At 47.1% G+C, this 144,179-nt stretch overlaps 2 protein-coding genes and 1 long non-coding RNA gene across 6 annotated transcripts; 2 read left to right on the top strand and 1 right to left on the bottom strand.

Annotated features, from left to right (window-relative positions):
* Positions 1-26,376: 26,376 nt before the first annotated feature.
* On the bottom strand, positions 26,377-82,197 carry LOC142470069 (uncharacterized). 3 transcript variants are annotated; one of them, XM_075576983.1, is made up of 4 exons: positions 81,640-82,197; positions 57,685-57,789; positions 35,371-35,436; positions 26,377-34,247 (listed from the first exon to the last, which is right to left on the bottom strand). In XM_075576983.1, exon 4 carries the CDS (start codon positions 31,645-31,647, stop codon positions 30,337-30,339), a length of 1,311 nt encoding a protein of 436 aa, XP_075433098.1. In that variant the 5' UTR covers positions 31,648-34,247; positions 35,371-35,436; positions 57,685-57,789; positions 81,640-82,197; the 3' UTR covers positions 26,377-30,336. The 3 variants fall into 3 exon arrangements, with proteins under 3 accessions (XP_075433098.1, XP_075433099.1, XP_075433100.1); XM_075576984.1 differs by lacking the exon at positions 81,640-82,197 and adding an exon at positions 81,078-81,216; XM_075576985.1 differs by lacking the exon at positions 81,640-82,197 and adding an exon at positions 62,488-62,768.
* Positions 82,198-84,781: 2,584 nt separating this feature from the next.
* Positions 84,782-89,803, top strand: LOC142470068 (iroquois-class homeodomain protein irx-5-like). Of its 2 annotated transcripts, none has more exons than XM_075576981.1 (3): positions 84,782-85,292; positions 87,601-88,003; positions 88,398-89,802. In XM_075576981.1, the coding sequence occupies exons 1-3, from the start codon at positions 85,044-85,046 to the stop codon at positions 89,210-89,212; spliced, it is 1,467 nt and encodes a 488-aa protein (XP_075433096.1). In that variant the 5' UTR covers positions 84,782-85,043; the 3' UTR covers positions 89,213-89,802. The 2 variants fall into 2 exon arrangements, with proteins under 2 accessions (XP_075433096.1, XP_075433097.1); XM_075576982.1 differs by lacking the exon at positions 84,782-85,292 and adding an exon at positions 85,340-85,561 and having other exon boundaries at positions 88,398-89,803.
* Positions 89,804-93,030: 3,227 nt separating this feature from the next.
* On the top strand, positions 93,031-95,836 carry LOC142470238 (uncharacterized). Its single transcript, XR_012789250.1, has 3 exons — positions 93,031-93,348; positions 95,573-95,591; positions 95,743-95,836. It is a non-coding gene; the product is annotated as an uncharacterized LOC142470238 (long non-coding RNA).
* Positions 95,837-144,179: the final 48,343 nt, after the last annotated feature.

Here is a 144,179-nt window from a genome sequence, read left to right as displayed (position 1 = left end):
AAAATATGTTTAAAACACCACTGTGAAGCAAATCTGCATTTCGGTCGCCTCTAGCCACGTATAATTTACTCTTGTTGAAGTCCTATAGGACATAAAGAAAACTTAAAATCTACTCTACCCGTACTAAATTTGAATTATGCTTGTTAAATCAGATATAAGCCCCGAAGTGATATATCCTTAATTAAACAGAAAAGAAAATGAAAATCCTTGTTTGAATCATAGGCCATGAAATAATTATTTTATTTATTGTCATATAGTATTGGCAGTCTGCACTGTCTATAGAACAAAGAAAGCATTATATTGATTATTACTATATCACTCCTCCTATTACCCCATATAACCGCTCTCTATATCTCCTCCTGTTACCCAATATAACTCCTCCCTATATCTCCTCCTATTGCCCCATATAACCTCTCCCTATAACTCCTATTACCCCATAGAACTCCTCCCTATATCTCCTCCTATTGCCCCATATATCCACTTCCTGTAACTCCTATTACCCCATATAACCCCTCCCTATAACTCCTTCTATTGCCCCATATAACAGCTCCCTACAACTCCTCCTATTGCCTCATATAACCACTCCCTATAACTCCTCCTATTGCCCCACATAACCGCTCCCTATAACTCCTCCTATTACCCCATATAACCTGTCCCTATAACTCCTCCAGGATGGGCTGCAGGTGAGCTCCTGCTGGGGAGCCAGGATGGCCTTAGACCCAGGGGTTGGTGGCTGTGACTTGGAGATAGAAGTAGGAGAGGCCGCAGGCTGCAGCAGTGGTGTAGGCCTTGGTGAGGCTGAATGCAAGGTACAGGAGAGTTTGGAGAGAAAGGAAGGAGCAGAACAGAGTCTGCTTAAGAAAGAAGAGAAACAAGCTTTATTGAAGAAGTATAACAGGCAAGGTAGAAGAAGGTAGAAGAATTGGAAATAGAAAATATTAAATTAAAGAGATGTCGTGGTCGTGAGATAGACGTGCGCAAGAAGCAAATAAATCATCTGCATGTTGAATTAACCCGGTTGGAGGTTGAGATTGCTAAAATAGCAGGGGTTCCAGTCAAACAGAAACGTTCCCTTTTAAAAACTATTGAAATGCTAACCCACAGTGCTGAACAGGGTGCTGAGCAGGGTGCAGAGTGGGGCGCAGAACAAAATGCTGAGCAGGGTGCAGAACAAGGCGCAGATTCAGATTGTGGAAATGGAAGCAAAAACCCCATTAAATGCTCTCAAGAAAAGATATGTTTGGTGACGCCTAAAAGAAAACTAGATCCCAGAACAAGTCTGCAGTGTCTAAAGATAAAACAGAGAACTTATCCCAGGAAAATTCTGATTCAGATCCTGACAGTTTAATTCCACCAACTGCCAAGAAAACCCCAAAGGGTAAAGTTGCAAAAACAAAGAAAGCAAAGGACCGGAGGCTAAAGGTTTCCACAGGAGAAGGTAACAGCCCTGTAATAGGGTCCAAAGACTTCAGGGAAGGGGACTCACCTCAGGGTGTATCAGACTGTGAGCAAGGATCTGTTCCAGAGCTTCCAGCATCCATGGGGTTAATAGCAGAAGCAGCAGAAGATCTGATTAAAAGACCATTGCATGGAAAGAAAGCAGCAGACACCTGTGATGTTCGGTTATCTCAGACTCCCACGCTGGGAGAAATTAAAGAAATTACAAAGAAATCTGGAGAGAAGCAAAGCAAGAACCTAGAAACTCTGAGAGGAGATCAGCTGGAAATGGTGTTTATACCTAGAGAGCAGTGAGCCAAAGAATCCATGCTCACCTGGACATACAGAACCACACCCATGCTTATTAGCTGGTCCTGGGATTCAGAACTCTGAGAGGGGAGAACAACAGGTGGTAATTAGCAGCAATGGAGACAGCATTAACCCTGTAGTGCCTGGGAGTGAAATTAAGGTTGTAGAGACTGAAAGTGCTGCTCCTATCCAAACAGTTCCTGATAATAAAGTGACCCAATCAGAAGATGGGGTAAAGCAAAGTAATGGCACTAAGGTAACCCCAGTTCACACAGCACCCCCTTCAGCCTGGAGTGGGAGATCCTTTGTGAGCGCTATGACCAGAAATGCACAACCTTTAAAAAGGAGGAATGTGGTAAAGTTGAGGTATAAAGGCAGCGAGGAGATGAAGCCTGACAGGATTTTTGTAGGAAAACATCTATTGAAAGAATCTTTGGGCTTCAGAGCAGATGACATTTATGCACTTATCCATGTTCCAGGTTCATGCGAATACGATGTCAGCTTTAAGAGACCTCAGGCTCTGGACTATTTCTGGACAAAATATGAGAGTCTTATATGGAAGTCCTTTGCTGCTATTCCTGTGTCCAAACCGGAAACAAAGTCGGTAACAATTCTCTTCAGACACGAATCAGTCCCAATATCAGATATTCTGATATGGCTTGGCAGACAATGCGAAGTACTGGCTCCACCTACAAGAATTATGGATGTGGAAGATATTTGGATTGGGGGTTGGAAAGTGCAAGTCAGACTTTGGCGACATGGCAATGTTACAAAGCATCTACCCAACTTCTTTTTCATAGGAAGAGAAAAAGGAAATTGTTTTTACTATGGTCAGCCAACCTTGTGCCATAGATGTGGCTCAGCCAGACATTTAAGCATGTCTTGTGATGTTCTAAAATGCAACTTGTGCCAGTCCTTGGGCCACGAGAGGGCAAATTGTACAAACATCAGATGTAATTTATGCGATAAATTTGGACATTCATATACGAATTGCGCAGAAGCCTGGCATAATATTTCAAAAGTATGGGAGCAGGAAGTGGACTTCGAAGACAATGAAGCACTTTACGACCGGGCCCTGAAAGTTGCAGACAGAATATGTCCGGATCCGCCTGCAGATAGGGTTGGTCTGGTTCAGCCTAGGGATGGCGCTTGCTTAGATCCTCCTGGGGACGGAGCTTGTCCTGGACCGCCTGTGGATGCAGTTTGCCCAGATACACTTACAGAAGAAACAATTATTGAGAGTGTAAACAGGGCCCAGGAAATGTCAGAAGACCCCTTAGAAGGAACTCCTCAAATCTACTCCCAGCAGGGGAACAATCTGGGGAATCAGATGATCCTACTATGATGGAAACCCAAGTGAGGGAAAATAATAATAAAGAAAAAGAAAGTGAGCAGCTTTGGGCACACTGAAAAAAGAAAAGGAAGAAGAGCATGGTAAAAAAAACTTGGAGGGACTCTTCGACGTCCTGCAGGTCCCGCTGGTAAAGTTCCTCAGGTAACTATAAAGAACCGTTTTTCTGCTCTCAGAAAGGATTGGGGGTCAAGAGCGGAGGACTCCGACGATGTAGAGGAACTTTCCTTATCCGAAGAGGAACATAATATGGATGTTTCCAGAGAGACAGACACGGACATGATCCCACCTTCAGTGACCATTAAGAGGTTTGGGTCATTGGGGGATAATGTGGGGAAAAAGAAAAAATAATACGGTGTGGTTTTTTTTTGGGTGGGGGGGTGTGTGTCTTAAAATGTTTGTTCATTAATTAATCCTTTAAAGGTAGCAGCTATTAATGTGGTAGTTAGGGCTTTTATTTAGTTTCAATTAAAATGTGTATAAAAGGAATGTGAAGTTGCTGTTGAGGAGAAAGGTTGGCACAAATGCTGAGTTAATATTGATATAGTATAAGTTTGTACATAATGTGCAGTTTTTGTTTGAAATGTTTTTCTATGAAATGTAATGTTGGAAAAAAATTTCAATAAAAAGAGTTCCTCCTATTACCCCATATAACCGCTCCCTATAACTCCTCCTATTACCCCATATAACCACAAAGAAAGCATTATATTGATTATTACTATATCACTCCTCCTATTACCCTATATAACCGCTCTCTATATCTCCTCCTGTTACCCCATATAACTCCTCCCTATATCTCCTCCTATTGCCCCATATAACCACTTCCTGTAACTCCTATTACCCCATATAACCCCTCCCTATAACTCCTCCTATTGCCCCATATAACCGCTCCCTATAGCTCCTCCTATTACCCCATATAACTGCTCCCTATAACTCCTCCTATTGCCCCATATAACCCCTCCCTCTAACTCCTCCTAGTACCCCATATAACCTCTCCCTATAACTCCTCCTATTGCCCCATACAACCGCTTCCTATAACTCCTCCTATTACCCCTATTACCCCATATAACCGCTCCTTATAATTCCTCCGATTGCTTACATTAACCATTCCTTTTTAAGATGCTAATTAATTTTCTGCCTCTTTTAACTCTTTGGCTACCAGAGGAGCCTGCAGCACGCCAGCAGCGAATGACTTGATCACGATGGTGCGTTCTCTGAGTCCGGTAACAGCAATAATTAGCCGTGACGGTTCCCTGTAGATTTCCTTCTCTCTGCGTGTCTGGAAGGTCGAGTGCTGCAGAGTGAAGCATTTCGCAGCAAACCTCCTCTGAAGGCCGCCCGCCCCGCTCACCACCGCGCCTGATAGCGAAGGGTCAGCGGAGTATTTTGACAAGTGTTGTATCTGGTAGAACAGACGAAGACACAACCTTAACACTCGTTTCTGTGGTGCCATTTTGAACCTGTCTCCTGCGGCAAAGCCGTAATCTCTCCTGTAATGTGAAGCGTGACGCGCCCTCGCAGAGACGTACATTCCAACAGTGAGAAGGGATTTACCAACACTTAGGCTCCGGTTATGCCAGACGCGGCTGGGCGGCAGCGCGATCCGGTGACGTCATCCTCACGCTGCCGCCGAGCGGCATCTGAACAAGCGGAGGTGACAGGGAGGCGTGGCCGTGAGCGGTTAGTGGTGCAAAAAGTATGGCGCTCGTGTCCGCTGCCTCCTATATCCCCTCCCATTCCTTTGGCTGTAGGGTCTCCCCGAGTTGCTCCTCCCATCTTGGCATGTACTTATTGGTAGGGTCTCCCCGAGTTGCTCCTCCATCTTGGCATGTGCTTATTGGTAGGGTCGACTTATAGCAGCATCTGATATATTTTTCAGATCTGGCCTTATTCCAGATATCTTGATCTATATAGTAATTCGAAATATGAGGGTGTCGCAGGGGAACGTGCTGCGTGGGTGTCGCAGGGGAACGTGCTGCGTGGGTGTCGCAGAGGAACGTGCTGTGTGGGTGTCGCAGGGGAACGTGCTGCGTGGGTGTCGCAGGGGAACGTGCTGCGTGGGTGTCGCAGAGGAACGTGCTGTGTGGGTGTCGCAGGGGAACGTGCTGCGTGGGTGTCGCAGGGGAACGCGCTGCGTGGGTGTCGCAGGGGACCATGCTGTGTGGGTGTCGCAGGGGAACGTGCTGCGTGGGTGTCGCAGGGGAACGTGCTGCGTGGGTGTCGCAGGGGAACATGCTGCGTGGGTGTCGCAGGGGAACGCGCTGCGTGGGTGTCGCAGGGGAACGCGCTGCGTGGGTGTCGCAGGGGAACGCGCTGCGTGGGTGTCGCAGTGGAACGTGCTGCGTGAGTGTCGCAGGGGAACGCGCTGCATGGGTGTCGCAGGGGAACGCACTGCGTGGGTGTCGCAGGGGAACGCGCTGCGTGGGTGTCGCAGGGGAACGCGCTGTGTGGGTGTCGCAGTGGAACGCGCTGCGTGAGTGTCGCAGGGGAACGCGCTGCATGGGTGTCGCAGGGGAACGCGCTGCGTGGGTGTCGCAGGGGAACGCGCTGCGTGGGTGTCGCAGGGGAATGCGCTGCGTGAGTGTCGCAGGGGAACGCGCTGCATGGGTGTCGCAGGGGAACGCGCTGCGTGAGTGTCGCAGGGGAACGCGCTGCGTGGGTGTCGCAGGGGAACGCACTGCGTGGGTGTCGCAGGGGAACGCGCTGCGTGGGTGTCGCAGGGGAACGCGCTGCGTGGGTGTCGCAGGGGAACGCGCTGCGTGGGTGTCGCAGGGGAACGCGCTGCGTGGGTGTCGCAGTGGAACGCGCTGCGTGAGTGTCGCAGGGGAACGCGCTGCATGGGTGTCGCAGGGGAAAGCACTGCGTGGGTGTCGCAGGGGAACGCGCTGCGTGGGTGTCGCAGGGGAACGCGCTGCGTGGGTGTCGCAGTGGAACGCGCTGCGTGAGTGTCGCAGGGGAACGCGCTGCATGGGTGTCGCAGGGGAACGCGCTGTGTGGGTGTCGCAGGGGAACGTGCTGCGTGGGTGTCGCAGGGGAACGCACTGCGTGGGTGTCGCAGGGGAACGCGCTGCGTGGGTGTCGCAGTGGAACGCGCTGCGTGAGTGTCGCAGGGGAACGCGCTGCATGGGTGTCGCAGGGGAACGCGCTGCGTGGGTGTCGCAGGGGGACGCGCTGCGTGGGTGTCGCAGGGGAACGCGCTGCGTGGGTGTCGCAGGGGAACGTGCTGCGTGGGTGTCGCAGGGGAACGCGCTGCGTGGGTGTCGCAGGGGAACGCGCTGCGTGGGTGTCGCAGGGGAACGCCCTGCGTGGTTGTCGCAGTGGAACGCGCTGCGTGGGTGTCGCAGGGGAACGCGCTGCGTGGGTGTCGCAGGGGAACGCGCTGCGTGGGTGTCGCAGGGGAACGCGCTGCGTGGGTGTCGCAGGGGAACGTGCTGCGTGGGTGTCGCAGGGGAACGTGCTGTGTGGGTGTCGCAGGGGAACGTGCTGCGTGGGTGTCGCAGGGGAACGTGCTGCGTGGGTGTCGCAGGGGAACGCGCTGCGTGGGTGTCGCAGGGGACCATGCTGTGTGGGTGTCGCAGGGGAACGTGCTGCGTGGGTGTCGCAGGGGAACGCACTGCGTGGGTGTCGCAGGGGAACGCGCTGTATGGGTGTCGCAGTGGAACGCGCTGCGTGAGTGTCGCAGGGGAACGCGCTGCATGGGTGTCGCAGGGGAACCCGCTGTGTGGGTGTCGCAGGGGAACACGCTGCGTGGGTGTCGCAGGGGAATGCACTGCGTGGGTGTCGAAGGGGAACGCGCTGCGTGGGTGTCGCAGTGTAACGCGCTGCGTGAGTGTCGCAGGGGAACGCGCTGCTTGGGTGTCGCAGGGGAACGCGCTGTGTGGGTGTCGCAGGGGGACGCGCTGCGTGGGTGTCGCAGGGGAACGCGCTGCGTGGGTGTCGCAGGGGAACGCGCTGTGTGGGTGTCGCAGGGGAACGCCCTGCGTAGTTGTCGCAGTGGAACGCGCTGCGTGGGTGTCGCAGGGGAACGCGCTGCGTGGGTGTCGCAGGGGAACGCGCTGCGTGGGTGTCGCAGGGGAACGTGCTGCGTGGGTGTCGCAGGGGAACGTGCTGTGTGGGTGTCGCAGGGGAACGTGCTGTGTGGGTGTCGCAGGGGAACGTGCTGCGTGGGTGTCGCAGGGGAACGCGCTGTGTGGGTGTCGCAGGGGAACGTGCTGCGTGGGTGTCGCAGGGGAACGTGCTGCGTGGGTGTCGCAGGGGAACGCGCTGCGTGGGTGTCGCAGGGGACCGTGCTGCGTGGGTGTCGCAGGGGAACGCGCTGCGTGGGTGTCGCAGGGGAACGCGCTGCGTGGGTGTCGCAGGGGAACGCGCTGCGTGGGTGTCGCAGGGGAACGTGCTGCGTGGGTGTCGCAGGGGAACGCGCTGCGTGGGTGTCGCAGGGGAACGTGCTGTGTGGGTGTCGCAGGGGAACGCGCTGCGTGGGTGTCGCTGGGAAACGCGCTGCGTGGGTGTCGCAGGAGAACGCGCTGCGTGGGTGTCGCAGGGGAACGCGCTGCGTGAGTGTCGCAGGGAAACGCGCTGTGTGGGTGTCGCAGGGGAACGTGCTGCGTGGGTGTCGCAGGGGAACGTGCTGCGTGGGTGTCGCAGAGGAACGTGCTGCGTGGGTGTCGCAGGGGAACGTGCTGCGTGGGTGTCGCAGGGGAACGTCCTGCGTGGGTGTCGCAGGGGACCGTGCTGCGTGGGTAACGCAGGGGAACGTGCTGCGTGGGTGTCGCAGGGGAACGTGCTGTGTGGGTAACGCAGGGGAACGTGCTGCGTGGGTGTCGCAGGGGAACGTGCTGCGTGGGTGTCGCAGGGGAACGTGCTGCGTGGGTGTCGCAGAGGAACGTGCTGCGTGGGTGTCGCAGGGGAACGTGCTGCGTGGGTGTCGCAGGGGAACATGCTGCGTGGGTGTCGCAGGGGAACGTGCTGCGTGGGTGTCGCAGAGGAACGTGCTGCGTGGGTGTCGCAGGGGACCGTGCTGCGTGGGTATCGCAGGGGAACGTGCTGCGTGGGTGTTGCAGGGGAACGTGCTGCGTGGGTGTCGCAGGGGAACGTCCTGCGTGGGTGTCGCAGGGGACCGTGCTGCGTGGGTATCGCAGGGGAACGTGCTGCGTGGGTGTCGCAGGGGAACGTGCTGCGTGGGTGTCGCAGAGGAACATGCTGCGTGGGTATCGCAGGGGAACGCGCTGCGTGGGTGTCGCAGGGGAACGTGCTGCGTGGGTGTCGCAGGGGAACGCGCTGCGTGGGTGTCGCAGAGGAACGTGCTGCGTGGGTGTCGCAGGGGAACGTGCTGCGTGGGTGTCGCAGGGGAACGTGCTGCGTGGGTGTCGCAGGGGAACGCGCTGCGTGGGTGTCGCAGGGGACCATGCTGTGTGGGTGTCGCAGGGGAACGTGCTGCGTGGGTGTCGCAGGGGAACGCGCTGCGTGGGTGTCGCAGGGGAACGCGCTGTATGGGTGTCGCAGTGGAACGCGCTGCGTGAGTGTCGCAGGGGAACGCGCTGCATGGGTGTCGCAGGGGAACCCGCTGTGTGGGTGTCGCAGGGGAACACGCTGCGTGGGTGTCGCAGGGGAACGCACTGCGTGGGTGTCGCAGGGGAACGCGCTGCGTGGGTGTCGCAGTGTAACGCGCTGCGTGAGTGTCGCAGGGGAACGCGCTGCTTGGGTGTCGCAGGGGAACGCGCTGTGTGGGTGTCGCAGGGGGACGCGCTGCGTGGGTGTCGCAGGGGAACGCGCTGCGTGGGTGTCGCAGGGGAACGTCCTGCGTGGGTGTCGCAGGGGACCGTGCTGCGTGGGTAACGCAGGGGAACGTGCTGCGTGGGTGTCGCAGGGGAACGTGCTGTGTGGGTAACGCAGGGGAACGTGCTGCGTGGGTGTCGCAGGGGAACGTGCTGCGTGGGTGTCGCAGGGGAACGTGCTGCGTGGGTGTCGCAGAGGAACGTGCTGCGTGGGTGTCGCAGGGGAACGTGCTGCGTGGGTGTCGCAGGGGAACATGCTGCGTGGGTGTCGCAGGGGAACGTGCTGCGTGGGTGTCGCAGAGGAACGTGCTGCGTGGGTGTCGCAGGGGACCGTGCTGCGTGGGTATCGCAGGGGAACGTGCTGCGTGGGTGTTGCAGGGGAACGTGCTGCGTGGGTGTCGCAGGGGAACGTCCTGCGTGGGTGTCGCAGGGGACCATGCTGCGTGGGTATCGCAGGGGAACGTGCTGCGTGGGTGTCGCAGGGGAACGTGCTGCGTGGGTGTCGCAGAGGAACATGCTGCGTGGGTATCGCAGGGGAACGCGCTGCGTGGGTGTCGCAGGGGAACGTGCTGCGTGGGTGTCGCAGGGGAACGCGCTGCGTGGGTGTCGCAGAGGAACGTGCTGCGTGGGTGTCGCAGGGGAACGTGCTGCGTGGGTGTCGCAGGGGAACGTGCTGCGTGGGTGTCGCAGGGGACCGTGCTGCGTGGGTATCGCAGGTGGAACGTGCTGCGTGGGTGTCGCAGGGGAACGTGCTGCGTGTGTGTCGCAGGGGAACGTGCTGCATGGGTGTCGCAGAGGAACGTGCTGCGTGGGTGTCGCAGGGGAACGTGCTGCGTGGGTGTCGCAGAGGAACGTGCTGTGTGGGTGTCGCAGAGGAACGAGCTGCGTGGGTGTCGCAGGGGAACGTGCTGCGTGGGTGTCGCAGAGGAACGTGCTGTGTGGGTGTCGCAGAGGAACGAGCTGCGTGGGTGTCGCAGGGGAACGTGCTGCGTGGGTGTCGCAGAGGAACGTGCTGTGTGGGTGTCACTGGGGAACGTGCTGCGTGGGTGTCGCAGAGGAACGTGCTGTGTGGGTGTCGCAGAGGAACGTGCTGCGTGGGTGTCGCTGGGGAACGTGCTGCATGGGTGTCGCTGGGGAACGTGCTGTGTGGGTGTCGCTGGGGAACTTGCCCCTAGATAAATAAATATAGCAGCATTATGGACAAAATGAACAATTTCAGTTCAGAGTCAGTGTGTTAGTGCTGAGGAAATCAGGGAGACCATCTCAGGCCACTCCCAAATCCTGACCCCACCACTGCGAGGTGTGTCTGCAATGCCTTGCGAATCACACATGCATACATTAGCATGTGATACTAATCATCTCTCCAACATTGTCACGGACCGCCGTAACATACTAATAAATTACCTAATACAAATTGATCTCTAATTAGATTTGTCTCAGTTAAAATAGTTTTAAGAGTTTAAAGAGCGTACCTTTCCCCATTAGTGAAGGTTTCTCTGCACGGATCCATCCTGCCAATATCATTGTGAGCTTCAATGTCTTCTTCCTGGGCGACTGTTTGCAGAGCGACTTTAATACTGGAGTAGGCCTGATAACTGATATGATTGTACTAATGATACTTTGTATTTAGAGAGCAAAACACTTTACGGTTATACCCGCGTGAAATTCATGCAGCCAAGCCGAAATACACCCCAGGGCGCCGGGGTGGTTGAGCTGGGACGTGGGAGTAGATTAGTTGTTGAACGTGATGTCTGGTTCATTACTGGACGCCAGGCCCTACTTGTTCAGCTCGGTGAGCACGGCAGAGGTTCGTTGCTTCTGACTTCTGGTGGGACAGTTGGCCCGGCGCTCTCCCATGATGCCGACCCGGCACGCAGCCTCTAGCATGGTCCAGAAGTTACCTTATGGAATAAGGCCCATTTTGTAACGAGTTTTACTCTTCACATTGTTTGGGGCATCACAAACTGGAGTTGAATGCATTCCATACAATCAGATTCATGGGGTTAAAATGCATTCTTTTGGTTCAGAACACTCAACCATCAATTATGTGCATGAAATGCTCAGAATCCGTCTCAATTATCTCCCGTGTATGCAATATATCAAACGTAAAAAACACGATGATGAAAGATAGGAGAGAATGGCGACCTCCCGGCACTCTTCTTGCTGCAAAGATTGTCTTGTTAGTGTTGATGTTAGTTTAACATAATTCCTAAATTACATCAGATTAACATGAGCATCAAAATCATCACTCCTACTAAGTAGATTCATTAAACCACAATGTGATTGAGACTAGTTACAGAAATCCATCAATTCCCATCCTATTTTTTTTTTTTTGTAGCAATTACCTTTTCAAAAATGAAACGTGTTGCTAGATATACCTCCAGGGGATCTCAAATATAGTTGAATGTCCCATATGCCTTCATACAACTAAGACGGCCCATCACGTTTAAACAGGAGATGTCTTATTCCGACAGATGAAGGAAGAACGGGAAACATGCAAAACCGCGCGCAGAGGAATTAGCATTACAATTTTTACCCTAATGAAGAGAAACGTCAATTTTCTGTGCATTAAAATACTTGAAACCCGTCCAAAAACACCAAAGATGACACGGCGTCAACCGTCGATGTCTATTGTTTCGTTTTGCTCAATTACCTTCCTGCTAAGTTCTAGATCTTTATCACTCTCAGTCAGGGGCCCGGCTTTCAAGTGGTGAATGGGTGTCATAATTATGTAATGTAACCAGTCTGGAAACCAGATTAGTAATTAACTGAACCAAACTGATTGCTGTGACTCCCAGAATACGTCCCTTTAATGTTGAACATTTACTGCGAGCTTGAAGGATTTGTTTGTGCGTCTCGTGTGTGTGATGAGAGTTTTTCCCTAATTAGTTCCTAGGGGACAGCATATTCCAACAGCAAAAGAATAATTGCAAGCCTGTGAAATGTGAAATGGCTCAGGCTGCTTTTGAGTTGGCGCTTAATTGTATGCAACAAGTTCCAATGTCTTTTCATTTTGTATCAAGATAGTTAAGATGTTGCTTTATACGGGAATTCTGTAATAAGTGGTAAGACATGGGAGCCGGCGCTGCTATCTGTGAAGTAAACAAACAGCATGAAGCAACACACGTATAAAGCAGGGACTCCTGGGGTCTTATTCAAAGGGATTGTTATTAATTTCTTATCTGTAGGCGTGAGTTTGATACAGCGTTCCCTGCTCACACAGGCCCATCAAGTCTTGCGCAATTAATTTACTGCGGTGGAAACCTCACTCAGTGGAAGACACACTCGTAAATTTGGAGTGAGCGTGGCTCATTGGATTGTTACTCCTATGGGAAGGGTCTCATTCAGTTACTCAAAGAAAGGCATCCACACTCATTAGTAAGTTTTAGAAAGTATCCTCACATATTTGGAGTGAGTGTTACTCATATGGGGAGAGTCTCACTCTATAACGGTGCTCGTCTCCGATAGGAAGCAGACCTGCAGGGCTGAGGTAGGGGTATATGATCACCAACCAGAGCCAGGGGCGCTTAGTCCTGTTAGAGTAGTCGTAATCCAGAGGTCAAGGCAGATGGCAGAGGTGCAAAGTCAGGATACAGTCTGGGGTTTAGGCAGGCATCACAGGAGCAGTGGTCGGGGTCACAGGCTGAGGTCAGCAACAGGGAAAACAAAAGAACAAGCAAGCCACAGGAACAGGCAAGCCAAAGGAACAGGCAAGTCTCAGGAACAGGCAAGTCTCAGGAACAGGCAAGCCACAGGAACAGGCAAGCCTCAGGAACAGGCAAGCCACAGGAACAGGCAAGCCTCAGGAACAGGCAAGCCACAGGAACAGGCAAGCCACAGGAACAGGCAAGCCACAGGAACAGGCAAGCCTCGGGAACAGGCAAGCCTCGGGAACAGGCAAGTCTCGGGAACAGGCAAGCCTCAGGAACAAGCAAGCCACATGAACAGGCAAGCCACAGGAACAGGCAAGCCTCAGGAACAAGCAAGCCTCAGGAACAAGCAAGCCACAGGAACAGGCAAGGCTCAGGAACAAGCAAGCCTCAGGAACAGGCAAGACACAGGAATAAGCAAGCCACAGGAACAGGCAAGCCACAGGAACAGTCAAGGCTCAGGAACAGGCAAGCCACAGGAACAGGCAAGCCACAGGAACAGGCAAGCCTCGGGAACAGGCAAGGCTCAGGAACAGGCAAGGCTCAGGAACAGGCAAGGCTCAAGAACAGGTAAGTCTCAGGAACAGGCAAACCTCAGGAATAAGCAAGCCACAGGAACAGGCAAGCCACAGGAACAGGCAGGGCTCAGGAACAGGCAAGGCTTAGGAACTCAAGGGGGGCAGGAACACATGGAATAGCAGCACACTGCAGGGGCAGCCAATTACCAAGTCCAGGAAGAAATCTGCCAGGAACCAAAATCGCCACAACAGCCACGTACGTTCAAGCAAAACCCTGTACTGGAACCCTTACACACTAATTTGAAGACTGTTCTCACTCAGTCACTCCCTGGAAACCAGCCTCATACATTAGTACGTTTTAGAAAATAGCCTCACATATTTGGAATAATACTCCTATGAGGAGAGTCTCACTCATTTGAAGATGTGAGACTCATTGGCGGAGAGTCTCACTCAGTTACTCATCGGAAGACACACTCTTACATTGGAAAGTTTCACTCATTTCCAAGAAGCCTGGTTGGATTGTACTCTTTGGGGCAGTATTACTCATTGAGTAGGCACCCCACTCATTTTAAGTACAGTATGACGCACTCAAATCCAGAATTACTCAACCACAACATCTCTGGTCTCCCAGGCTCTAGAAGATAGTTATTCCACTAAAAATCCATTAGTTTGGTCCAGAGAAATGAGATCTCAGTAACTTGAATGTAATGTAACATTCAGTATCCTCTCCATATTTGAAGGAGTTAAGCGCATTATTTGTACAACTAAGCATGACTTTCAGCTTCTAAATACTAATTTCTCTAGGGGCTATAAATGACTATTAGGCAATCTCCAACCAAGGCCATTTCATATCCTACTTTAATGCTCTAGTTGTTCAATCAAAAATATGAATACCAGTCAAAGACCAGCGAGCAGAAAGTATCAGAGCGCAGGAATTCGGGGTTTAGCTTCCTATTGTCGAGCAATTACCAGGGAATATATTTGTACCCAGTGACTACATAACAAAGTGGCAAATAATAAAAAGGCAATTACAGCGCGGCTTTATCCACATCACTCTTCTTATTCTACGGACTCTGTCGTTGTCGCCAATGCTGGGGGGTCACGCTACCATGGCAGTGGCACCCGGCTGGAAAATAGGGTGGCACGGAGCATGGAAAATAGGAAGTGTCGCAGCTACCTTCAGCTGGCCTGGTTGGACTTCAGAGATATGAAAGGAGAGGAGGAGCAGAAGAACAAAGACGAAAGGACTATAGATCTATTCATTAAAGTGCTGCATTCGTTATCGCTCATCAACGGCCTCCATTTGGTAACCGTTCGTTAGTGAGAATAGTGTGCTTACTGAGGTTAGTGACTGTATATAACCCTTGAACACGACCCTTTCAAATACCTCGCTGTGAATATATCATATATATAAATTATTTTGCAGGCAGTGATGCCTTTGATTGGACCTCATGGCGGTATATTAAAGACCAGGCCGAATAGTTTTTCATTTGCGATGGAAGATTTACCGTGCGAGATGAACCCACAAGCCCCAGAATTTTGCTATTATTAAATATGGAGCTCTGTGCGATAGGCACTTTGACATTGTGATGTCATCACATTGTGGATCTGCGTCATGATGCGCTTCTTAACATTACAAACTCGGAACGGTTTTTGCATCCGGCACCTGGAGGAAGGTGGGCAGTTAATTATGGACACTATTTCTACATGTAATTTGTCATCGCGGTGTATCCCTGATGAAGGCGCTTAAATGCACCGAAACGTTGGAGGCTACTGTGACTTCTTTAAGTCATTAAAATTACTTTTTTTTGCTTCTCATTGAATTCCTTTACTTTTTGGTGTGTTTGACTCAATTTTTCCGCTATTAAATATCCCATTACAAATCCTGCACTCGCCGGATTACACTATACGTTATACTTCCCATGATAAAGATACAAGATGTTTTGGTCCACAGTAAACTCAATGTTAATGAGTGCAGAAAGAGGTATGGGGTAAGTATCTGTCGTCTATATTTTAGCATGGGTTGAACTCAATGGACATATGTCTTTTTCAACCTCATCTACTATGTAACTATGTAACTATGTAACTATGGTACTATGGTACTATGTAACTATGGTACTGATGAGGTTCCCTTCTCAACCGAGGGTTTCTACTGCTCAGATGTGGGCTCCGAATTAGTATAGTCTGGGTGCGCACCCCGGATCCCAATAATGACACAGAGTCACATATCAGTTTCCTCAGACTAGTAGTCAGGACTGCCGTCGTGAGTCTCTGTATTATTCTCTTTTATAACAACAAAGGCTAGCACTTAGACAATCATTTACAGACATATCCATTATGTGCTAAAACTTATTCAATTAGTACAGGGTTAGTATACAAAAGGTGCGGCTGGGGTGGTGTTATTGTTGGCTGATTCAAGTTTCACAGAAATGACGTGTCCTCTCCACTCTCCCAGGTTTCGCCTCCTCCGAATTCGGCCGATCCACGGGAAATCGCTAGCTCCCCCAAGACGTGGGCGAGGGTCAGTAGAAACCCGCACAAATGGAATTTCCCAGTCACCCAAAAAATAGAAAACAGTGTTTAGTACATAAGAAACACAACAGAGGGGATACAAAATGGAGGTTGAGTGGTTCCTTCAGTAGACATATTATATCCTTCACAGTACTATGGTACTATGGTAACTATGGTATATAGCCCATCATCAGAGTGCCTACCTACCAGTCTATATAGATCCACCTAAAGAGATAGAGCTACCTGTCTATCTGAGATTAGATTCTCCTAGAAGGGGTGCAATTGATGGCCAGGAGTAGAGGTGTGAATTTTTTTTGCTCAAATTTGCCAATAATGTGAAATGTGCTGGGTTTTTTCCCCCTTTGCGAAAAATTGAACTTTTTTCTAAGTTGGAAGCACAAAGAGAAACCTGGGCACTAAGCCAATTTAAATATGCAAATAGGCTTATTTCCCAGGTAACTCAGGTGTGTCACAGTTATCTCTCCTCATGGTGTACAAGGGACTCTATTGGGAGGTGTTTAGCTCAATGGGGGACTAAATAGGACTTGCTCTCACTCACTGATCCTCAACAAACCCATATTTCAGAGTAGAAATTTCTCTGGCACAACATTAGAATTTATCTGAAAAAAATGTTAAATGCGATCAGAATTGTTAAATTTGACAGTTTTGTCTGAACTTTTTTGTTCTATAAAACATTTTGTGAATTTTCAAACTTTAATGAAACCTTATAGAAGCAAAATTAGGTCAAGTTTGCTCATCTCTAGGCAGGCGTCTTTGTCAAAAGGACTTCCCAAAATAGGTACCCGTAGCCTCTCATCCCAAAACATGAAAGGGCTTTTTGGAAAGTGCATCTAAAAATGAGAATGGCTTTAAATAAACACTAAATGAAACGAGGTTGTGGTTTTTTGGAGTCTGCTATTTGTTCCAACTCTTCCGTACAGACGCTGAGATATAGGGTGTGATGCCACGTCATGTACCCTACGAAGGTCAGAGAGATTGAAACTGCAGAAGGTTAAGAGCTTGCCAAGACAACAGCAGGAGCTGTTTGTAGCACTGCTTGTGATATGCTTGAAAGGATCACGAAGCAAGCTGTGTATACATTTCTAGGCCGACGTACTGACCCTCGCTCATTAGAATCGCATTGACAGTTAGACTCTCGGCCGTCAGCAGCCAGAGAGGATCATGTAAGAGTGTGCGGGGAAAGGGTTGCACTGGGCGGGGCTTGAGTAAGCACTCAAGTAAGGGACGTGGGGAGGTTCTAAACCCAAAACATTGGCGTGACCATTGAAATGTTTCCAAATCCAAACTGGGTCCAGGCACTTAAGATGTTGGTTATATATTCCCTAGCAGTCACCCCCGACTGCCCAAAGCATAATCATAGCCAAAACCTATGTCATATCACATTCCTGACCCATGTGACCGCTAATTATTGTCACCAATCCTTTTGGGGCGCTTGTTTGAATTTGACTAACCCTGAGCTGGATAGGTGTGACTCCATTTTTTTCTCTAATGTGTCATACGATATACCAAATATGTAAACATGGGAAGGATGTTGATCCAGGGAGTAATCTGATTGCCAATTCTTTTTTTTTTTTGGCAATTCTTGGAGTCGGGAAGGAATTTATTTTTCTGCTTATGAGACATCATATGATGATATATCACTGGGGTTTTGTTTGCCTTCTTCTGGATCCATATACTGTAAGTACGGATATAGGATTGAGTATCTGTCGTCTAAATTTGGCATAGGTTGAACTTGATGGCCGAATTTCTTTTTTTCAACCTCGTCTACTATGTAACTATGTAGCTATGTATGTAACTATGTAAATGGCCATTGTACCAGTTTAATGGGTTGAAAGGTCAGTTTTTTGATTGGATGTCCAGTACTGTTAGAAAGGAGAATCTGCGTAGAATTGGCAAGGTCCGGAGCACTTAATTCCTGCTTTAAGATATCCTTTAAAAAGAACACCAAGATATTAAACATTGTGGTATTCTCGTTGAAAGACCAGGTCGGAGAACCCAGCTCTACACAAGAGCGAAACCTGGATAGCCTGCACTTATTCGCAGACTCTTACACCGTCCAGTACAAAGTGAGCCTGTCGTGAGTTCCGGAATGCGCCCCGTCGATGGAGACTTAATATGCCTGGATCAGGGGGAGGTTAAGCAGGAGGCCCGTTGGGAAATGAGCAACGTCCGGGAGATATCAGTGGCACTGCGACCACTCTCCTGATCGGACAATAGCAGTTCCCAGAAGGCTTAGGGTCCGTCGGGGGACCGGGTATGGGATAATGGAGGTAGGGAAAAGCCGTCTTACCTCCGAGTGTAGATCCCTTTTGAACACCGTATTCCGTTTCTGTAGAGATTAAAGACCGCACGACCGCGGCAAGGAACGCCTCCACTTCCCCCTTCTGTGGTGCCGCCGAGAGCAAGAGGATAGATGCGGTGATTGTAGCAGTAATCAGGGCACTCAAACAATGTCCAGGTCGTCCGCAGTTGGAAAAATAAGAAGAGAAGAGTACCAGTAGGTGCAAAAAATGAAAAAAGTCTTTATTTTGAGCAAAGGTAAGTGGTATTTGTGACAGAGAGGTCCTCCCACGCGTTTCACGCAAGTGGTGCGCTTTCTCAACGCGAGGGAAGACCTCTCTGTCACAAATTTTCTACTTATTTTTCCAATTGCGGACGGCCTGGACATTGTTTGAGTGCCCTGATTACGGCTACAATCACCCTTACACCGTCCAGGCCTCATTTGTCCCATCTATGTTCTGCTTTCCAATAAGGCAATGTCTACACTTTGCGTCTATTTCATCCAATGTACGCAAGTTTGGGGTTTGTGGACTGTCAACAAAAGAGCTTGGAGAAGAGACTAGCAGCGCGCACACTCCAATAAGATCCATCAAGTTCTATGACTGCTGTTCTTTTCTTAGCATAAATACTTCTGTCAGGTTGCAGTTGGCACAAACCTCCTACACCAACATGCAACTCAGGTGACATTGTGACAAGCAGGCGCCGACCACCTCATTTCTGCTCTTATTCTGAGAATCCGTCAAACGAAATCTTTGTTTTCTCAGCCTTACAAGTGGAGCACTTACCTTAATCCTTCTTGGAGTGTGTGTGTGCTGAAGCCAAAGCTGTTTGGATAGTTTAGGACAAAACTCTTCAATCCATTCTCCAAAGAGAACATTAGAATAAGGGCCACAAGCTTACTGTGGTTTAATGTTTGGTTTTTTTTTTTGGTACGTGGAAAGACTTCAAAAATATTCCTTTTCAACATTGTGCAATTATACCATCTGCCCCAGATACATTGTATTACATTAACTTAAAGGGAGTTTCGTTGGAAACAAAATGGTGCTAATTAAGCAACTGGTATGAAATTAGCAAGAGCTGAAAGTCCAAGGACATTTCCAGGGGATTTGGCCAGCACTGCAGACCACCGGTTTTTAGGATTTCAAGATGGCGAAAGAACAGCACCATCCGAGGATATGGGACGTAAACACTGGATTCAAAATGGACTCAGGAAATAAGTTGCGAGGCTAGGCATTTGTTTGGGATTTAATTTGCGCCATCTGCACGGACTGAAAAAAAACAAAGGAATCATGGGGGAAAAGGAGTATCCGAACTGGTTTAATGGGGGGAGGTGGGGGGGGGGGACAATTGTTCCAATGTTTCTATCACACTATCGACTGCTCTATGACAGCGGTGGCCAACTCAAGTCCTCAAGGACCAGGGCCACCAACAGGTCAGGTTCTCAGGATATCCCTGCTTCAGCACAGGTGGCTCAGTTAGTGGCTCAGTCGAAGCTGGGATATCCAGAAAACCTGACCTGTTGGTGGCCCTGACACTTGAGGACTGGAGTAGGCTACCCCTGCTTTAGACTATGGCCCATGTTTGCTAAACGGTGCTACACCATGAGACATTTAATTGAATGGGCCATAAGGTCTCTTCTTAATAATGACTGGGCCACTGATTCACTCACCTGTACTGAAGCAGGGATATCCTAAAAACCTGACCTGTTGGCGGCATTTTAGGACTGGAGTTGGCTACCCCTGCGTTAGGGGTTGCCAAGCGGAGCTGCTTAGGCCGTATATAACCTTTAACATTTTCACCAAATCTAACGTATGTATCCATATCTCCGTCTGCAGACTAATAGGGGATCGTACGTGTGTGAACGGTAAGTGTTTAATATTTTCATTTCCCCGACATTTATATTACACGTATGCCTGTATATCATAGACTTCGATATAGCCCATATACCACTATATACTAGTGTGTATACATGTATTTATACATATTTATATTGTGACTGAGAAAATGGGTTACTACTTGGTATCACTGAACAGGACTGTGCACCTTTTATTAGTATTCCTTTTATTTAGAATATTATGTGTGTCCTGCACTGCGTCTTTATTTTAAATTTGCTGATTAAAGTTTGAAGATGTTATTATTATTACTTCATTAGCTGGCGTGCTGCACCATTAAGGGATTTCTTTCCTGGTACATCCTTGTGTGTCTTTATATCCTGCCTTACGGAACATCTTATCGTGCCGTGTGTAGCCACAATGTCCTATCACAGGGGAGCGCCAACGTTCCCCGCTGCGCCCCCTTGCCTGCGCTCCCCCCTGCTACCACCCCCCTCCTTACCTTGTCTTCTGCATCAAATGATGCCGTGGGTCACGTGACCCCGCCACGTTGCCATGGCGACGCGTTGCAGAGGCCTCACGCGATACCCCCGGCATTTAATTTAAATGCCTTGGGGAAGAGCGCGGGGCCTCCGCAACCGCCTCGCCCCCTCTGAAAAATCTTGCGCCCCCCCGTTTGCGCACCCCTGCCCTGTAACATCGCATCAACGGCCTTCAAATGGGCTCCGGGAAAATGTTTCGCAAACTTCGCTTGAGTTCTGCGGTTTCGCAAGATTTTGGCCCATTAATTGATGTATTTGCCAATTCATTTAAGTTGGCGTTAACTCCCCACCCCCATAGCGCATACTGACCTTTGATGGGACATGGGCGATGAGAGAGACACAATCCGGATGTGTCACCATAAGAAAAGGAGTATTTAAAAAATAAAATACTAACGGTGACATTCTGTTTAAAATGAAAGCTTTAGGACACTCCAGATCTTATTTCGAGGTATGGCCCTCTGTAAAATAATGTTGCCAGTAGTGATACCTTGTACTGGACCACCCCTGAGAGTTCTGCGGCGTTCATCCGTGAGATTTCAAGCCTCTCCTTTATCTGAGAACTTGGATCTCACAGATGTCCACGTGCAAAAATACCCAAAGTACATGCGAGGCGTGTGAAAGCAGCCGAGGAACACGCAATGATAAAACGGCCGCCTTTTTCAAAAAAATGATGCGGTCAAATGTAGATTTCATTAACCCCCTGAGTGCCAGAGCAAAGCAACGTGTTGCTGCCCTGCCCTCAACTGGTTAAAAAAAAGTATGAGTTGCTATTGCTATAAAGGTGCAGTCCCACGTTTGAATTGCAATAACGGGAAAGATCTCGGCCCCATAACGCATTTTCTACCATCGGTAAAGGTTGCGGGGTTTTCCCTGCCTTGGGGGACTGCAGCTTTAAACAGAACGTGCGTTTCTGTCGGGCACTCGAAGGCCTCGTTCAGGGTGGAGCGCACGCGTGCACATCATCCCCAGCAGACCTTTTCAAGCGTTCAGGAGGCGGGGCTACAGACCTGAGGTTAGGGATGGGTGTTGCTCTTCTCACTACACTTTCCCAAATGATTTCATTGGCTGTCGAGGTCCCAGTGACGCTGCTGCAGCTTGAAAAAACAACTTGAGTTGTTTATTGAAACCGTAGCAAGCGTCAACTCCGTACTTCGGCGACAGGGCAGCTTCTACCCTGACAACCGATATTGCCTTTAAATACTTTGTTTCGAAACGTAAGCGCGCGCACGTCGCGAAGCAGGCACACTGAACGAGGCCGAAGACGGAGCGTTCTGCGCTGCTCAGCGTTTCAATCACTGAATACCTCCCGCGGTTTTTAGAAGCAGAGTTCAGATAGCTGAAAGGAAGCCGTAAACCGCCCGAGCGCTCACCACTGCGCACCAAGGTGTGAACGAGGATTAATCCGGCACGTCGGCAGAGGAAGCACCAAAGTCTCGCCGTTTCCCATCATGATAACGTCCCACCTGAGCCAGGGAAGATAACGACGTGTTCATTAATTATTTTTTTTTAAAGTTGCCATACAGCACGTTCATCTTGTTAATTATCCCAAAGACAGCGGAATCTGTGTAATATAACTGCACGCGGCGATGGCATGTGTTGTGCTTAGCTAGGCGACTGTGTTTTATCCTTTAAATTAGATTTCCCGTGCGTCATTTGCACGGCGGGACCGCTCACAATTTCTAGAATGTCAGCCCAGCTGCAGACGGGAAAACTGACATTTTGTTTCTCCCCCCCCCCCCGTTACATCTTCAACCTTCCGCTAGAACAAGGTGACCCGGCTCCCGACGTGCGGCGCGTTACATTTTAATTCTTTTCAGATACTTTCACACCCGGCACAGCGTTTAGCATCTGTCATCAAAGCACTATTTACCAATTACTTTGGGAGTAATTGGATTTTCCCCCTTCCATCTCTTCGTCGTGTTTGCAGTCAGGGTTCAGTGGGTTGAAGATCACCGTACATTGTAGACACTGTTGTTGTCTCTGGTTTAGGGGTTTTAGTATTCATCGTATGTCACATTTGGGCCACGTCTCCTTACAGATACCTTAAATGGATGTGAAGGTGACATTACCGTTAAAATGACTTCACCTCTTGGGTTGTTTTTGCTTTAACTTGGTTTGAATCAGGGCGTCTCCTGCGATGATTTTGGCTCCGGCGACCCTCTGCTCCCTGAGATACCTACATTTGAAGGGGTTACCGGTGGCACCTCTTTGGGCACGGTTACGTCTGTTTAAAATTCCCACGGGCCAATAGGAAGCCGCCAGGTCATCCCTCACGGTTTCCAATTGGGCTGTGTGCCGTGGAACCTAGGGTGACCAGACATCCCGGTTTAGCCGGCACAGTCCCGTTTTGTTGTCCCCTGTCCCGGTAGTCTGTAAATGTCTCTGTTTTCTTTGAGCTTGCCGGCCGCGCATGTGCGATCGCCATGTACGCGGCTGGCAAGCGCTGATTGGTGGCAAGCGCCCGATGCACTTGCGCGGTTTATGCTCGCCAACCGGCAAGCTCCGATCATGCATCCATGCATGCGCGGTTAGCAAGCTCCAATTGCGCATGCGCGGCCAGCACTCGCCGTTAGCGTTCCCACTGCTAAAATAAGTGCCGGAACTGCATCCCTGCGTATTCCAGGTCTACTCCAGACCTGTACATAGAGTTCAGTGTGCCTGCAAAAATTACTACGTACACTGCCAGTGCTATATAAGAGGGGGTCAGGGGGTCGTTATTATTATGTAATGCTTTTTGTTACTTGTACAAAGGTAAACTGTGATATTTGGTACCTTTACTATAGATAGAGAGATAGATGTGTGTATACACGTGACAGGGACTTTCCCCGGTTTAAAAAGGCATCACATACAGAGCCTGTCTGTAACTGATGAGTCCAGCAGGGAACTGGTCAATTGCAGCTAGATACAATTAACCAGTCTCCACCTGGCTCATCAAGCAGCTTTAAAGGTGTGCTGCACACACTGCACAGGGGTCTTGAGCACAGAGGGACTGTGCTGCCAGAAGAGATCCCCAGGAACACATCTCTCAAGCTTTGGGGACTGTGCTGCCAGAGAGAGATCCCCAGGAACAGATCTCTCTAGCATTGAGGACTGTGCTGCCAGAGAGAGATCCCAGGGAACCAGACCTTCTCTATTCCAGGCTGCAGTGACCCTGGAACCAGCCAGAGGGTGCACCCCACTGACATCAAACAAGACCCGGACTGACTTAAAGAGCCTCCTGCTTACAGGTACTTCCTTGGACTTTGGGATCAGAGGTTGGTAAGAGGCCTAGCCTCCCAGCCCTGCAGATAGGGCCTAGGAGAGTGAGTTAGCCCTTCCAAAGGAATAGGCCTGTTATATGTGTTTGTTTTGCATGCTGACCTGAAGCTGTACTGTTTAAAGGCGCGGGCTAAATAAAAGCCAATATTTCTTTTCCCTTAAATACGTCTCCCTGGTTACACCTCTGCACATGTCTCCTACAATACACAACACTTTCAGGGAGAAAAGAACTGCTTGTGTATTTACTTTAATAGCACTAACCAAAAATAAATGTATAATGCAGACCAGTAAATTCATACCCCCACTACAAATCCAGCAAATTAGAATTCTGTGCAACAGTGTGTGAGCTGAAATATTTATTTGCGAGTGACCAGACAGCGAGCGCTTTAAATTGCATTCCGGGTCGTAATAAAAAGCATCTAATCCTATTTATATTCAGATTAGGCGAAGGTATCTATCCCCTTAGACTTCGCTATTTCGTATGCTTGCTTAAGCTGAGCTGCATTCTATCAGCATGTTTGCAATTTAAATCTACGAGAGGAAATGTCTCTGAAAATCGACTTGCTCAGAGCAGGTAGAATTCTCTGCGTGCAGACTTATGGAGACTTGTGTACATCAGTAACTCACTGAGATGCGGGTACAGTGTGTATGGTTCCAGGGGTTCCCTATCCTTTTAAACTGGGGTACCCCAAAAGCAATTGGTTTGTGTTTGAACCCTTGTTCAGTAGCCCTCGGCCCTAAACGTGGGGCGGAATAACCGCTAGGGCTTGGCTCCTGTCTGCCCCATTGCTGTCACTCACTTTGAGGCACGTTGGGGTGGTGCGACGTGCTTTGGGGGCGTTGAGTGGGAGGTTTTATAAGGGGAGGCAGGGGCAGGAAATAGCATTCCGCACCCTACGAGTGCAGAGTTTGTCATAATAGTGGGTTACGTTGGGGTGTATGTTTGGGTTTTGTTGAGATTTGTAACAATGGTGGGGTATGTTGGGGTATATGTTGGGGCATTGTTGAGATGTGTCAGAATGGTGGTGTATGTTGGGGTATATGTTGGAGCTTTGTTGAGATTTGTCACAATGATGGGGTATGTTGGGGTATATGTTGGTTCTTTGTTGTTGCCTCTGTCACAGCGGCTTGTTGTGGTTGGGTAAGTGCTGGGTAACCTTGCCAGACAGGGCTCCATGGTACGCGAAGGCCTAGTGGTGGTCGTTATTGGTGAGTGGGCAGGGCTCATTGTGCTTTGGGTACCTGGGGCCCATTCTTCCTGTTGATGAGTCCTCTCCGTGGTCGGAGCTGTGCGGTTCTTGGCTTGGGGGTGGGGGGGGGGGGGGAGGTTTGCGGACCATGGTTAAGCACCATGGGCCTTATCAGGGTTGGGAGTACTCTGGCAGAGTTAGCACATACTGTTTGTGTATGGACATTTAATAAAAGCTACCGCCATTTATCCTCCTGACCGTTGTGTGTGAGTCTTATTTACGGGATTTTCTTGGGGGTGGGGGGCATCTTGCAGGCTCTGAGGTCTTGTATTTAATGCGCAAAACCAGATGAACACCATGTAGGTATGGGGGTCCCTATAAGTCCTATGTAAAGGAATAATATTATTTGGGTTATTCATTCAGTCCGTCCTAGGACCTTCGAGAGCTGATAACAGTCACACGTTAATTGGGTTAAATGTGGAGGATTGTCACTGTTTAACCAAAGATAGGACACGGGTAAGTATTTTGAAATCCTTTTTTCACAATGTAATGTATCTATAGCAACCAAATGCTTGGCAGTGTTTCACGCTCTGTATCTTGGTACTACAGGTTCATGTGTAATGTGGTGTGGCCCTTCCTGGTGGTCTAGGACATTTGGTGGCGTTTAGCCGCAAGTGACCTCGCCACAGGGCCATTTCGCCACCAGCCGCTTCCCTGCCAAGGTAAGTCCCCTAACCTTACCCCATACCCTAAAACCCCCCCAATCTTAACCCCTAATACTATCCCTACCCCCTACCCTAAATCCTTAACCATTTACTCTAGAACACCCTACCCTAACCGCTAAAACCCATAAAGTTAACCCCCTTCCCTAAAACTTACCTTATCATAGAAGCGGCCGGCAGATGAGTGTCCAGTGGTGGAACGGCTGTGGTGGAGGGTTCCTCTGTGGTCAAATGTCAGCGAGAACCTGTTCGGGGCGAGACGGCGGTGACTAATGTCCCATTCCGCCTTTATGGACCCTCCATTTACTGCCATTTTCGCTAAATGCTGGGGGAAAAGCGGCAAAATTGGCAACATTCTCGGGAAACTAGAAAATGATGAGCAGTATGAACTCCGGCGAAAAGGTGGCGAAAGCGGGAAATTTTGAGAGAAAATCCTGAGGTTGAGAAGCATGAATTTGAAAACATCCGCACCTCTCGAACGCAGAGATATGTGAAGAAAGGCAAGAATCCCGGTACACTGTGTAACAACGCGCAACTTCCACACGCGTCACGGGGTTATTGTAAATCCGGCTGTCCCATTAAATACTCAGTCGTTTTAATTAAAAAGTCCGGCGCTGAGTTTTTTTTCCGAGCTGTCTAATTTCAAAGGCATTAGATCAATTCTGTAGGATCCCAGCAGTGAGGCTGAGAATCACTGATTCAATATTTGCATGAACTTTCTGCATCAAAAATGTCAAGGAGGCTTAATAAGGGGGGTCCGGGGAGACCACGTCAGCCAGACACGCTGATCCACTTCTGGGGAAAATGTCTGATGCTGTTCGTATTTACAGAGCGTGAGTCACGTAGCAGCTCAACAACTTGCATTATATCAGCAGTTCCCACAGTACCATTTTTTGTTTCCCTGTTTTCTTTTTATAAGGATGGGAACGAGGCACCCCCCGCCCCTCCCCCCCCCCGAAAGCTGAACCCCTGGTTCATGAGATACTTAATGTTGAAGGTAGCGCGTTGCAGTCACCTACAGGGGATACAAAATGGCGGATTGAATCTCCCCATTGACGTTGGCCAATAGGAAGCTCCCAACGTCACTCATGGTAGCTTCCTGTTGGCCCGCGTGACGCGAGAAATGTAAAAAACAGGAAGTATCATCCCTAGTGGCTCAGTGAGTAAAGACCACACTGAGGGTGAAGGTTCGATTCCCGGTGCCGGCTCCTTGTGACCTTGGGCAAGTCACTTTATCTCCCTGTGCCTCAGGCACCAAAATAATAGATTGTAAGCTCTGCGGGGCAGGAACTATGTCTATAACAATCCTATGTGCTGCGTACCGCGTGCTATGCTGTAATTGTGACGCGTTGTGAGTTCCATTGGGAGAAAAAAGTGCTATATGAAAATAATATTATTATTATTATTACTTAGCAAAATTGTATTGTATTGTATGTCTTTATATAGCGCCAAAAGTGTACTCAGCGCTTCACAAAGAATACAATACAGGGAATTATAATAATACAATAAGTGCAACAAAAATCAGACAATGGGAAAGGAAATCCCTGCCCCAAAGAGCTTACAATCTGAGGTTTGAGGGGAAACTTGCAGAGATAGCAGGTGAGGGAATACCTTTTCCGGTGAGTAGTGTGTCATGAGAACAAGGGGATCCCCATGGCTGAAATCAGTGCACCCCATCCCGGGGATCACAAAAGACATGCTGATTGGTCTTTGGGTATTACTAGGACCATGCAGAAACTGTAGCAGAAATTCCAAATCTACATTGATCAGGGCCGACGCTATCAAGCAATTATTATTTTTTTATTTTTAACGACATCCAAGCAACGGCCACATTATTAGACACACATTGCAGGCCACTCTGGCCACGAAAAGGTTAACAGGACCAGCGTTTGCCAACGACTCCAGCCCACCTCGCGACGCAGTCTCCAAATGAACGGCAAACACGCCGCCTTCAAGAGAAATCCGAAAATGGGTTGATAAATAATCTGCCCCCCCTGTCTCGACACCGCAGGCCAGGCTCAGAGAGACCGGGGCAGGCGAAAATTGTCCATCAGTCAGACAAGCGGAACAGAGCCTGATGCTAAGTTATGGCGGAGATATTCAGTATTCTATATTTGCGCAAGGCTTCACTGAGCAGTGGATGTTGCCTTCCTGCTTTATTTAAACATTAAAATGAACAGCAACAGACTAGCACAGAGACGGAAGCCGCAAGTACGGCTGTTTTTCTCTGTTACCGTTAAAAATAAACAACCCCTGCATTTTGGAATATGCGTACGCTGGCGGCAGGGCCGGGATGCAGAGCGCGGCGGTGACCCTGCCCCGATGTTACCTGTTTCTATTAACCCGGCTCGCACGAGCAGCTCAGAATATGTGGACGCTGCGTCCATTGGAAACACGAACGCAACACAGGCGTGGGCAGGACACGGACGCCACCTCGGCAAATCCAAACCGTAGAATCTGAATTCCTTTCGTCAACCATTTTGTTGCCAATGCTGAGCAGGGAGGGGGCTTTGTAAAGAGGTATTGAAAAGAGAAAGTAGTGTAACGGATTTTCTGGCCTGGCCTGACCCACCCAATCTCACATTGGCCTCTGTGGTCTAACCAGCCCCCATTACATGGTTGTGTCTGGTGGTGCACCTGTTGGCAAAAGGACTCCTGAGTCTCCCGCATGATGTTGTGTGGGGATTGCCAACCCAGACAGGCAGCTGAGGTAGTGTGCTGAGTCCTACCTATATCCAGTGCAGCGCCTCCACCTCATCAGGATCCCTGCGTCCGCATGGGGATGATTCTGATGAGGAACTCCTCTGTGGTGCCTTCCTCTGCAGAGTAATCCCAGACTCACACACGAGGGTATCTTTGATCAAGGTCATCTTTATTGACGGTTCAGGCAGTCTGCCCCTCATAGCGGTCGTACTTAGCCGCTCATGTTCTTGCTGCACTCCATCTGGAAAGTTCCTCCTTCTCCTAATGGAGTTGCTTTCCACCTCTCCCCTTAGGGAGATTCAACAGCTTCTCTGTCTCTCTGCTCAGAGCTGCACAGACTCACAGCTAGCATGAGACTATTGCAACACTGTTGCAGACCTTCACGTGCCTCTCACGGAACAGAGGCAGCACAAAAACAGGAAACTGAACTGAACCACTAACTTTAGGCAGTGCTGTGTCTTATATCACCTCAGGAACAGGCACATCTCTGATATCACTAAGGGTGGACACCAAGCATGTTGTCACTTCCTTTGGGACATATGATACCTCACCAGGGTTTGAGGGCAAACCTCCATGATGACTACTGGCAATCCTGCATACTTACCAGGTTTACTGCCAGCATGAGAAAGAGATATGTACACCAATTTTAAACATGGCTGCATTCTCCCCCTGGTGGAACGCAACGTCCCGGCTGGGATCTAAATTTGCGCAACCTTCCTTCAGGTAGCACTGCAAAACACAACAATACACATTACAGTACATATCTTCATCATACATAATAAGAGATACATCCTAACGTAGGTGTATAACAACCAGGATTACTCCCTGATGGAGTATCCATTAGTGGTACTACCATACCCTCTTAAGGTGGCCTGCGCACAGCATGGTCCACTGGGTTTAGAGCAGCAATGCTGTAACACTCTGGATGACATACTGGACACCCACAATCAGCCCATAACTCTGGCATGGATGCTAGTGGACTGAGAGGATCATGCCCATACACTTCCTTAAGGCATTTCCTGGAGATGTAAGCTATCCTTTCTGCTGCCTCAGTATACCAATTTTCATCTGATACTTCATGATCCCAATTTTCTATGGAACTATCAGTATCCCAATTCTCCTCATCTGATCCTTCCTCATCATCAGAACTATATCCTCTATCCTCATCAGGGGAATCCATCTCAAACTCAATTTCTCCCTCCCTTGGATGGTGAAAATAAAGTAATAGCTTTTGGCGATCCCTGGCAACCCTTGCCGACACTGGAGGTACATAGGGGGTTCCCCGGGCAATAGGCACAATATGAGCAACATTACCCAAATCCCCAGACATCCCACTGGAATGAGTGCATACCATAACACTTGACTCCCCCGTTAGCCACATGCTTGATTACAGTAGGATTCATCACCGGAGACTTCACATATGTTATCACTAACCCCCCCGATCTCCCCTCGGAGGTAAAGCAATCACCCCAGTCCAGGTTCTCCCCAGTCCGTTCATCAGCGCTGCCCCGTGACTCCCCAGACAACCCTTGGCTGGATTGGGACCCATAGGAAAAAGTGACAGGGGCAGGGGCTTTAACTATGGCCGGGGGTTGGGCATAGGGAAATACTGCCGGCATACGCGGGGCTACGACCCGCAACTTCTCGCTACCTTGCCCTGTACCATCGGACTGGCACTCCGGTTCACTCGCCTCCTTACTCCCAGGCTTCCGCAGGGCCTGCCAGCTCTTCCCGGACCCAGGCGACCTGGTACAGCTACTTGGTCGCGAGGACGCGGCCATTTTCCAACCGGCTCCGCTGTGTCTGCCGGATGTGATATCATGGATCTCGCGGGACTCGTCGCCATCTTGTGTTGGGTTCCCCACCGGAACCTCTTCCTCCAGAACGACGTCCGCCGCCGGAAGTGATGGTTCTGCTCTCCGCTACGTCCAGGCCTGGGCCAGGCCTCTCTCCGCCGTTGCCACCACCGGCGCCTGGGGAGGGCAAGGGTATCGCTTACCGCTCCGTTGGCTCGGGATGGTTCTTCCTCCGCCATCGACACAGGTAAGTGCCGGTTCTTTTCCAGCACCGCTGTAGTGGTCCGCCGGTAGGCGCATCACCACCGTCGTTGGGGTCGTCCGAGGAGTCGAACTCCGATTCAGGGAGTGGCACTCCCGTTGGGGACCGACGTTGAGGTTCCGGGTTCTCACCGCGGTTGCAGGCCCCTTTCTGTCTAGGCTCCGTTGCGATCATTAGGAGCTATCCCCATTCTCCGGGATCAACTGGTTCTTGCTTGACCAAGGGCGAGGCTTCAGCCGTCAGCTTGGCTGTGTCCGCTCCCGCCTCCACGGTCTGCCCTGGTACGAAGGGCTGCACGGCCCCTAGGTAGTGGATGCCACATTGGGGGCACCTAGCCGTTGTGCTGGCTTCTCCACTGGGCAACCTGCACTGCATGCACAGGCACCGCAATGTCTCTTTGTCCCCAACCTTGACTACCAGGAAGACTCCTGGCAATGAATAGGGATATACCCCAATGTCCATCTCGCTCTTTGTAGTGCTGGTTATGGAAGACACTTTGCACAGTGGTCTCTCCTGTTCACCAGCTCCTTGCAACTGTGGGACAGGAAGCTCACATCCAGCTCCTCCCTCAGACAACTCGGGTCTCGCTTGGCAGAGGTAGAGACCCCTCCCCCTGGTGAATATTTGGGGAAGGTCCCACAGATTAATTGGATGCCCCGGCACAGAGGCTGAACTTTTCACAGTCCTGGGGGGCGCGGCCTCCGATTTCGCGCCACTACCCCCTGAGCGTAACTCCTTATTTGGCGCCAATCCCGGCCAATTTCCTGCAGCCATCTTGCTTGCAAAATCCTTTTCCTCTTTTCCGCGGGCAGCACTGATTACTGGGACTACTTTCTGTAGTGGCACCACCGGTTCACCAGCTCTTTGCTCAGCTAGATCCATTCCCACTGGGCATAATTGGAAACCACTCCCCCTGGTTGAGATTAGGGGGAGGTCCCATAAGTTTATCGGGTGACCCAGCACTGGGGCTGAGTTAGTCATAGTCCATGAGGGCGCGGCCGCAGCTTTCGGGCCATACTCCCCATCGGGGTGGGGTTTCCCTGTTGGTGCCACTCCTGGCCAACTCTCTGCAAGTCCAGTATTTGCAGAATTTTCTGCAACTGGCCCACGCGGTCTCCCAGGGAAGCTGGAGCCGCCATTTTGATTTGCATCGCCAATCTCTTTAGCAACTGAGGTAGCTTTTTGTGTGTTGTACGCTGACTGGCAAGCAAATTCACCATTCTCCCCACACATTACGACAATGTGCTCCTCGCTATCATCCGGAGTAATACTCCGCGGCCCTAGGCAGGACCAGAACGGCGCGGCCACAGCTTTCGCGCCACTCCACAACAGGCTTGCCAAAGTCACATCAGTAGCTTGCTCTTCAGCGGAACGCACACTACATGCGCTCCCTCCATCTGCCTCCGTCCGCCATTTTGGACTTTCCGCACCGCGCGGATTCTCCACTTTTGCGGTCGCCATTTCGTTGCTGTACTTTCGATTATTGTACATGGAGCTCCTCTCTGCGGGGCAGCTACCACACCGGTACAATAAAGATTGCCTTGATGCACCACCTTGTGTACCTAATGTAGGTCTGACTCGTGTTGCACTACCTCAGGCTAGGCTCACACTCTCAGTGTCTGCTGTATCTCCTTCCTCCCAGTCTGTGCTCCCTTCGGTAAGTGGTCTGGAATGGGCTAGAGTACTCTGGCTCTTCCATGCAGTACTTGGGCGTCTACCTACTGTTGGCTAGCCTAGCGCAGACCCTCTCCAGAATTCCTGACCACGTTAACAGGCTATCCCTTTAGGCATCCTAGCAACTAGCACTGCCTCAAGGTGACTAGGACAGTTATAGCCCGGCTCCAAACCCCCAACTCCTTTCAGGCCCCAAGGTCGTCCCTGCGAACTGACAAACTCCATCAGCCCCCTGACTACCCCTAGGTCCGTCCCAACACAGCACAAAGTGGCAGCAGACACTCTCCCTGTTTCCAAGTGACCTAGCAAAAGCCTGTCCTGTTGACAGGTCATCTCAGCAGCGCCTCCAAATGTAACGAATTTTCTGGCCTAGCCTGACCCACCCAATCTCACATTGGCCCCTGTGGTCTAACCAGTCCCCATTACATGGTAGTGTCTGGTGGTGCACCTGTTGGCAACAGGACTCCTGAGTCTCCCGCATGATGGTGTGTGGAGATTGCCAACCCAGACAGGCAGCTGAGGTAGTGTGCTTGAGTCCTACCTAGATCCAGTGCAGCGCATCCACCTCATCAGGATCCCTGCGTCCGCATGGGGATGATTCTGATGAGGAACTCCTCTGTGGTGCCTTCCTCTGCAGAGTAATCCCAGACTCACACACGAGGGTATCTTTGATCAAGGTCATCTTTATTGACGGTTCAGGCAGACTGCCCCTCATAGCGTTCGTACTTAGCCGCTCATGTTCTTGCTGCAATCCTTGGGAAGGTTCCTCCTTTTCTAATGGAGTTGCTTCCACCTCTCCCCTAATGAAGAACCTAACTTTAGGCAGTGCTGTGTCTTATATCACCTCAGGAACAGGCACATCTCTGATGTCACTAAGGGTGGACACCAAGCATGTTGTCACTTTCTTTGGGACATATGACACCTCACCAGGGTTTGAGGGCAAACCTCCATGATGACTACTGGCAATCCTGCATACTTACCAGGTTTACTGCCAGCATGAGAAAGAGATATGTACACCAATTTTACACATGGCTACAGTAGTTTGTACAGTTTCACCTCCATCTTGTTTTTTTGCCTGCGTGCAAACACCAGTTATAAAAGTGTTTTCCGCACGTCCTTATTGGGAGGAATTTATGGCAAAGTTTTGGCTTTGTGTTAGGCCGAGGCCATGCTAGGCGCGCGTGCGGTCACGCTTCGTCGCGCGCTCTATGGCCTGCCTCATAAAGGCACAGCCTTTTGTTCACGCCGCGCTGGTGTAAAGCATGGACACTGCTTTAGGCTACACACGGGAAATAATAGTCACATAGTTACATACATAGTTACATAGTAGATGAGGTTGAAAAAAGACGTACGTCCATCAAGTTTACCTATGCTAAATATAGATGTCAGATACTTTATCCTATATTTGTATATACAGAAGAAGGCAAACACAAAACCCCAGTTACACATCATCAAATGTTATCTCATAAGGGGAAAAATAAATTCCTTCCTGACTCCAAGAATTGGCAATCGGATTACTCCCTGGATCAACATCCTTCCCATGTTTACTTATTTTTTTCAACATATCTATTGTATCTGCCATCACAGTCTCCATGGGTAATGAATCCCACATTGTAACTGCCCTTACTGTAAAGAACCCTTTCCTTTGTTGCTGATGAAATCTCCTTTCCTCCAACCTTAAGGGATGGCCCGAGTCCTTTGTACTGCCCGTGGGATGAATAGTTCTTTTGAAAGCTCCTTGTACTGTCCCCGAATATATTTGTATATAGTTATCATAACCCCTCTCTGACACCTCTTTTCTAATGTAAATAAATCTAATTTAGCTAGCCTCTCCTCATAAGTTAGATTGTCCATCTCCTTTAGTAATTTGGTGGCTCTTCTCTGCACTCTCTCTAGTTCCATAATGTCTTTTCTAAGGAGTGGTGCCCAAAATTGTACTCCATATTCAAGGTGTGTTCTTACTAATGCTTTGTAAAGGGGCATAATTATGTTTATTTCCCTTCCACCCATTGCCCGTTTGATGTAAGATAAGATCTCGTTTGCCTCTGCAGCTACTGCATACTAATGATGCAAGATTGCACACGTCTTTATAATATGTGCATCTAGTGACTGCCCTTATAACCAGTAATCACTTTAAGAATGTCACTTTTTACGGTAACAAACTGGCGACATTTCCAGCCCTCCCCGCGCTTGTGCACGACCACGGCGTTCCTTCCTCAGAAATCGAGTTCACCATCCATTAAGCACGAGGACTCAGTCTTACGTTGGCTACGGTCGTGAAAGATGGTGGACGTCACGCTCCAAGTCGAGTGGTCTCCAGTCCCGAGGCTTTCTTCTCACAAAGGCCAACCGGTTTTGTAGACTCACGCCGGGCATTAATTTGGGGGGGGGTTTCCGGCTACACCAACTTCCGCATGCTATAAAGAAAAAGAGACAAGCGTCTTCCTTTCGAGTCTGTGTCCATTATACATTATGGAATGTTTACTGTAGCATATAATGCGCTGGTATATGGTGCCCTGGTGCATTGCGGGCAAACCTTTCATGGCAGCTGTTATAACAAAGCTGATTTATTGGTGCAACTTGAAGGTTTCGCGTTACCGACTTAAAAGAGCGGAAATGGAGATCCGGGAGTGTGCTACATTTTTGTCACTGTGGTTAAGGCACTAGCTCCACTTAGCAAGCAGCCATAAACTGAAAGCAGTCAGACATATAACACCGTCTGTGCCGCTTTTAGCGTTTGTTTCATAATTTAAAGACCTATTCGCGTGAGGGGGGGGGGGGAAACCCCAACCCCAACCGTTTCCACGTTGCATTTGTTTCCACACTACAGTAAAACCTCTTCAGGCAAAAACTTTAATTTTTCTGCGGGGCACATATAAAATGGCCGCCTTCACCATGTATATGCTTTTCTCTAGATTTGGCAAAAGTTTAACTGAATGCATATGTGTTTCCGCCCTCCCTGCTATGTGACTTCTGTGTTACTATCTAACACCATCTGGACCAGGGGTAGCCAACTGCAGTCCTCAAGAGCTACCAACCGGTCAGGTTTTCAGGATATCACTGCTTCAGCGCAGGTGGCTTAATCACGCCCTGCTTTAGCATAGGTGGCTTAATCAGCCTCTGCTTCAGCACAGGTGGCTCAATCAGTGGCTCAGTCTTCGACTGAGCCACTGATTGAGCCACCTGTGCTGAAGCAGTGATATCCCGAACACCTGACCTGTTGGTAGCTCCTGAGAACTGGAGTTAGCCGCCCCTGCTCTACAGAAAGCCAGGACTGCGATGTTACCCAGCGAGCATTACGGATACCGGAGAAGCCCGAAAAGAAGCTCTTTGATTGGCCCGGGCCCTTGGTTCAATATGAATTCTACTGGCTACAACAGTACTTTTAAGTTTTAGCGTCTGCATGCAGAAGGAACTTCGCTGGGGGAATGTCCCCGTCCACAGATACTCCACGTTATGGAACGGTGTGGCATTCGAAAAGGGGGTTAAGAGAAGAGCAGTTGAGAGCATTAGCCGAATTCAAAGTCAGCGCTGGTGTACCTTTTGGTCTCCCTTGGCTCGCCGCTTCCCGTCTGCTGACCGCCGCATTCGTTTCCGGGGCATACACTGAGCGGATGAAATGAGAGATTGTTTCAAGGCAGCGTTATAACGCAGAATAAGACACGGCTGGTTTTTTATACGGCCTTCACAGAGCAACATATGCAGGCGCTCCCATCCAGCAAAGACGCGGGACTGTTTCCCAGTTTTGTTCAGGTCATTTGCAGAACTGGGAAACCTTCGTTTGAAGGCTGATTTGCCAGGCCCCCCCCCAAAAAAAATAACCATGGGAATATGTGCTACATTTCTCAATTCTCCCCACTTTTCGCCCACAAATAAATCAACGACCTGTTAGCTGACATTGGTGTCAAAGATACATCCTGCTGAGAAAGCTATTTGTCTTTGAATGTTAATATTTTTCCGACTTCCCCCATTTCACACATTTCTACCTGCCAGAGAGAATTTACACACTCTTTTAGCTGGGGCGTAATTGTAATTCTGCACCTATATGCACGATGGTGTGAAAAAGTACAATAAACTCAAATACTTTAGTGCAGTTTATCACTAAACCACCATTCATTAGAGGCTCATGTACTAATCCTGTCTTTTGGCCCCACAAAAGTATTTGAATATTAAAGCAAATCCTTATATTGGACAGTTTCCTCTTTGTAGCCCATTCACCTACTATAAACCATGTTTCTTCTCTTAGTAATGAGCAGCGGGGAGCTCCCACAGCGCCCGCACAACGCGGAAAAGATGCGCCACGTACATGAGAGTCCAGTTCTCATTGCTGATTGGCTAACTGTCTTCTTTGTCATGGTTTAGACGATTCGCCAACGAGCAAAATTCTCTAAAATCGCTAGTTTTGATGAATGCTGAGACTACAAATAGTTTCCACGTTGCGTTTCGCTCACAGTCTGGCGATATTTTGCTGAAAACGTACTAATTTGGAGACATTAAAAGCCCTTTGAGACCTGTCGAAAAAATTTTTTTGTGGGGAATCACATTTTTTTGTAGCAGGGAAACGCTTCAAATTTTGGACACCTTTGCCCACCGCTACTTGCGACACCTATGTCTTATCACCCAGTAATATGGCATCTGGCACACAGTTTATGTGAAGCGTGAATCCCAGAGCACTTTAGCTTTTTAGCGTCAATAAATGACATCACATATCCAAGATGGCCGCCTCCTATTAACTCTGCGTCTTGTGGCGGTGTTGAAGCAGAGTTAGGGCAGTATAGATGATGTCATGGTTATCGCAATATGATGGATCGACATCCATCTCTCTCGCTGGGCGGTTTACATTTTTTGTGTCAATTAAACCCGGCCGTTAGCTCCGGACAGATCGGCATCAAAAGCAAGAATGAAGACGAAAATGTTTCGTGTGTCAGATATTTAAGGTCTACGATTGGGAGCGTGTCTGTAGTATTTGTGACTGCCAACTGCACAGCCCATGTGTCCGAGTCATGAGGATTCACTGTTCCTATTTCTCGAGCCTCCAAACAGATGCTGTGCATACTGGCGGCAAGAGAAAGTCAATGGTTTGAGCGCACTGCGGGCTCACAGTTCCATTGTTTGTTCGTTGTTTAAAAGCTGCGGCCTTTTGTTCTCCGCGGGATTAGCCAAATGGGTTTATTTGAGGGAGAGGGGATATGGTTCCAAAAACAATACAGAAAAGTATCCCAGTTATGGGTGACATCCACGTGCTTTCAATAAAAGAACAAGAGTTTTATAGAATGGAGATCATATCCAGGCCTGGCACCAATAAAGAAAAGATGTCACCTTCAAACCCAGTGCACAGAAGTAAGTAAGTATGTATATCTTTATTTATATAGCGCCTATAGTGTACTCGGCGCTTTACAATATACACGGAATTGTAATACTAAAAGTGCAACAAACAAAGTCAGACAGGAAAGGAAATCCCTGCCCCGGGGAGCTTACAATCTAAGTGGTATGTTGGGAAAGTTACAGAGGCAGCAGGTGAGGGAATAAGTGCAGTAGATGGCAGTGCTTGGCCACCATGGTTGGTAGGAGTGACTGTGGGTGCGGGACAGTAGCCATGTGTCCCGGCTATTGGGATGCTTCATTTAGGAGGTGAGTTTTAAGGTTTGATTTGAAGGTGGGGAGAGGGTGCTTGGTGTATACGGAGTGTGATTGAGTTCCACGGGTATGGGGCACTGAGGGGAGGAGGTGCGGGGCAGTGACGGGAGGAGGTATGGGGCACTGAGGGGAGGAGGTACGGGGCACTGAGGGAAGGAGGTGCGGGGCAGTGAGGGGAGGAGGTGCGGAGCAGTGAGGGGAGGAGGTGCGGGGCATTGAGGGGAGGAGGTGCGGGGCAGTGAGGGGAGGAGGTATGGGGCACTGAGGGGAGGAGGTGCGGGGCAGTGAGGGGAGGAGGTGCGAGGCAGTGAGGGGAGGAGGTGCGGGGCACTGAGGGAAGGAGGTGCGGGGCAGTGAGGGGAGGAGGTGCGCAGCAGTGAGGGGAGGAGGTGCGGGGCATTGAGGGGAGGAGGTGCGGGGCAGTGAGGGAGGAGGTGCGGGGCAGTGAGGGAGGAGGTGCGGGGCAGTGAGGGGAGGAGGTGCAAGGCAGTGAGGGGAGGAGGTGCGGGGCAGTGAGGGGAGGAGATGCGGGGCAGTGAGGGGAGGAGGTGCGGGGCAGTGAGGGGAGGAGGTGCGGGGCAGTGAGGGGATGAGGTGCGGGGCAGTGAGGGGAGGAGGTGCGGGGCAGTGAGGGGAGGAGGTGCGGGGCAGTGAGGGAGGAGGTGCGGGGCAGTGAGGGGAGGAGGTGCGGGGCAGTGAGGGGAGGAGGTGCGGGGCAGAGAGGGAGGAGGTGCGGGGCAGTGAGGGGAGGAGGTGCGCGGCAGTGAGGGAGGAGGTATGGTACAATGTAGAGAGGACCCCATCTTATTTATTGTGGAGGAATGAAGTACAAATCCCCCCCAGGACAGGGTATTAACTGGCTAATAATGCTCCGGGTGGAGCAGATGACTACCTCAGGCCTTGAACCCACCCTCAGGGAATAAATGGCCCATTCTGCTGGAAATATTACTATTATTATTATATTCTGTGTTTGGACGGATTTAGAAGCTTTATTTCAGTGTTGGGTGGCTGAGAAATGTCACTGTGTCCTTCCGCCAATGTTTAATAAAATAGTTCCAGTAACGGACGCACGTACAATATAAGATAAATCAGGGTAAACAAGATACAGCAAAAGGTATTGTCACATTAATATATATTTATTTTATTATATTCCTCGCAAATTATTTTATTTACTTTCAACCAGGGGGTCCCCCAAACTGCTCTGTGCTCCCCAAAACTCCCACCCCGAGATATTTGTTGTTTAAATAAAGTATATATGTATGTGTATATAGTATGTGTGTATATAATCAAGAGGCAGCACTCTGTTAGAAATACTTCAAAAAAGTGTATTAGTGATAACAGTGATGCATCAAAAAACGTTATCACTAATACACTTTTTTGAAGTATTTCTAACAGAGTGCTGCTTCTTGATTACCAGACCTCGGAAAGGTAACGTATGAATATATTATCTATATGGGATATGCACTTGCAGCTTATCAGCACCTACAGGAGTGCCAACTGTTCTATCTGACTATATCTATCTATATCAATATTTTTGAAACCATTGTATGTCCCTTTGTCTAGGGGCAATCACATTGGACCTTTGGCCCATCACTCCGCCTCAGGCCAATGAGATGGCTCTCTTGGCCCGCCCGCCCCCGCACACCTCTCATTGTCCGGTGTCGTCTAACACACACACACACACACCCCCCCCCACACACACACACACCCTCTCACACACACACACCCTCTCCAACACTGGCTACCACACGATGTGCACCAGCCGCCGCCACCTCCCGCCCAGGTAAGTAACTAAACCGCCGCCTCACACCCTGCGCCTCCAGCCTCCCCTCCCCGCTCACACCCCTGTGCCTACAGCCCCAGCACTGTTTTTGACCCCCCCAGCTCCGTTTTTTACCCCCCCAGCTCTGTTTTGGACCACCCCCCCAGCTCCGTTTTTTACCCCCCCCAGCTCCGTTTTTTACCCCCCCAGCTCCGTTTTGGACCACCCCCCCAACTCCGTTTTTGACCCCCCCAGCTCAGTTTTTTACCACCCCCCAGCTCCATTTTTTACCCCCCCCAGCTCCGTTTTGGACCACCCCCCCAGCTCTGTTTTTTACCCCCCCAGCTCCGTTTTTACCCCCCAGCTCCGTTTTTTACCCCCCCCCCAACTCCGTTTTTGACCCCCCAGCTCAGTTTTTTACCACCCCCCAGCTCCGTTTTTTACCCCTCCCCCCAAGCTCCGTTTTTTACCCCCCCAGCTCCGTTTTTTACCCCCCCACCCGACACACAGTGACAGACACACTGACACACACAGAGACAGACACACAGACACACTGACACACACACACAGGGACAGACATAATGACACACACAGTGACACCCCCGCCTTGCCCCCCGCCCCTGCCTTCCCTCCCCCTCTGCCCCTGCCTCCCTCCCCTGCCTTCCCCCCTGCCCCTGCCTTCCCCCCTCCCCCTGCCCCTGCCTTCCCCCCCCCTGCCTTTCCCCCCCGCCCCTGCCTTTCCCCCCCTGCCTTCCCCCCCCTGCCCTTCCCCCCCTCCCGCCCCTGCCCTTCCCCCCCTCCCATCCCTGCCCTTCCCCCCCTCCCATCCCTGCCCTTCCCCCCCCCTCCCGCCCCTGCCTTTCCCCCCCTCCCGCCCCTGCCTTTCCCCCCCTACCGCCCCTGCCTTTCCCCCCCCCCGCCCCTGCCTTTCCCCCCCTCCCGCCCCTGCCTTCCCCCCCCTCCCGCCCCTGCCTTCCCCCCCCTCCCGCCCCTGCCTTCCCCCCCCCCTCCCGCCCCTGCCTTCCCCCCCCCTCCCGCCCCTGCCTTCCCCCCCCTCCTGCCCCTGGCTCCCCCCCCTCCTGCCCCTGCCTTCCCCGCCTCCCGCCCCTGCCTTCCCCCCCCGCCCCTGACTTCCCCCCCGCCCCTGCCTTCCCACCCCTGCCTTACCCCCCTGCCCCTGCGTTTTCCCCCCCCTCCTGCCCCTGCCTTTCACTCCCCCCTCCTGCACCTGCCTTTCACCCACCCGCCACCCGTACTCCTACCACCTCCCGCCTCTACCCCCCTCCCGCCTCTACCCCCCCTCCCGCCTCTCCCCCCCCCCACCTGCCTCTCCCCCCCGCCACCTCCCGCCTCTACCCCCCCCTCCCGCCTCTCCCCCCCGCCCGCCTCTCCCTCCCCGCCACCTCCTCCCGCCTCTGCCCTCCACCCACCCGCCGCACTCCCGCCCCTGCCTTTCACCCACTCACTGCCCACACTCCCGCCGCCCTCTCGCCTTTCACCCACCTGCCGCCCGCATTCCCGGCGCCTCCCGCCTCTGCCTTTCAGCCACCCGCCGCCTCACACCCCTGCGCCCCACAGCCGCTGCCCTCACTCAACAGACACCTGCTGCCTCTCACCCACCCGCCACACTCGACACACACCCGCCGCCTCCCACCCCTACGCACAGACATCACTGACTGGCCGCCGCCCGCACTTGCCAGACACCCGCCGCCTCACACCCTAGCGGGACTCCCACCCACAGCCAGCACTCACTACCCACCTGCCACCCGTACTGAACACCCAGCCGACGCCTCACACCTGCTAACACCCTAGCGGGGGACACACCTCACATTTTTACATCACTTATGTCACCAAAATATACATTGTACTGTGGTGTGTTTACAATAAACCATTTTTAAACAACATCGTATTACATCTTATTCCATCTTTCTTTTCAACATTACTATCCAACCTTTCCACCAAATAGTCATCCTACAGTTACCCTATTTATAAATAATACTACCTATTACGGATTTACATCCCGGGCAACGCCGGGTATATCAGCTAGTATATGTATATATGTATATGTATATGTATATGTATATGTATATGTATATGTATATGTATATGTATATGTATATGTATATGTATATGTATATGTATATGTATATGTATATGTATATGTATATGTATATGTATATGTATATGTATATGTATATATACTGAGTTACGTTATGGTGAGTAAAAAAAGTGACAAAAACCCTCCACAGGAAAGCAAATATGCAAATATAGCTGTATGCTCATCTGCATGTCTTAGGCAGGTCTGCAACCCCGCCTTTCCCCATTATCACCCAGCATACAGCACTTCCACTGCAGCAAGGGATTCTGGGAAATGACATGCAAATGAGCACACAGTGTCACTTTTTGCCTCAATAACCATTTTTAACATGGTTCCCTATAGGCTTAAGCTTGCTGCATTGTCACAGCTTTGAGCACAGCCAGGGTTAAGGTGCATACCCAGAAAACCACCCACAGACAGCTGTTTCGACCTTGATGGGTCTCATCAGTGTGGTGTTGATTTTACTGGGAATGCATGAGAGGCTATGGGATAGGCTAAACCATAATACTGAGTTACGTTATGGTGAGCCTATAGGGAACCATGTTAAAAATGGTTATTGAGGCAAAAAGTGACACTGTGTGCTCATTTGCATGTCATTTCCCAGAATCCCTTGCTGCAGTGGAAGTGCTGTATGCTGGGTGATAATGGGGAAAGGCGGGGTTGCAGGCCTGCCTAAGACATGCAGATGAGCATACAGCTATATTTGCATATTTGCTTTCCTGTGGAGGGTTTGTGTCACTTTTTTTACTCACCTTAACGTAACTCAGTATTATGGTTTAGCCTATCCCATAGCCTCTCTTGCATTCCCAGTAAAATCAACCCCACACTGATGAGACCCATCAAGGTCGAAACAGCTGTCTGTGGGTGGTTTTCTGGGTATGCACCTTAACCCTGGCTGTGCTCAAAGCTGTGACCATGCAGCAAGCTTAAGCCTATAGGGAACCATGTTAAAAATGGTTATTGAGGCAAAAAGTGACACTGTGTGCTCATTTGCATGTCATTTCCCAGAATCCCTTGCTGCAGTGGAAGTGCTGTATGCTGGGTGATAATGGGGAAAGGCGGGGTTGCAGACCTGCCTAAGACATGCAGATGAGCATACAGCTATATTTGCATATATATATATATATATATATATATATATATATATATATATATATATATGTAATGGGTTTTCTGGCCTAGCCGGACCCACCCAATCTCACAATCTCACATTGGCCCCTGTGGTCTAACCAGTCCCCATTACAGTGTAGTGTCTGGTGGTGCACCTGTTGGCAACAGGACTCCTGAGTCTCCCGCATGATGTTGTGTGGGGATTGCCAACCCAGACAGGCAGCTGAGGTAGTGTGCTTGAGTCCTACCTATATCCAGTGCAGCGCCTCCACCTCATCAGGATCCCAGCGTCCGCTTGTGGATAGTCCTGGTGAGGAACTCCTCTGTGGTGCACTCCTCTGTGTAATCACTCCACACTTACACACGAGGTTATGATTGAACAAGATTATCTTTATTGCAGTGAGGTGGGCCAGCTGCCCGTCACAGCGGTTGTACTCAGATGCTCATGCTCACTGCACTTCCCTTTGAAAGGTGTCTTTTTCCCAAATTGGTGGATTCCCTATCTCCCCTTAGGGAGATATTCCCTGTGCCAGGTCCCTGGTCACAGTCTTATGAGCTGTCTCCTTCCAAGTCTGTACTCAGACTTGCTCCTTGCTTCATCATCTACTACCAACTCCTCCAACACTCAGCAACAACTTCTGAACCACTAACTTTTCAGCAGTGCTGTGCCTTATGTCTCCTCTGGGGGCTGGCACAACTCTGACATCACTAATCATGGATTCAGAGCATGTGACCACTCCCATCCATACATAGGGCACCTCACCAGGGTGTGAGGGCAAACCTCCATAATTACTGCTGGCATGCCCATAACTTACCAGGCCTTACTGTCAGCAGGAGAGATGTCTGTAGTCCATTTTACAGCATGGCTACATATATATATATATATATATATATATATATATATATATATATATATATATACAGTATATGGCCATCTGCGTCATCACGTAGCCTTGATCACAACGCTGAGTCATGCACGAGGACTCCTGAAAAACAGCTGATAGCAAAGGATCCCTTTGTCAGACGGACGGACGCCAGGCGCTCTGTGAGTTATTAGCGCTCACAATGGACTCTTGAGGGGACTTATCTGTTCCTGTCTGGAGGTGGGCACAGGGTGGCATAGGTCGGTTCGGATCTCAGCTGCAAACACTCACTGCATCTATATCGACTGATGGTGGATGATCCAGCCGGTTGCCGGTACTGGGCTCTATTTCAATGCTTGTTTTAATCTTTTATCTTGTGTAACCCTGTTTCCCCCCCTTAAATCAGTTCCAGTAAGAACCAGTCCCCTTTCCCCGATTGGACAGCAGGCCTGATTGCACTACCTTCTCTGACTCACAGAGCTGCAAGTGTGGGGAAAACCCATGATTACTCCTGGCAACCCTGCCCTAACCAGGGATTGCTGGCAGGAGGACAGAATAATAGCTCAAAAACCTACCAGGGCTACACTTGCAAGTGAGCTCTTGTCCCCCCTTCCCTTTATCAAAATGCGTGTTTTATGGTAATGCACTAGGGTGTGTGCACACTCGGGGGGGGGGGGGGGGGGGGGGGGTGTGTGTGTGTGTGTGTGTGTGTGTGTGTGTGTGTGTGTGTGTGTGTGTGTGTGTGTGTGTGTGTGTGTGTGTGTGTGTGTGTGTGTGTGTGTGTGTGTGTGTGTGTGTGTGTGTGTGTAGGACCTGCCTGTATGTTACATTCATGAATTCAAATACAAGTAACATTTGATTGTCCCTCTTTCTGCAAAGATATGTTTGCCAAATTGTAGTTACATTTCCTTATCTCCAATGTAGCTGCAGGTGAGCTGTGATTCTCAGTACGTCCACACAATTACTGCTGATAAATTATACAGCATGAGAGACTTTTCATTAATGCATTTATTTGCCTATTAGCTCCTAATTCAAGCGCCTCCCAATGTATTTCTTTCTGAAAGATATTACAGCCCAAAGCTCCATACATTTCCATCTCTGCTCATTAGGGGACAATATTACTATGCATGGAACATCCAGTGCGGGAATGCTAACATAGCCTGAGAATCTTCCATCTGGAGGGCTCAACTCCAGCCCCCCCCCCCCCCAACAGGTCTTCAGGATATTCCTGCTTCAGCACAGGTGGCCCAATTGACAAAAATAAGTCACCATTATGCTTTAGAACAGGGGTGCTCAACTCCAGTCCTCAAGACCCCCCAACAGGTCAGGTTTTCAGGATATCCCAGCTTCAGCAAAGGTGGCTCAATCAGAGGCTCAGTCCAAGACTGAGCCGCTGATTGAGCCTCTGATTGAGCCACCTGTGCTGAAGCCGGGACTGATTGAACTGTCTGTGCTGAAGCAGGGACTGATTGAGCTACCTGTGCTGAAGCAGGGGCTGATTGAGCCACCTTTGCTGAAGCAGGGATATCCTGAAACCTGACCTGTTGGGAGGGGCTTGAGGATAGGTATTGAGCACCCCTGATGTAATATATGCTAAGCATAGTAGTCCTGGGGGTTGATTCTATATCCACAGAAGTGTCAATTTGGGACGTTTGAGACCAAAATTCCCCAATGATTTAAGTGAGAAATGTTGTCCTCAAACAGCCTGAGCTGCAAAGAGGATTTTCAAGCAAAAACAGCCCACGTGGCTGCTTCGGACTATATATACATGCCACGTGGCTGCTTCGGACTATATATACATGCCACGTGGCTGCTTCCGACTATATATACATGCCACGTGACCAATTGGGACTATATATACATGTCAACGATTGAGCTTCTGATTGAGCCATCTGTGCTGAAGCTGGGAAATCCTTAAAACCTGACCTGTTGGGAGGTCTTGAGGACTGGAGTTGAGCCCCCTGCCTTAGGGCAGCGTAGGTGTACAAGTACTGCGAGCTGTGTATGCAGTGTACACGGAGCACTGGCTAAGATACGGGTGGAACCGTCCAAAATGCATTCACAACATTTTTAAGCGTTCCACACCCCCTTCCCCTCCCCCCCAAGTCCCCAAGTTTGATCCTTTTGAGAAATGTTTCAAAGGGATAATAATTAGTAAGCTTTCTGTGAAAAAACGCTTGTCCGCGAGCGAAACACAGTGTGCGCCATATTTACAGTCTCAGCATTACGCGGATCTAGACATTTGAGAGGATTTCGTTACACAGTTACATAGTTACATAGTTACACAGCTACAAAGTTACACAGATACATGGTTACACAGTTACATAGTTACACACACTTACATAGTTACACAGCTACATAGTTACACAGCTACAAAGTTACACAGTTACATAGTAACATAGTAAAACAGCTACATAGTTACACCGTTAGATAGTTACATAGTAACTCAGTTAAACAGCTACATAGCTACATAGTTACATAGTTACATAGTTACACAGCTACATACTTACACAATTACATAGAAAAAAAACACATGTCCATCACGTTCAGTTTATGCTAACATTTAGACGACACATCCCTTATTCTAACACGTTTCATTGCCCTCTCTGTCCTTTCTTACTGCGCTCCCAGATAGACACGGGCAAAGCTGTCAAAATCCGTCTCGCAGAATTTCCCCCGAGCTTTCCATTCAAAGTGCGTTCGGCGGTGTAAAATCCGGCGACGGCGGCGGTGTAAAATCCGGCGACGGCTTGTTCCAGTTTCAATCCGTGCGGATTAATCCCAGCGCGCCATGGGACACTCTCCGCTGGTGGATCGCTGACTCCGCGGATTAATCCCAGCGCGCCATGGGACGCTCTCCGCTGGTGGATCGCTGTTATTCGCGGATTAATCCCAGCCCGCCATGGGACACTCTCCGCTGGTGGATCGCTGACTCCGCGGATTAATCCCAGCGCGCCATGGGACACTCTCCGCTGGTGGATCGCTGACTCCGCGGATTAATCCCAGCCCGCCATGGGACACTCTCCGCTGGTGGATCGCTGACTCCGCGGATTAATCCCAGCGCGCCATGGGACACTCTCTGCTGGTGGATCGCTGTTATTCGCGGATTAATCCCAGCGCGCCATGGGACACCCTGCGCTGGTGGATCGCTGTTATTCGCGGATTAATCCCAGCGCGCCATGGGACACACTGCGCTGGTGGATCGCTGAATCCGCGGTTTAATCCCAGCGCGCCATGGGACACTCTCCGCTGGTGGATCGCTGACTCTGCGGAATAATCCCAGACCGCCATGGGACACTCTCCGCTGGTGGATCGCTGACTCCGCGGATTAATCCCAGCGCGCCATGGGACACTCTCCGCTGGTGGATCGCTGACTCCGCGGATTAATCCCAGCGCGCCATGGGACACTCTCCACTGGTGGATCGCTGACTCCGCGGATTAATCCCAGCGCGCCATGGGACACTCTCTGCTGGTGGATCGCTGTTATTCGCGGATTAATCCCAGCCCGCCATGGGACACACTGCGCTGGTGGATCGCTGAATCCGCGGTTTAATCCCAGCGCGCCATGGGACACTCTCCGCTGGTGGATCGCTGAATCCGCGGATTAATCCCAGCGCGCCATGGGACACTCTCCGCTGGTGGATCGCTGAATCTGCGGATTAATCCCAGCGCGCCATGGGACACTCTCCGCTGGTGGATCGCTGAATCTGCGGATTAATCCCAGCGCGCCATGGGACACTCTCCGCTGGTGGATCGCTGAATCTGCGGATTAATCCCAGCGCGCCATGGGACACTCTCCGCTGGTGGATCGCTGAATCTGCGGATTAATCCCAGCACGCCATGGGACACTCTCCGCTGGTGGATCGCTGACTCCGCGGATTAATCCCAGCGCGCCATGGGACACTCTCCGCTGGTGGATCGCTGACTCCGCGGATTAATCCCAGCGCGCCATGGGACACTCTCCGCTGGTGGATCGCTGACTCCGCGGATTAATCCCAGCGCGCCATGGGACACTCTCCGCTGGTGGATCGCTGAATCCGTGGATTAATCCCAGCGCGCCATGGGACACACTGCGCTGGTGGATCGCTGAATCCGCGAATTAATCCCAGCGCGCCATGGGACACTCTCCGCTGGTGGATCGCTGAATCCGTGGATTAATCCCAGCGCGCCATGGGACACTCTCCGCTGGTGGATCGCTGTTATTCGCGGATTAATCCCAGCCCGCCATGGGACACTCTCCGCTGGTGGATCTCTGACTCCGCGGATTAATCCCAGCGCGCCATGGGACACTCTCCGCTGGTGGATCTCTGACTCCGCGGATTAATCCCAGCCCGCCATGGGACACTCTCCGCTGGTGGATCGCTGAATCTGCGGATTAATCCCAGCGCGCCATGGGACACTCTCCGCTGGTGGATCGCTGAATCTGCGGATTAATCCCAGCGCGCCATGGGACACTCTCCGCTGGTGGATCGCTGAATCTGCGGATTAATCCCAGCGCGCCATGGGACACTCTCCGCTGGTGGATCGCTGAATCTGCGGATTAATCCCAGCACGCCATGGGACACTCTCCGCTGGTGGATCGCTGACTCCGCGGATTAATCCCAGCGCGCCATGGGACACTCTCCGCTGGTGGATCGCTGACTCCGCGGATTAATCCCAGCGCGCCATGGGACACTCTCCGCTGGTGGATCGCTGACTCCGCGGATTAATCCCAGCGCGCCATGGGACACTCTCCGCTGGTGGATCGCTGAATCCGTGGATTAATCCCAGCGCGCCATGGGACACACTGCGCTGGTGGATCGCTGAATCCGCGAATTAATCCCAGCGCGCCATGGGACACTCTCCGCTGGTGGATCGCTGAATCCGTGGATTAATCCCAGCGCGCCATGGGACACTCTCCGCTGGTGGATCGCTGTTATTCGCGGATTAATCCCAGCCCGCCATGGGACACTCTCCGCTGGTGGATCTCTGACTCCGCGGATTAATCCCAGCGCGCCATGGGACACTCTCCGCTGGTGGATCTCTGACTCCGCGGATTAATCCCAGCCCGCCATGGGACACTCTCCGCTGGTGGATCGCTGTTATTCGCGGATTAATCCCAGCCCGCCATGGGACACACTGCGCTGGTGGATCTCTGACTCCGCGGATTAATCCCAGCCCGCCATGGGACACTCTCCGCTGGTGGATCGCTGTTATTCGCGGATTAATCCCAGCCCGCCATGGGACACTCTCCGCTGGTGGATCGCTGAATCCGCGGATTAATCCCAGCGCGCCATGGGACACACTGCGCTGGTGGATCGCTGAATCCGCGGATTGGATGGTCGGTGATTTTAAAAAAAATCTGGAAAAGACAAAATCGACCCTTTTTGATTCGCGGAAATTCACGGACAGAAGGAACCGGCCGATCCGCATCAGATCCAAATCGGCTCCCGAAAAATGTAACCATCGCTACTCCAGGAATGGCTTTAACCCTTCGCGTGCCGGGAGGGCGGGGGTGAGTCGTGGTGCCCAGGCTCCCCTTCCGGCTCTGAACAGCGGTCGCGTGACCGTGGCAGCCATTTTGAAGGAAACCGAAGAAGAGGAATCCTCCGTTTCCTCACTGGTTAGAGGGCGTCCTACTCCTCACGGGAACGCAGGACACTATCCGACCCGAGGGGGCAGGGGTGAACTAAGCCCTTTGAGGATAACGTAATCACTACCCCCCAGAGTGACAGTCCCCATGCCAAAGTCACTACGTCCTGGGACATTCATAGGCTCAAATAAAGGAGGGGGCGTCACAAACACAAGGCCTAATGCTGCAAGGGAGAAATATAACCTGTACGGGGTCTGTCCAGCTCCGGGTTTTCTTGTAGGAATGTTTTAAGAAAGTGCAGCAATGCGATTTCCCCTCACATGTATGTGAAGGATAATACTCGCCGCTGTCAGCTGCGTTTTAAGGAATAACTTCGGAGCCGTCCAAGCGTAAAAAGGCAGTGGCCACCAGCCTTCAGCCGGCTGCGAGTTTGACATTACACAGCAGAGGCAAGAATTAAATTAGAGTGAGAGGTTAGAAGTCTGACAGCAACCTGATCTGTATCCACTAATTATAAAGTCTCACTCTCACCAAGCTGACACCAATGTTAGGCCAAATTAAATGTTGGCTAATTAGCCATCATACACAGGACTTCAAAGCAGAAATGTCTGCACGTTATTTAGCATCGTTAGTGAAAAGTAAAAACACACAGGCCCAGCCATCTCGGCTAAGTGCTCTGTCACATTTTAACGTCTGTCCTTTTTGTGGCCTGCTGAAGTCGGCCGGTGGGAGGCAGCGAGGAAGGGCTTCGCGCACACGGATTCCCGAATTCAACGCCAGCGTCCGCGAGCTGGCAGGGAGTCATTAGGAAAGGGGGCTCGTCTGACAAGCCGGGAACGCTAACAGCGAACGCAGGCCGGGAACAATGTGACCCTCCTGGCCCGCCCCCTTTTTGGCCCCTCGCTGCAAAATCCGAAGCCGGTATTAACTTACGTAAACGTATCTGCGGTTCTAAGCATTACGAATGCCAGGGGGGTGTTCAGTGGCTGAGTGTGTTTAGTGAACTCTCGCCCCGGGCCACCATAGGCTCGACCACAGGGGTGTGCAACTCCATTCCTCAAGGGCCACCAGCAGGTCAGGTTTTCAGGATATCCCTGCTTCAGCACAGGTGGCTCAATCAGTTGGTCAGTTGTTGACTGGCCAACTCCAGTCCTCAAGGGTCACTCACAGATCAGGGGTTACAGATATCCCTGCTTCAGCCGAGGTGGCTCAATCAGTGGCTCAGACTGAGCCACTGATTGAGCCACCTCTGCTGAAGCAGGGATATCTTAACCCCTGGCCTGCTGGTGGCCCTTGAGGAATGGAGTTGCCCACCCCTGTTCTACCATGTCCAACAGAACAGTTCAGCTCTTCCTCCCTACTTCAGGATCTATCCCAGACCTTATTGAACTTGGCAATGTGTAGTACAGTTGCAATCAAGAGAAAGCACTTAGGTGTTGAACAGCTTATTTGCTATGTCCCAAGTTAGCCCCCCCCCACCCCCAATTTATGAATAGTTGAAAAGCTTTGGAAAGGAAAGCCTCACCGAGAGGAACAGCGTTCGGGGGGGTTACAGCCGATTCCCAAACCTGCAACTTATTTTCCCTGGAAGAGCTTGGCAAAACCGCCATGTTTCCTATCTCCAGTTTATCATTACCAACATTCTCCATTTTGTTTACCCGTTTTATTCGCCAACAAATGGTTTTGGGTGTCTTAACGGCAAACAACTGTGAGCTTAGCAAACCTGCTTTACCTCTCTGCGTCAGGCACTGAGATTAGAAGGCAAGCTCTTTGGGCAAGAATGCATGGGGGGGCCTGTTGAGTACATTGCTGGGGTGGAAAAAATCAGGACACGGTCGCCCGAAATAGAGTTGTTTTTTTCTGACAAGGTAAGAAGCAAGACCCTCCGCGTCTTCTACGCAGTGTACTGCGTACAGTGCGAGCGGTTTTACGAAGCAATCATTATTATTGTAGAAGACAGTCTGTTTAGGTTTTTTTTTTTCGCTTTGCAATCTCAGCAGACCAGCTACCCCTCGGGTCAGCGCCGCCGAACAAAGCTTAGGGATGATTGGCCCACGCTTTCATTGTGACTGTAATTATATAACCCCCCCCCCCCCCCCGCCGCCCCCCTCCCAAAAAAAAAAATACAAGATTCTGTTCTCCCTTTCCCAGCAAATTAGCAGAAAGATAATGTTGACAGCACGTTCCCCCGGGCCTGGTAAGGGCCTGTGATGAACAAAATATTTTAGTCTACTTGAAAGGCGAGTGCCCTGATTGCTTGTAATCACACAAACGACAGAAATGTGGAAATGCCTGAGTTTAACCCGTTGGAAAACGCACTCGCTTGTACGCTGCGAAACGCCGTTCAGTCGCTGTGTTGGGGGGGCGGAGAAAGGCACGTGGGTGCGTTGGAAAACCTTTGTGGGGGGAGTCACCAAACATTGGGGGTTCTTCGTAGAGGGAAAATAAGTTTTCCCTTCTTCATATACACCTTTAAAAAGTGCTCTGTGCCATGATTTCATCCATGGCAGGGGTGGGGCAGCTGCGGTCCTCAAGGGCCACCAACAGGTCAGGTTTTAAGGGTATCCCTGCTTCAGCACAGGTGGCTCAATCAGTCTCTGCTTCAGCACAGGTGGCTCAGTCTTTGACTATTAGATAATACTGTCTGCATTTTTTTAAACTCCTAATGCCTTTTTTAATGATTTTTTTTTAATGTACTGATCATCCTTTGGTTGCTACAGCAACTGGTTAGAAAGTCATATCCACTTCCTCTTTTGAAACAGGCTGACGCACACCGTTTGGAGCTCTGCCCTTTGGCCACAAGGTATCACAAACAGATCGGTTGCTGTGTTGCAAACAGCAGACTGTTTACTACTCTGAAAGTTGTAACAATAATGTGTTATACTTAGTAATATAGTGATACATTGAAGCTGCAGCATCTTACAGACTGCAGCACAAAGTTAGAAGGCGGCCATTTCCTTAGGCACACAATCTAGATTTTTACAGCTGTATAAGAAGAGCACCAAACGATTGCCAGCTTAGGTAAGGATGTTGAATTATACATCGTCACAGGCTTTACATATACAAATAAGAAGAAATAAAAGATTTTTCTTCCCTGCTGCAGTAAAAACCGATTTCGCACAATATCTAACCCGGGGGAACGAAATTCACATTTATCCCAGAATAAAAAGACAAATCCAGTTGAGAGCAACTCCATGCTGAATCTGGTACTCTGTTTTTTTTTTGCAGCCAAATAATTTTGAGAAATAATATCCACTATTGTAAGTCTTCTCTCTTTAGCTCTTCTTTGCCTTTCTTCGGGGGTTGCCAACGGGTTAAAAAGCGGACGCCATTTTGTTTCTCCAGTGTTTTGATCATTAAAATACACCCGAGTCCGAAATCAGCTTCAACACATCTGTTTCCACTGAGCGACTTCGGGGAAAAACAGAATATCTCCAAATATGCTTTAAATAATCAGGGAGGGGAAAGTTCACAAGGTTAGAGATTATCGCGAGATACTTTGTAATGCCACTCTAAAATTGCCCGTGCAACAGGGCACAGGGTAAAAAGGCCAGCGGATTAATCTGGGTCGCCTTTAATGTATAATGACACCGGATCAATATTAACTTGACACTGTTTCTATTAGGTGTTTAGAAGAAAAACGTAATTTAACCAAGATGCCGGTGGCTCTTCAGAAAGATGATGTGTGTGAACCAAGCGCCTTCCACATGTGACACCCTTCAGATTAACAACTATTTTTAATGGGCCCAAAACCCCCCAATATCTTTTCCCCTCTAACAGTGATAGCGGAAGAATTCCACAGCGAGGAATGGTTAAAAAAATTTTAAAAAAACATGAAAATGGAAGGCAATCAGTGATTTCTTTTTTTTTTAAATCGCTTTGATTGTCTAAAGGGAGTGGAGTTTTAAACCTCAGTGACAAACCGTGGCCTGTGCTTTAATTCATTTCTAAGTGAAACCACTTGTGCCTATCTCCCTTCTAAATCTGACTTTCTCCCCCCCCCCCGCCCCCCCCCCCCCGCAAGAAGGCGAATATAGTCAAATCTCCTTTATTACTTCTTATTAGAGGGTAACCTAATACCTTTTGACAAGCTGAGCCGTTGTAACAGGCGGATGTTAATGCCTTCACCACATGCCTTGTTTAGAATTAAAACAGCCATGAGAACAAACTGTGTTGCTGTGTTTTAAGCTCTCACACTTCGCCCGCACCAAATACCTCTAACGCAGTTAATTTAAGGCCTAAACTCCCTTGGGCTTCCAACCATCTCCGACGCCAACTCATTACCAGCAATATCCTACTTTTCATGTTGTATCACTGAGAGCGCTCACGCTTAAAATGTAATTAAACTTAAAACAAACATCTTCTCCCCCCCCCCCCCCCACCCTTCAACCATGAGCAACATCCACACTTTTTTTTTCCCCCTCCTCAACTGACAAAGTCGTGAACTTCCAGAGGGCAATCTAAGAGGGGTGATGGGGGGGGGGGGCGGCGTATTTCAAGCACTTACGGCCAGTATGTTACCGAAATGTTCATCCTGTTTGCAATTAGAAAACTAAATAGTTGAGGTAATGTGCGCCCGCTGGGAATACGAAGTGCAGATCTTTTTACAAACGAGTAATGCGGTAAGACTATCTGTCCAATGGGGTGTCTTATTGGTATACCCCAGGCCTCGGCTTGTCACAGCTGTCGTTTAACCACTTGCATTAAACACTGCAGCGCTTTCATTACGAAAATAGAAGTTGGTCTCCTACGAGCAGTTACATTACTAATGCTAAATATTTAATTCCCCCGGGCGCTAATTATGGTAGAGCGCTGGCAACACGGATTCCGCTCCTTAATAACAACTGTAAAAGCAATTTGAGCATTTTTTCAATTAATTAGATACACAGGATACCAGTAACCCTTTTGTCATGCTAACCTACAGGACCTCGGGTAATTTGCGTGGAGGAGAATGAAGTGCCGTGTTCATCGGTTAAAGTGTAGCGTGTTGACCTGGGAAGATGGGGGTTTTTTTGGCTTGTAGGACATCACTTTAACGGCGTTGTAGACGGAACTGTCGAGGAGGAGGAGGAGGGGACCTGCCTTTGTAGTGGAAGAACAAGCTTCGGTCCCTGGTGGCATTAATTAATACCGGGCGTCTTTCACGTAGAAATCGGGTAATCATTCGGAACGAGGATCCATCACAATATGAGCGTGGCTCTAAACGTGGCCATTCCAAGTTCCTTTGATTCCTATTTAATAATAAACAACAACAACTTTATTTCATATCACGTCTTTATCCCAATATACACAGCACATGGGATTGTTATAGACACTGTCCCTACCCTGCAGAGCGTGGGCTGCGACATACAGACAAACGCCGTGGTGGCGCTAAACCACATTTTGAAAGCACATCAACTGTCTCCCACTTTACAGTAGCAAGCGGGGGGACAGCTGAATGTGGTATAGCCACTTATCACGTATGTATGAAACTTGATTTTTGCGCCGCGCGGTGTCGCTACGGGCGACACCACGGGCGTTTTTCTGTATCATCGCAGCCTTACAATCTATGTTTTTGGTGCCTGAGGCACAGGGAGATAAAGTGACTTGCCCAAAGTCACAAGGAGCCGACACCGGGAATTGAACCCGGTTCCCTTTACAGATCTATGTAAATATAGAAATGATTGCTGAGAGGAGGAATGGCCGAGTGGTAACTCACTTGTCTGGGTCCCAAACACGGACTGTCACTCATTTGTGCCAGACACACTAATCTCCGTTAGCCTATTCAACCTAACGGAGCCTCACAGCGCCTCTCCTCTATCCTAATCCAGTGTTACTCCTTGAAATGACGCGTCGTTACATTTTTCCGCCCATTAGTTAATGATATGCAAAGGAAGCATTCCCCCTAATACCGGATATGGACTGAGACCGTTCTGGGTAACACAGGGATTTAACCTGACGTGATGACGCTCATACGTGTAGGGGGCGACCAGACACGGAAATATGTGTTTTGTAGGAGAGACATTTGGATATGCAAAGTATATTTAAATGCGTTACATGACAATGTATCCCAGGTCGGTTCCTTTTTGTGCACAGGTTTCTCTCCCCGTGTTGTATAAGGTGTGTTTGGGGGGGGGGGATATATATAGCACTTTCTCCGAAAGAAGGAATGGAGCCCAGAATAAGTAATGAAAAGGAACATGGCACACAGCGGATCAGCTCTAACCGCTCATCGGCGCTAATATTCCTCAGCAATCTGCCTGGAAGTGGCAGTTCCCAAACAGGCACAAGGTACTGGGTCCCGTAAGAAAGACCCGTCAGGATTCCCGTAGGGGCCCAGAGTAATCGGATTCATACCAATGATGGTTCCGAAGCAACAAGGGATCCGGGTCCCACACTTACTCAGAGCAACTAAGTCCAAGTACCTCCATCGGAGAGTAAGATTGGGCACTGATGGAAGATCTGTGTTCATGTGTCTCTTATAAAATACAGTACCACGTTATTAATATGTGTATGTGGGGCCCTGTCCACGGGGACACGGATATATTACAGTTTTACTACAGAAGCTCCTGGCGCCCATTATTCTACAACCTGCTGCCTCATCGCCCAGCCACCTGAATCCAGCCCCCGAGTCACGGTATCCCATGCGGGGTAGCCATATATAGCACCCCAATGTAATCTCCCTAGACGCCGGGCAAGGAAGGGTTACATAAGCTTTTCAAAAGTTTGGAGAAACCAATCTCAATATAGAATCGCACATCTCTACTCAGGAAGAGTTAGACCGTCAGCTCCTCAGCCAAGAATTATTCTTCAGAACTGTAGGCACAGCATAACCTGCAGGGACAGATCCACATACTGTTAATGTTAGAAATAGCCCAGCCCGCTCTGTACGGGGAAGGTTCTGTTTCGGATAATACCGAACATTTTTTCCCCCGTGACTTGTAAATCTGTCCTGGAAATTCTGTTAAAACTTCCTCTATCCCGGCAACTTTCGGTCTCCATGTTATTCTGCCCTCGATTAAACACGATCCCCAAATTATTAGGCCTTTGGGCTTAAATTTGAAAAGCTGATAACGCCTCCAATACAAAAGGGAACGAATATATTTGAAAAGATGAAATGAATGCCACCATAGAGAAGCCTGCAATCTAAAGTTAGCTGCACCAGAGAATTGTACCAGGGATGAACAGGACCTGTGCTCATCCAGCTCTTGGCTCCTCCAGTGGCCAACTGGGGCATCTAGAAGTTAGACATCCGAAGGCACAATAGAAACAGGAGACCCATCTCAGAGCTGTGCTGCGGCCCACAGATTCCCACTTCTGGGCTCTCTCTGTAGGTGTGTTGCAGTCCGTGATTTATGTTTATGGACCGATATTAAAGTTCTTCACAGATGTAGACGTATGCACAAAATTTGGGCAGCTCAAATGATGTACTCTGGTTACAATGCAGGGCTCTGTGCAGTTGATAAACCCTCGCTAAGAAACTCACGCACGATATTCTTTGGGTCTCCACTCGCCTCCTTCTAGGCTGTGAGCTTCTTGGGACAGAGACATTCTTGCTGTTGTCTGAGTTTGTCTAGACATATATGCACACTTTAGTTATACAATCTTACTGTCCTGCATCTTGCCTTGTACTGCGCCGCAGAATATGTTGGAGACATACAAGCAAACGCTAATAAATAATTGTGTGTATGTGTGAGTGTATGTGTGTATGTGTGTGTGGGGGTATATGGGTGTGGGTATGTGTGTGTGTGTGTATATATGTGTGTGTGCATGTGTGTGTGTATGTGTGTATGTGTGTGTGTGGGTATATGGGTGTGGGTATGTGTGTGTGTGTATATATGTGTGTGTGCATGTGTGTGTGTATGTGTGTCTGTGTGTGTACACATACATACCCCAGAGGTATATGTTCCATTCTCCTCGTGTGTGCTATTAAACCTGGAATTTCTGTCTTTTGTAGGGCTGAATCTCCGGCAGATGGAAGAAATCAGAGTAATGAACATCGTTTAAACATTTGCTTTATTAAAGTTAAAAACAAAAAAACAAATTGACAATCTCTTTTTTTTTGCTCAAACATGTTAATATTTATTCTGTGTACACATGGAGTATTTCTTCACCACGTCCCCTCAATTACCCACATCTCATATCATCATGTTATCCTTGTATAACTCTGGCCATGAACGTATTTACATCAGACATAAGAGGATACAGTGGGAGACGATCTTTCCCATGGGATGAGTAGCACATGGAGATAAAATTCAGGATCCGGATCACCGGGATTTATACAAAACCCCCGGGAGAATGGATTCACTGCCCCAAAGAGCTTGCAATCTAAGTGCTATGGCGGCAGGAAATGTAAGTGCTCAGTGGAGAGCTAAGAGGGCGAGTACATGCATTGGATGGATAAGGTTGAGGCTGAAATACACTAGGTTGCAAAAACAATGACAAAGGATTCAGGTCTGAGCGAGCAGTAGAGGCGAATAAGGTAGAAAGCAGACGGGTCTGAGCAGAGTTCAACACCACACAGGTGCTAAATCAGTACACTGAACTGGCATTGTTCTGTATGTGAAACATCCACCTCCTATTCCTGTGCATAACACCTCTCAGAAGGGTAAACTTCCCCCCATGTGGATTGAGGCGTAAAATAATGTTTTTGCACCATAAATAGTTTTTTTTTCCCCTATGCATTGTGTTCACAAAAACCCTCACATAAAGGGTTTGGGCCTAGCAGCAGCGGGGGACGTTGCGGTTACAGCTATATTGCTGTGGGATGCTCTGCAGCATGACTGTCCATCGCAGAAAGGGATTAGCGGGGTGGGGTGGGCAGGACACCTACCCGGACGGCACCCCCTTCTCCACGCTGAGTCACTTTATCATTGGGGGGGGCTCGCAGCCCAAGACGGTGTTAAGCCGATGGAAACCACGTTGGGTCAAGCGGCATCTAGAAAAAGGAGACAAACACGTTGTAACAGGCTGGAAAAAGAGAAATAAAGTCGATTTGGCTGAAGCAGATCAATAACAATTAGAGTATTACCGGACGTCTCTATCCCGCCAGTAATTAGCGTCTGATTCCCTTTCCCGTAACGCTCTTTACACCCTTCCAAACGCCAGCGGACAGGTCCCTAGTGCTGCCCGTGGGTCGTAAGACAGAGGTGAAAACCCGTACACGGGACGAACATGGCGGAACCCGGAACCTACACTGGTTTGGACCGACCCATGTCATCATCTCTTAACCCTTCCACTGCCAGAGTAGGCCTGCAATGCTAGAGAGATCCTCTACCTCCTACCGTGCAGCATTTTCGTTTGTAGGAAGCCGCGTTCCCGAACTGCAGTCCTGTAACCAACAGGTCAGGTTTTTCAGGTTTTTCAGGGTATCCCTGCTTCAGCACAGGCAGTGCAGTCAAAGACCGAGCCACCTGCGCTGAAGCAGGGATATTCTGAAAACCTGGCGGCCCTTGAAGACAGGGGGTTGCCCATACGGTCCAATTGAAAGATCTTGTAACCTGCAATCAACCTACACTTGTTTTCTGTTAACCCCTTCTCGGCCGGACGGACCAGCTGTACAAGACAAAGGTTCTATCTTTAGTGCGCCCCCGGCGTGGATAAAACCCGCCATAACCCCTAATAAAAGGAGTACAGCTGCATACAACCCTAAATTATTTAACCCATTTGGTGCTGAAGAGGCCAGCGATGCATTGCAAATTGCTACAAGCTTTTGACAAGCATGACAGAAGCTTTCAGTGCCGTGTCCTTACACCAGGAGAGGCCAACTCCAGTCCTCAAGGAACACCCACGGGTCAGGTTTTCAGGATATCTCTGCTTCAGCACAGGTGGCTCAGTCGAAGACTGAGCCACTGATTGAACCACCTGTGCTGAAGCAGGGATATCCGTAAACTCTGATCTGTTGGTAGCCTTTGAGGACTAGAGTCAGCCAGTCAACGACTAAGGCTAAGGCCCCGCTCCCAGAGTCAGCGCGCCCGCACTGCAGACAGGCGGGGCGCTGACATACACAGACCGCGATATGCGGTCTGTAGGGAGCGGGAGGTGGGCGGGAGTGGGAGGTTTGAGCGGGAGGGGGGGCGTGGCTTGAGCGAAGGGACCCGCTACTCTCCCCCCCTCCCTCCCTCCACGGCTCGGGTAAGTAAAGCACACACAGACAGAGGCAGGCACTCACGCACTCAGGCACACACATACACACACACACACACACACACAGACAGAGGCAGGCACTCACGCACTCAGGCACACACATACACACACACACACACACAGACAGAGGCAGGCACTCACGCACTCAGGCACACACATACACACACACACACACACAGACAGAGGCAGGCACTCACGCACTCAGGCACACACATACACACACACACACACACACAGACAGAGGCAGGCACTCACACACTCAGGCACACACATACATACACACACACACACACACACAGACAGAGGCAGGCACTCACGCACTCAGGCACACACATACATACACACACACACACACAGACAGAGGCAGGCACTCACGCACTCAGGCACACACATACATACACACACACACACACACACACACAGACAGAGGCAGGCACTCACTCAGGCACACACATACACACACACACACACACAGGCAAGCACTCACGCACTCAGGCACACACATACACACACACACACACACACAGACAGAGGCAGGCACTCACGCACTCAGGCACACACATACATACACACACACACACACACACACACACACACACACACACAGACAGAGGCAGGCACTCACGCACTCAGGCACACACAGACATACACACACACACACACACACACACACACACAGACAGAGGCAGGCACTCACTCAGGCACACACATACATACACACACACACACACACACACACACAGAGAGGCAGGCACTCACGCACTCAGGCACACACATACATACACACACACACATACACACAGACAGAGGCAGGCACTCACGCACTCAGGCACACACATACATACATACACACACACACACACACACAGACAGAGGCAAGCACTCACGCACTCAGGCACACACATACACATACACACACACACACACACACACACACACACACACAGACAGAGGCAGGCACTCACGCACTCAGGCACACACATACACACACACACACACACAGACAGAGGCAGGCACTCACGCACTCATACACACACATACACACACACAGACAGGCACGCACGCTGCTTTCACTCCACACTCCTCCCCGCTCCCCGAAGCTTCTCCTCCTCCCGAAGCCTCCCCTCCCCATTGGCTCACAGCCACACCACGTGACGCGTCAACGCTAGGGAACACCATTCTCTTGTATCCCATAGCGGCTGACGCGTCACAGCGTGAAGTGCGCTGTGCAGCCAGGGGGGACCGGGACCGGCTCCGCAGGATTCCCCTGCTGGTGGGGAACTCGCGTGTGGCCGCCCGCGCCACCGAGCGCAGCGGGAGCGAGGCCTTAGGCCACGGGCATGAGCGCGCTGGTACTTACCAGTGAGCCCCTACAGCCGCAATGAGAGCGGCTTTAGTAGGGGCTCGCCTACGCAAGCGCGCGGAAGCGTAGGTCTTAGGTACATTTTAAATTCAAGTGCTTGCCGGAGCGCAGGGCCGGTCACGTGAGCGGTTCGCCCAATGAGGGCGAACCAGCTCCGTGACGTCACTGGCCCGTCCGCCGACACGCCCCCGATACGCCCCCGGACGGCACACTGTCTAAGGCCAGGGAAAGCACCCGCTTTGCCTCAGCGCGCCTCCGCCAGCAAGCAATAACCCTGGACGAGGCCTAAGCCACAGATTGAGCCACCTGTGCTGAAGCAGGGATATCCGTAAAACCTGGTCTGCTGGCGGCCCTTAAGAACTGGCGTTGTCTTCGCCTGCTTTAACGCAATAGAATTTTAAGCAGCATCCAGACAGCGACTAGTTATTACACCCCAATAAAATCTAACACATGAATCAATGGTAATGTCGTAACTTTGCGTTAGTGTCAGAGACAGAAGGCCAGAGGGCTGACGCGTGATTGGAAAATCAAATCTGTATTTCCATGATATGGTACGCGTATTCCTTTTCAAAGAGTCGGCATTTCAATTGCTGTTTTTTTTTCTTTTTATGGGCTCCTCAGTGAGATAAACGACTCAGCGGTCGCTATTTAGGAAGAGGCAGAACTTAAACTGGAGACGGATCTGTTAATTTGGGGAGAAGATTCCGTCAGACTATTTAGCTGGAGAGATACAGCGCTTCCCCTGTTCTGCGCTCTGCCACAGGGCTCGGGGAAGGGTTTTATTGTATAAATCTATTACAGGGGGGTGGGGGTGGGGAGTAGCCCCCTAATTTATCTCTAGCAGTAATACCATACAGATGTAACCATTTCAGTGCCAGGCCACTGCTTTGCGCTCAGTTCCCAACGGTCACTAAAGTGATAATAACACTCGCGCTAAGCGTTTGGAGCCTCTTTGTAGTTAATAACAAAATGTAACGGTAACAAAAGGAAACAATGAATATGAAAGTACAAAAGAAATTAAAGTGTTCTGATCTATCCCATTTAATTCCTGAGTTATATCCAATGCTTAAACCAGGAGGGGGGGGTGGGGGGTGGGGGGTGGGGGGGTGGGGGGTGGGGGGGTGGGGGGGGGGTGGGGGGTGGGGGGGTGGGGGGGGGGGTTAACTTCAGTCCTCCAGGGTCACCAACAAGTCAGATTTTCAGGGTATCCCTGCTTCAGCACAGGTTTCACAGGTTAAAACCTGACCACCCCTGGGTTAAACCATCACACTGTGTTTAATCAGCAGATATTCTTTTTATATGTGTGTTTTATATATTGTGTGTGTGTGTGTGTGTTTGTGTGTATGTACTAATACTACACACGTAATACAACTTATATCACAATACTACACATTATACATGTTATATCACAACACTACACATGTGATATATATTATGTAGCGGTGTTTCTCCCACCCTCTGGGAGATGTCACTGCTACACGGTGTGGTGCATACCTGCTGGCTTACAGTTGATCCGAGTCGCCTGCGTTGTAGTGGAGGAGAACAGGAGAGGCTTCTGGGGCAGTAACTGATTCTTTCTCACGGTGACAGCGCCACCATCTCTTGCAGGCTCCAGGGATGTGGAGACAATCCCTGCAGGAGAACTCACTTCCCCTCCCCATGATAGATTGTAGCCTTAGGCAGGAGGATATCTTGCAAACAGGATCACTTTATTCAGGCACACTTAGATGGAACAGCATACACAGCATAATACACTTCTTGGGGCCTCACCCTCAGGATGTACCCTGGACCTCCACTCCAGACCAAGGGGCCCTGAAGCAGTCCTTGCTCTTCCCTTACTCCCTGGTGGAGCAGAGGGTATAGTCTCCTATCCACTCCCCTAAGGGAGGGAATACAGATTGGCAGCGCTCTGCACAGTTGCTAGCTGGTTAGACCAGCCTCTCTCAAGGACGTAGAGGCAGTGACTAAATTTAGCAGTGCAGCTCCTTAAGTACAAGGAAAGTAGGTACCAGGTCTGAATCCATGATTGGACACACACAGACCTAGTCCTACCGCCTCCCCTGTCACTCAAGAGAGCTGCTGTGAGTGGGGAAAATCCATGATAACTCCTGGCAGGCCTGCTCTTACCAAGACTTACAGCCAGGGAGGGCAGACAAGTAGTAAGAAACCAGCCCTGGCTACACTCTCCCTCTGGTGGAATCCAATGGTCCTCACTTGGAGCCAAATTAACGGGTGCCATCCTGCAGATGAGTAACCTGGAACAATACAACAGGGCATTAATAACCAAGAACATGGGTATACAGTTAATGATACCGTTATATTCACACAGCAGATTCTTCCACCTTCAAATGGTGACTACATAACACAGGATTACTCCCAACATGGAGAATCCCTTTAATTGTAATGCCTGGGGTCAGGTTTCTTCACAATCCTACCCACAATCCTACCCTCATGGTCGGCCACTTTTACAAAATAGACCCTCACTGGATCATTTTCAGGTCTATATTCTACCCGATCCATGAAGATCCCCCAGCCTATACTCTAAATCCTCATGAGATCACATATTCTCTCCTCTGTATGGTAAGCAGAGCGACTGGTCTTGGATCGTAGATAGTCTAGAATAACATCCCTAAGCAAGGATTCCAGGTTAGCCTCAATCTCCTGCATAATGGGCTCGAAATCATAGGGGTACTCATACCCATGAGATTGTCTGTACCTCGCTACAATGGCCCTGTCTGCCCTGCTGAGCTTGGTCAATTTCTTACTGCGGGCTAGTCCTGGCAAGACCCAGTACTTGGGCTCTTCTAAGGATGCCTCCTGGTATAAAATGGAGGTGTCACAATACCCAGCTGTATCTCCCCTACTCTCTTCCTCAGCGACTCCGCTGTCTCCCCTGGAGAAAATGATCTCTCCTCCCACCAATAATCCACTGCGTCCCCATCTATCAGTAAGAATCTAGTGCGGGTCATAGATATGGAGTAACCTTGGAATAGCTGATCCCACCATTTGCGTATTGCCCATTGGGAACCATAGAAGAGGATGACTCATCCTCGGTGTCCATTCTGGATGAAACACCTGATGTTTAGGACCGGCAAGACGGTAATTTACCCGATTTACCACTAAAGGGCTGTGGTGAGTGGGTGGATCCCTTGGAGCGGATTATACTGGACACGGGGAACTCTCTGCCTGACCCTTCTTCTGAGTCAACCCAATCCTGGTAGTCTGAGGAGGGTTTAGGGACTTTCTTTTTACCAGATGACCCATGGGGAATATACTGGGAACTGGTGCTAGAGTGGGCAGGGGCATGGACATGGCCAAGAGTGACAGGGATTGTGGCCTTGGGCTCACCAACGTCCGGGGCAAAGTCCTTAGATTTTACTAGGCCACGACCTGCCGCGGGTGGTGTTCTCTTGGGAGCTGGGTCCACAGGCCGCCTTTTCCCTCTGCCCGTAACCTGGCGGATGCAGTCATCCATTTCTTCTCTGGAGGGGGCAGTACTCACCGAAGCGGTCACAGCTCAGTCTCGGTCCGCTCCGGCGGTCGCCTCGGAAGTGACGTCATCAGGTGGAGACATTGTGGAATCCTGGTACAGACCCAGATTCCGCATGAGAAGTACGTCATCTGCCATGGGCAGGGCCTCCTCACTGGCTATCTCTGCCTCAGCCTGCCTGGATTAAGGGGGTGGTGCCTCACCACTCCGCTGGTTCAAAGTGGTCGTCAGGTTATCCGGAATGGCTGAAGAGTCCATCTCGGCTATGCTGGGAGCTTCCACCACCGTGGGACTCCTCCGCGGTTTGGGGTGCACCAGCGCTCCCCATGTGGTGGTCTCTGGGCTTTGCCGCTCTACTTTACAGGTACGTGGCTTTTTCTCCTCAGCTTCACTAGGGTGGTCCGCCGGTTTGCAACTCACCACAGACCTGGAGCTGTCATCATCCGATGAGGGTGGTAGCAGCTGCTCCATCGGGGAAGGGTACCTCGTTACTTCTCTCTGGCTGGCAGCTATCGGGCGGAAGCCATCCAACTCTGATGCCACCAGAGAACCTACTCTGGCCTCATTTGGTTCGGTCACCTCACCCAGTGGTCTATTGGTGTCTGGCTCAGGAACCGGGGCACACGGACCCCCAGGAACGCTGGATGGGGCACACGGGACCTCCATGATAGTGGTGTCTCTGCGGGCCACCTCGCTGGGCGTAACCACCAGACCCTCGCTCTGGTCACTGGCTGGTAGTAGGGGCACTACAGGGCACATCAAGGCTCCCCCTGGTGCTCCTTCTGTATCCCCAGGTGGGATACAGGGTAGATGTTGTCACTCCACTGGGGGGAGGAAAGAGACACACTGATTTATGGGAGAGTCCCAGTATATACCCTGGGGGATGGGCTTGTAACTCTGCCACATAACAGGGCAGGTCTGAAACTGACAGGCATTACATCAACTGCATGTGACCCAACCAGTATCATCCCCCAGGCTGACACTCTCAGGTTGTTGCTAGGCCCACCCCGGGATAAAATAAGTGTATCCAGGCTGCAATGGCAAGCTAGGCCCTCATGAGAGAATGAACCCCTCACATTGGCTGTACTTACCAGGACTTACACTGGTGGAGCCCAACAGGAGAGTAGCGGCCGGAGGCTATGCTACACATATATACATATATACAGTCTTGAAAATGGCTCCTTGGAGAGACGAAACTTTGACCTTAGTAATAAACTTTTTGCATTCTGGTAAAACTCCTGGTGTGCCTGCTATTACTTTCTAATATACCCAATTTTTTGGCAGCTAAATTACCCGGATAGTACAACATTTTTAGTGGAGTGCCACTATAATCAATGATATAAATGCCCGACTCTTGTGTTCTGCTCAAGGATGTCTTCTCCCTACCCCTTTTGTATCTAAAGCCCTCTCCCACCTAAAACCTCTCTCACTGACTGTCCCACACCTCTGGAATGCCCTTCCCCTCAATATCCCCTCTCTCCACCTTTAGGACCTTTCTTAAAACGCATCTCTGTAACGCAGCTTATGAGTAGCTCTGTGGCTGATACTTTACACCTCATACATCCTCGGCCCCTTGCAGATGCACTTACCAGAACGCCCTCCTACTGTCTCTGTACGTTCTTTCCACTTACCACTTCGATTGTAAGCTCTTCAGGGCAGGCACCCTCTTTCCTATTGTCACTGTCATGTCTGAAGCGTTTATTCCCATTGTATTATATGATTATCACGTGTATCACTGCTGTGAAGCGCGGTGTACATAAATGGCGCTATATAAATAAACATATACATACATACATACTATAAAACCACGTGTTTTATGAACATTTACAAAGCTGAGCTTACACCCGCGTGCAAAGAGAGAATGAACGTGTCCCACTGAACAGCAGTGTCTGTGACAGGCGTCTCTGCACAGCCTTCCTGCTGCATTATACTGAATCAATATCCGTTTAGTCAGTAGGGCTATTGACGTATTTTAAAATAAAAGTCCGCCCTTCAGCTACTTCTCTCGTTATAAGTAATTTGTCTTGTCAGCGAGCGGTGAATATTATGCCAGCGCTTCACGGGCTGTCAGCTTATAAAGATCCCCTCCGCACGGTTACAACTGTAAATAATTTTAAGGGAAAATATTGAAAAATCAATGCCGGGCTTCCTGCGGTCTGTCACAAACAAATCAATCACCGCGCTGCTCAGCAGCGGGACAGCGCGGCGCTGGCAGCAGATGGCATTCTTGGCTAGGTTCTCCCTTTTCAGGAATCGCTTCGTGTGATGGCGTCGTCGCGAACGTTTAAATGTCCTCTCGGCGCGGGCTTCACGCGGCGGGGGAGCCAACCTATCAAGTTCTAATATTCGGTATCTTGTAGAGCAGGCGGGCTCGACTCCGGTCCTCAAGACCTCCCAACAGGACAGGGTTTTAAGGAAATTCCAGCTTCAGCACAGATGGCTCAATCAGTGGCTCAGTCAAAGACTGAGCCACTGATTGAGACACCTGTGCTGAAGCTGGGACTCATTGAGCCATCTGTGCTGAAGCTGGGACTCATTGAGCCATCTGTGCTGAAGCTGGGACTGATTGAGCCACCTGTGCTGAACCTGGGATATCCTTAAAACCTGACCTGTTGAGGTGGGAGGGGGGGGGGCCTCAAGGACTACAGTTGATCACCCCTGTTATAAAGAGGCGCTGAATGCCCGAGCGCATTCCAGCCACCTCGGTGCTGCAACTTCTGGGGCAATAAGATTTTGGAGAAGGCGTATTACGATGGTAACGTCGCTGTCTTGGAAGTGGGTGAGCTTGGTCCTGTTCCCGGTGTTAAGCTCCTTCTGATCTTGGGCCACATTTTTCAGATTGTAAGCTCTGCGGGGCAGGGACCCGAGTCTGGAAATATCTATCTATATATATACAAATTGACAGGGGGTTACAAACAGCAATGAGCTGAAGCAGGCTTCCAGAGGGGAAAGGGTTAATGTAGGCACATGTCGATTAAGTAGTGTTATAATCCCCGGCCCCAGCAAAACCTTAACCCCTACACCACGCCTCCTCTCCAAATATTGATTTAAAGGTGGCACCCGCTGTAGCACCATTGGAGTTACAATGTAATGCAAGCAGTGGATATGGAACGCCCTTTCTTACGTGTTTGACATCTGATTCACAGTTCAACGTAGATAAGTAACCTTTGTTTTATTCTTATTCCATTGTATGGTGGGAAATGGCAATTTGGGAATATTTATATTATTTTGGAACAGACCTTTTAACATCAGTATATCAGGGTGATGATTAGTTATAGGGAGCAATTATATGGGGTAATAGGAGAAGTTATAAAGAGTGGTTATATATGGCAATAGGAGGAGTTATAGGGAGGGGTTATATAGGGCAATAGGAGGAGTTATAGGGAGGGGTTATATGGGACAATAGGAGGAGTTATAGGGAGCGGTTATATGGGACAATAGGAGGAGTTATAGGAAGCGGTTATATGGGACAATAGGAGGAGTTATAGGAAGCGGTTATATGGGACAATAGGAGGAATTATAGGGAGTGGTTATATGAGGAGTTATAGGGAGTGGTTATATGCGACAATAGGAAGAGTTATAGGGAGTGGTTATATGCGACAATAGGAGGAGTTATAGGGAGTGGTTATATGCGACAATAGGAGGAGTTATAGGGAGTGGTTATATGAGGAGTTATAGGGAGTGGTTATATGGGACAATAGGAGGAGTCAGGCAGTGCAATTTGATACAAAGAGTAAATTACCCAAGATACATTCTTTATCTTCTTGACCTTATCATCATTATCTTGGGTTATTTTTTTAATAGTTTATGCCGGTTACTGTCAGCAAAGCAGTTACTTTATGGGACCTCAAGAAGTCCCAAATCCAGTTTGGTAAATTCCCCCAACTCACCCATCTTCCCCATCTCACCCATCTCGCCCAATTCCCCGATCTCGCCCATCTCGCCCATCTCGCCCATCTCACCCAACTCTCCCATTTCACCCAACTCACTCATCACACCCAACTTGCCCAATTCGCCATCTCACCCAACTCACTCATCTCGCTCAACTCACCCATCTCTCCCAATTCGCCCAACTCTCCCAACACTCCCATCTCACCCAATTTGCTTAATTCGCCCATCTCACCCAACTCTCCCAATTCGTCCATCTCGCCCAATTTGCCAAATTCCATCTCACCCAACTCTCCCAACTCGCCCATCTCACCCATCTCGCCCAATTTGCCCATTTCACCCAACTCTCCAATCTCGCCCAACTCACCCATCTCGCCCAACTCAACCATCTCGGCCAATTCGCCCAATTCGCCCATCTCGTCCAATTCGTCCATCTCACCCATCTCGCCCATCTCCCCAACTCTCCCAACTCACCCATCTCGCTCAACTCACCCATCTCGTCCAATTCGCCCATCTCACCCAAGTCACCCATCTTGCCCAACTCACCCATCTCGCCCATCTGACCCAACTCACCCATCTCTCCCAATTCGCCCATCTCACCCAAATCTCCAAACTCACCCATCTCGCCCAATTTGTACATCTCGCCCAATTCGCCCATCACCCCCAACTCACCCATCTCGCCCAACTCACCCATCTCGCTCAACTCACCCATCTCGTCCAATTCGCCCATCTCACCCAAATTCTCCCAACTCACCCAACTCACCCATCTCACCCAATTTGCCCAACTCTCCCAACTCGTCCATCTCACCCATCTTGCCCAATTCGACCATCTCACCCATCTCACCCATCTCACCCATCTCTCCCAACTCTCCCAACTCTCCCAACTCTCCCAACTCACCAATATCGCCCAATTCGCCCAACTCACCCAAGCCAATACAATAACATAGTTCCTATGTTACTCCTGTTGGGGTGAGTGAGACCTTAGAGCCACAGTCCCTTTGAAGCTATTTCTCTTTCATATATTGCTGTATACAAGACTCCATAAATAATTAACCTTTTCTTATGGTTTCATTCTATGTGACATGCTACATAAAGCGTGCCATACAATATAATTAGCACTGCCATATTCCTGGCACTCGCACCTTGCCGTCTGCCAATTCCGTTCACTCTGCCACCCAAATAAACACAGCCATCTTGGTTGGGTACAAATGGTCATGGACTTTTTTAAAACATAAACACCAGCACTCCTGCACCGGTCAGTAAGTAACGCCACCCAGTGACCTGATTCTCCTCACCGCCACTACACAACCCAGGGAGCAATCATGGTTCGTAACGCCTGAGATACCTGATGAACCTGTCCTCTTTCGGGCGTCGAGCACGCAGTCCCACCTCACCATTCTCGCTGTCCGTCTTTTCCAGCGATGTGTGAACCGTCCGCGCAAGATTGCAAACTCGCCGACATTTGACATTATTCAGCGGGGGTGGGGGGGGGAGGTGCAAAAAGAACATGTGCAAGCAAGTCACATGACTAACGTTTACGTTCTGTTGATCATGTGACCTAATATATATATTTTTTTTCTTACTAAATGTAGCACAAATTTGGTTAAAACAAAAACATTTCCACATTTTCTCTGAATTTCAAAAAAGAAACCTTTCACGCCTTATTTAACAAAAAAAGTTATTTTCTTTTTTCTTCTTGCAAAAATTACTCAAATTTGACAAAAAAAAAGTTTCCGAACTAAGTTCACACATCTCTACGCTTGTCACATGTACAGTAAGATGTTAATGACACTAAACTTGCGGCCTGTTTTTAACTCTATGACACGCCATGGCCCTTATTCTGAAAGGTGTGATGTGATAAACGCTGATGACACGCTAAGGCAGGAAAAGCACCATTAAGCACCATTACCATTGGGATTGTCATGCGACAGCGCGTCATCGCCGCTTATCGCACCTTCCAGAATCAAGGCCGATATATCTGTGTGGCACCGAGGAAAATCAAATCAAATTGTTCCTCGTTTTTTCCAGCTCCAATGTGTTGGCAAATCTCGATGCAAATGTCAGCAAAGTCCGCGCTTAATTCCATTACAGACTCTTTATTTATTATGTTTTTATTTTAATTACTGTGTTGGATCTCAATTTGTGTATTTAGTCCTCCTCTTTCCGACCATTTGCATATAATTAAATGGCTGCCATCCCAGTCTGGGCCCCAGCGGGGAAGCTGACAGGAAATTAAAATGGCCGCCATTCTCCCCACAGAAGTCAATCGGATGAGAGAAGCTTGGGGGATACAAGATGATTTCAGACAATTGGAAGGGAGAAATAGATGAGGATATACATTTTTAAGAGTATTTTAATGTTATGGGTTGTTGTTTATTTTTGTTTTTTTACCGAAGTAGGTCTGCTACTTTAAATTATATACACCTGTGCCCTCTTGTCTTCCTACTTGGCAAAGCCCTCCGTATACATTCTTGTTCATTTTAATTAGCAATCATTTCAAATGAACCCACAATGACATCTGCAGCGTACTTACAAATACCAGAGGATCCACGCGTTTTAGCCATGGAAGAGTTAATAGTTTATGTCTACTCTCTGGGGTGATGGATGGATTTGTGTGTGTGTATATTTGCAAACAAGCTTTAATGTTAATATATTCAATTCGCAGTGTCCCTGCAGCAAGATTTATTTGGTGTAGACACAACTAATATTTGCCAAGTAAAAATACATTTTAATTTTACTAGCTCTGTTTACATCAGCAAACTTAAGTGGGGCTTTCAGCTCCCTCTCACTGACCTGCCCCATGGCACTCACCCCGGGGATTAGTTGGTGTTCTGGTAGCGTCATTGTGAGGGACTCACATACAAGGGCACATTATACTGTGTTTATGATGTGAGATTGTGCGATTGTTATTGAAGTTTTGCGGAATGAGAGACTTGAACTCATTGAGACTGATTTCCCACAAGTTATACTCACTGCTAATAAGGCAGGTTGGCTTCCAGTAAGTGAGCTTTGTTCATAAAAACTGGAATTGTGTTTGAATGATTTTCATTTGTAATCAGTAAGACCGATGTCCATTGAGCGAGACTCACTCCTAGTGCGTGAGACTGCCTTCCATTGAGCGAGACTCCCTCCTAATGCGTGAGACTGCCTTCCATTGAGCGAGACTCACTCCTAATGAGTGAGACTGCCTTCCATTGAGCGAGACTCACTCCTAATGAGTGAGACTGCCTTCCATTGAGCGAGACTCACTCCTAATGCTTGAGACTGCCTTCCATTGAGCGAGACTCACTCCTAATGCGTGAGACTGCCTTCCATTGAGCGAGACTCACTCCTAATGCGTGAGACTGCCTTCCATTGAGCGAGACTCACTCCTAATGCGTGAGACTGCCTTCCATTGAGCGAGACTCACTCCTAATGCGTGAGACTGCGCTCCATTGAGCGAGACTCACTCCTAATGCGTGAGACTGCCTTCCATTGAGCAAGACTCACTCCTAATGAGTGACTGCGCTCCATTGAGCGAGACTCACTCCTAATACGTGAGACGGCCTTCCATTGAGCAAGACTCACTCCTAATGAGTGAGACTGCCTTCCATTGAGCGAGACTCACTCCTAATGCGTGAGACTGCCTTCCATTGAGCGAGACTCAGTCTTAATGCGTGAGACCGGAATGGGACTTGTCTTCGCTGCCGGTTAGCCGCCATGGGACAGGTAACCGTGCCCATTTCGCCCACAGTATTTGGTTGCCGGAGGTAGGTTTGGAGTTAAGGTTAGGGGTTAGGTTTAGGAGTTAAGGTTAGGGGTTAGGTTTAGGCGTTAGGGTTCGGGGTTACGTTTTGGAATTAAGATTAGGGGTTAGGTTTAGGAGTTAAGGTTAGGGGTTAGGTTTAGGAGTTAAGGTTAGGGGTTAGGTTTAGGAGTTAAGGTTAGGGGTTAGGTTTAGGAGTTAAGGTTAGGGGTTAAGTTTAGGAGTTAAGGTTAGGGGTTAGGTTTAGGCGTTAGGGTTCGGGGTTACGTTTTGGAATTAAGATTAGGGGTTAGGTTTAGGAGTTAAGGTTAGGGGTTAGGTTTAGGAGTTAAGGTTAGGGGTTAGGTTTAGGAGTTAAGGTTAGGGGTTAGGTTTAGGAGTTAAGGTTAGGGGTTAGGTTTAGGAGTTAAGGTTAGGGGTTAAGTTTAGGAGTTAAGGTTAGGGGTTAGGTTTAGGAGTTAGGGTTAGGTTTAGGAGTTAAGGTTAGGGGTTAGGATTAGGCGTTAGGGTTCGGGGTTACGTTTTGGAATTAAGATTAGGGGTTAGGTTTAGGAGTTAAGGTTAGGGGTTAGGTTTAGGAGTTAAGGTTAGGGGTTAGGTTTAGGAGTTAAGGTTAGGGGTTAGGTTTAGGAGTTAAGGTTAGGGGTTAGGTTTAGGAGTTAAGGTTAGGGGTTAAGTTTAGGAGTTAAGGTTAGGGGTTAGGTTTAGGAGTTAGGGTTAGGTTTAGGAGTTAAGGTTAGGGGTTAGGATTTAAGGTTAGCGGTTAGGTTTAGGAGTTAGGGTTAGGTTTAGGAGTTAGGGCTAGGAGTTATGGTTAGGGGTTAAATTTAGGAGTTCAGGTTAGGGGTTAGGTTTAGGAGTTAAGGTTAGGAGTTAAGGTTAGGTGTTAGGTTTAGGAGTTAGGGTTAGGTTTAGGAGTTAGGGGTTAGGTTTAGGAGTTAGGGTTAGGTTTAGGAGTTAGGGGTTAGGTTTAGGAGTTAGGGATTAGGTTTAGGAGTTAAGGTTAGGGGTTAGGAGTTAAGGTTAGGGGTTAGGTTTAGGAGTTAGCGTTAGGTTTAGGAGTTATGGTTAGGGGTTAGGTTTAGGAGTTAAGGTTAGGGGTTAGGAGTTAAGGTTAGGGGTTAGGTTTAGGAGTTAGCGTTAGGTTTAGGAGTTAGGGTTAGGGGTTAGGTTTAGGAGTTAAGTTTAGGGATTGTATGTTTGATTTTGAAGTTGGGCTCAAACATTCAACTGCAAGTTCAGAGTCAAATGCCAAATTCTCGAAGCATCGAAACCCCCCAACGTGCCACGCTTAGCATACCGTATGCCAGTGTGTATGTATTTATACTGTGAGAACAAAGGAACAAGCACAAATACCGTATTATATTGTCAAGTGATCACACTTGTGAAGGTGGAAATAAAATGGAAAATAAAAATAATAATAATATTATACAGTGCTCTGAACGGGTGCTGCTCCTTAAAGGACTCTATCCAAGACCAGAGAGAGACACCGAGGCAGGAGATGGGGAGCGCACTCACAGTGACAGCCAGGAATATATACAAAGAGACGACATACACATATAGTGCCACAGAGTTTCTGATGAAAATAATATGGATAAATAAATAGCAATCTCACTCACGTTTCCCGTGTGTAATCAAAGCTTTTGGTTATCTGGAGAGACCACCTCAGATACAGGTTTCAATGGGGTTGTTCGTCAGCATAGTCACGTAGAAAAATGGGGGAAGGAGGATCCCATATGTGGAAAATGGAGGACACAGAGATAGTGCAGTCCACCCTACGCGTATCGCTCGAGGAAGCTCTGATTTCGAGCGAAACGCGTAGGGTGGACTGCACATACTAAAAAGGGACTATCAGGCTCTTGGTGAACTGTGGTGACATCCTGCAAAAGAATAGGTTCCTTCTTCCTGCAAAACTCCAGTGTGGACGGCCGCCACGGGTGGAATACCAGAGAAGGAGAAAGTGTTCCCTGTTACCACTGTCTGACCCCGGGAGGTCCCAATGCCTGAATCCATTTTATGTTTGTGAGTGCAACTTTTGCATATTTATTCTTCTGTTATAAAGCAATATTGCTCTATCTCTGTGTCCTCCATTTTCCACATATGGGATCCTCCTTCCCCCATTTTTCTACGTGACTGTATGCTGACGGACAACCCCATTGAAACCTGTATCTGAGGTGGTCTCTCCAGATAACCAAAAGCTTTGATTTCTCACGGGAAACGTGAGTGAGATTGCTATTTATTTATTCATATTATTTTCATCAGAAACTCTGTGGCACTATATGTGTATGTCGTCTCTTTGTATATATTCCTGGATGTGAGTGCGCTCCTGATTCCCTGCCTCAATGTCTTTATACTGGTGTTTATACCGTGGCAACCATGTGCCACACAGAAATAGCATACGAGGCACAGAAATAGGGACAGGTGCACGAAATGTCCTGTTCCCAAGAGCTTACGCTCTTGCAGACACACAGCACAGGGCACAGACAGGATCCGCCGCCTGTTTCACGGTGCCTTCTGCAGCGTCGCCCACAAAGATGGCATTTTCCTGGGATCTTAATTAAGATAACGAGGAACACCTGCGAAAGTCCTGGGAGCTCAGACAGCAGAATCAATCATAATCCTTTAAGCACGGCCAAAAATCGGTTGAGCCCGGTGACAGATCCACTCCACCGACGCTGCTAATGCACCGTGATACTCTGACGGGTGATTAGATATTTAAACGGCCTGACAAGTGGCTCGTCTCACACCCGGAAGCTGGTGTTAACCCCTTCGGGGCCGGAGAGCAGCACGCAGCTCCGTCCAGCACCGATCGCCGCGGTGCAGACGCTGCCGGTGCAACGAAATCGTCAGCTTTTAGCCACGTGCCCCTCTCCTTGCCGTTTTAACCTCTCGGCTGCCAGTGCGCTCAGCAGTGCACTGCTTCTGGCAACGAAGGGGTTGGTGTGCGTCATTGTCATCGCGCGTCTGTTTGCGTCAATGTTCTTGGCCCCGAGTTCTGTGCCGTCCTGGGGAGACGACAGCAGGAGTTGGCGAGGATTTTACATGGCGCACGGGTTGGGACAATCAAATTCTGCGTCTCCGGGCTTCACTTTCTTACCTTGTTTTGAGTTAAAAATCCAAAAGCCAACAATTTGCGTCACACAAAGTAGCGGATTTCCCGTTAGACCTGTTAGGCTCGGGCCTACGGCGGCAAAATGTGGGCCTATCGGGCCTGATAGAAAGTAATTTGGTTGTTGCGGCCGCCTCCTTACCTGCCGCCCTCTTCCTAGTTCTGAACCGCAGCATCAAATGACGCCATGGCAACACGACGCCGCAGTGTCAAATGACGTCATGATGCCGCGTTACCATGGCAACATGATGCTGTGTGACGTCACGTTGGTGTTATTTTACGCTGTGGTTCAAAAGGAGGAGGGGGGCGGCAGTTGGAGGCCACTGGTCACATGAATGAGACCCAAACGGTGGAAACGGCTGTCTGTGACTAGCAGGGGTCACATTATGGCGGCCTTTCAAAGCTCCCGCACCCAGCGGGCCATTAGGGAGCTGTGATGTCATCCGTTGCAGCTTCCTATTGGCCCACATGACGCGGAGGCTGTAAAAAGCAGAGAGTTACCGGCACCCCCTTTGGAAGTAAGTATCTCTGGAAGCAGGGGGTCCCCGGACCTGAAATAAATGGGGTTCATCTCCGGGAACCCCCTGCTTCAATCATGGGTAAAAAAAATGTTTAAAGAATAGCAGAATTTAACGTAGAAAATCGCTGACGTAGGCAGCTCCGCGAGTCACACCGCCGCGGCAAGAGAGGCGAAGCAAAAGAAATATCTCAAGCGGCCATTATTCTTCCGAGTTTACCCGAATATTGCGTGCGTGCCTAATTTGGGGGACTCGTTGACAACCGACATATAGATTTGCATAGTTGGGAAGACTTGTCGCGCTCCCCCTTACCTCCGTCGCCGCGGTCTGCGGGTTCGCCTTTCCTTCGCAGCAATATTTTTATATTGGACGCGGCAAAACTGTGTTCCCATTTTGTTTGCTGCGGTAACACTCGCCCCCCGGTTTGTTTTAATATATGCAGCATTTGGTGACCTTTAATAAAAACGAATGACCTAAGCTGCCGATCGATTGGTTCCCCCGTGATCGATCAACAAAGATCCTGCTTGCCAGGGCTCACTAAATGGCCGCCTTTCAGTTTCAATCCATCAGTCCGTGTAACTCAGCAGCTACAATGTATTCTTATATTACTACGGTAACATTATCTATTGTTACAGTTTGCAGCTTAAACTGCTGGGAACATTGGCAACAAATAATCCCAAACAGAAAAGTGCTACAAAGATCTTGCACTGCTGGGGAAGTGGGTTAAAACCTGCTAGAGAAATCAAAGGATGCTCAGTATATAAAAACTAATTGAAAATAGCATTGAGTTGAATTAAAAAAATTTTTAAAAAAAGGCAAGTATTATCTAATACTACAGATATGATTTATTTAAAAAAAACCATGTAGAATATTGCACAGATCGCTGCTTTAAGGAACGCCAACCATCTTTCAGATCGTTTTGCCCCTTTCCCCCCTGACGAGGATCAAGCCCCGTTAACACTACACTGACTTATATCCACGTGCATGGAAATCAACGCTTTGTTAACTGTGCGTTACTCCAGTTTTACTCCAGGTGTTTCCGAGAGGATGGCGCTATTAACAAGTATACAGAACTACCCCCCTTGTTATATAATGCCCCTTGCTTGTTGATAGCTAGAGGGCAGGTCTGCTTGGAAAACACAGATACTTTGCAAAGGGACGGATCAGCGCGGTAATAACCCGCGACTTAACGGGGATGAACGCAAGCAAAGCATTTCTTTATACCCCCGGCTGACATGAGACACGGCACATCGAAAATTGGGCAAAGTGCACACCTTGGTGGCGTAAAATAGTGAATGCTCCTATTTCAGTAATAATAATAATCCCTCGTTTTACTGCTACTAATAGTAACATTACACGCGGTGTCGGCCGCCCGGGAACCGCCTCCCGGGACGCTCAGAAAACCGCCCCCCCCCCCCGATATTTCTGGGGCTAAACTCTTCCATTCCATTCTTGCTTTAGTCTTCTTTTTAAAGGATTAAGGGAGCACTTCTGCCCCTTTAGAAATATATGTGTAACCGCCCTATTTTTAACATGGGTGGGATGCAGGGGGTCTTTGCAGTTGAATCGCATTCAGCTCCAGGGTTCCCCTGCTTCCCGAGATACCTACCAGGGGACGTACCGCATGTTCCTCTCCTTCAGGGGAAAGAAAATGGCTGCCACTAAAAAGCTGCAATGTCAACCGTCGTGAACGGTTTTTATATAGAGCACGCAGACCCATGCACACTTCTACTTACTGTATAGCAGGGAGCGGGCAACTCCGGTTATCAGGGGCCACCGACAGGTCAGGTTTTCAGGATTTCCCTGCTTCAGCACAACTGGTTCAATCAGTGTCTCAGTCATCATGATTGAGCCACCTGTGCTGACGCAGGGATATCCTGAAAACCTGACCTGTTGGCGGCCCTTTGAGGCCTGGAGTTGCCCCGCTCCCTGAATTCTATGCTGCTCAAATTGCGAGCCTGTCATGTGATGCTTATTCTGGTGTGCTGCGCCCCTTATTGCACGCCAAAATAAGACATTATTATTGTGAGGTCACTCCGGATAACTGCCACATTGGCTACAAAAAAAAAAAAAAAAGTCTCAAATATTACTTGACATCAAATTGCCTCCAATATAAAAATAAAAACGGCTGAATGACTTTTCCCGTGTAAATCGTAATAATAGAATATAATAACCCTATAATAATAATAAAGGGTGATCGGGATAATGGGGTTTGATGTAATTGTGGCTTGCACATTCCTTTTATTATTATTATTATTATTTCGGTGGGGTCACCGCGTTCAGACGCCGCGGATCTGCGCGCGATTTGGTAATCAGAAAAATGCTCCCATCAATTCTCAGCTATTAAAGTGCAAGAAACCAGTTAACCAGACAAATGTATCAAACAAGACAGATGCCTTGAAACGATCAGTGATTCACATCATGCTAGGAAGATTTCTGCTTAATGCCAGTTTTAAATAATGTTTATAAACAGCGCGGCCCCAACTGCTTTATAATTCACAGCAATATCCCCCTAGGCGCTGGGAATAGAGTCTGTGCAGACTGCTACGTTTCAATTTATTATGTTTGCTTAGCATTCAGCCGCACTTCAAATTGACTGCAAGAAGATTCTCCCTGGGTAACCCTTGCCGATCCAGAAGCGTTAGAAACTTCTTGCGTTGTTTGCATTCATCTTAAAAACAAACGGGTCTTATTAAACCGCTGATCGCACCCCTTAGATAACATGGTATCCGTGATGCATAGAACTTCTTTTTGTTCTTCTTCTGGCATCTCCATTTAATAGAAGAAACAAGTTCATCCGAGTGGTTAATGTTTAGGGCAGATCCTTAATCAGATAAGAGAAACGCAGAATTGTATACATCCCTCTAACTTTCCCCTTATTGACACAAACTGGGGGGAAATACTTTGAAATCTTCCATAGCAGATGAGGTTGAAATAAGACATATGTCCATTGAGTTCAACCTATTATTTTGATGTTAACATGCATGCGTTTAAAATGCCGGAGATTTACTGCAAATAAGGCCATATGCGTCCCATTATGCAGCCCTGCTGTAATGCTGCACAGTGAGGGGTTTATTAGCTAAATCTGTCCTTTAGCAATTTTAATACATTAGCCATTTGTTAGGCAGATGAGGCTGACACTAGCGCAGAGCGGGCGATGTATTTGAAGTGTAGAACGTGGAGAACAGTCGCCCTTACCCTATAAAGTCAGATCGCGGCGATTTGGAAACGTCGCACAGAACGCAGCGCTGACTTCCATCGGGAACTAGCTGATATACCCGGTGTTTTATCAGGAATTCTGTGCAGGTTTTGCACTTTATAAAATAAAAGCCAATGACTTCAAGATACACTAAACCTGATACATGCTATAATAAATGTGTGTCACCAATTACTACTTCCTAATTCCTTATATTGCTCTATAACTCCTCCTATAACCCCATATAACCACTCCCTATATCTCCTCCTATTACTTCATATAACCTTTCCCTATAACTCCTCCTATTACCCCATATAACTCCCTATAACTCATCATATTACCCCATATAACCTCTTCCTATAACTCCTCCTATTGCCCCATATAACCTCTCCCTATAACTCCTCCTATTACCCCATATAACTGCTCCTCCTTATAACCACTCCTATTACTCCATATAACCTCTCCCTATAACTCCCCCTATTGCTCCATATAACCCCTCCCTATATCTCCTCATATTGCCCTATTTAACCGCTCCCTATAACTCCTATTGCCCCATATAACCACTTTCTATAACTCCTGTTATTACCCCATATAACCACTCCATTCTATAACTCCCCCTATTTCCCTATACAACCGCTACTTATAACTCCTCCTATTACCCCATATAACCACTCCATATAACTTCTTCTATTACTCCATATAACCCCTCCCTATTAACTCCTCCTATTGCCCCATATAACCGCTGATTATAACTCCTCCTATTACCCCATATAACCACTCCATATAACTTCTCATATTACTCCATATAACTGCTCCCTCTAACTCCTCCTATTGCCCCATATAACCGCTGATTATAACTCCTCCTATTGCCCCATATAACTGCTCCCTATAACTCCTCCTATTACTCCATATACCCACACCATATAATGTTTCCTATTACTCCATATACTAGCTCTATCAAGAGATGTGGAAATTATTCGCAGACATTCACCTTCGCTGCAAACGTGGCCTTTATCCACAGCCTCGAATATTCGCAGCTCAATTTCCAACCAACACATTCACCTCGTTTAAATAAATATACATATATATATATATATAACAAATAATGCCCCCCCTTGACACTTTTGTGAATATTATTGTGTTATGTTTTCTTATTTTTATCCTTTCCCCCCCTTTATTTTTCCCTATTCGTTTGTCCTTCCTGTTCACACTATGTTTGATTGCTCTGTTATCTGTATGTTTACATTTCACTTTTATTCTCATATTTATGAGTAAAATATACTATTTTTAAGTATTTCTGACTTAAGTATTTTTGAGTGCGGGGTTGCTATTTGTTTCAATAGAATATATACACATAAACATCAGATCTCACAAGAAGTGTTCACACCTGGGGTCAAATGCGAGTGTCGAGCGTTAGGGGCCATGTGCGCGGACATTCCCCCGAATTTTTCCGTGCCAAATTTGAGGTCGAATATTCGCTCCACAAGTCGGATTTTTACACCTTCGCCCATCTCCTCACATCACGCGCTGATAGAGACAAACTTTCTGCAAATGTTTTTGCGTCTTCTAACTACGAAATAATTTCACGCGCAACATTAAGTATAGAAACAGCGGTAAAATAGTGCGAACACAGTTTAAAGCAGCACGAATTTAAAAGCAGAATGAGGATAATCGCTTCAAAAGTCATGATGGTAATAAGTGGTGTTTATAACCTTGAAAACGCATTTAGATACGAAAAAGTCATTGTAATGAATTTCAAGGGAATTTGATCTTTATGGGAAATATATTGAATACTAGCATTACAAAAATTTACATACTGTATTAAGGAAAGGTGGGAAATGGGACAACAAGTAAATCTTTATAACATCTTTTAGAATAAACATGTGCCAAAATCTGAAGATAATTTTTTTCTGGCAAAAATAAACTGCTTTACTAATTAAGAAATACAAGTGGGCATGTTTATCGTGAGAACGCAGCTGTAGTGTTACATTGTTACTAAGAGGCTCTAAATGCCATTCCCAGTTAAACAAAATGTGTCTGTCTCTGAGCTGTTCTTCTAATTAACCAGTGTTATTTTGACATACTAATGTTTGTTAACAAGTTGTTTCATGTGCAGTAGGATGTTCCATTCATGCATTACAAGCACGGAATGGGTTAAATAATGTACACGAATGCAGTTATGTGATACAAATAATGAATAGAAGTGGTAGAGTCAGAGCAAAGGCTGCAGATTCTCATCTACTGAACTAAAAATAAGATATGCAATGTATTGTATATAATGTATACCCTGTTCATTTATGTAACTGTATTTGTAACCATGTATTATTTGTCATATTAACTATGTCCAGGGCATACCTGAAAACGAGAGGTAACTCTCAATGTATTACTTCCTGGTAAAATATTTTATAAATAAATAAATAAAATAACATAACAAATCTATCCTATGCTCAAGTCTTGGTGGCTCCTGCCTTTTGGCTGAGACAACGCAGAACTCACATGCAAGTCCGAGTATAATAAAAAAAGAACAGGAGCTAAATAAAATAATAACAAGAAAGAGGGAAATGCCAGACACATTGTTCTTCAAATAAAAAAATAGCTGCAGTTGCAATTCATACATTTCATTTAGATGTCTGCATCACCACTGGTAATAAAATAAAAAGGGAGTGAAAGGGATCACTTATTTAATTCCTGCACAAATCAGAGGAGTATAAAAACTGGAAGTGAATGAAGTGTGATAGATCATAGTTACATATACTGTATATACTATATACCTTTCCTGTGCTCTACTCCAGCTGCACCACTGTAGTGTGAAGGACTTTTACATATCCTCTGGTAGTGACTCTGAGACTCCTGCCTGTGTGACCCACTACTGATCCCTTTAGCAGACACAGCTCAGTCACAGCCTTTCCACTTGGCAGAGCAAGGAAAATGAGAGGTCTCAGAGCCTGCCACAATGGAAACAAAAATTGGCCAACAAACTCTTGGTTCCCATGAGCACAACTTGGGGGCACAGGGCAGGTGCAGTGGGGGGAAGGGGGCTCCCCCTTCCCATCCAGACCCCCCATCACATTCCTCTTTCTCGTGTGTGTGTGTGTGTGTGTGTGTGTGTGTGTGTGTGTGTGTGTGTGTGTGTGTGTGTGTGTGTGTGTGTGTGTGTGTGTGTGTGTGTGTGTGTGTGTGTGTGTGTGTGTGTGTGTGTGTGTGTGTGTGTAGATAGATAGATAGATAGATAGATAGATAGAAAAGTTGGCTAACAGACTCTCAGAGACACTTGGTTCCCATGAGCACAACTTTTGAACACAGGGCAGGTGCAGTGTGGGGGCTCCCTCTTACCTTTCTCTGGTGCTGGTTCTGGGTGACACAGATATGCCTTGCATGTAGAAAGCACATTCCCTGAGCGTGGCTTTGCCTTCTCTCCCCTGGATTCCTGTCATTTTTAACTGTCTAGTTAAGCTCTATGGGAGCTGAGCAGGTCATTATTGGCACATGATAGCAGGGCATCAGTGAGCCATGACGTCACTGCCAGGAGCACCCTCAGGCTCTGAGGGACGGGCCCCCTCCCCTGGGCCAATCAGGAGGCAGAGGTCTACATGGAGGAAGCCAATCAAAAGGCAGCGGGGAGGGGACTGGAGTTAAAGGGACTTTGGAAGGTATGAGTGCGATACTGTCCACCAACAGGTTCAACTCTCAGGGCTTCTGTATGAGGGATCCTGTCTCTCACCCTGGGGTGTGTGTGTGTGTGTGTGTGTGTGTGTGTGTGTGTGTGTGTGTTGTGTGTGTGTGTGTGTGTGTGTGTGTGTGTGTGTGTGTGTGTGTGTGTGTGTGTGTGTGTGTGTGTGTGTGTGTGTGTGTGTGTGTGTGTGTGTGTGTGTGTGTGTGTGTGTGTGTGTGTGTGTGTGTGTCAGTATAAATGCGTTTTATATATGTATTTATTTTTAATTATTAGGTTGTGCTTTTTTTTCTTAGTTTGGACTTCAAATCTTTACATACTGTATTGTTTGATGCTCAGATTTATTTTATTTTTTTGTGGAAAAGGGGAAAATCCCCTGTAATATTTACTTGTAACCCAATTACAAGATATAGGGCTTTCTGTTATTGAAGCTGTGATGAAAAATGAAAAGTAATATAAACAAATACACTGATTAGAACACAGCAACAGCCTTCTAGTTTCAGACAGATCTGGGGTTTTCTGGGCTGTATCGAGAGTTACCTACATTCTTATCCTTATAGGGTGAGCTTGTTGTTTTCTGAAACCCCATAAATTATTGCCAGTCATAAAGGAGAAAATGATCTAAATACCCACAATTAATTAGTAAAAACTTGATAATTGAATCAATAAATTGAGTAATAAACGAATCCCCAGCTGAACTGTCAACTTTCAAACTAAAACTCTTTCCCCCAAGGGAATATCTCTCCAAAGTGATGCTAAAAATCCTGTAAATATACAGACATCAGCTGCAGATCCCAGCACACAGACATACTTACAGTCTCTGACATTGTAATCCATTAATATAGTAATACGTTCATATAAAATGCAATGCCATTTCTTAACAGGAGACAGAATTACTGTTCAAAATAGTTATTAACATTAAACAAGAATGATCAGATACATTTAACCCCATCCACATTCATACTGAGAGAATCCTGAGCTGCAAAATCCAAGGGTCACTCTGGGCTTCTCTATATTGTTCAACTTGGATCCATTCAAAGTAATTACAGTGAGAAAAATATTTATCGGTATAATACTAAAAAGGAACGCAAGAGCAATTCAAATGGTCGCATATTGATTTTGCAATTAAAAGTTAATTAATTTAGAATTAATCAATACATATGTTGTTATATCAAAGGTAATAGAATTTGGCATTTTGTAAATGGTTCAATAGCAATGCAATTTATTCCGTTCTGCATAGAGTTAAACTAACTGGTTTTGTAATGAACAAACACACACACATATATATATATATATATATATATATATATATATATATATATATATATATATATATATATATATATATAACAGTAGTTGGCACAAACACATACTCCAGTAAGTCCTGATGCTTATCCCATATAAAATAATAATAACTGTAGTTACCAGATGGAGGTCCAGTAAAGGAGAGACAGCACACAGATGGTTAAATTCCAAAAAGGTATATCTGGTAACTAGATAGATAGATAGATAGATAGATAGATAGATAGATAGATAGATAGATAGATAGATAGATAGATAGATAGATAGATAGATAAGTAAGTATATAAATACTGGATATATTTCCCAACAGCAATATATATATATATATATATATATATATATATATATATATATATATATTGCTGTTGGGAAATATATCCAGTGGAATCATAAGAGATTACATCCTCTGATCTGTGGGGATTTTCTATACTTCATATGGTTTTAATCTGCTTTCTCTCCAACCCTTTTATGAGTTTTACAGAGAAGTGAAAAATACCTGATTTATTCTCCAAGATCCACAGCTAAATCTCACTGTAAAACCCAGCTCCCCCCCTCCCTCTAATCATATCCCTGGGAGCAGGGGGAGCACGGGTGGATTTTCACACAGCTCCAAAATCACAGCCCGTGGATTATGTACAGATCCACCAAAGCAAAATATAAATGTACAGTGGTTTGGAAATAAAGTACATTATTCTAAGCTGTTTGTCGTGTACTGTGTTTAGTCTCTTCAGCCTTCAGGGGTGTGTGTGTGTGTGTGTGTGTGTGTGTGTGTGTGTGTGTGTGTGTGTGTGTGTGTGTGTGTGTGTGTGTGTGTGTGTGTGTGTGTGTGTGTGTGTGTGTGTGTGTGTGTGTGTGTGTGTGTGTGTGTGTGTGTGTGTGTGTGATGAGTGTAAAAAATAAGATGAAATCCATATATGTGTATATAGTAGAAATCATCATTCATGATGTTTTCTTACTTTTCCTGCAGCTGCAGTACCACAGCCAAGCAACACTGTGTCTTATTGTGTCACTTAGACCTATAATAAAGACTAGTGGCAAGTATATATGCACCCTCTGTATACTGTATACATGCAGTGGAGAGGGAGCTGTAAGGCAAGGAGTAATTGTGGGGTCCCCCCTATAATATTTAATGTTCCCAGTGATTTGGCTCCATGTCCTTGCAGAGGGTGAGTAGGAGGCAGAGAAGGGTGACAGTGTATGAGGAGTGCTAGGGCTGCATTAAGTTGGAGCTCCTCTTATATAGGGCTTGCATTGTGTGTGATTGCCATCAAGGGGCAGGATTTGCCTGGGAAGAGAGAGGAGTTAAAGAAAGGAGGAAAGCTTTCTGATAATTGGGCAGCCCCTACCAACCTCCTTCCATTCCTCCCCACTGACAACTCCCTGAAGGAGGAGCATGAGGCGTCAGAATCCTCAATTTCCAACTTAGCATCTTGGCAGGACCTTTTTTTTCTTCTTCTTCTTCCCAAGCTAAAGTCTACACCAAACCCACCCACCCACCCACCCTTTCCCCTCCCTCCCAGTCCACAAGCAAAGCAACAGAAAAAAATCTTGCAAGGGAGAAAGGAATCAAGAACAGAGAGAGAGAAAGAGAGAGAGAGATCAGACAGCAAGAATTAAGACTGCTCTCCAGCTCAGAGACCACAACTGCAACTCGTGTTGTTCCTTCTTTGACCTTCTGCAGACAACCCCCCCCCCCCCCCCCAAGAGGAGTGGGTACCCCCTTTTTTCTTGCAGTGTGTGTGTCTCCAAAGATAAGAGTATATGCATGTGTCTGGCCATGTCCTATCCTCAGAGTTACTTGTACCAACCATCTGCTTCTTTGGCTCTCTACTCCTGCCCTGCTTACAGCACCAGTGTCATCTCTGGACCAAGGACTGATGAGCTTGGGAGGTCTTCTTCTGGATCTGCCTTTTCACCTTATGCCGGATCTACTGCTTTCTCAGCCCCTTCTGCAGGGTTCAACTCTCACCTCCAGTATAGCGCGGATCCAGCAGCTGCTTTCACTTCCTATGTGGTAAGCAGTGTAATTATCACTCCCCAACCCTAATAACACTATGCTGTGCTAGTAGTATATGGGTTATCTTCAGAGGACTGACACTAGGGGAGGTGATCAGGTGGCTCAAGGGACAAGCTCTGACAGTCCTGCTTTAGGAACTCCCCAAAACAAACAACATCCAGATTGCTATGTATTCCACTTATAAGGGAAGGAACATGAGGGAACTTTTCTATCTGGATTTAAAAACCTGCACACAACAGAAGGGAAGATTTGCAAACACAAATATGGTAGGTTAAGACAGCACCCCCCCCCCCCCCCAAAAAAAAAAAAACTGTACCCCAAATGTATAGGGGCTGAAAATGCAAGATCTCAGAAGACATTATTAGGTTCTCCCAAACAGGGAATTCACCTATATATGTATGGGGAATAAATCCTAATAGACATGTCCCCGCAGAATGGATTTGACCCAAACCTACAGCCAAAGAAAATTTACAGCACTGAGGCTGAGTCGACCCCTTATAATCTGGAGACGTTTGGTTCAATTCTTAGATATTACTTTAAAAAGTTCAAAGAGACAAAAGAACCCCAAATGAGGAATCTTCTCCCTTCATTGTGTTGTTCTTTAATTGGCTAGTTAAAGGATGTTCAGTTATTTAGGGCACTGTACATTATGCTGTATTGGTCAGTGAGTATCTGGGCATTAGGAGAGTAACGCGTTACTGCTTTTTCCCCAGCACTGAAGGAGTTAAAGCGTTATATGAAAATAGAAGAAGTATGTTTTCAATTAAAGGGAGATTCCTCCATCGGGCAAAAAAAAAAAACCCTAAAAAAATCCCAAATCGAAATGTGATCTTTAAAGCCACTGAGCTCTGAGCTTTTGAATCTGTTTTGCTTCAGATCTGCAATTCAGACTGACAGAAAATACAAGAGATTATAACCTTATATACCAATGAAATCCCAGCAGGAAAGTAGCATGAAATATATCCTTTTTTTATAGCAATCAAAATAAGCTGCATTATGTTTTTTATGTTAACTGTGCAGGATAGCGTCACTTAATTTATATAATGCTAATTCATATCATATATAATGCATATAACACACATATATATATATATATATATATATATATATATATATATATATATATATATTTGTATATATATATATATATATATATATATATATATATATATATATATATATATATATATATATTTGTATTTCTTGTTTGTGGAGTGGAAAATATAAATGTTTTCTATGAGATTTATTAGTTCTGAGCTGATTTAATTAGCAGTATAAAAACTAGAAGTGACTGCCGATTTAATTAGATCTTTGTGAACTTTTTAATTTATAGTTTTGTTGGTTCACTTGTCTTTAACTACATTCCTAGGTGTGGTTGTTCTGTGAAATTAAAGGGCAGAAGCACAATCCTCCCATTGACTTGGCCCAATGCTCCCAGACAAACGGAGACTTTACTGAGAAGAAATGCATATTATCATTTGGTGTCCCCCAAACAAATACATTTCATTTTAGACACAATCAATTTACCAAAATAGTTGTGTAAAAATGAATATCCATCAATTAGTGTGTATGAAACGTTTAGGCCAGATATATCCATAGCTAAATCAGAATTAGACATAAGCAAAAAAAATAAATGTGTGTGTGTGTGTGTGTGTGTGTGTGTGTGTGTGTGTGTGTGTGTGTGTGTGTGTGTGTGTATATAGATAGAGAGAGAGAGAGAGAGAGAGAGAGAGAGCTAATGTCAATATACACGTATAACCATTTCTTTATATGTAAATATATTAACCTATATAAAGATATTTACAATACTCAATTGTGCAGTTGTCTGCAGATATATATATATATATCATTAAATGAACAATTATCAAATATATATATATATATATATATATATATATATATATATATATATATATATATATATATATATATTCATAAAACAAAGGGATGGGCACAACAAAAAAAATTGCAAATATTTGGTGCATCTTTAATATTTTTTTACAGTAACTTTTAGGTATTCTGATAGCAGCACCCTCTCCTCATTTACCAGTTAAGTGTGTGCCCCAATCCCTTCACGCTGTTAATATATATATATACATATACATAATACGTTTAACCAAAGGCGAGGGAAGATATTTATACCGTATACAATACAACATAAATAATGGATGTCCCTTAAAGTGTGTGCAGTGATTGGATTGGAAAGGTGCAGTAAATGTTATTAGGATGAGTTTGTCATTGAGGTTATTACGTTCATCATACTGTATGTGAGACTTACAGTATACCTCTCCTGTGTCCCATGCAGGGCTCACCATATGACCACAGCTCTGGCATGGCAGGTTCCTTGGGGTACCATCCATACGCTTCCCCTTTGGGTTCTTACCCTTATGGTGACCCAGCCTACAGGAAAAATGCCACGAGAGATGCCACCGCCACTCTGAAGGCCTGGCTCAACGAGCACAGGAAGAACCCCTACCCCACCAAGGGCGAGAAGATCATGCTGGCCATCATCACCAAAATGACCCTCACCCAAGTGTCCACCTGGTTTGCCAACGCCCGGAGGAGGCTGAAGAAAGAGAATAAGATGACCTGGACCCCGAGGAACAGGAGTGAGGATGAAGAGGAAGAGGAGAATATCGACCTGGAGAAAAACGACGACGAGGAACCCCAGAAACTGGAAGACAAGGGGGACCCGGAGGGGGATGCAGGTTGGTTGTGTTGGGGGTGGGAGGGAGAGGGCGGGGGGGGGGGGGCTTATATGGGATCTGAGATCAGTTAGATCTAGAGATATGAGGACAAGCACAATTATTTAACCCCTTAAGAGCCAATATCTGTCACTCAAGGGGTTAAAAAACCCAAACGCACTATATACATCTGATGTTGCACTATTGCGCTATACACGGGTCTAAAAAGGTGCCATGGTATTTTCTGGTATGTGACAGTAATGTGGGACCTTTAAATCGATCGTAAGTCTGATCTGGAGTCCTGTCTCAGTGGGTTGGTGCGTTGCAGATGCCAACCTGCACTTATATGGTTAATTCTTTGTGGGGGAGCAATTTGAAATGCCCACTAAACTTCTGGGTCTTCGGTTCTTATTTGCAGCGGATCAGAAACGGAGTCCCAGCGTTGCTGAGTCTGACCGGTTGGAAGGTGAGACCATGCAGGAAAAGGACTTGGACCCTATCAGGAGTGACTCCGAATTGAATGAGCTGGACGACAGAAGTGACCTTCTCTCTAAAGGCGTCGCTCCCGTTTCTCCACCCTTGTGCCAAGCAGCGCAGACCCAGCAGGAACCAGAAGAGCAAACTCCACACCATCATCATCTTCATCACCACCACCACCACCAGCAGCAGCAGCCAGTCCAACAACTCCATCACCACCAACACCACCAACCTCACCCCATCGATCTGGTCCACAGGAGCACCCCAATCCAGCATGGCACTGCCACCAGCAATGCCACCTCGGTCATCCACTCCCCTCCAGCCTCCACCTCTAAGCCCAAACTGTGGTCCCTGGCAGAGATAGCCACATCTTCGGACAAGGGCAAAGAGAACAACGAGGTTCCTCCAGGACCAGGGTCAGCTCAGGCGCAAAACATGGTTGGCAACACCTCTCCCCCATCCAGATCTCCATCTACCCAGTGTCATTTCCCCAACAGCTCTATCTTGTCCCGTCCCATTTACTACACCACCCCTTTTTACCCGGGTTACACGAACTATGGCACTTTTGGGCACCTACACAGCCACCATGGAAGCAACACAACCCCAGCATCCAACAACACCCCACATTTCAATGGATTACACCAGACTGCCCTAAACAGAGCAGAAGCATTGGCTAAAGGAAGTAAAGCGAGAAGCCAGGTAGACCTTAACAAAGACTCTCCCTATGAAATGAAGAAAGGTATGTCCAACATTTAATTTTGGCCTCCTTCTACCAGCATTGGACAATTTTTTTTCTCTCTCTTTAATTTATTGCAATTAAAATGCCTGGGCGGTTTATTCATTCACCATCAAGAAAAGCAAATTAAAAACAAAAAAAAAAGTAAATGCAAAAGTTTTTTTTGTTGTTGTAATTATAGTGTCTGTCCTGACCCAAGAGAAATGTACACTGCTCAAATACAGATGTCTTACCCAACTGCAAGGAAAAGCAAGATTTGTATGGATAGGTTTCTGTATATTTAATGTAGCAATTTTGTATTTAAATGGATCATCAATATCTTTGAAGTAAATTATGAAATCAGGACACTTGTACACTGATTCGGGCTGTTATTTAGTAATATGAATTACTGGCCATTTCATTGGTTTTTTTTTTGTTCTCGAGCTGTTTCATAGTCAAAAATACAAGTTTAATTTAATTTTTTATACGTCTCTTGATTTTGTTTCTGTGAGCTTTAATGAAAAGGAAACAGACTATCCTTAGACCCCAAAACTGAGGTCGCCTTTGTATATTGTAAATATTTAATTAAAAAGAGATTTTAACAGAAGAAAAAAAAAACAGTATTACTTTTTGTTTTATTCTCAGCAGGACAAGTAGTTTTCTCTTGAAGACAGAATTACAAAGCCACAGTTGTTCAAACTGGCTACTGTCGTTATTTTCTGCAAACAGAAAAATCAGCATTTTGTTGGTATAGCAAATTAAAAACAAACAAGTCATTAAAGGCATTGATGTGGTATCATTACCAAACACATGAGAGAATCGTAATCCAACTGTAGTTGAGATCTAGTTGGAAAATATGTAGGATACTTTTAAAAAAAAATAAAGATTTTATATATATATATATATATATACACACATAATCACACACATAATCACACACACACACACACACACACACACACACACACACACACACACACACACACACACACACACACACACACACACACACACACACACACACACACACACATATTTAGTAGTAACATACACACATAGCTAGTAATTAAAGTATAAGTGTACAGTATATATATATTTAGATATATATAGTTAGTAATTTAAACTATTTTGAAATGTATTACATGAAGGGGAGCCCTTCATCTCTTGCATGCAGTACACCATATGCTGAAGATTTGCTGGGCCTCACTGGCTCTGAAGGGGTTAACCTAATTAATTTAATCCAGTGTTCTGCTATATGCAAAGCAATCACACGGTGACCTTTGCTAATGAATTCGATTTTATGCCATATATGCCATCTCTGAGTCTACAGTATGATGCTGGCTCCAGGAAAAACCTAATGCACTTGGAATACTGAACCCTACAAGTATTTAGCTCCTCTCAGATGCTCAGGTTTCTGTCTGGATTTTTTTTTTAGGGAGGAGGGGGTGGTGGAATATAAGTGGTGTGTATGTGAAGCACAGTTCTTGCAGTGGGAAGTGTGTAAATCCATGATCACCAAGGGTAGTTCCAGGCAGGTTGTTGTTGCACACTTTCACAGGTAGGTGTCACACTTGCTCCCCATTTCTGAGCCTGAACATTTATTTTTTTTGAATTGGTGGGAAACTGAGAACCTTATCTGCAAGACATGAATTAAAACCCCTTCCCAAAATGCAAATCAAGACACAGGCAGGGGACAACAAAAACAAAGAATAAATTAAAATAAACAGGAATTAAACAAATCAGTAATGAGATTCCCCCAGCTTCATTCCCCAAACCTGTAACCCAGCACTGTTTTTATCTGTTCTAGTCTCAGCTGATTTGTTTTCCTTATTAAATAATTACCCTTTGTTAAAATACATTTGCTGGCTAAGGGAGTATACAAATATAACTGTGTATGCATCTTAAACATATATTGTGTGTATATTTGAACATATGTAATATTAAAATATATTTAATGGATAGATGATAGATTGAGAGAGAGAGATAGTTATAGTCATTTAAAATCCCACAAAATTGTAGCTCCTTTATACGGACTATTTAATTTGTATTTACACATGCTTGGCCTTAAAATGCAAAATACTTATGTACAGATCCTTAATTGACGTGTTATAGTTAAAGCTTAAACCTGACACTTTTTGACCATTAAACAACAAACTTTTTTCTTTTCTTAATCAGTACCCGAGAAATTATGTTAACTACAGCAACGTTTTAAGAGTAAAACCTTGTGCAGCATTTTATGAAAATTAGTACATTTCTGTGGAAGGCGACACTGGGGTTTTGTCAGTGTGGGCTCAATGCTTAAACTGGTCAAAATTAACTATTAATGAAATGCACTCCGACACTTGGACCTGAGAAGTTATTTAGTCACTTGTGAAAATAACACAGCTTTTTTTTTTGCCTGGAAAGGAATCCAACCATCCGGATGTTTTAGCAAGATGATAACAAAATGACTTTAGTACGTGTTGGTAAACAGTGTCTGAATTTCTAAGCTTATATAGTAACTAAACTAATTGTTTATAAATTCACATTTGCTCAAGGAAGAAATACTTGTTGCATAACGTATTCTACCATTACAGAGCTGACACATGCACATTTATTACAAGTATTCTTTGTATAAAATATCACACATTTTTTTTGCCTCTTAGCTGCAAATCCCAGAAGTTTAATTAATATTATTTTTGGGGGCACAAACCAAAAATTATTTTTTGTGTGTGCAAATAATCGTGTTGTAGTATTATTAACACAGTATGTATGAATAATTCTTACATAACTCCCATGTGCATTTCATCCCAGACTTTTTAGTATGATCAACCAATAAATCTGATATATTCAACTCTGTAGCGACAAATATGCGCACAATAATGGGATTATAATCTGATCCTTTTTTTTTCATCTGCAAATAATACTATTAATAATAATTCAACTGGATATTTTCGGCCGCGAATTAATCTAGTTTGAAGACCGAAAAGCCCTGAATATTTGTAGGGATGGTATATTATTTTAATAGGATTATTGCTTGTTTTATTGAAGGAGGAAATGATTTTACATTAAAACCTATCCCATGCATTTGTACAATATATAATCCCGGGCGTGTATATTTGATGTGAATAGGCACAGCTGACAAATTATTATAAAAACCCGATTTGATTGTTTTCTGTATGGGTTCTCTAGTTCGGGTTGCTTTTCTAGAAGGCTTTAACCCCATCAATATCTTGATTTGTAGAGACTTATTTTGACAGTGAGTAGGTAAAAAAAACACAGACATATATAATTGGATCAACCACTCAGTTATATCAAATACTAGCTGAGCTCAAATATAGGGGACGACGACTTTTTTTAATTGTATGTATAATTTAAATTATGGAGAAGAAAATTAGATCCCTGACACGACTACTTTCAAATAAATGTTTCACCTAAACTTTTCTGCGTAAGGTAGAAAGTATTTATAAGAGAGTATAACATTATGCGGTAAAAAAACAAAAAAAAACTATATTTAACCATTTAATAAAGATGAATATATATATATATATATATATATATATATATATATATATATATATATATATATATATAACACATTTAAAAAAAAAGGAGGTGATCAAGGGAAGAAGTTATTAAAATATTAAGGTGGCATTTGTCGAATGTTCCAGTCTGGTGAAACAGCATGAAGAATATAAGTGGCACTAGAGAAATAAATTCAATACAATGATACATTTCCAGATTGAAAGTACAAGGGGGTGTTTTCTTTTTTCCTAAATCTTTTTTGCTGCTTCTGATTGAAAACCAACTGTAAATAAATGAAGCCAGATTTGGGACATGAATGTATCTAATGGGAGCTGGAATTCAGGAGAAAGTTGTGAAACAACGTTACTGTTAATCCTAGAGGAGGTTTTTGTAATGAATCCAAGCGTGGGAGACAAGGTGAAAAGTCAAGTAGGGGTAAAACATTTATCCTTTGGAGTTGCAATAAACCATTAATGTTCAGGAGATTAAACCATCAGGACTTTAGCATTTTTTTCTTCTTCTATATTCTTTGGGGACGCTGATGATATTTGATTTCTGCTGCTGAGAACACTTTGTAGACTGTGAAACATGTATTCTGCACTGTGGTTGCTTCCTTGCAAATATATTTTAATGATACATTTAAAATGACGTGTGAGGAAACTGCATCAGTGAGGTATTTATAATATTGCACTTTCCTTCAGTGTATTTTTATTTATTGGTTAACAATTATTATTAAGTTGAAAGATGAATCAGCACTGAATTGGTTACTTTCAAATAATAGCACAGGATTTAATTGGAATTAAAATGTTCTAATCTGGGTTATTTTATTACTGCAGCTAAAAAAGCTTCTATAATTATTTTTAATCCGAAATTAGCCTGTAGGTTACTGTTTTATTATGCTTTTAATAACTAGAGACGAGTTAGACAGTTGAATTTGTAATATTAGAAGAATATATATATTTACACAGTATATATATATATATATATATATATATATATATATATATATATATATATATATATATATATATATATATATATATATATATATATATATATATATCTTTTTGCAGTGTATACAAATTCTGCAACAAGGATGCAACTCCAAAAATGTAAACGTTGGCTCAAAATGATACGTTTCTTAAAAGTGTTTCATTTAACTTTAAATATACCAACCACCGTATCATTACATATTTTTTTTTAGAAGAAAAACGAAGAAAAGTACAAACAAGAGAAAATAAATACCAGCAACATTACATGAATATATTAATATATATGTATATAGTCGGATGGAAATGAAAGCTACTAAAAATTAGTTGTGTGGGTTTAAGCAAACATTTGAAACGAAGCCAATCTGGGATAATATAAACTGGTTAGTTAGAAGTCTGAGTTTCAGGTGGACAGAGTCTTTAGGCAATATTCGCTTTTCTGCAATTCCACATACATGATCTATGGAGGGGGGGGGGGGGGGTCTCTTTAATTAAATGATCTACAAGCTTTGTCTATGTGGAATTGTTGGCCCAGATGAAAATCTTTCAGGAAGAATATCCCTCCCCCCCCCCCCCCCCCCCTGGAATAAAGGCTCCACTTTACGTGTGCACCTATAGAACTCACTCCATTGACCTCTGCCCTTGACATTTCGGTCAACAGAAGACTGTTGAAAGATCTTCTCCGGACAACTTGTATAGAGAGAAGTTCCAAGTAACAGCAGTATTATTTAATGAGGGAGAATAAAGGGTATGAAAGGGTCCCCTTGGGTGTGGGTGCCACCATTGTAATCATCACCATTGTGTTGAGTTCCCAATTCTAAAATCTCCTTCCTCTCTGTTCCTCAAAGAAGATATCTCTAAATCAAGAAGATATCTTGGATACACGATGAATCTATCTGTCATTGTTCTGGAGTTATTAAAATCAAATGGAATTGATCATCTTAATGGTTATGTCGATGGAAATGGATAGGAACTTGGGATATATATATATATATATATATATATATATATATATATATATATATATATTTGACATTTTTGAACAGTTGAAGGTTTTTTTTAGAACTATAACCAGATTGTGACAAACTATATATCTATTGTGAGTGGTTGAAGGGTTTGTTAAGCTTATTTATTTGAATGCTACAGGCTGGACACACTGTTATTCATAATAATTAGATGAATTCCCATCTGAAAAGCCTCGAAGCTTCATGCTGTTTCAATGTTGCCAGACTCATATTAATGAAAGCAGCCTTCTTTATAAGAACGTATAATAAGGGCCCCTTCTTCCCTGTCCCCACTTTGGTTACACTCAGCTTTGCAGAATCCATCTATAGTTCTAATTCTTGTGACACAGTATTGAAAACCTCATCACGAAAGACTTGGAATAACTACAGAATGGGGATTGACTTTGATTAAATAATCCTAGCCGAAACCTGTATACATTTCTAACAAGAGCAGAAAGTGTCACTTTGAAGCTGACATTCAAAACAACTTCTTCTGCCAAACAAGAAACAAGTTACCTTAATATTGTTAATATCCATCATGTATGTCATTATTTATATTGTTTTGGTGCTGACATCAAAACATCAATTATTGTTAATACAAATAATAATCACATACAAATATATTTTATTTAGTGCAGACCTCTTTGCTGTCTCTACAAATATACTGTGTATATTTAGTCCTGCTATAAAATAGTAATATCTGCATCCAATTCCTAAATGAAATTAATTTAAACGGTATCAGCATTTCATCTTTACTTTGATCATTTCCAAAGAACCAGAGCAAGAAAGCTTGTTACAACGCATGTATTTGTAATGTAGCTGTTTCTCTGCCCCCAACACGTTACTTTTTACAGTTTTAATTGCTTTTTGTTACAATTAAACAATGTCTCTTTTTCCCTTCCAGGTGCAATCCCATGTAGCAGGTAAAACATGTTTTTTTTTTGTTTGGTTTTAACAATTTAGTGTAATTAGTTTCTTTTAATAAAATAAATTCCCCTTTAAGTAAGGGTTGTATTTTATCTGCATCCTGTTACAAAAAAAGAATACACTTTTTTTATTTTTTTTTATTTTTAGGTCTGCTTAATTCAAGCGTGTCAGCTACCTCTGTTACCCTGTCAGGCTAATGATGGCTTCATAATTACTAAACAATGACAACAAATTGTCTCTGGTTTAAAGGATTGACAAACAGTCTTATCACCAAAAGACATTGGATAAAGATGGTAAAAACCATCTAAAGCTTTTGTTAACCGTACAGAAGTACAACAATAAATAATTGAAATGACATATGTGTCAGTTCCATTTAAGTTATTAAACAGGTCACTGTTATTAGTTTGCCTTCATCCTAGGAGCAACTGCCTTAAAAAAAAAAACAAAAAAAACAATACTTTACATGGGAGTGTGGTAGTAGATAATTAGAGACCAGACTAGCTGACAAGAAGATTTCCCTTTTAGTTTTTATTCAATATTCAATTATTTCATTTTTTACTTTTTTTTTGTGTGTGGCAAACACATTTTGCCCTCTGTCCATCAGAAAGAAACGCGCAGATTTACAGGTCACCAGAGAAGAGTATAAAAAGTTTAAATAAGATACTTTCCGTCAATCTATGAGTATAAGACATGCAACTTATTCAGTTTGAGCTTTTCTGGGGGTGTTAGATTAGTACTTAGGTTCACATGGGAACCCGCAGTCTCCACTTTGCACAATGACAACCAAAGTTGGTGTAGATTAATACAGTGCTGTTGGGTTCATCAACGCTTTTTTTTTTTATTCATGCTCCATTTCTGTTGACAGAAGACCTGCTTTGTTAATTATTCTTCTTGCTCAGATTCAGAAGTCAGATTTATTGTGGACTAAATAAGCCACTTAAATCAACCTCCAAAACCAGCCTGTTCTGTAGCCTTTTCTTCTCCACTGCCCCCACTTTCTCTGTTCTCTTTTCTCTATGACCTGCTTGGGTTATTAGTAAGGACATCTGGGCCCCGGCAGAGGAACAAGTGTTCCCAAAAAAAGAAACCGTCTGTTTTTCCAAATGAGCAATATGTTAATTCCACGGCCCCCTCTCTGCTTTCTTAAGAGTGGGGAGGGGGGACCTGGCACAAATACATCAATAGGGTGACTTAGGCGTATTTGTAAAACAAGTGGCGTTTTTTAATTTAGGCTTTGTGTTTCTGATACAATCGGGTGGCATATTTGCTGTCTGTCCCAGAGAAGAAGAGGAGAAAAGGCCTTAATCTCGCCTGCCTTGGGACCAGAAGAATTGGATAGAAGGCTATATATATTATTATTTCTTTATAACATATTCCGCAGCGCTGTACCATAGGATTGGAGGAAGAGAACAATAAAATAATCAAACATTAACATACACTGTTACAGTAGGTAAGGCGGGACCTGCCCCAATAAGCTTACAATCTATAAGGAAGGGTAAGTGGAAAAATAATATATATTCAGTAAAATCACTTTGGGAATAAGAGGCTCACTTATTAAATCATCAAATCCCAGGAATGAAACTCTTAATTAATTATGGGTGCTAAAAATTCAGAGCAGCTGCGCCTGGCTCTCTCGGTGCCTGACAGAGTCACGGTGACTGAATATTGTGCAGAACATTGAGGGTACAGCAGGAGCTGGGGGTGACGGGTGGGGGGGGGGGGTGTTTGGAGATCTGCATTCCTGTACCGTGTACCTCTGCAAAATACAGGGAGCATGTTAGGAAACTTGTGGCCTCTAATAGTTCAGCACAGTCATGCAACAACAAAAAGGATATGTTTGGAACAGCAGCGGGAAAGAGTGGCACTCACACAGGCCTTCACTTAATAACACATGTATGCCAATGTAAGTGGTGATAAATACCGTCTGACATGCACATGCACATACGCATACGAAGTTATGGTGGGTGAAAAAGGCAACAAGAAACCTCCACCGTATTGCATATAGCAAATACAAAGATCACTTGTGAGCACATTCACATGTCTTAGGCAGGTCTGCAACCCTGTCTTTCACCATTATCCCCAGCATACAGTGCTTCCACTGCAGCAAGGGATTCTGGGAAATGACATGCAAATGAGCAAATGAGCACACCGTGTCGCCTTTTGCCTGAAATCACCTTTTACATGGAACCCTTATAAGCTAATGCTCGCGTTTAACCCCGCTTTTAAGCACAGAATGGGAATCAGATGCAAATCCAGATTATCACAAAATACTCCATCATACCCTTTCCGGTGACGCACACATACACACACTCCCACCCCATATCATTGACCTCTAGCAGCTCTCGTTAACCCTACGATTGCCAGTATCCATGCATTATTTCATGCAATAGAAATACAGTGAAGTTGTAAAACAGCAGGCAGGGAAGGCGTCGCGGTGGCGAGCGCTTTCACTTCCCCCACATTCCGATATACCTGGCTAAGTGGCAGCGCCACTTGAAATATTGATGCCGGCCTGGTGGACTGGCGGAGGGAAGAGTCACGCAATCTTCCCCGCGCTCTGTGCAATTTCCCTAATGCGCCAGCGGGCTCACATTTCATCAAATGTTTGCTCAAACAAACGTATCAAAAATAAATATCCCGTTCCCCCGTTCCCCAACTCGCAGCGCGTCCTCCGGGGAATCGCTGGCGTTTCGTACAGCTGCGAAGCTCGGGCTTCATTAGAAGATATTAGAAAGACAGCTTCTTTACCGACACGGAGCGGCCAGCTAGACAGCTCCTATTAATAAGATGCATTTTCCTGACGGAAAGAGGCTCTCTCTTCTGCAGCCCTTTTATTCCTGATATGACAAGACCTTGTTTTATCAGAGTACCGGAGGAGAGATATGAGAAATATATATATATATATATATATATATATATATATATATATATATATATATATATATATATATATAATTAAATATATATATATATTATATATATAATTAAATATATTATATATATATATATATATATATATATATATATATATATATATGCAAATGCAATTACAACTGTATGCTCATCTGCATGTCTTAGGCAGGTCTGCAACCTTATATATCGTTACACACAAAAGAAGTGTTAGAATATTCAGTTTCTGTTTTATTTACATGGTTACAGTACTTCTTATTCTTTGGGACAAGCGAGTTTTTGTTAACCCCGTAAACATGTATATATGCCCCCTGCTTCTCCCTTGCACTATGCTATCACTTGTAACGCACGTGGAAGGTTTGTGGCACTGAGTAACAATTGTGGGAGCTTTGATTACAAGTGACAGTTAGTTTGTGTAACTTGTGTGTGTAACGGCCGGTGACACGCGTCACACTGATGGCACAGAGAGGCCGAATGCGCTGTATGTTTGCTTCCCATGTACTATATACTGTACTATATACTATACTATATACTGTAAATACAAATATAGGAAAGTACCCAGCGTTACTCAGGAATTCTAAGAAAACCAAAAATTCTGAGATACTGAGAGTATCTTTCAATTGAATACATATGTGTATCTGCCTGCGTTGTACAGGTAGTCCTCGCTATCCAACGTTTCACTTTACAACGAATGGCATATCCAACGCTTTACAATGCCACCCTATGGGACATTTTTTGACGCCACAATGCGTTATCCAACACTCACCGCCACTGATTAACATGGGACTCGCTTAACAGCGGTTTCACTATCCAACGCTACTTCCAGAACGGATTCCGTTGGATAACCGATGACTGCCTGTATATGCTTGTCTGTATATTATTAATATATTTCCATATGCTATAAGTTTATATAGGTATGGTAATAAAAGAGCCTGTGTGTCTGTCTTTTAGAGCCCTGGGTCAAAGACCATGAACTTTATATATATATACTCACAATACTATCCTGCCTAGTTTGGTTAGAATAAGTGCAGTTTTGAAAGGTTCGGTCAGCCATCTTGATTAAAAATGGAGTCCAATTGTATCCAAACATAGACAAGAACCTGCTCCTAGATCTCAGGAGCCATCATGCACAATGTGGTTACGTTATCTTTAGAAGTGTCCAAATTCAGAGCCGACAGACAGACAACTTTACAAAATATATAGGACTAGCTGATATACCCGGCGTTGCCCGGGATGTAAATGCGTAATAGGTAGTATTATTTATAAATAGGGTAACTATAGGATGACTATTTGGTGGAAAGGTTGGATAATAATGTTGAAAAGAAAGATGGAAGAAAATGTAATACGATGTTGTATAAAATGGTTTATTGTAAACACACCACAGTACAATGTATATTTTGGTGGCATAAGTGATGTAAAAATGTGAGGTGTGTGTCCCGCTAGGGTGTGAGTGGGTGTGAGGCGTCGGGTGGGTGTTCAGTACGGGTGGCAGTTGGGTAGTGAGTGCTGGCTGTGGGTGGGGGTCCCGCTAGGGTGTGAGGCGGCGGGTGTCTGGCGAGTGTGGCCGGGGGTTGGGGACCCCTGGGTTAGAGCGCACCGGCCAATGAGAGCCGTGGGGGGGGCGGGCAATCCAGGAGGGGCGAGACACCAGCCAATGAGAGCAGTGGGAGGGCGGGTGGACCGACGGACCAATCAAATGGTTTCCAGAGACTCACAACCAAGATTTTCAAATTTATATATATATAGATGTGCCTGTAAACATATAACGCCAGGCGACCTCGATGCGCATATGTATTTTTTCAGTCTGGCACCTGGCAAAAATATGTGACCCCTCCCCCCGACACAGGTTCCAGGCTCACTCAGGGGCCCAGCAGGGCGGCGTGATGTCACCTGGAGATGACGTTGCCGCTTTCTCTGGGTGACCGCGGTGGCCATTTTTTTTTATTTTTTAGAAAACGACAAAACATTAAAAAGTCTTGTCGCTTGGGGGGGAGGGGGAACGTATCTATGATGGTGGGATATAGCGATGATGGGGGGACATAGCTATGATGGGGGGGGACGTAGTTATGATGGGGGGGGGCCTTAGCTATGATGGGGCGACGTAGCTATGATGGGGGGATGTAGTTATGATGGGGGGGCATAGCTATGATGGGGGGACGTAGCTATGATGGGGGGACGTAGCTATGATGGGGGGACGTAGCTATGGGGGGACGTAGCTATGATGGGGGTGATGTAGCTATGATGGGGGGACGTAGCTATGATGAGGGGACGTAGCTATGATGGGGGGACGTAGCTATGGGGGGACGTAGCTATGATGGGGGTGATGTAGCTATGATGGGGGCGATGTAGCTATGATAAGGGGGACATAGCTATGATGGGGGTCACGTAGCAATGATGGGGGGACATATTTATGATGGGGGGACGTAGTTATGATGGGGTGTCATACCTATGATTGGGGGACATAACTATGATGGGGGACGTAGCTGTAATGGGGGGACGTAGTTATCATGGGGGGACATAGCTATGATGGGGGATGTAGTTATGATGGGGGGACGTAGCTATGATGGGGCGATGTAGCTATGATAAGGGGGACATAGCTATGATGGGGTGACATAGCTATGATGGGGGGATGTAGCTATGATGGGGGGACGTAGCTATGATGGGGGGACGTAGCTATGATGGGGGACGTAGCTATGATTGGGGGATGTAGCTATGATAAGGGGGACATAGCTATCATGGGGGTCACGTAGCTATGATGGGGTCACATAGCTATGATGGGGGGATGTAGCTATGATGGGGGGACGTAGCTATGATGGGGGGACGTAGCTATGATGGGGACGTAGCTATGATGGGGGGATGTAGCTATGATAAGGGGGACATAGCTATTATGGGGGTCACGTAGCTATGATGGGGGGATGTAGCTGTGATGGGGGGACATATATATGATGGGGGGACATAGCTATGATGGGGGGACGTAGCTATGATGGGGGGGACATATATATGATGGAGGGACATAGTTATGATGGGGGGACATATATATGATGGGGGGACATAGCTATGATGGTGGAACACAGCTGTGATGGGGTACGTAGTTGCAATGGGGGGGACGTAGATGCGATGGGGAGAACGTAGCTGCGATGGGGTAGAATATAACTGCGAGGGGGGAGAACGTAGCTGAGCTGGGGGGCAAGCGTAGCTGCGATGGGGAGAGCGTAGCTTCGATGGGGGGAGAACATAGCTGCGATGGGGAGAACATAGCTGCGATGGGGTAAGAACGTAGCTGCGATGGGGGAGAATGTAGCTGCGATGGGGGAGAACATAGCTGTGATGGAGGAGAACATAGCTGCGATGGGGGAGAACGTAGCTGCGATTGGGGAAGAACGTAGCTGTGAGGGCGGGAGAACGTAGCTGCGATGCAATGGGGGGAGAATGTAGCTGCGAGGGCAGGAGAACGTAGCTGCGATGGGGGGAGAACGTAGCTTCGATGGGGGGAACGTAACTGCGATGGGGAATAACGTAGCTTCGATGGGAGGAGAATGTAGCTGCGATTGGGGGAGAACATAGCTGCGATGGGGGGAGAACATAGCTGTGATGGGGGAGAACGTAGCTGCGATGGGGGGAGAACATAGCTGCGATGGGGGAGAATGTAGCTGTGATGGGGAGAACGTAGCTGCGATGGGGGAGAACGTAACTGCGATGGGGGGAGAACGTAGCTGTGATGGGGGAGAACATAGCTGTGATGGGGGAGAACGTAGCTGTGATGGGGGAGAACATAGCTGCGATGGGGGGAGAACGTAGCTGTGATGGGGGGAGAACGTAGCTGCGATGGGGGGAGAACGTAGCTGTGATGGTGGGAGAACGTAGCTGCGATGGGGGAGAACGTAGCTGTGATGGGGGAGAACGTAGCTGCGATGGAGAACGTAGCTGCGATGGGGGGAGAACGTAGCTGCGATGGGGAGAACGTAGCTGCGATGGGGAGAACGTAGCTGCGAGGGCGGGAGAACGAAGCTGCGATGTGGGGAGAACATAGCTGTGATGGGGGAGAACGTAGCTGCGATGGAGAATGTAGCTGTGATGGGGGAGAACGTAGCTGCGATGGAGAACGTAGCTGCGATGGAGGAGAACATAGCTGCGATGGGGAGAACATAGCTGCGAGGGAGAACGTAGCTGCGATGGGGGGAGAACGTAGCTGCGATGGGGGAGAACGTAGCTGCGATGGGGGGAGAACGTAGCTGCGATGGGGAGAACGTAGCTGCGATGGGAGAACGTAGCTGTGATGGGGAGAACGTAGCTGCGATGGGGGAGAACGTAGCTGTGATGGGGGAGAACGTAGCTGCGATGGGGGGAGAACGTAGCTGCGATGGGGAGAACGTAGCTGCGATGGGAGAACGTAGCTGTGATGGGGAGAACGTAGCTGCGATGGGGGAGAACGTAGCTGTGATGGGGGAGAACGTAGCTGTTATGGAGGAGAACGTAGCTGCGATGGGGGAGAACGTAGCTGTGATGGGGGAGAACGTAGCTGTTATGGAGGAGAACGTAGCTGCGATGGGGGGAGAACGTATCTGCGATGGGGGGGCATATCTGTGATGGGGGTGTGTTGCTGCAACGGGGGGTGGGGCGTAGCTGCAACAAGCAGGAGTAGCTGCAAAGGGGGGGGGGGGCGCAAGTAGGCATTTTTTTTTTAAATTACATTTACAGATTCAGAGCAGAGTCGGCCGTGGCTTCAACCCTCTGGATGCCCCAAGACGTAGTCACTATGTGATGGGGTCTGGCACTCCAGAGGTTACGTCATACCCACAGTGCACTTTCTTTTCAGCGTTACCAAGGTGCGCCGGACGCGATGTGAAGGGAAACAGACATGCAGGACTCCTTGTCTTTGTCCGGGTTAAAGGTCGCCGCAGGTTTCGCTAGAGGGGCTGTGGCACTCAAAGGGTTAAAGCAAAGTCTGGGTGTGGGGAACTATTTCAGGGGACCGCTGCTTTAAAAGCTGTGTGACACAAGCAGCATCAGCTGCACCCCCAAAAAGGGACGCACTGCAAGTGCTCATTTGCATGTCATTACCCAGAATCCTTTGCTCAGTTGAAGCTCAGTCCGCTGTGTGATTATGGGGTGATTTTTAGGGGTCTCTGTCCTTCATCAGGAGGACCCCGTGCAAGTAATTCGTTTTTAACCCCATCACTGCCAGAGGAGGGGTTCAGTGAAAGGATCCGTTCCCCCTTGCTCATTTTTCTTTTTCTTTTTTACACCTCTCCTTTATTTACAACCTGGAGAGCAGAGCTGAGCCGGGCTTTGTTTAGCTCCCCGGACCCCCCGATGCCTAACAGTGAAGTTACCAGTGTCTGCGCCTTGGGGAAACAAAATGGCTGTTTTAATCTCCCCCGGGACACGGAGAATGATGTTGCAGCTTCGTGACGCGGAGGATTTAGAACCCACGTAAGTACTGACGCTTTCTTCACCGGCAAGTATCCAGATTCGAAAATACCGCCGCTCAACTCTAGTCAGAACTGTAAAATAAAGGGGTTTTAGGGGGAAACGGCTGTTTTGATGAAATAACCAAATATCTCTGAGTTTATCCTTCCTTATTTACTTTGCTGTAAGCTGACAACAGGAAATCTAACCACTGAAGTGCCAGGTAAGTGTGTGCGGGGTTACTGCTACTCATAGAGGGTTAATAACTCCTGGGTAGTGTTTCCCAGCCATGTGTTATGGAGCTGACCCAGAGGAACGAGATTCCGTTTCCCATATCACAAAGTACCTCCCCCCTCTCCCACCAATGCCCCTTCCTCATTCTCTCTAATGGGTTTCCATTCACTTCTGTCTCTCTATGGCGCCTATTGTCTATGCCATGGGCGGCCAACTCAGGTCCTCAAGGGCCAACACATAGGCCAAGTATTAGGGATATCCCTGCTTCAGCACAGGTGGCTCAATCAGTGGCTCAGTCTTCGAGGGGGGAGAACACAGATGAGATGGGGGGGATGTAGCTGTGATGGGAGGGGGGATGTAGCCGAGATGTAGTGGTGATGGGGGGGGGGGACGTAGATGAGATCGGAAGGCCTCCTGGGTCAGTCTTCGACTGAGCCACTGATTGAGCCACCTGTGCTGAAGCAGGGATATCCTGCAATCTCTGACCTGTTGGTGGCCCTTGAGGACTGGAGTTGGCCACCCCTGCTCCATGCTGTGCAGCGGCTTCCCTGCACTGGAGAAGATTTTAGTTCCAATTATCTGAATGGAGCAGAACGCTTCCCCAGCACTGGGAAGTGTCTACGTCTCTATGCCTTTCACAGTCTTCCTTTTCGATGGATTTTTTTATTCCACAGACACTTGTACACAGAACGTCAGGCATGGAAATCTTGTACTGCTGTACATTAGTAGCGGACTGGTATGTTGGTCCACTAGAAAGCATCACCACCTGTGATGAGCCTGTCCAATACCTTCCAAATGTAACTGTGATTGTTAAATGAACTCTTAAAGAGGCATTGTGTCTGTTAGCATAGGAGGGACTTTCTTTGCAGCTTTCTGCATCAACTTGCGGTTTTGGTTGGGGAGGTGAGGACCCCTCTCTGGTGAAATAAGAAGCATAAAGAAACTGGTCCCTCCCCCCAACCCCCCCCCCCCCTCCCCACCACCCCTTGCCCTCTGGGACATTATTCATTTCCAGTAGTATGTTCTTGGAAATCCTTCCACTCACCCATGTGCCACCTGGTGATGGGTGTCACTCCTGCAATCTCCAGGCTTACTGCGGGGTGCAGAGACCCCCAGATAAAGACCCCCCCAATCATTGAATGTAATCTGCAGTGCTTTGTCCAGACTCTTTTTTTTTTTGTTGCAGAGAAATTGCCTTTTATTTGCTTAAAGCAAAACCTGAAACCTCTCCCGGCTCAGGGCCTGATGGATGCAGATTTAAATGTGCACTTATTTAATTGGATCAGGTCCCACGATAAAAGAGATAAACGCCTCCCAGTTTGCCAAGTTATTTTCAGAGGCATGCAGTGATGTGTGCGGGGAAAGTTAATGAAGGAGACACACACTGTACTTAAAATACCTCTGGTCTAGACTGCTGGGGAAATTGCTGAGACATCCTCTGTGTTTGGGGAGAGTGATTATTGATGCTCATTAATAGAAGTGCCATTTGGAGGGAGGTCTCAGCTCCTCCTTGTGTATTTTTGTTGTTATAGAGCCGAATTGGGGACACTTTCCAACTTTTACACTCATTACAATGCAGAGACTGGAATAAGGCCGATGTGTAAGTCAGGTGGCCAACTCCAGTCCTCAAGAGCCACCAACAGGTCACGTGTTAAGGATATCCCTGCTTCAGCACAGGTGGCTCAATCACATCAGCGCAGGGGGCGCAATCTGTCCCTACTTAAGCACAGCTGGGTCAATCAGTTGCTGCTTCAGCACCCGTGGCTCAATCAGAGGCTCAGTCTTCGAAGCTGGGATATCCTGAAAACCTGACCTGTTGGTGGTTCTCGAGGACTGGATTTGGTCACTCCTGCTGTAAGTGCATCAAGACATCAATGGAACGGTGGGAGAAAGGAATCCTACAATCCTACAATCCCTTCCGTGCCGATTAGCAGTGCAGGGTTTAAGCACCGGAGAATAGCTAGGATCCTCAGGCCATGGGCGGGCATCAAACCCCACCAGTTCTCTGCTGTGAAACGGCACACGCCAAGGTCACTGTTGGCATTACATCGGTGGCACCGTGGCATTTTAAGCCTGCATCCAAATATCACAACGCTCCGCGCCCAATCTGATGTGCGGGCCTGGCTGTGATTCTGTGAAGCCTCAATCGCAGGAGTTAGGGACAAGTTGGGTGCAGTAACCCTTACACCGCCAGAGAGGCCTACTATGCACTGCAGGATATAGGAGATCATTTTGTAGCTGTCATTTCAGACTAAAATTCAGACAAGTATCTTACATTTGTGGCAGATGCACTGACATATATATATATATATATATATATATATATATATATATATATATAGTGCGTCCAAGTGCACAACAATCTGTCTATATATACTGTATATATATATATATATATATATATATGTATAGATAGATAGATTTATAGATAGATTGTTGTGCACTTGGATGCACTATTTGGTGGTTTGTAAGGATTCCCCAACACTCCTGTTCCTTTCCTGCCGCTGTTTATTTCTGTTTGTGTTTTACACGTCTCTACAGACGGTTATTGGTACAAACACGGCTCTTTTCCCCCCTGCTAAAAGCCTTCCAGAAACAAATTGTGCGGCTGAGTGCCAGCGTGTGCCTGGTGGCTGCTGGTGGCCTATTAGCAAAATGATTTAGTGCCAACTAAAAAAAAAAAAAAAAAGAGAGAGAGAGATGATGATCATGTCAAAGCAGCAATGGGCTAAGACCGGGGCAGCCAGCTCCAGTCCTCAAGGGCCACCAACGGATCAGGTGTTCAGGATATCACTCTGCACTGAAGCAGGGATGTCCTGAAGAGCTGACCTGTTGGTGGCCCTTGTGAACTGGAGTTGGCCGCCCACGGGCTAAGATAAGAAGTCAGAAAACATCCAGCTCCTATTAGCAAAACCACCCAACACAGCGAGACCTCCACTCCACGTCACTGGGCCAGCCAAGGATTCCAGTGGTCCAGCAAAGGATTCCAGTGGTCCAGCCAAGGATTCCACTGGTCCAGCCACAGATTCCACTGGTCCAGACATGGATTCCACTGGTCCAGCCAAGGATTTCACTGGTCCAGGCAAGTATTCCACTGGTTCAGCCATGGATTCCTAAGGTCCAGCCAAGGATTCCTAAGGTCCAGCCAAGGATTCCTAAGGTCCAGCCAAGGATTCCTAAGGTCCAGCCAAGGATTCCACTGGCCCAGCCAAGGATTCCACTGGCCCAGCCATGGATTCCTAAGGTCCAGCCAAGGATTCCTAAGGTCCAGCCAAGGATTCCTAAGGTCCAGCCAAGGATTCCTAAGGTCCAGCCAAGGATTCCACTGGCCCAGCCATGGATTCCACTGGTCCAGCCACGGATTCCACTGGTCCAGCCAAGGATTCCACTGGTCCAGCCACGGATTCCACTGGTCCAGCCAAGGATTCCACTGGTCTCAGATTAAATACAGCCCATATTGCTTCTTTCTCTAGCAATCTGCTCTCCCTGACAGTAGCATCCTCTAGATTTATGTAACCACCCCCCAGCTGTCGACATGGGTAACACCGAAGATATTTCAAGATACAGCTGCGTAACCATTGTAACATTGTAACTCTCTCCTCCTCTAACAGATACCAAGAGCACGAGATTGAGTTTGGGACCTCGGTACATAGAGGTCATTGTGATCACTTCAACCTGAAAGTGATTTGATTTTAGCTTTTTTTGGAGGGGGGGAGGAAGAGTTTAAAAATGACTTCTTTTCCCCTCCTTCTCTTTACTCATTAATAGCTGTTTTCAAAAGTTCTTTCACTCTTCCCATTATTACCCAAGAAGACAAAACTTTGGTCTGCAATCAAGTGGAAGCACTTTGATCTCCGGACCGTCTTTGTGGGGCTTTCTGCGGCTGAAATCGGGGTTTTAAAGCGATGAGCACTTTATTGTTGGCACTTGCTGAACTGCTGAGACAGAAAGGACTGATTTATTAGCTTGTCAAGGGAGGCATTGTTGAAGAAGGCAATCAAAAAGCATTTACCTAGCTAAACTAAAATTACTGCCTTTTCAGTGGCTAATTTGTATAACTCCCATGGAGGAACTTGGAAAGTGTTTGATGAGGCATAAAATGATGATTAATGAATTTATTGCCTTGCTACTCATCAAACACAGAATAGTATATCTTTTTTTGCCCCTCTCTCTCTGGGCCTTATGCCTGCTGTGGTCCAAAATAATCTTGTTCAGGGGTGCCCAACCACAGTGCTCACTCCCTCCCCAACAGGTCGGGTTTTCAGGATATCCCTGCTTCAGCACAGGTAGCTCAATCAGTCCCTGCTTCAGCACAGGGGGCTCAGTCGAATGCTGAGCCTCTGATTGAGCCACCTGTGCAATGCCCTGAAAACCTGACCTGTAGGGGAACGCTTGAGGATTGAAGTTGAGCGCCCTTGGTCAAGTTTAAACCCATATGACCAGCAATATCTCCTTGTCACAGAGGTACCATCACAATGGACCTCTCTGATAATGAGCTTCACCATGCTGAGTGTACAGAAACTCTGAGTAACAGTCGCTCAGACTGCAGAACTGGAAGGTAAAAAAATGCAATATTACCCAAATAAATGCCCATATTGGAGCATAATTAAATTGCCAAGCACAGCTGAACATTCATTCAAATATTCCTTGACAGATGGACTGGATCCATAATATTAATATGCATATTAATATAGTATTTGCTGTCGGAATGACTTGTTCTTCCAGTGATGTCTTTATACATTTAAACAGGCATTAGGGGTGTGAGGATGATGTGACGTTAGCCTTTTTAATAAATCTCGCCATTGAAGACATTGAGCCATGAAAACACAATCACATTGAATACAAATGGTAAAAAAATGACGCTTCCAAGACGTCGTCCCAAACATTGACAGAAATAGTTCTCCTGCGGGATGTTTGCAGGATTAAAATCAGAGAGTGTGACATTTTCAGACATTTAAGTCATTAAGATTATTAAGAAGTGGCTTCTCGTGCTGTCGCAGATTATGGAATTACATAAAATACAGTGCTAGAAACGGGAAGTAAGAGAATTAAAAGGGTGAAAGCGGAGATCTGTCTAATCACAATTAATACATCAATTACCTTTTATTAGGTTAATGCTGGTGTATTTGAAAAAGCTTATTTTAAATTCTGATGTCACTTTTTATAGTAGTGAAATTATATATATATATATATATATATATATATATATATATATATATAGTGGTTGACAAATCACCAAAAAATCTACTCGCCACACAATAAAATCTACTCGCCACTTAGTACCAAACGTGTGCTGCTTGGGCCAATATTTACTCGCCCGGGGGTTAAATCCACTCGGCCGGGGTGAGCAAATGTATAGGTTTGTCGAACACTGTTATAATATATATATAAAATTATATAATATAATTTTACCTCTACATATATATATATATATGTAATTATATAATATATAATATATAGTAGAGTGATATATAATATCACTATAAGTATATAATATAATATATAATATATAGTAGAGTGATTGTGTCTCATTTAAAGAGCAGAGGTGTGAGTAATCTGGACTGTGGCGCAATTAGTGTTTATTGAATCAGGAAAAACAGCAGCTGGAGCGTGGCAAACCTGGTCTTTTTAGCAAAATGAAAGGGATTCTATTCTTGCTTTGCAATATAAAGGTCCCTATATTTAGGGGTTTCAGTAAACACAGACATCATGGGAAATAAGACAGGTGGAAAATAATGATTAGAGACGTATCCCACTGCGTTTCATCTGCTCTGTGAAACAATATTTATTACGTGTGTGCGTATATATATATATATATATATATATATATATATATATATATATATATATATATATATATATATATCGATAGAGTGAGAGATATTATAGATAGATAGGTGATAGATAGAGACAGACAGTGAGAGAAAGAGATAGACAGACAAAGTGAGAGAGAGAAATACATAAGACAGATAGATGATAGACAAAGAGAAATAGATAGATGTATACATAAGAATGATATATGATATATAGAGATAGACAGAGGGAGACAGACAGACTGGTAATTAGGCCAACTGCACCATGAGATTAGTAACCTTCATGTTTATATTGGGTAAAGACAATCCTTACTTTGTATGAATTTGCGTTTTCTATCTGTACAGATGTAACTAACATTATTATCCCGGTTATAATAATGTGTGTGTGTGTGTGTGTGTGTGTGTGTGTGTGTGTGTGTGTGTGTGTGTGTGTGTGTGTGTGTGTGTGTGTGTGTGTGTGTGTGTGTGTACAAGAAACCTTTTCACCATTATCCCCAGCATACAGTGCTCCCACTGCACCAAGGGATTCTGGGAAATGACATGCAAATGAGCACACAATGTGTCACCTTTTGTCTGAAAAAAACATTGTTACATGGAGCCCATATAAGGTAATGCTCGCTGTTAACACAGCTTTAAAGCACAGCATGGGAATCCGATGCAAAGCCAGAGAAACTACTCACAGACATGTTTCAACCTTAATGGGTCTCATCAGTATGAGGCTGGTTGTACTGCTGGCTTTGCAATGTTCCAGGCTGTAGGATTAACCGTCACATGTTAAGTTATGGTGAGTGAAAAAGGCAACAAGAAACCTCCACCGTATTGCATATAGCCAATATAGTGGAGGTTTCTTGTTGTCTTTTTTAAACATTTGCCCCCAACATTTGCCCATCTCTAGTCATTATTAAGCTTTCCAAAAACAAATTCCCTTCACATTCGAGTGCAAAAACAGCCAAACCATGCTGTTAAAGACAGCCGCCATGTTGTTATATAATCCCAGACACAAATGCAGCCATATAATGCAATATAAAAAAGGGAGAGAGAAGAGAGGAGAGGAGAGGAGAGGAGAGGAGAGAGAGAGAGAGAGAGAGAGAGAGAGAGAGAGAGAGAGAGAGAGAGAGAGAGAGAGAGAGAGACTGACTACAGGAGACCCAAACAAGCGCCAGCAACAAACACTTTCCTGTTGTCTGCGATTATTACAGATTGTGCTGTTAACTCTTTCATCCCTGCAAAGCCCGGGCAAACTGGGCTCTTCCATAGCTTGTTGGCCATGAAACGGGTTGCTGGTCTGATCAGATGACAAATTGGACGGCATTTGATGGGTTGATGGGATGGACGGAAGGGCAGACGCGTGTTATCTTCATCCTGAGCTGTCACTTTGGCTTTTAGTCAGAGAGAATAAGCCCATTTCGGAGTGTTCCAGCTCGGATTGGAAGGCCTTGAGGCATGAGGAAATGAAAGCTGTGATTTGTCCCCGGCAGCCCCCTCTCTGCACGGGCGTTGAGCATGTTTCCTTCCAGCAGTAATGTAAGGTAACGGTGGGCCACTCCAGTCCTCAAGGGTTAGAGTTTCAGGATATCCCTGCTTCAGCACAGGTGGCTCAATCAGTGGCTCAGTCGAAGACTGAGCCACTGATTGAGCCACCTGTGCTGAAGAAGGGATATCCGTAAACCCTGATCTGTTGGTGGCCCTTGAGAACTGGAGTTGGCCAGCCAACGACTGAGCCACTGATTGAGCCACCTGTGCTGAAGCAGGGATATCCTGAAACTCTGTCCTGTTGGTCGCGCTAGAGGACTGGAGTCTCCCACCCCTGATGTAGAGTCGCAGAGACTTTGATATCTTGACACAGGCTGTATGTCAGTGCATCACCACCAAAACAGATCCCCCCGTCAGGAGCAGAATCCACAGGAGTTCCGCAAAACCCAACGCGCATAACAAACCCCCATTTCCAAAGAGTTACGGGTATATAAACCCAACAACAGAAGAGAAACGCCGTGTCATTATTTCTTAGTGTTGTATGAAGGGGGTGTTTGTAGTTTCAGAATATGGCGAATTTGGAGCCGTTAGTCCTTTTGGCTTTTGATTGATTAGTGTAACCTGGATTTTATGGCCAGAGATTAATATGTTAAAATCACCCAGGAGAAATAACCCTGGCATTTTTTTGGAAATAATTTACGGGAGCGCAGCTAAGGTGTGACCAGGAAAAGCTAAAAAGCAAGCAACATTAGATCAACGCAACGCAAAAAGCCACAATCACTAACATCACAACGCTGCATCTTTATTTTTAACCCGTTTATTACTGCATAAAAAACGGCAAATCTTTACCTATTTCTAGCATTTTATTGTGGAGTTTACACACACACACACACACACACACACACACACACACACACACACACACACACACGCGCGCACACACACACACACACACACATATATATCAAAAAGAGGACAGCCTCTCCAAACTGCAAAAAAAGTGTAGTTTAATAACTCATCGTTTCGGCTCTCATAGGAGCCTTTCTCAATATATATATATTTATATACAAACTTTTATTATATATGTATACTGTAGAGGTGTGACCAAAAGACCTAAAAGTAAGAAAACATAAGATAAATCTCCACAATCAATAGAATTACAACATTTAATCATTTAGTAACCCTTTTTCTTACTATTTACGTCATGCTGCATAGAAACCTGCAAATCTTTTAACTGTTCCTAATATGCCATTGTGGTGTTTATAGAACAAGCCTATCTATATAACACACACACACACACACACACACACACACACACACACACACACACACACACACACACACACACACACACACACACACATCTATATATTATATACACAAACACACACACACACACACATCTATATATTATATACACAAACACACACACACACATCTATATATTATATACACAAACACACACACACACATCTATCTATATATATATTTTTGATTGAAACCGTTGTATGTTGGCTGTGCTCATGGGCAATCTGATTGGTCCGTCGGTCTGTCACTCAGCCTCTGGCCAATCAGATTGCTCCGTCAAACGGCTCTCATTGGCCACTGTGGTCTAACAGTCTGACCCACTCTTACACACCCACCACCCTCACACCGCGTGCTCCTCTCCAAGACTGGCTACCACACGATGTGCACCAGCTGCCACCTCCCGACCAGGTAAGTCAGTCAAAAACGCCGCATTACACCCTGCGCCTCCGGCCTCACACCCCTGCGCCTCCGGCCTCACACCCCTGCCACCAAACACCCCTGCGCCTCCCGCCGAACACCCCTGCGCCTCCCGCCGAACACTCCTGCGCCTCCCGCCGAACACCCCTGCGCCTCCCGCCGAACACCCCTGCGCCTCCCGCCGAACACCCCTGCGCCTCCGACATCACTCACCAGATGCTGCCCGCACTCACCACACACCGGCCGCACTCACACCCCTACACACCGACATCACTGAACAGACGCCGCCCGCACTCACCACACACCCGCCGCCTCACACCCTAGCAGGACCCCCACTCACAGTCAGCACTCACACCCCACGCGCCACCCGTACTCAGCACCCACCTGCCGCCTCACACACTAGCGAGACACACGCCTCAAATTTTTACATCAGTTATGTCACCAAAATATACATTGTACTGTGGTGTGTTTACAATAAACCATTTTTAAACAACAACATTGTATTACATTTTCTTCCATCTTTCTTTTCAACATTATTATCCAACCTTTCCAACAAATAGACAACCTATTGGTCCACGATTTATAAATAATACTACCTATTGCGCATTTACATCCCGGGCAACGCCGGGTCTCTCAGCTAGTATATTATATACACAAACACACATATATATTTATTTATTATTATAAAGACACGCACACATAGACACACACACATAGACACAAAGTTCTTATGGTATGTTATTATGTTGTGCCTATTTCTGTTTCATTTGCTATAAATATACACACCATGATTTCTAGGTGCAAACCACAATTGTGACTGTGTATAACAGATTGCGCCAAACAGTGTCATTGTATTAATGGTGACATACACAAGACGAGCAGTTTTTACTTTGGAGGAAGAACCTTGAGAACACAGAACCCGTAGAAGCAGTTCAGAGAGAGTTGGATGTCACACTCCTTGGTCTGTGGCTACCCATGTCTGCGTGTCTCATGCCAACTTCAGCTGTCAGTCCGCGTGTAATATTCCCTGCTCATTACTGGACACCATTAATTGTTTAGCATTCTGTAAGATAACCTTAGCTTCTCACCACATGGGAAAAAGGAGACCATCGTTTGCATAATTACAGCAATATCCTGGCCCTTTAGTGCAACTTGAATTAAAAAGGCTGATTTATCATAAAATATATATCGGGCTAAAAGTTAGCAAGACGTGTGAAGCTGAGCGTCATGCATTGTATTAGATAGTGACAGTTTGGGGGTATAATTGCTTTAACGTGAGCAATTAAGCCTAAGTGCATGTGATTTCAGAGTATGGCCTACATTCCGCGGGATGATTACGATGATCAATACGTATGATTTGTAAGCTGCTTGCTATTGATCGAATGGTAAAATGGTTGACCTTTCCTGGAGGAAGTCATTTGCTAAATTATGACACTGCGTGAAGTCTCTCTCGGTTCAGAGGTGAGGGGTAATGGTGGGCAAAATTAGAAGAAAAAAAAACTTTCTTTTTTTTACAGTCTTAAAGTCTGTATTATATTACTGTCAATCTCTGAGGCGCTTGTAATGGGTGGAGAGGGGATACAGCCTGCTCTGGATATTTTAATGGGGACATTCTAGGTTAGAATTGGAAGGTCCTACACCCCTACTCCATATGCCCTGAAGCTGTCTTCTTCTCATGGATCCTTCACCCTTACTCCATAGGCTATGAAGCTGTCTCCTTCTCAGGGATCCTTCACCCCTACTCCATAGGCTCTGAAGCTGTCTTCTTCTCAGGGATCCTTCCCCCCTACTCCATAGGCTCTGAAGCTGTCTTCTTCTCAGGGATCCTTCCCCCCTACTCCATAGGCTCTGAAGCTGTCTTCTTCTCAGGGATCCTTCCCCCCTACTCCATAGGCTCTGAAGCTGTCTTCTTCTCCTCAGGGATCCTTCACCCCTACTCCATAGGCTCTGAAGCTGTCTTCTTCTCCTCAGGAATCCTTCACCCCTACTCCATATGCTCTGAAGCTGTCTTCTTCTCAGGGATCCTTCACTCCTACTCCATATGCTCTGAAGCTGTCTTCTTCTCAGGGGTCCTTCACCCCTACTCCATATGCTCTGAAGTTGCCTTCTCAAGGGTCCTTCACCCCTACTCCATATGCTCTGAAGCTGTCTTCTTCTGAGGGAGGTTTCCGGACCCATTCATTTAAACAGTGAGAAAAAGCCTTCAGAGCATATGGAAAACTGTCTTAAAAACCTGAGCTCCAGATGTGGGGAAGAAATACACACCATGATCACACTGGGGGAATTCGGGTAGCGCTGGCCTGATGATGGGCCAGGTCGGAGGTCTTGAAACGTTGCTCTATTTTGCACATGTAACAGTGTGTGTCTGCTGACTTACCTTTCCCCTGTGTGTTCTTATATATTTTGGGGGATTGCTGTTGATTGTTTGATACATTAAAGGAGAAATTTGGGGAGACCAAACGAAACACGCGAGTTTATCATTTTCTTATTTAATTTTATTGTTTGGAGAGCTGATCCTATAGGGTTTTTTATTGGTAGCGCAGGACTGAAACATGGGAAAGAACCAAACACTTGCACACTAGTGAGAGTAACTGATGAGGTTTTAATAGACAACACATGGTAGGGATTACCCAGTTGGGTGTGCCAACTTGCTCGTGTGACAGAGTACAGACAAAGGACATGTAGAGAGGAGAATGGGCAGAGCATGCCTACCCAACAAAAGGCGCTTGTTGGGCCATATATTGATGTATTCCGCTGCTCCAAAACTGGTGCGATGTTGGTGAAAGAAACACTGCAAATCAGACCCACCAACTGAGATTAAGTTAGCGTTTAGCTCTCAGCATGAAACACGTCTTTAGTAGATCAGGGAGATCTGAACCATAAAATGGGAGCAAGTGTAAGGATTGGGTATCTATTCTGGAACCTTCACCGATTTGTACATAGTCCCCATTCAGTCACCGGTGGTCAACTCCAGTCCTCAAACTCCCCCAACAAGTCAGTTTTTCAGGATAGTCGAAGACTGAGCCTCTGATTGTGCCACCTATGCTGAAGCAGGGACTGATTGAGCTACCTGTGCTGAAACATGGACTGATTAAGTCAACTGTGCTGAAGCTGGGACATCCTGAAAACCTAGCTTGTTGGGAGGCTTGAGAATTGAAGTTGAGCACCCCTGGAGTAGTCGACATCCCAAAACAGAACTGAACATATCAATAGACCTCTCTTAACAGTGCTGATTCAAACAGGCTGAAGGGCATTTGTTCATACAGCTTTATATTGGGGGTTTTAACCTCTGCATCTGATTTATGATGTCATAAGCTTGGGTTGGAGAAGGCCATTGGAATGCTGTATGTGACCATACTGGTAACTGAGCCCTTAGCATTGGCAAGCGTGCGTGTGTGTGTGTGTGTGTGTGTGTGTGTGTGTGTGTGTGTGTGTGTGTGTGTGTGTGTGTGTGTGTGTGTGTGTGTGTGTGTGTGTTGGGCTGTAGACCAGCGTTGAGCAGATAATTACACTACATTATGGGAGACTTCTCTCCATTGGGTCTTTTCAACCTCTTTAGATCCAGAAACTCCTTTTGACTTCCATTGAAGTTTCTGTGTGATAGCTACCGTGACCAGCACTATCACAGGGGGGTCCTTTGCACCCCAGTGTTTTCCTGTGCTTTACCCCCATTGTGACTTGAGTTGAATATAGCTTTAAACTGTCCCCCTTCCAGTTCCCAAACAGTAGACAGCTTCACGCTAACAGCAGCTCTGTTTGCATTGCTCAGTCAACCCGGTTTGGAGACATGTTTAGTGACATAAAAAAAAAACCCGATACCTTAAGTATAAAGAGATTAACGTTAAGAGTGATCTGTGGGTTTAGCAGTTCCAAAATGTCTGAGAGACTCAGCCAGGAGGGACAATTATGGATCAATTGGCTCCGGAATTCACTCATCTACTTAGAAGAGAGGGGGGGGGGGAGGCGGAGGTTTCGATTCTGGCAGAAGTAAAAAGTACATAACTTGAAACTTTCCTTTAAGTAGGGGTAAGGCAGTCAGAGGGGGAAATATTCCGAAATGTAATGAGATGTCAGGGAGATGTTAGTACATGTTAGAACTCCTCCAACTACTGGCAAAAAGTGTCAAAGCCGGATTATCTTACCTGGTACATCTATTTTGGTCTTTCACCCCCCCCTTAACTCCTGCAGTGCCTGTGAGACTATCAATGGAATAACCGTAGGTGCAGGTGAGGTTAACCCTGTTGACGATCCTCCCAGCACCTAGAACTGGCAGTGAAGCAGTTACATTTCCCCTTACGCACACTGTCCTGTCTCCTTTCTGCCCATCTGTGTATGTCCCCTTTGATGTGGTGCTCTGCCCAGGGAGGTCTCCTTGCTGTCTCACTTGTCTCTACCGCGTTCTCATGCCTGAAACTTTTGTCACTCAACGCACTCGACCGGGCCCGGGCAAGAATCTTCTTGCCACACCTTTAGGTCCCATTTGAAGAATGGTTATGGCTTCTAATCAGGGCCCCTCTGCCCTCTGCCAATGCAGGGGGGTGGGGGTAGTTGAGCTATTTTCAGCTTTGGAGACTCCCCGGTTCCCCAGATATTTATCAATAAAGTTATTGGTGTTACTTGTTTTTTTAAAGGGGAATGAAATGGCCGACCAATAGGAAGCTGAAACCAATGATGTTATGACTAGATTTGGCAGACATTTTGTTTCCCCAGAAGGGAGATTTAAGCCAGTTCACTTCATTGATCTCTTCGGAACATTAGGGTCCCTGAAGCTGCCATTGACTCATTTAATGGGGGGGGGGGGTGTTAAGAAAAGGAGGATTGCTTGAAGCCGTGAAGTGGTGTAAAAACCTTTAACTAACGCAATCAATAGGGGATATATATTAAGTGTGGCAAACTGGAGCAAATTGTGTCGTTTTGACTCTGCGTCAATGTATCGAAGTTTGGTTTTGACGCGTTCCTCCAGTTTTCCGCTTACGTGGGCGTGAAGTGTACGGGTGCAAATTGTTATAGCACGTTGCCTGATTCTGCCGAATGCAAGGAGATAAAATGTTATCTTCACATAGCCACGAGATACGGACGGTCCCAATGTCTCGAGGCCTTGTGTGTTTCCGAGCAGGAACCTCCAGCAGCGAAGGGGTTAAGACACCGCAGCCTGTCTGATTGGGAACGAGCGGTTTTCTGCGATTTCTTTAGAGTTGACTTGATCGTCAGATCCAATCAGATCACGTTGTTAGGGCCGCGTGTGTGAGGAAGGCGGCTACTGCCTACAGAGGCAGAAACACGCTCAGTTGTCTCACCTTCCCCACCATTGTAAGGCTTTATATGTTCTTGACTGACCCACGTCTCGAGCGTGGTCCCAAAGAACCACACACGTTCTTGGGAGGAGAAAAACGGTCGCCGTTTATTATAACAACAGCACCATTTCTCCATATTGGGGACCCAGACAGATTGTTCCGTTACCATGAACCCGAGAGCTGGAGGGATAACCTCCGCTCGCGCCTATATCGCCACTCACCGCGTGGCACAAAACACCATGTGGAAAGAATCCTCCATTCTGGCGCCCGAGCCGGGAATGGAACTGCCTTCCCAAAACGTCAGATTACGAGGTCTGACACCTCCCAAACCAAGGAGCCAATACTGACTGATAACCCACCCTCCCCCCCCATATTACGCCACTCCTGTAGGTTAACCCCCTCTCTCCCCCACGTGTTACACTACTTCCCCCATAGCACCCCCTTTAAGCTGGCACATTTAAACTGAGCAATGCCCCAACCCTTTTTTTCCATTTGTAAACTGAGCTCTGAAAATCAAAATCCAGCAGGATATCTAATAAATACCACTTTTCCCCCCCAGGTTTATAACTAAGTGAAGAGAAAAGCTGCACAGAACCCTAAGTTGCAGAGATCAGTAAGGTTGATTTAAATCCCAGGGATATTCCCATGTGCCTGCTTTCTGGCCACTTTGGCAGCACAAGCATTAAAGGGAATTTGAGCAAAATGTATACTCAGCATCATCATACAGTGCCGCCACATTTTCGGCAGGGCTCCCATCCAAAGTAAAACATTACCGAAAAAAAATGAGATAAAAGGACAAGAAAAGCCAAACAAACACACGACCCTTGAGGACAACCCCCCCCCCCACCCCCCAAAAAAAATTATTGATCAGCGCTTGACAGAATAGGAATTGCCCACGGTCTGTAACCAGAGTGTGATACATAATTTATCACGCCGCGGAATGCGAGTGACACTTAGCAGCGTGTGTCTTCAACGCGGCTATCGATTACTCTCCAAAACCGAGAAAAAGGCCCCCACGCTGGGGACCCGGGCGACACAGAGAGGCCGCAGGAAGGGGAGCGAGCAGCCACGAAGGAGAACGTGTGACCAGGCCACGAGGAACTCGGAAGGCGCAGAACTCGCAGCCAGAAAGCTCTGCTCCCTCCTTAATCAATACCGTGTCAAACATTAAATGCACACTCCTGCTCTCAAGCAGAATGCGTCTAACATCTTTAAAAGCATTGATTTGAGATGGATCAATGGTTTCCCGGGCTCAGAAAAAAAAAAGGGCTAATAACGTTTTGTAGTTAAAAGCGGAACAGGAAAGCTTTTCAATGCTTGGGTTATGGATGTAAATTTCTATGTAACGCACTTATTTTTTTTTTTTAAACTTCATTTTCTTATAGCCGTGGAGGTTACACATCGCGCGGTTCAAGGAGTTTTTGGGTTCTGTCCGTAGGAAGCTGAAGAGGGATAAATGGATGGCGTGCCGAACAGGGATAATGGACATAAATATTAATATAATAATTATACGGCACTGATAACGCAAGCAGTATTTTATAGCAAGGCAAGGCAAAATAAACAGGTTGTACTGTACAATGGTAATAAGTATCTTCATACATTTCCACGAGAGAAAACACAACGTAAAACCCCTTTTGGTGCCGCAGAGGCCAGCAAAGGGTTAAGGAACCGCAGAAGTCGAGGTTGTAAAAAAAAAAAAAAAGATGCCTTGCTTTTTTGGGGAGCGCATAGGTAATGTTCTGCAGTCGTGCAGAGTATCACTACTTTCTAGGGGGCACTTGGTCAAGAAAAAGGAGAGAATCTCCCAGCATGCTCCAGTTTCTCACACGCTGCGCGACTGTGGAAGAGCGAAAAGTAAAGGTTTCCACTAGTGTTCTGGTTCCAGGTTCTATATTAATTTCATGTTTTTGGTCTGCTGATTATTTTTTTTGGGGGGGGGGGGGGGTTGGCTCGATTTCGATCTTCCGGGCGATATTCAAAAACTCACAAATTTCGGGTTTCGAACCCGCAAACGTACCCATCCTTAGCCAGAAGTGGCCCCATTCTGGTTGCTTAGTATGTATGCATATCTTTATTTACATACAGCAGGGCCCGGGCATACAGCGGGTTCCGTTCTAAAGGCCCGCTGTATAGTGAAAATCGCCGGAAAGCGGAACCGGCGATTTTCAGCTGTGCGCATGCGCAACCCGGCAATTTCCCCCTTGTACGCATGCGTGACCTCCGTTCGGCACGCGCAACCTACGTTCTGCGCATGCACACCGGCGGCAACAGCCCGTTCTGCGCATGCGTGACCTCTGAGGAGACATGGTGGCCCCCTTCTCTGTGCCGCCGTATCAGCGGATCGCCGAAAAGCGGGGCGCCGAGAAGCGGGGCCTTGTTGTATCCATGTCCATAGCGGTTTACAGCAGTAATACAAGTAACACATAACGGGAATAAGCGCTTCAACATAAAAGTAACATCAGGAAAAGGAATCCCTGCCCCGAAGAGCTTACAATCTAAGTGGTAAGCAGAGAGATCTCACAGACAGTAGCAGGGTGTTCTGCTAACTGCGTCTGCAAGGGGCCAAGGTCAGTGCCCCCGAGATTTGGTCTATGGGAATCTGCCGTCGCTGGCTAAATCTGTCAGAGTATTTCCCGGGAAAAGAGCGAGAACGCCGCGTTCTACGCAGAATAAACCCCTTTCTGTGCATTGCAGGCTCCCGTGGCGGGGAAGGGGTTACCTCACAACACACAGTTTCCATTAAATGAATTGTAACAGAAAGAAAACCCCACAGATAATCCCAAGAATTAAAGTATGAAAACCATGTTGGATCAGTAAACTCCAATTAAGAAAATTAAATTGTGTACCATTATCTACCTGTAGTGGAAGCTGGAATTAGCACTCTACTCAGAGCCTAATAGAATTTGAGAAATAACACTTTAATTAAATTGCTCTTAAAAGGATTTGCAGCCAAATGGGATGGTATTGAAGCAGTAATGCACAGTATACCTCTTCTGCTTTTTTTTTTGCTTTTTTCTTTTTTAGAGCGATCATTAAATCCAATGGAACGAAAGGTCCCCCGAATCCAGACAGCTCTGGGAAATTGTCAGTGGAGCGTGGGGCAGGGGGACACGTGGCAATCAATTTACAGAAGAAGCATTACGGGAGAAGGAAATAAGGGGCTTTAAAAAGAAAACAGATTAAAAGCGCCGTTCAGCGTGTTATCAAAGGACAAAGCGCCTAGGAATAAATCTTGCTTGCGCCATTTCTGGCGAGATCTGCAACGAGGTGAGGGATTGAGAGGGAGGCGTTAGGGGTGGAGTCATATTTGCATATTGACGCAGGACAGGGATGCGTAAACTTTTGAAGCGGCGCACCCCTGCCTGCTCCCATCGCTGCTCGCGCCCCGCTTACCTCTTCAGTCGGCGTCATTGGACACCGCGTTGTCATGGCGATGCATGTGATGTCACGTCACATGACCCCACGGTGTCATTTGATGGCGCGTTGTCATAGCGACGCGTCACACCAGCCATCTGAATCAATGTAAGTAGAGTTGCAGAGGCCTCACGCGATCCCCCGGCATTTAATTTTAATGCTGTGGGGACGAGCGCGGGGGCCTCTGCAGCCCGCCATGTCCCCCCTGAAAAATCCCGCAACCCCCAGTTTGCGCACCCCTGTGTTAAGAAATCCGTTGTTTTTCTCCGTCACCTTAAAGGTGGCGTACGTGTTTAACTAGGGCTGTGTTCTCCAAATTCGATAAGAGTAGAAATACACGTCATAAACATGTCGCGTTTCAGACACGATTTAAAAAAAAAATATTTTAACGCATCTGCGTCAGCGCAAACGCACTTCTTGTTACATGGAGCGGGAGTCTTGTTACATGGAGCGGGAGTCTTGTTACATGAAGCCGAAGTCTTGTTACATGGAGCTGGAGTCTTGTTACATGGAGCCGGAGTCTTGTTACATGGAGCCGGAGTCTTGTTACATGGAGCCGGAGTCTTGTTACATGGAGCTGGAGTCTTGCTACATGGAGCCGGAGTCTTGTTACATGGAGCCGGAGTCTTGTTACATGGAGCCGGAGTCTTGTTACACGGAGCCCGGAGTCTTGTTACATGGAGATGGAGTCTTGTTACATGGAGCCGGAGTCTTGTTACACGGAGTCCGGAGTCTTGTTACATGGAGCCGGAGTCTTGTTACATGGAACCGGAGTCTTTTTACATGGAGCCGGAGTCTTGTTACATGGAGCTGGAGTCTTGTTACATGGAACCGGAGTCTTGTTACATGGAGCTGGAGTCTTGTTACATGGAGCTGGAGTCTTGTTACATGGAGCTGGAGTCTTGTTACATGGAACCGGAGTCTTGTTACATGGAGCTGGAGTCTTGTTACATGGAGCTGGAGTCTTGTACCATGGAGCCAGAGTCTTGTTACATGGAGCGGGAGTCTTGTTACATGGAGCGGGAGTCTTGTTACATGGAGCCGGAGTCTTGTTACATGGAGCTGGAGTCTTGTTACACGGAGCCCGGAGTCTTGTTACATGGAGCTGGAGTCTTGTTGCACGGAGCCCGGAGTCTTGTTACATGGAGCGGGAGTCTTGTTACATGGAGCTGGAGTCTTGTTACATGGAGCCGGAGTCTTGTTACATGGAGCCGGAGTCTTGTTACATGGAGCTGGAGTCTTGTTACACGGAGCCCGGAGTCTTGTTACTTGGAGCCCGGAGTCTTGTTACATGGAGCCGGAGTCTTGTTACATGGAGCGGGAGTCTTGTTACATGGAGCCGGAGTCTTGTTACATGGAGCGGGAGTCTTGTTACATGGAGCCGGAGTCTTGTTACATGGAGCCGGAGTCTTGTTACATGGAGCGGGAGTCTTGTTACATGGAGCCGGAGACTTGTTACATGGAGCCGGAGTCTTGTTACATGGAGCCGGAGTCTTGTTACATGGAGCCGGAGTCTTGTTACATGGAGCCATAGTCTTGTTACATGGAGCCGGAGTCTTGTTACATGGAGCAGAAGTCTTGTTACATGGAGCGGGAGTCTTGTTACATGGAGCTGGTGTTACATGGAGCCGGAGTCTTGTTACATGGAGCCTGAGTCTTGTTACATGGAGCGGGAGTCTTGTTACATGGAGCCGGAGTCTTGTTACATGGAGCGGGAGTCTTGTTACATGGAGCAGGAGTCTTGTTACATGGAGCCCGGAGTCTTGTTACATGGAGATGGAGTCTTGTTACACGGAGCCCGGAGTCTTGTTACATGGAGCGGGAGTCTTGTTACATGGAGCCGGAGTCTTGTTACATGGAGCCGGAGTCTTGTTACATGGAGCCGGAGTCTTGTTACATGGAGCTGGAGTCTTGTTATACGGAGCCCGGAGTCTTGTTACATGGAGCCGGAGTCTTGTTACATGGAGTGGGAGTCTTGTTACATGGAGCCCGGAGTCTTGTTACATGGAGCGGGAGTCTTGTTACATGGAGCCGGAGTCTTGTTACATGGAGCGGGAGTCTTGTTACATGGAGCGGGAGTCTTGTTACATGGAGCCCGGAGTCTTGTTACATGGAACCGGAGTCTTGTTACATGGAGCGGGAGTCTTGTTACATGGAGCGGGAGTCTTGTTACATGGAGCCGGAGTCTTGTTACATGGAGCGGGAGTCTTGTTACATGGAGCGGGAGTCTTGTTACATGGAGCGGGAGTCTTGTTACATGGAGCCGGAGTCTTGTTACATGGAGCGGGAGTCTTGTTACATGGAGCCGGAGTCTTGTTACATGGAGCGGGAGTCTTGTTACATGGAGCGGGAGTCTTGTTACATGGAGCCGGAGTCTTGTTACATGGAGCGGGAGTCTTGTTACATGGAGCGGGAGTCTTGTTAAATGGAGCCCGGAGTCTTGTTACATGGAGACGGAGTCTTGTTAAATGGAGCCCGGAGTCTTGTTACATGGAGACGGAGTCTTGTTACATGGAGCGGGAGTCTTGTTAATGTCGCTCATGCCGGCATTCATACTTTCTGCATCTGAAGTGAATCTTATTTCTATATGACGGATGATGAGTTGAGGAGTTTACCTTACTCTTTGGAAGTGAAGTAGTCTAACTCCTGGGGAGGCAGTCTAACTCATAGGAGGCAGTCTAACTCATAGGAGGCAGTCTAACTCATGGAATGCAGTCTAACTCATGGGAGTCAGTCTAAATCCTGGAGAGGCAGTCTAACACATGGGGAGGCAGTCTAACTCATAGGAGGCAGTCTAACTCATGGAAGGCTGTCTAACTCATGGAATGCAGTCTAACTGATGGGAGGCAGTCTAACTCCTTGAGAGGCAGTCTAACTCCTGGAGAGGCAGTCTAACTAATTGGGAGGCTGTATAACACATAGGAGGCAGTCTAACTCATGTGAGGCTGTTTAACTTATGGGAGGCTGTCTAACTCATGAGGAATTGCAACTCATGAGGCAGGGCAACTCCTGAGGCGGCAGTCCAACTAATTTGAGGCTGTCTAACACATAGGAGGCAGTCTAACTCATGGGGAGGCAGCCCAACTGATTAGGAGGCAGCCTAACTCATGGGGTGACAGTCTATCTTGTGAGGGGCGATCTAAAGCCTGGGGATGCAGTCTAAATCATGGAATGCAGTCTAACTCATGGTGAGGCAGTCTAACACACGGGAGGTAATCTCACTCATTGGGAGGTAGTCTCACTCATTGGGAGGTAGTCTCACTCCTTGTGAGAGGCAGTCTAACTCATGGGGAGGCAATCTAACTAATGGAATGCAATCTCATTCATTGAGAGGCAGTCTAACACATTGGAAGGCAGTCTAACTCATGGGAGGCAGTCTAACTCCTGGGGATGGCAGTCTAAGGATGCGTCCCCACTAGCGCTGAGCGGGCGGCGCTTGCGGTGGTTACTTACTCTACATATATAGCTATATGTAGGTCCCCGCTCACGCAGTGCGCGTGCTCGTGCGCAGGCACACACGCTCACCCGCTCTCTGCGCTTAAGTAAACAAAAAAACTATACTTACCCATGCATTCAACTACCCGCAATGCCCCCCCCCCCCATCCCCCGTGCGCGCGTACATACAGGACACCCGGCACTCATGCTTGGAGCGCTCCCCAGGCATGAGCGCACTCAGCGCCAGCGGGGACTCCGCCCAACTCACAGCGAAGAGGTCTAACTCATGGGAGGCAGTCTATTTTAGAAGTCAGTTTCATTCATTGGAAAGTAATAGTCTTGGAAGGCAATGTTTGAAGGGCAGTCTCATTCTTTGCAAGGCAGTCTCATTCTTTGCAAGGCAGTCTCATTCTTTGCAAGGCAGTCTCATTCTTTGCAAGGCAGTCTCATTCTTTGCACTGCTTCAACACCGATGTCGCAAGCTGCCCATTTATCCCCATATTTTTCAGAGGCGAGGGGATAAAGATTATAAATAAATAATAAATTTCACAATAAAACTACCAATCTGAATACTTTTAGGGCAATTTCTCTTCTTCCAAGAAGTGTGTAAAAGTCGCCATTACTCTCTCACAGCTCATAACTCTCCCAGTCTCCCCCTTAGCCTGGGCCCTGGCTGTTTCCTCTTTCAATAACAGCTCATACACAACAGGACCTGCTACACGTCTCGCTCTTTCCTCAAAGCCAGGTCAGTTTCACAGGGGTAGGAAAAGGTTTGGACTTTCCTGCTCAGATCTGCAAAGATACCAGAGGTCGTGATACCTTTCAATGAACCTCTCTAATAGATCATAGATCTAGTGCAGCGGTTCCCCGCCTTTATCACACTGTGCTCCCGCAGCTGGAAAATATTTGTCCCCCGAACCCCTAATTAATAACTGTTATTGGCGACCCCTCAGACTGTCGCTAACACTGTGTGACCGATCCCAGGCAGTATAGTGTCCTGAGCTCGTGGGGGGAACACACGCTTAATAATCCCCCAAACTGCCCCTCAGTGTGTGCAGGCAGCATGGGGGGGTACAGATGTCACTCACTGCGGGAGCTTCCAAAGTCACGTCCCACAATGCCTCGCTGCAGTGGGTGCAAAGCACTGTGGGGAGCGTCTTTGGAAGCTTCCACAGTGAGCGACAGCGATACCCCCATTGTAAGGTGCAGTTTGGGGCCTTACTAAGTGCGCAGTCCCCACACCGGCTCAGGACCGCGCTATACTGCCTGGGAACCGCGCCAGTACTGATTTATTTTGGCGAACCCCTTGGAGACGCCTCAAGTACCCTTATGGGTCCTGACCCCCCTCTTGGGAATCCCGGATCTGTGACGAACTCACGTGTGTGTTGTTCCATTAAAAGATATCACAGCCTGCGACAAACACACAATATAAAGGAGAGGGATCCGCGGGGAACATGTACTATAGAGAAGAGGGCTGGGAGACCGATTGTTTGGGCACAAGATTTTAGACTGAGGAAGGGTGGAGCGGGCCTGAGAACAAGGAGGGAGAGAGGGCACATGAAGGAACAGTTGGGGAGGGCTCGGGAATTGGAGCAAAGAAGAGGGAGAAACAAGTGGGTGGGATGCAGGAAAAGAGCAGCCGAGAGAGGGGAATAAGAGGGGAGAGAAGAGGTGAGAGGGAGGTGTTCAACACTTACTTCGAGTCTGCTCATACACAAGCTTCCCGGCTATTACACTGCTTGCAAACACTTTGGGTCTCAATGGCTAAACAGTGCTAAGCCATAAGGCTCCTTACAGTTCCTCGTGAACGTTCTGTAAGGTACCATATGTTGTAGCACTGCTTAGTAGACAGAGCTCTTTCTCCCTTCGCCCCTTTGAAATAGGACCATCCGGCTATAGTTAGTTTGCATTACAAAGCAAGACCGAAATCTGCACCCAGAATAGACCTGAGACAGCCGGGAGCCCAAGGGCCTAAGTTTAGAGCAGAGGTACTAAGTAGCAGGTATCTCGCGGTGTTTCCTCCGGGACATTAAACGGCGTTAATGAGAGCTTTCCCTTGCACCCAAATTGAAACGTTCCCAAACCAGCATGTGATTATCCTTTCTTCCTCCGGTCCTTTTTTTAACCTGCGTCCCGCCGGGGGATGAGCTGGTGTTTATAGAAGCCGGGTGGTTGGCTGGAGCTCCAGACTCCGGGCTAAATTAGGGGCAACAGCGCGCCAACCCGGGGTCATTCTCTGCTTCAGGGGCCTGCAAGAAATAGGGGAAATGTATTATACTGAGATAGTGCCGATCGGTGCATATGGCACGGAAACTCCCATTGACTTCAATGGCAGTTTCCCCAATTGGCGCCATTATTGAATATCCCCCTTCGACCAATAGATTTTTTTTTATTATTGAAGAATAAGAAAAGGAGTCGTAACCACAGATTTTTTTAGCAGAGTTTACAGTCACGAAACGGCCCCGTTCTATTTTAATTATCCAGGCTGCAAACTGTGTGTCAAACGCACCAAGCAAGGGTGACAGAATCCAATGAAGTCGAAAGATTGCCGGTGAGACGGTGAACCGAACGAGACATTGGGAATCAGGAACCCTGCGGGATCTCGGAGAAGTGATTATACAAGGAAGGGGCACGCTAAAAGCACAGCTACTTAGGAGAAGCCGAGGTTAAGGCAATCTCTGAAGTGGGGAGATCAAGATTCAAGACAAGAGGTCAACGTGCATCTGAGACTCACATGGTCATAGCCTTCGACATGCAAAAGGTGACCTTGAACTTGGCAGACTCCACTTTATGGAAGGTCGAATAATTTGATGGCTATTTCAATTGCATGCACCTTGTCTGCCTTATTCAGAATATATGTCTAGCTAACCATCTATCCGAGTGACAAATCCCTGGTGAGAACATGTGTCTGTCTGAGCTTCTCAGGCTTTTCTGTATATTTTCTGCACAACGTGAAGAATAGCATTATTCCATAAAAATAGGGAACTCCCGTAACCGGGATGAAAATGGAATTGTATCATAATATATATAAATATCTATATCTATACGCAGCTCAACCCCGTTGTAACGCGATCCGTTACAACGCGAATCCGCTTATAACGCGATGCAAGCGTGGCTCTCAATTTTCGTATTTATGAATACTTTACAACACGATTATTGGTATCTTAAATACTTTATTGTACAATGCATACAATTGTACATTATTTCTAACGCGATCCGCTTATAGCGCGATGTGATTATTTGGACCCCAAGCACCGCGTTATAAGGGGGTTGAGCTGTGTATATATTATATATTATAGGGAAAGTTTGTGTTCATTTTTTTTATTTAATGCTCATTATAACGTAATGGAAACAAAGAGTTCAACGGACATTAACCCTTTCAGTGCTGTGAAATCAGAAGTCAGAACAATAAGTCGCATTATTCGGTCGAGGGTTTTTCTTTGATAATAACCATTCCCTGTTCTTGAAAAGGTTCCTCAGTTTGCGCCAGCTCTGCCCGGAGACCAGTTATATGATCTGTATGGGTTTGAAAGGGCCCAGGGGTATCTTTACACAAGTACTGTGTATAAGACTCCAGCCCTGCACACCTCCGTTCCCCTGCATAATGCGAACCCGCGCTCCTGAATATTGAGGATGACATGTTCGTTCAATAAAAGGCATCGCACCTACTTTGTCCAGCCTCAGATGGGAAGATTATTCCTAATGCGGATGATTTACGGACTTGCTGAACTAATAGGTTAATGTCCCGTGCATGTTTTTAGTGTTTTCACTGAAAATAAAGTATTGTTTCACGTCGCCTTCCAGAAAGCGGAGCCGTGAAAAACCATGCCGGCCTCGTGATGTAATATGTGGCTGAGATGCACATTTCCCTTTGCGGACAAGGCTTGTGATTTGAGCACATTATAAGCCCCGTTTTCTGCCTCCCGTCAACTCACCCTGCTCTCCAAAACATCACAAATCAGCCAAAGGGACAAGTTAATTAGGCAGGAGGAGCGAGGCTGTTTGTACGATAACCTAGGGTCCTTGCAAACCCTTTTCTTTCTTAGGCGTATCGCGGTCCAATGTGTGCCTGCCCTGCAGAGCTAGCAATCTTCCCTAAAAGCCACTTGCCCGTGGCTTCAAGCAGGCTCTCCCACTTCAAAGACAGTGCTGCTACCACTACAGAAGCCAGCAATGTGTGTTGAAGTATTTCCCTGGCAGCGAGACGTCGTAGTGTAATAACACGCTTTGCGTCGTCTCTGAGTGACCCGGACGGGCACAGAATCTGCATACAGGGGGTCGCACGGTTACACCGGACGGCAATAATTGGGAGACGTCCGTATCAATGAAGTGTGGTCAGTGCCGCTCGTGTTCTTGCGTTGGTTCTAAACAATTTGGAGGGTTTTTGGTTCCCAAAATCTTAGGCCCATATTCACTAAGGGATGCTAAGCTTTAGCGGGACCTAACTCCCATCCAAATGAAGCTTTAGCACCGTTTAGTGAATATGCGCCCAACGGGTTTTGGCATGAGAGGTTCTGGTCGGTTCTGATTTCACACACTCGGGTTTTGTTCCATGTCCGCTGAAAATATAATCTGCCATATGATCTATGTTTTGGGATTTAGATAATGCGTTGATGCTATCCGCAGTTATTCCTGACTATCTTGGCTACATTTTGGTAGCTGTATTGCAGAACCCCGCGGGTTCTCACTCCCACCCATGAGTTTTACTGTGTTTTTTTCCCCAAGCCTGCTCTGTGGGACTAAATACGGAGGTCCTAACATCCCGCCATCCACCCGGGCGCTGTGAAATAACTTTTCGTTTCATTTCCACGACCCAGCGGCCCCTGCTTCTCAATCACTTAACCCCCAAACTGTTTTGCTTCTTTGAAAGTGACAGCGGGTGACAGTTACCTTTAATATTTAATATAGTGGTTTGTATGGAGCGGAAACAATTATGGGGCCGGGCTAAACAACGGGGCATTTAGGAGACAGATTACGGATTTCGCAGAGAGGTGTATATAACAATTCTTGGATCTCGGAGTATATCTCGTAACACGCACACACCATCGGAGCTAAGGACCATATTTATAGTGGACGTTTAACCCTTTCTTAACCATTTAATTTATTTGATAGGGGTAATTTCACTCAGGGTTCTTTTTGTCTTCGTCTAGGTATAAAGTGGGGGGTCTCTGGAGATGGATCGCGTGCATTTCTGCTCCGAGGACCCCCCGAGATTCTTACCTCTCCCCCGGCTGGGTAAACAAAATGGAATTTTCGTTCTGCCGCGGCACGGGAGCCAATAGGAATCCGCGATGTCATTCGTCGCGGCGTCCTACTGGCCAGTGTGCCGCGGGAGATTTAAAGAATCATAGAGTGCCTACGGAGGTACGGATCTCGGGGAGAGGGGGACCCCCGAAATAATTCCTTGGCGTACTCTTTTAAATAGCACGGATATTGTACGCTGTGTACGCACAGAATCTGCAGCCATTAGAAACACTGCCCACAAGAGCTTGCAATCCATTCTTGTCTGAGGCATAGGAGAACTGAGTTTATCCAGATCACAAAGGACTGCCACTGTATTTCGAGCAGGGGCTCCCACTTCAGAGATCAGCGCTTACTGCTTCTCGTTCATGTACTTTCCCACGCAGAACCAGTGAGCTAACAACAGCAATATGTTTATTAGGTTAAAATCTATGCGATTAATACCCCCCAAGCCCCCCAGAAATGTACAGTCCCAAGTTACCTGTCCCGATTCTTCGCCTCCAACGGGAATTCTGTGGGGTTTTTAAATATGGCGGCGGCTGTTACCTTTCCGCTTTTGATATGTCCCTCGGCCCTAATCTAAACGACAGCGGAGTCCGCTTGGTTTTCCTGTAGCAGACGCGCAGTGTTTATCCCGTGATATCGGACCGCCACTTCAGCGCCACTTTGTATTGTTTGGTTGAGCCTTCCAGCGCTGAAGGGGTTAACATGAACCCCACAAACCTATCTCACCGGCATTAAGCGTGTTTACAGCAGGGCTCCTCGGGGGGGGGAATTGTAGTGTAAATGTTAGAACTGTCCCTGGCCGGAGGTTCCCCAAATCAAATACAAACACACTGAAAGAAGACATCACAGCCTGAGCAATCAAAAGGTAACCCATCTCCTGGGGGAGCTCAACGCCAGTCCTCAACACCCCCCCCCTGCCCCCAACAGTTTGGGTTTTAAGGTAATAACTATTTTAGCACAGGTGGCTCAATCAGTCCCTGCTTCAGCACAGGTGGCTCAATCAGTCCCTGCTTCAGCACGGGTGGCTCAATCAGTCCCTGCTTCAGCACGGGTGGCTCAGTCAGTCCCTGCTTCAGCACGGGTGGCTCAGTCAGTCTCTGCTTCAGCACAGGTGGCTCAATCAGTCTCTGCTTCAGCACAGGTGGCTCAATCAGTCCCTGCTTCAGCACAGGTGGCTCAATCAGTCCCTGCTTCAGCACAGGTGGCTCAATCAGTCCCTGCTTCAGCACAGATGGCTCAATCAGTCCCTGCTTCAGCACGGGTGACTCAATCAGTCCCTGCTTCAGCACGGGTGGCTCAGTCAGTCCCTGCTTCAGCACGGGTGGCTCAGTCAGTCCCTGCTTCAGCACGGGTGGCTCAGTCAGTCCCTGCTTCAGCACGGGTGGCTCAGTCAGTCTCTGCTTCAGCACAGGTGGCTCAATCAGTCTCTGCTTCAGCACAGGTGGCTCAATCAGTCCCTGCTTCAGCACAGGTGGCTCAATCAGTCCCTGCTTCAACACAGGTGGCTCAATAAGTCCCTGCTTCAGCACAGGTCAAAGACTGAGCCACTGGTGCTGAAGGTGGGGTATCCTTAAAACCTCACCTGGGGGGGGGGGGAAGAGGCTGTTGAGGACTGGAGTTGAGCCCCCCGTCCCAAGATGCAGGAATAGAATAAGTTAATCGCCTCCGTTGAATTAGGAACAGCTGGCTGACTGAATTACGGGAAATACGGACCGATTGGCTCAACCTCTTTTCAAAGGAGGAAATAATTATTTTTTGAGTGGCGTAAATAAGGGGTGCGATCGTACGGGGGGGGGGGGGTGCCACACCGCGTGGTCAGCCCTTTGAAACCCGCCAATTAGCCGAGGAAGCTGCAGGCGCAATTGTATTAATTCCCAAACATTTCCACCTTCCGAAGACACATCGGGGATGAAGAGGGGGGAGAGCCGGCATATTACAATCACCGGCCCCCCCAAAACCCTGCAGAGAGAGAGAACCCCGCGATATTGTGTCTCTTCTAACTCATACCATGTTACTGTCCCTCCTATCATCCCATTTTGTACTGCTCTGCAGAAGACGTTGGTGCCATCCACATCCAAGAGAATAATAACCCTATTTTTTTTGCCCGACATCAGAAAGAGCAATTGGTGAAAGTATTAAATGTGAAATAGTTCGTTTTTTCCCCCTTTTCACTCCAGCTGGGGGAGAAATGGCCATTTTGAACGGTGCTGTCATTTTTTTTCTGCTTGTAACTCAATGTGTCTCATTATTGAAAAGCCTTCCTTGTACTAATAAAAAAGCTTTTTTTTCCTTTCTGCATGTTATATACCCACTCCAAATTGGCCAACGTTGATTACAATAATTATTGTTTTTTAACCCCTTCTGTCCCAGGGATGTCCTTTTAACACATTTAACAAAAATACTTGTACCCCTGAGCACTAAAGGAATGTCTTTTTTGGCTCAATAAGTGGGTATGTGTTGGATAGGCCCCAGCAAATATGACCACAAATTGTAATTTTTGTGTAAGGGTACATAAAGTCTGATCTCATAATGAATGTCTAGGCACTGTAATTCTCTAGTTTACTGCAGTGTATAATTTATTATCCCAAAAGGCCTTCATTACCCTGATTTTATGTATGACAATAGCAAACAATAGCAGTTTGTTTTCAATTTAATCGAAGGAACGTTTCCAACACAAACCGAAGTCAGCGGGAGAGCGAAACGCGCCGGTGGAATTGTACCATGGTCCCCTCCCCCCGGCAACAACAATACGTTCTGGGGAGGCCTCGTTAAAAAATACATGCTATAATCAATTTAACGATGGGGTTGTGAGGGAGAAAGCAGGCTTTTAATGATGAGTAAACGATAACAGAGTGTACCAGAATTTCCCCATTGGGATAAGAGCTATACAGCAGAGTTATATTTCATGATGGGGCGTGGGACCTCAACCCCCTCCCCACTAAAAAAATTAAAACCCGGCAGGGTAGAGTCATAATTAATATAACTACACGAAACCAGGTCATGTACACGCTCCCATTCAATCGTCTTCATCCTCCATTGACGACCAATTGGGGAGAAGGGAAGTTTTATAAGGGAGAAAGTAGGGGAAAAAACAGTGCTCTTTGCCGCTCTCGTGTCACACAGGGCCATTTCTGCTAAGCAGGGCTAGTCCATAAGAGATAGCTTCCTTCGCCTAAATGGCCCAGTAGGCTGTATTCCATCGCTGGAAAGGAGTCGTAGGAAATAGCACCGCTTAGCACACATGGGCCGCAGCACTTGCAGATTGCAGGAAATAATCCCGCTCACAAGCCGATATGATAAAATAACACAGGAACGAAGCTGGTATCCCACACATTTCTCATTTAGTCACTGACCGTACAGGCAGTGACCGCTGGCCGCTTCCTATACATCACGTGGTCATAGCTGTTGCAGGAACAGCCAAGGTGGAAGCGGTAATCATGTCCGCCTCATCCCTGGATGACATCTTGTTCTGCTCTGTTACTACAGACTAGAGACCAACATACAGTCACCAGGTCACTTGGTGTCCCGGCCGTGCTACTCATTGTGGTTTGTTTTATCATTCGCTCCACTTTGTCATTTGTATACGGTTTCAAGCTGCACTTCCTTCATGCAAACATGTTCTGCGGGCAGCCGCTGGACTTTCCCTTTTTCGTTGTGAAACGCTCCGGTTTCTGTTACTATTTTGGAAGAATATTTGAACATTGCGGACGAGTGTAGATATAAAAGTTGCATTGTTTGGTTTTCATAAAATAGGTTCTCCGTTCATAATTCCTAAGGTGTCAATCACGGTGCAGTTCTTAAAAAAATATATATATTGCTGCTTGTGTTATGATATCGCTCTGCGTGTTATTATATCTCTCTGCGTGTTATAATATCGCTCTGCGTGTTATTATATCGCTCTGCGTGTTATTACAGTATATCGCTCTGCGTGTTATTACAGTATATCGGTCTGCGTGTTATGATATCGCTCTGCATGTTATTACAGTATATCGCTCTGCGTGTTATTACAGTATATCGGTCTGCGTGTTATTATATCGCTCTGCATGTTATTATATCGCTCTGCGTGTTATTACAGTATATCGCTCTGCGTGTTATTACAGTATATCGGTCTGCGTGTTATTATATCGCTCTGCATGTTATTATATCGCTCTGCGTGTTATTACAGTATATCGCTCTGCGTGTTATTACAGTATATCGCTCTGCGTGTTATTACAGTATATCGCTCTGCGTGTTATTACAGTATATCACTCTGCGTGTTCTTACAGTATATCGCTCTGCGTGTTATTATATCTCTCTGCGTGTTATTATATCTCTATGAGCATTATTATATCGCTCTGCGTGTTGTTATATCTCTCTGCATGTTATTATATCTCTGCGCGTTATTATATCGCTCTGCGTGTTATTATATTGCTCTGCGTGTTATATCTCTATATGTGTTATTATATCTCTCTGCGCGTTATTATATCTCTCTGCGCGTTATTATATTTCTCTGCGTGTTATATCGCTATGTGCGTTATTTCAGTATATCGCTATGCATGTTAATGTATCGCTCTGCGTGTTATTATATCTCTGCGTGTTATTATATCTCTCTGCATGTTATTATATCTCTCTGCATGTTATTATATCACTCTGTGTGTTATTATATCTCTCTGCATGTTATTATATCGCTCTGCGTGTTATTATATCGCTCTGCATGTTATTATATCTCTGCGTGTTATTATATCGCGCTGCGCTTTATTACAGTATATCGCTCTGTGTGTTATTATATTAGTCTGCGCATTATTAGATCTCTTTGTGTGTAATGATATCACTCTGTGTGTTATTATATCACTCTCTGTGTTATTATATGCGTTATTACATCTGTCTGCATGTTATTATATTGCACTGCATGTTATTGTATCGCTCTGTGTGTCATTATATCGCTCTGTGTGTCATTATATTGCTCTGCGTGTCATATTGCTCGGCGTGTCATATCGCTGTGTGTAATTATATCGCTTTACATGTTATGTCTCTGGGTGTTATTATGTCTCTGCATGTTATTATATCGCTCTGCGTGTTATTATATTTCTCTCCTTGTTATTATATATTATATCGCTCTGCGTATTATGATTTCGCTTTGAGTATTATGATATTACTCTGCGTGTTATTATATCGCTCTGTGTGTTATTATCTCTCTGCATAACACTTAAAGTGACGGAGAAGCAGAGCTGAGACAGCTAAAGGGACGGTGTAACAGAGCTGAGACAGCTAAAGTGACGGTGTAGCAGAGCTGAGACAGTTAAAGTGACGGAGTAACAGAGCTGAGACAGTTAAAGTGAAGGAGTAACAGAGCTGAGACAGCTAAAGGGACGGTGTAGCAGAGCTGAGACAGTTAAAGTGACGGTGTAGCAGAGCTTATTAGCAGATCTTGTGTTTGTTATGGGTACAGATTATACTAAACCTCCAAAATAACACACGAGAACATCTGTAAGGGAGCCCCATCGCTGGCATTGCTTCCGCAGAACAAATATTGACACAGCTTGTTTCATCTTGGCCGCTACCCCTCTGATCCCCCTGTCTGTGCAACACAGCAGGCTGGGGAATTACAGCCCCTTACGGGCTCGTCTGTGTGCCGCTGGGATCACTGCGGTAATAGGAAGCTGTTGAGAAGTATTGTTAGGTGGGAGCTGGCGGGAGCCACTAATATTTGTCAGTGGATAAACAGACACTTTAAACTTTGTGTGAACCGTGGAAGTGCTCGGAAAACAAACATTATTGTACAAAATGCAGAAAACATGCCTGTAACACCTTACATTGACTGCAAGCTCTTCAGACTAGGCTTCCTCTCACCGTGTTTCTGCAGGCTTCCTCTCTCACTGTTTCCCTGCGGGCAGGCTTCCTCTCGCCGTGTCCCTGCGGGCAGGTTTTCTCTCCCACCATGATCCTGCAGGCAGGAGTCTTCTCTCGCCGTGTCCCTGCGGGCAGGATTCTTCTCTCGCCGTGTCCCTGCGGGCAGGCTTCCTCTCGCCGTGTCCCTGCGGGCAGGATTCTTCTCTCGCCGTGTCTCTGAGGGCAGGATCCTTCTCTCGCCGTGTCTCTGAGGGCATGCTTCCTCTCGCCGTGTCCCTGCGGGCAGGATCCTTCTCTCGCCGTGTCCCTGCGGGCAGGATCCTTCTCTCTCCGTGTCCCTACGGGCAGGTTTCCTCTCTCGCCGTGTCCCTGCGGGCAGGATCCTTCTCTCCCATCATGATCCTGCGGGCAGGCTTCCTCTCGCCGTGTCCCTGCAGGCAGGATTCTTCTCTCGCCGTGTCCCTGCGGGCAGGCTTCCTCTCGCCGTGTCCCTGCGGGCAGGATTCTTCTCTCGCCGTGTCTCTGCGGGCAGGCTTCCTCTCGCCGTGTTCCTGCGGGCAGGATTCTTCTCTCGCCGTGTCCCTGCGGGCAGGATTCTTCTCTCGCCTTGTCCCTGCGGGCAGGTTTCCTCTCTCGCTGTGTCCCTGCGGGCACAATTCTTCTCTCACCGGGTCCCTGCGGGCAGGATCCTTCTCTCGCCGTGTCCCTGCGGGCAGGATCCTTCTCTCGCCGTGTCCCTGCGGGCAGGATCCTTCTCTCGCCGTGTCCCTGCAGGCAGGAGTCTTCTCTCGCCGTGTCCCTACGGACAGGCTTCCTCTCGCATTTCCCTGTGGGCAGGCTTCCTCTCGTGTGTCCCTGCGGGCAGGCTTCCTCTCGCGTGTCCCTGTGGGCAGGCTTCCTCTTGCCATGTTTTTCTCTCTCACCATGATCCTGCGGGCAGGCTTCCTCTCGCTAAAGAAAGAAAAGCTAAGGACCAGCGGCTAAAACTTTCTACATGTGCCCTGAAATAGGGTCCAAAGACTTCAGGAAAGGGGACTCACCTCAGGGTGTTTCAGGCTGTTAGCCAGGATTTGTTCCAGAGCTTCCAGAGTCCCATGGGTTAATAGGAGAAGCGGCAGAAGATTTGGTTAAAAGCCCTTTGCATGTAAAGAAAGCAGCAGACACCTGCGATGTTAGGTTATCTCAGACTCCCACGCTGGGAGAAGTTAAAGAAATTACAAAGAACTCTGGAGAGCAGCAAAGTAAGAACATAGAAACTCTGGGAGGAGATCGGGTGGAAATGGAGTTTGTACCTGAAAGCAATGAGCCAGAGAACCCATGCTCACCTGGACTTACAGAACCACACCCCTGCTTATTAGCAGGTCCTGTGATTCAGAACCCTGAGAGGGGAGAACAGCAGGTGGTAATTAGCAGCAATGGAGACAGCATTAACTCTGTAGTGCCTGGGAGTGAAATAAAGGTTGTAGAGACTGAAATTGCAGCTCCCATGCAGATAGTTCCTGATAGAGTGGCCCAATCAGAAGTTGGGGTGAAGCAGAGTAATAGTATTAAAGTAACCCCAGTTCATACAGCACCTCATTCAGCCTGGAGTGGGAGATCCTTTGTGAGTGCTGTGACCAGAAATGCTCAACCTTTGAGAAGGAGAAATGTGGTAAGCTTGAGGTATAAAGGTGGAGTGGAGATGAACCCTGACAGGATTTTTATTGGAAGACATCTATTAAAAGAATACTTGGGCTTCAGAGCAGATGAAATGTATGCACTTATCCATGTTCCAAGCTCTTGTGAGTATGATGTCAGCTTTAAGAGACCTCAAGCTTTGGACTATTTCTGGACAAGATATGAGAGTATTAAAAACACTGAATTATGGAAGTCCTTTGTAGCTATTCCTGTGTCTAAACTGGAAATAAAGTTTGTAACAATTTTCTTCAGACATAAGTCAGTCCCAATATCAGATATTCTGCTATGGCTTGTGAAGTAGTGGCTCCACCTACAAGAATCATGGATGAAGAGGACACCTGGATAGGAGGCTGGAAAGTGCAAATCAGACTTTGGTGACATGGCAATGTTACAAAACATCTGCCCACCTCTTTCTTTATTGGAAGAGAAAAATGAAACTGTTTTTACTATGGTGAGCCAACCTTGTGCCATAGATGTGGCTCAGCCAGACATTTACGCAATACATGTAATGCTCTAAAATGCAACTTGTGCCAGTCATTGGGCCACGAGAGGACAAGTTGTATGAAGATTAAATGTAATTTGTGATACATTTGGACATTCCTATCGGAGTTGTGCAGAACCCTGGCATAATATTTCAGGAACATGGGAGCAGGAAGTGGATTTTGAAGAAAATGAAATCACTTTATGATCGCGTCTTGAAAGTTGCTGACAGAATTTGTCCAGACAGCCTGGGAAAGGAGTCTGTTCAGATCCACCTGCGGACAGAGTTTGCCCAGATCCACCTGCGGACGGAGTTTGCCCAGATCCACCTGCAGACGGAGTTTGCCCAGATCTACTGGTGGAAGAAGCATTTACAGATTGTGTAGACATTGCCCAGGGAATATTAGAAGATCCCTTAGAGGGAACCTCCTCAAATTCACTTCCAGAAGGAGGCCAGTCTGGGGAAACAATGGATGGACTTACTAAGAGTGTAATCCTGGTGGGCAATAAAGATAAGAACAGAATGAAGAATTGGATACCGGCTAAAAGAAGGAAGAAGGGCACAGTAAAAACACTTGGAGGGACACTTAAACATCCTACAGGTCGTGCTGATAAAGTTCCTCAGGGGCTTGTAGAAAATTTTCTGTTCTTAGGAAGGATTTGGGTTCAAGAGCTGAAGACCCTGAGGATGTAGAGGAACTTTCCTTATCCGAAGAGGAGCATAATATGGATGTTTCCATAGTGACAGAATCGGACATGATCCCACCTTCGGTGGCCATTAAGAAGTTTGAGTCAGTGGGGGATAATATGGGGGAAAAGAAAAAGTAATATTACTTTTTTGTGTGGCTAAAAATGTTGGTTTCTATAAGTGACCCTTTTAAAGGTACAGTAGCAGCTATTAATGTTGCAAGGAGTGGCAGTTAGGGCTCTTATTTTGTTTCAATTAAAAATGTGTATAAGGGAAATGTGAAATTTCTTTTTAGAGGAGAAAGATTGGAACAAATGCAGGGCTAATATTGGTATAATGTAAGTCTGTACATAATGTGCAGTTTTTGTTTGTAAATTTTTATATGAAATGTAATGCTGGAAAAAAATTTTTCAATAAAAAAGAGTTCCTCCTATTACCCCATATAACTGTTCCCTTCAACTCCTCTTATTGTACCATATAACCGCTCCCTATAACTCCTACAGGATGGGCTGCAGGTGAGCTCCTGCAGGGGAGCCAGGATGGCCTTAGACCCAGGGGTTGGTGGCTGTGAGTTGGAGATGGAAGTAGGAGAGGCCGCAGGCTGCAGCAGCGGTGTAGGCCTTGGTGAGGCTGAATGTAAGTTACAGGAGAGTTTGGAGAGAAAGGAAAGAGCAGAACAGAGTCTGCTTAAGAAAGAAGAGAAACGAGCTTTATTGCGGAGGTATAACAGTAAGGTAGAAGAGTTGGAAATAGAAAATAGAAAATTACAGAAATGTCGTGGTTCTGGGAGAGCTGTGCGCAAGAAGCAAATACATCGTCTGCGTAATGAACTAACCCGATTGGAAGGTGAGCTTGCTAAAATAGCAGTGATTCCAGTCAAACAGAAACGTTCCCTTTCAAAAACAATTGAAATGCTAACCCACAGTGCAGAGCAAAATGCAGAGCAAGATACAGAGCAAGGCGCAGAGCAAAGTGCTGAGCAAGGCGCAGAGCAAAGTGCTGAGCAAGGTGTAGAGCAAAATGCAGAGCAGGGTGCAGAGCAAGGTGCAAAGCAAAATGCAGAGCAAAGTGCAGAGCAAGGCGCAGATTCATGTTGTGGAACAAGAGGCCAGAACTTCAGCAAGAGTCACATTAAAAGCTCTCAAGAAAAGATAAGTTTGGAGACACCTAAAAGAAGTGGGAGAGAAACTAGATCCCAGAACAAGTCTGTGAAGCCTAAAGATAAAACAGAGAACTTATCCCAGGAAAATTCTGATTCAGGTCCTGACAGTTTAATTCAATCAACTGCCAAGAAAACCCCAAAGGGTAAAGCTGCTAAAGAAAAGAAAGCAAAGGACCGGCAGATAGATGGCTCTACAGGAGAAGGTAACAGCCCTGAAATAGGGTCCAAAGACTTCAGGGAAGGGGACTCACCTCACGGTGTATCAGATTGTGAGCAAGGATCTGTTCCAGAGCTTCCAGCATCCCAGGGGTTAATAGCAGAAACAGCAGAAAATGTGGTTAACAGCTCATTACAAGCAAAGAAAGCAGCAGACACCTGTGAGGTTAGGTTATCTCAGCCTCCCACCCTGGGAGAGGTCATGGAAATTACAGGGAACTCTGAAGAGCAACAAAGTGAGAATTTAGAAACTCAGAGGAGATCAGATGGAAATAGAGTTTGTACCTGAGAGCAGTGAGCCAGAGAACCCAGGCTCACCTGGACTTACAGAACCACCCTCCTGCTTATTAGCAGGTCCTGTGATTCAGAACTCTGAGAGGGGAGAACAACAGGTGGTAATCAGCAGCAATGGAGACAGCATTAACCCTGTAGTGCCTGGGAGTGAAATTAAGGTTGTGGAGACTGAAATTGCTGCTCCTATCCAGATAGTTCCTGATAATAGAGTGACCCAATCAGAAGATGGGGTGTAGAAAAATAATGGCATTAAGGTAACCCCAGTTCATACAGCACCTCCCTCGGCCTAGAGTGGGAGATCCTTTGTGAGCACTGTGGCCAGAAATGTTCAACCTTTAAAAAGGAGGAATGTGGTAAAGTTGAGGTATAAAGGCAGTGAGGAGATGAAGCCTGACAGGATTTTTGTTGGAAAACATCTATTAAAAGAATCCTTGGGTTTCAGAGCAGAAGACATTTATGCACTTATCCATGTTCCATGCTCCTGTGAGTATGATGTCAGCTTTAAGAGACCTCAGACTTTGGACTATTTCTGGACAAGATATGAGAGTTTAAAAAATACTGAATTATGGAAATCCTTTGTTGCTATTCCTGTGTCCAAACCAGAAACAAAGTCTGTAACAATTCTCTTCAGACATGAATCAGTCCCAATATCAGATATTCTGATATGGCTTGGCAGACAATGTGAAGTACTGGCTCCACCTACAAGAATTATGGATGAAGAAGATATTTGGATTGGAGGTTGGAAAGTGCAAGTTAGACTTTGGCGACATGGCAATGTTACAAAGCATCTGCCCAACTCCTTCTTCATAGGAAGAGAAAAAGGAAATTGTTTTTTTTATGGTCAGCCAACCTTGTGCCATAGATGTGGTTCAGCCAGGCACTTAAGTATTTCCTGTGATGTTCTAAAATTCAACTTGTGCCAGTCTGTGGGCCATGAGAGAACAAGTTGTACAAAGATTAAATGTAATCTATGTGGTCAGTTTGGACATTCCTATCGGAGTTGTGCAGAAGCATGGCACAATATTTCAGGAATATGGGAACAGGAAGTGGATTTTGAAGAAAATTAAGCACTTTTTGATCGTGCCTTGAAAGTTGCTGATAGAATTTGTTCAGATCAGCCTGGGAAAAGAGTTTGCCCAGATCCACCTGTGGACAAAGTTCGCCTAGATCTAATGTCAGATGAAGAATTTACAGACTGTGTAGACATGGCCCAAGGAATATTAGAAGATCCCTTAGAGGGAACCTCCTCAAACTCACTGGAAGAAGAATTCACAGATTGTGTTGACATGGGCCAAGGAATATTAGAAGATCCTTTAGAAGGAACCTCCTCAAACTCATTTCCAGAAGGAAAACAGTCTGAGGATACAATGGAGGAACTTGCCAAGAGTGTAATCCTGATGGGTGGTAAAAATAAAAACAGAACGCAGAACTGGATACAGCCTAAAAGAAGGAAGAAGGTTACAGTAAAAAGACTTGGAGGAACTCTTCGACTTCCACCAGGTCCTGCTGGTAAGGTTCCTCCAGTGCCTGTAAAGAACCGTTTTTCTGCTCTTAGGAAGGATTGGGGTTCAAGAATGGAACACCCTGATGACATAGAGGAACTTTCCTTATCTGAACAGGAGCATAATATGGATATTTCCATAGTGAAAGACTCGGACATGATCCCACCTTCGGTGGCCACTAAGAGGTTTGGGTCATTGGGGGATAATGTCAGGAAAAAGAAAAAGTAATACGGTGCCTAAAAAATGTTTGTTTATAAATTAATCCTTTAAAGGTAGCAGCTATTAATGTGGTAGTTAGAAAGGTGGGAACAAATGCTGAGTTAATATTTATATAGTGTAAGTTCGTACATAATGTGCAGTTTTTGGTTTGTAAAGTGATTTGTGAAATGTAATGTTGGAAAAAAAAATTCAATAAAAAGAGTTCCTCCTATTACCCCATATAACCGCTCTCTATAACTCCTCCTATTACCCCATATAACCGCTCTCTATAACTCCTCCTATTATCCCATATAACCGCTCTCTATAACTCCTCCTATTATCCCATATAACCGCTCTCTATAACTCCTCCTATTGCCCCATATAACTGCTCCCTATAACTCCTATTACCCCATATAACCTCTCCATATAACTCCTATTGCCCCATATAACCGCTCCCTATAACTCCTCCAAGATGGGCTGCAGGTGAGCTCCTGCAGGGGAGCAAGGATGGCCTTAGACCCAGGGGTTGGTGGCTGTGTGGTGGAGATGGAAGTAGGAGAGGTCACAGGCTACAGCTAGGGTTGCCAGGTGTCCGATTTTGAACCGGACAGGCCGGTAATTTCAATGCCTTTCCGGTATAAAATCGGAGGTAATACCGGACACGTGTGTGTCCGGTATTACCATTTTTGCGGCGCAGGGCTTGCAGCGCAAGCGCGAGGGCAGCGGGAGGGCAGGCGCAACTGGAAGTGCTGAGACTGGGTGGGGATGGTGGCCGGCACAGTCAGGAGCACTGTGTGAGTGTCTGTGCAGCCTGTCCCTGAGTGGAGGTGCGGAGAGCCAATCAGAGGACAGCGGGGGCGGAGCCCACACCCCAGCGGCCCAGAGAAGTCTGTGTCCTTCCTGGCAATAAGGTAAGGACACAATTTGGGGAATGGGGGAGCCAGGGGAGGTGATGGGGGGGAGGGAGCCATGGTGAGTTGATGGGAGGGGAGCCAGGGGAGGTGATGGGGGGGGGGAGCCATGGTGAGGTGATGGGAGGGGAGCCAGGCTGAGGTGATGGGGGGGCCAGGGTGAGGTGATGGGGGGGTGCATGGTCAGGTGATGGGGAGGGCAGGGTGAGGTGATGGGGGGGCAGGGTGAGGTGATGGGAGCCCAGGGTGAGGTGATGGGGGGGGGGCAGGATGAGTTGATGGGGGGGCAGGGTGAGTTTATGGGGGGCCCAGGGTGAGGTGATGGGGGGCCCAGGGTGAGGTGATGGGGGGCCCAGGGTGAGGTGATGGGGGGCCCAGGGTGAGGTGATGGGGGTGCAGGGTGAGGTGATGGGGGGCCCAGGGTGAGGTGATGGGTGGCCAGGGTGAGGTGATGGGGAGCCCAGGGTGAGGTGATGGGGGGGCCAGGGTGAGGTGATGGGGGGCCCCAGGGTGAGGTGATGGGGGGCCCAGGGTGAGGTGATGGGGGGCCCAGGGTGAGGTGATGGGGGGCCCAGGGTGAGGTGATGGGGGGCCAGGGTGAGGTGATGGGGGGCAGGGTGAGGTGATGGGGGGCCCAGGGTGAGGTGATTGGGGGCCCAGGGTGAGGTGATGG

The sequence above is a fragment of the Ascaphus truei genome, chromosome 19 (assembly GCF_040206685.1).
Source record: "Ascaphus truei isolate aAscTru1 chromosome 19, aAscTru1.hap1, whole genome shotgun sequence".
Lineage (NCBI taxonomy): Eukaryota > Metazoa > Chordata > Amphibia > Anura > Ascaphidae > Ascaphus > Ascaphus truei.
This window is presented reverse-complemented; position numbering and strand designations above follow the sequence as displayed.

Coding starts and splice junctions, on each gene's coding strand:
- LOC142470069 (XM_075576983.1), bottom strand. CDS start 31,647: ATGTACAATAATCGAAAGTACAGCAACGAAATGGCGACCGCAAAAGTG.
- LOC142470068 (XM_075576981.1), top strand. CDS start 85,044: ATGTGTCTGGCCATGTCCTATCCTCAGAGTTACTTGTACCAACCATCT. Junction 85,293..87,600: donor CTGCTTTCACTTCCTATGTG/GTAAGCAGTGTA, acceptor TGTCCCATGCAG/GGCTCACCATATGACCACAG. Junction 88,004..88,397: donor GGACCCGGAGGGGGATGCAG/GTTGGTTGTGTT, acceptor TCTTATTTGCAG/CGGATCAGAAACGGAGTCCC.